This window comes from Cornus florida, unplaced genomic scaffold, assembly GCF_030987335.1.
Source record: "Cornus florida cultivar Cherokee Brave unplaced genomic scaffold, ASM3098733v1 CherokeeBrave_3.0.0_Hap2_Chr06, whole genome shotgun sequence".
Classification (NCBI taxonomy): Eukaryota; Viridiplantae; Streptophyta; class Magnoliopsida; order Cornales; family Cornaceae; genus Cornus; species Cornus florida.
In genome coordinates this window covers 52,280,281-52,424,459 of record NW_026775576.1, presented here as the reverse complement: position 1 = coordinate 52,424,459, position 144,179 = coordinate 52,280,281, and the positions used below count along the sequence as shown (strand labels likewise).

The window sequence follows — 144,179 nt, the reverse complement described above, 5'->3', positions numbered from 1 at the left end:
TTAACGGTTGTCGAATTTGGAATCGGGGGTAACTATCAATCTCGCCTCGGTAAAGTCGGTTAGCGGATTTTCGAAAAGTGTATATTGGGTCGGTATAGACCAAGTTGGTGAGGGGATGCATCTCATATCATATCATGCATTTGGAATGTATAAATGTGCTTGTGACTATGGATACTACTTGTTATGTGTTAAATGTTGTTTGAATTCCTATGATATGACCCCGGCTTCATTTCTATCCCCTGATGTGTTATGTGGCTCATGGGAGTCCAAAACTGACGCCTTAGGCGACTTCTACTGAGCTTTCTACTCACCCTTTAATTTTTAAAATTTTTCAGGATATGGAAAGGAAGTGGCGGACGACGTTCTACCACAGGCGTATGCAGGATTTTAGAAGCTTATTTTGTTACCTCTTGTACCTAAGTCTCATTTTGTGTAACTTTATTAAGACATGTACATTTTGTATATTGTATGGCCTATAAAGGGAATCAAGAACCATGTTTGTATTTGATGTAAGTTTCAAATGTCTTACTAATAGCCAATGATGCATGTAATAGTTATGTTTATATATATTTGTAGGTGAATGGGATGACGATGAACTTTTTTAAGGATGGTGTTGATGTAGTAGATTTTGGATTAAGGTTTATTATTTGCATAGTGTGTTGGAGTAGGTTAGTTAAGTTTTGAAGGCCCAAGTGAGGCCATTGCATTTCATATGCATTGCAGCAGGTTGTAGTAGGACTCTTTTCCGCAGAGGTCATGCCAATTGACTGAATTTTAGTAATGTCGACCGTTATCTTTTTGGGTCGTTACATGTGTTAACTCGTTTAATGACCTGTTTATCAAAACGAAACATTTTATATTTAATCAAATACTAAATAATAGAAAAAATTTGCCATAATTAACCCAAATATTCAAAATAAAAAGAAAATCATAAGGCATAGACAAGGTTTATGTTGAAATGACTTAATTATTCGTAGTAATTGGGTTTAAATGGTTCACATATTATAATATATTGAGTTAAATGGGTCATAAATGGGTTATACGAGTTGAACCCCTCAACCCTAACTCGACACGGTTAAGTAAACGGATTAATCGTGTCGACCATTTTTTGACCCAAACCCATTTAAACCAAACTCAAACCCTTTTACATTGTGCCGTCTTCGTATTGTGTTGTCGTGTTGTATCGTAATTTGTCATCCCTAATCTTACTAGAAGATGATGTTAATTTCCTCTCATGAGCATCACTTGGCTTCAAAACTAAGGCCATTTTTCTTAGTCTCCATTTTTAGTCAAACTAGTAGTAAATTTATAAAAAGTATGCATTAGATTTTCAGTTTACTTTTCAATTCTTGTCCTTTTAGTTTAAAATTCAATTAGTTTTTATCATATAATTTTAGGAAACACGCACACAATAATTTTTATGTTATTATTTTGATATCTAAGAAGACAAGTAAAATTTATAATATAGGAGTCTAACCCACAAGATCATATTATTCTTAAAAAATCTCAGCTAAAAATCTCATATTTAAGCCTCAAATTATGGACAATACTTGCCTATTCACCGGTGAGTAGGAAACTTATACTCACCAAGTATAACAAGTGTCTTTATATTTAAAATAAATAAAAAAAATAACTTAATAGATATCCGATTTAAATCCAAATGAATCCAAATCAAATTCTAATTAATCAACTTAATCAATTTCGGTAATTAAATCTTACTGCAAAACATTGCATTCGACATCGATTTGGATACTCTTGAATTCAACGTCTATCATAATTTATCACCAATAATAATATATAAAATAAAAAAAAAACACTCGTACTCATGACTAGGAAGGTGATATTAGTTAAAAACAAGAACAATCAAATTTCGAAAGACCAACCTCATGACCAATTTCCAGTTCCTTTATGGCTTTGTGCATTTTTAGAAAGGTTACTTCCAGGTGCCATAGATTCCTGTTAATAATATGAGTGCGAGAGAGAGAAGGGAAGAGAGAGAGGGACAGAACGGATGAGATTAGGGCTTTTGCATGATAGAAGTGTGAGAAAAAGGGAGAGAAGAGAGAATCATAATTTGATTCAGATTCATTTGGATTTAACCCAAATATCTATCAAATTATTTATTTATTTTTATTATTTTAAATGTAAGAACACTTGTTAGTTTAATATTGCGCCACATACGTAGTGAGGACAATGCTTACCTACTCACCAAATCTGAATTAATAGTGTAAAAATATAATTATTGTATTTTTTAAAATTTGATTTTTGTTTTTTTTGTTCTTGATTCATTAGTTGCTTTCCCGTGTGACTTTGTAGTTCCTTGTAAATCTTGTTTTGTTGTATATTTGGCTTAGAGTACCTCATTAATTGACTGGCCTATGATGAACTTAGTTTTTTTTTTTTTTTTTTTTTTTTCAGAAAGGAAGACCATTCAACGCGTCCTACAATGTGTAGAAAGCACTGCTTATCACAACAAAGTCACAATAGTTTAAGAAATTTAGGACATCTTGGTTCTTGATCAACATTTAATTAGATAGTCACGTATATAGTACACATCTTATGTTAAAGAGAGTTTGTAATTGCATTCTTCGTGTATTATGAGAAATTATTAGATACAAAAAAATTATTAGATGGTCTCAGACACGTCTTAGAGGATGTTTATATTTATCAAATTTTTTTTTTTTTTTGACACTTTGTATATAACTTTGACTTAACTAAAAATCTCAGCCTTAAATTATTTTGAGCCGACTCGAATTAATAGTGTGAAAATATAATTATTGTATTTTTTTAAATTTGATTTTTGGTTTTTTTTTTTTTTTTTTTTTTTTCATTCATTAGTTGCTTTCCTGTGTGAATTTGTAGTTGCTTCGTAAATCTTGTTTTGTTGCATATTTGGCCAAACTTTAGAGTTCTAGCAGTACCTCATTAATTGACAACGTAGAAAACACTGTACAATTAAAAATTCTCATATGCCTTCTCTCTCTCTCTCTATATATATATATAATTAAAAAAAGAAAAAAAAGAAGAACATTCAACACGTCCTACAATGTGTAGAAAACACTGCATATCACAACAAAGTCACAATAGTTTAAGAAATTGAGGAAATCTTATTTAAATCTACTACACCACAGAGAAATTATTAGATAGTCACGTACATACACATCTTATCTTAGAGTATATTACAAGAAATTCTTAGAGGGAGTTTGTATTTATCATGATTTTTTATTTGTACTTTGTATATAACTTTGACTTAAATAAAATAATTTCTTATTTTTATATATTTTCGAATTAATTAAGTTAAATGGTAATTTATTTTAAGAATAAAAACTTGTTTGTTTCGGAAAAATGGACAATTGTAACCAATAAAAAATTAAAATATATTATAAAGAAGATTGTTTGTTACAGAGTTCAAATACACGTATCCCAAATAAAAATAAAGATAACACGTTTATTACATAAATTTAAGTACTGTATGTAAGTCTCTCTTCACAATTACAAAAGAGTGAGAGTTCCAATCTTTCTATTTTTGGTGGTTTTAGGGAACATGAGAGGAAGGGATAAGTGAAATAAGGATGTGAACGGGAGTAGGGAGATGGTAGAATACTTTTGAAGCCTTGAACAAGGGTATTTTTGACACGCCAATGTCATGTCCCAATTAAAAATAAAATAAAAATTATGTAGAGATAAGCCTGTGATATAAATTAGAAAAGGTATAAAAATTCTAAGTCTGAAGAAGGAGTTTATTTAACACAAGTGTTTATCCCTTTAAATAATATTATATAAAAAATAAAAATAAGAAGGGGGGGGGGGGGGGGGGGAAGAGTTTGTGTCTAACAAACTTAATTTTTAGGTGCATGTTATTAATTTTTTAGGTGCATTTTTAGGGCATGTTATTAATTTTTAGGTGCATGTTATTAATTTTGAGAAAATGAGAACCACGTACTTGGTTCATGCATGACCAAAATTTCAAATTGAACTCGTCAAGTTTTCCAATTACATTAATAATCTTGTACAAAAAAATCAATGCTAAATTAAAAAATCCAAAAAGCAAACCCTATATATATATAACACTACAACCCTATACTATTACTACACAAAATAGAACTCACCATTACATTTTTTTTTAAAGAAAATGATGAACGCTAAAGTTTTTCTCGGCGCTCTTGCCCTTGCCACCATTTTTGATTCCTGTAAGTTTTGTTTTCTTATTTTTTAAGTTATTCTAAATTTCCTCTTCTGATATTATACATATACATATATATATATATATATATATATATATATATGTATATACACACACATATGCGTGTGTGAATAATATTGTAGTAGGCATTCATGATGTGTGTCATTATCTCTCAAACATTACTATGTATGTTCCAAAGTTCAAAATTAATTTGTATAAAAAAGTTGATATTTTTTGTTATAGATTTCAAGTTGTGGACCAAAATTAATTTCATCCACATTTTATATGATAAACTCACACATTCACACTTATACGGGACTTGAACTCAAATGCATGATGTGCGTGAATATTAATTTATATGTACACGTATATATATTTCAATATTTGGAACACAATTTCATGATGTTAATATTAAGGCAAAATATTCTTAATTATTTTAAATATGTTAATTTAACCCTAGTATGGTATTAAAAGAATCCATATTTGTACTGATAATGTTATTTGTAGAAAAATAAGAAGTTACAATTTGAAGAAAGTTTGGATATATAAGAAGAAAAATTGAACAAATGAACTAAAAAGTACTATATGATTGTTCATGGAAAAAAAAAAAAAAAAAAAAAGAAAAAAAAAGAAAAAAAAAACGACACCTCTTTTTCTTAAAAAGTAAATATTTATGTGAAGCCTATTTATCTAAATGGTTTTGATTTGACTAGTATTTAGCGGCTCTTTTTAAAAGGCCTGAATGCAATTTTTTTTTTTTATATATAAATTCCAATGAATGGTACTGTGAGACATTTAACTATATATTGTGTGTGTTACAGGGGCTCACTCAGCCACATTCACATTCACAAACAACTGCCCTTACACCATTTGGCCCGGAACCCTTACCGGCGGTGGCGGCGCTCAATTATCGTCAACGGGGTTCGAGTTAGCGTCTAAAGCCTCATCATCCCTCAATGTGCCTGCCCCGTGGACGGGTCGGTTTGGGCATGGACTTCTTGCTCCACGGACGCCAGTGGGAAGTTCACCTGTCAGACTGCCGACTGTGCCTCCAGTCAGATAGGTTGCAATGGTGCCGGTGCAATCCCTCCAGCAACCTTAGTAAAATTAAGGTTGATTCAACTTACCAACCTTAATTTAAGGTTGATTCAACTTACCGGTTTCCATCACCCCACAAGGTGGAACCGGCAGCTGCAACACCTCCTCATGCCCAGTCGACCTCAATGCTGAGTGTTCGACTGACCTTGTGAAAAATTCAGATGGTGCCACAATTAGTTGCAAGAGTGCATGCGTAGCATTTAATCAGCCACAATATTGTTGCACTAGAGCTTATAACACAGAAGCGACTTGTCCACCAATGAAATACTCTCAGTACTTTGAAGGGAAGTGTCCTTTGGCTTATAGCTATGCCTTGTAAGCAAAAATAATAGTCTAACTATAATTAATTAATATACAGTTATTCATGTATTTAATATAGGTGTCTTACACCATATTAATCCTTAAAGGTGCTATTAATTTGAATGGATAGTCACATATGTATATATAAAGAGTTATATTGGTTGATGGAACCAACACATCTCTTCACGTAAATATTGAAACGGTCCCAACCCACACTATATAAGCAAATGAAATCATGGAGTCCATTATCCAGTTTTGCAAACATAGGAGAGGGTTGAAGATCGTTTCCGCTGTAATCTCTTCAAACTGAGTTTCTATATCTGGTATGTCTCTTCTATCAATTTATGCAGTAGACCATGAATTCTATTTGTATAGAAATTTCTTACACGTGGTATCAGAGCCAACATGGACTATAATGCATGAATTCTGAATATTTTAAGTATATTGTATTCCTGATGTGTTTATGAATTTGAAATAGAATAGAACACCAGTTGGATTACAAATTATATTAAAAGTATACGTATGGCATAAAAATTGTGTGAGAATATACGAAAATGCTAAATTGATATTATTTCATTGTGTATGGAGATATTACACATGAAATTAACCCATCTACTTTAAGTGAAAGTAAAGTAACAGTCCTTCTCAAATTATGATGATCATTTTGAAGGGAAGGAATATCAAGAAAGTTGAATTGTTAAATGTTGTGTTCGTATAATTGTTAAAGTTGTATTCGTATATATATGGGATGGTTGGGTCTATGTTGATATCCCCATATATATACATTGTTTTGTTAGTTGTTATTAAGTTTGAACTTGTGCTAAAATTGTATTGTTGAAAGTGGCTTATATATATATATATATATATATATATATATATATATAGTAGCGTTCAATTGCTCCCTAGAGAGTATAGAATAGTATACTCACTTTTAATCCTGACCTTAGAATCTAATCCTTTGGTAATTAATTAATGTGTGTTTCCTTTTTATATTTAAGGCAATTGCATCTTTTTTTTTTTTTTATTACCATTATTTATTATTAATAAGAAATGACAAAACTAGACATGTTTTTAATGGAAACAAATTAAGATATTAATAAGAAATGACAAAACTAGACATGTTTTTTATGGAAACAAATTAAAACCAAATTGGTTATGATTTTCTTGTATACGAATTCCTTCTCATCCGAATTCTCAAAGCATACCAATTAAAAATAAAAAATTAATTATTTCCAATTCCCTTTGTTCCTATCCGTTCAGCCAGGGAATTCTCAAAGCATACCAATTGAAAAATTAAAGCACAATCGTCCCTTTTTCAACTTCACAATTAATTTATGTCTGTGAAACAATTACTTACTGAATAATCCAATTACAAAGGAATGTTGTACTCTCAAAATACATTTATTTGTATGTGTGTGCATAAAAATGAATTCAAAGACAAGTAAAATCATCAAATCATGTAACCCAATATATAAAATATGAAAGAGAAAGGGAATGGACCATCTTCACCACCTACCTTGGCATTGCTGCCACCTTCACCGCCGCCACTGTGGCCACGTCCACCACCGCCGACGATGGTGGAGGTGGCGGCAGTGGCGGCGGCGGAGATGGTGGTGATGGAGGTGAAATGCATCGTGGCAATTCAAAGTTAATAGGATTGGAAATTTCATTACTTTTATTTTTTTCAGATGTGGTTGCCTTTTTACCTTCTATCGTCGAAGGAATTGGAAATAATTAATTTTTTTAAATATTTTTAATTGGTATGCTTTAAGAATTTGGATGGGAAGGAAATCCTAACCTATTTGGTTTAATTTGTTTCTATTAAAAATATGTCTAGTTTTGTCATTTCCTATTAATAATACATAATGGTAATAAAAAAAAAAAAAAAAGCAATTGCCTTAACTATAAAAAGGAAACACTGACTAATTAATTACCGTAGGATTAGATTCTAAGATCAGGATTAAAAATGAGTATATTACTCTATGCTGACTAGGGAGCAATTGAACGCCACTGTATATATATATATATTAACAAAGGTGTGTCATTTATAGACACCGTTTGGTTATCTCAATAACCACCGATACAAATGATTCTTTTATCAACGAATACTTAGATAATGAAAAGTGGTGTCACGTATACTAATGAATTATGAAAAGTAATTCAAATAGATATGAAAATTTTACCCATTTGTCTTGGAGTGTTCATGACAGCAATGTGAATATTTTCTACTTCGTGTTCACAACAACGTCAACGTGAATATTATTTTCTTTTTGGTGTTCACAATAACATGAATATTATTTCCCATTTAGTGTTCATGATAACGTGAATATTTCCTATTTGGTGTTCATAACAACGTGAATATTTCCTATTTTAATTTATGTATGATCCCATGTGAAGGTTATCTGTTAATCACATACGAAGTTATGTATGATTGTTTATGACAGTTGTAGGTTGAAACATACCAGTGCTTGCTTTCAGTTTGGGTTACAAATTGTTCAGTCGATATATATATATATATATATATCATGTCTTTTGAGTTTCAATTAAAATTCTCAAAAGTCATGTCTTTTGGGGTTTAAACCAATAAGCATATCATTTTGGATTTGAACTTCAATCAATATATATATATCACGTCTTTTGAATTTCAATCAAAATTCTCAAAAGTCATATCTTTTTGGGTTTAAACCAACACATGTCTTTTTGGATTTGAATCAATAGTCATGTCTCTGTACCTACAGAGTCATGCATGTTGCATGCACCCGTACATACGCTTTATGATCTTTGCACCAAGAGTTATGTATATGGTATCCTAAATGTGTTCTGCTATAGACCTATAACAAACTCAATTATAGTGTGGAAGATTATTTTAAAAAAAAAAATACATGACTGATATAAGATTCATAATTCAATTTTAGTACTGAGATTCTTTTTGTAGCATGTATAAATTGTATAAAGTTTTAGATCTAATTTTGTTCCTTAATAATCTTTCATAAATATTAATTAGTTATGCCATGCATCACTATTTAAATATTTTATATCTTTAATGATATATATGGCATAATTAATGATTAAATATTTGGTCTCATCGCATATATAAATTGTTAAATTATATATGTTATTGAAATTATATACATAATTATGCATGCACCTCATGTTTCATATTATTGCATAATATGTATATGATATTTTGATTCATTCGGGAAAATTGAATCATTTTGCAATCCTAAGCACAAGTGTCGTTAAGTTTGATCGAGTGTTTAGTTACCAAAGTGACATACTCATAAAAATTTTAATGATATTTGTAGCTAATCGCAAAATTGTTATTTTGTTAAAGTTAAAGGATTGTGTTGGCGTTTAGCAGAGATGAGCAATGATCAAGCCCAAAGGTGGGTCATTGAGTTTGTCCAGCTAAGCAGATTAAGGTAATTGGTGTAGAAGACACAACTGATGACTCACTATGCCCAAAGGAGTATAAGTTGTTATTATGTTTTCTATTATTAATTAGCTTCAAAGGTGAAAATTATTTCACCAGTGGGAGACTAACATATGATAATTTCGGCCCAAATGAAATATTATGTTGATTCCATTCAGAGTTAATTGTTTTGAGGTATTATTTAATTAACTCTGGAAAGTTTAGTTGACATTCCCATCAATTAAACTATAAACGTGTGGTTTTAGATATTCGCAAAGTCAATGGGAGTAAAATTCATCTTAGTGTTAAATGTCGATGACAGTTGTGACATTATTGTACATGAGATTAAACAATTTAACTTCTCAAAGATTTTGCAATGAAGGTGTTGATGAAGCCTTTTTATTGGCATTAAGTTTCACCAAAAATAAATCTTGTGAAATTTTTGGATTGTCACAAAGAACTTTCTAAGATAGAGTTCTCAAAGTATTTGACATGTAACACTATAAAAATGAAATTGCACTCATTGTAAGTGTGAGAATTTGATATTCCAATAGTCGAGAAATACCTAGAGTAAGATTAGATAAAAGGAATTACATATACCTTTGGGAATCTAATGTATGCTCAGGTTTTGTATATGGTTAATTAAAATATAGCATTTGCAAGGCAGATATCGCAGTGATCCTAGTTTGGATCTATAGTAAACGGCAAAGAAATTTATAAGGTATCTACAAAGGATTAAGAACCATATATTTTATAATAAGACCGACAGTTTTGGGGTGGTGGAAACTGACTTTGCTAGTTGTCAGGACATTATACAAATCTGCTTCAAGTATTATTTTACTATTATGATAAGTGATAGAGCAGATTTTATTTGCATGTTATAAGGCCACGTTTCATGCATTATAAAATATCAGTTATGGACTTTAAGTCAATAATTCTACTACAGTCTTGTCTTAAAGAAACAACAAGAGTTCAAGTTAGTCGAAAAATATGACCGTTAATACCTTGTTGTGAAATAGAGGAATCAGAACCAGCTAGTGTCTGATTGAGCACATTGATACCAAACAAAAGATTGTTGATTCCATAACTAAGGGTTTGCCACTAATGTTGTATAGTAAGCATGCAAATTTCTCATTGACAACATTAATTTACTTAGTTAGTGGGAGGTTGTATTTGGCTCAGGTAAAGACAATTTTATTTTGTGATCATAGTTATTATCCTAATTTACTACATTTTCCATATTAGTAAACGTGTGTATGGAAAATTTTATGACTTAAGTGTCCTGTTTTGAGACACGGTGTGTCCTTATTGAGACACGGTAGGACCGATGTATGGAATGAAAATTTTATTAAAATATTTTCACATACTGTATATATATGACTTTGGAGTTGAGTTTGTTAGTATCAATGACCATTGTTGTCTTATATCACTAATGAAATAATGACGCCCTTGATCCTTTATTAATTGACTCAAAGGTACTCTAAATTAATATATATATATATATATATATATATATATATATATATATAGGTGTTTCTTATAAATAGTTGGATTTATTTCTGGAGTACACTTATGATCATTTTGATCTTGAAGTGATCGGAATTAATTATTGTTAGACTAAGTGGGAGAATGTAAGCAAAAATAATAGTCTAACTATAATTAATTAATATACAGTTATCCATGTATTTAATATAGGTGTCCTACACCATATTAATCCTTAAAGGTGCTATGAATTTGAATGAATAGTCACATATGTATATATAAAGAGTTATGTCGGTTGATGGAACCAACACATCTCTTTACGTAAATATTGAAATAGTCCCAACCCTTACTATATAAGCAAATGAAATCCTGGAGTCCATTATCCAGTTTTGCAAATTTAGGAGAGGGTTGAAGATCATTTCCGTTGTAATCTCTTCAAACTGAGTTTCTATATTTGGTATGTCTCTTCTATCAATTTATGCATTAGACCATGAATTCTATTTGTGTAGAAATTTCTTACATGCCTTTGATGACAAAACTAGCACATTTACTTGCAATGGTGGACCTAACTATGCTATTACATTTTGTCTATGAGAAATGGGACAAACGAGAGAATTTTTTGCTTAGTAGTAGCTAAAACAATTTAGATTTCTCTCTTGTAAGTTACATCTTAATGTCTTAATTTGTACTTGTAGTCACAGTACTTGACCTATAAATAATGTGTACAATAAATATAAAAATAAAATGGACATGTGGAGGAGATCGATCGATCTTCCCACTTACATTGAATCAGTGTGCAAATTAACCCTAGCATCCATTTGATTAGCAAGTATTGTGAGTTCTATTTGTAATTCTCTGCTCAATCGATCAGCAAGTATCCATGTTCTTATGCTCATTGTATAATCAATAGGACAATATGTTCAAAATATAAGAATTTTATTATTATTATTATTATTATTATTATTATTATCTTTGGAAGGTAATAAACATTTTATTGTGTATGTTTGTTATCAATAATCAGCATTGAACACCAAGGAGTATAGTGCTAGCTTGATTATCAATTAAGCATGTATATTTGTATGTTTAGCTCCATTTGGATATATGGAAATTAACAAGGAAGACTGAAGAGTTAAAGTAAAAGAAAGTAAAGTGAATGAACCGCAGGGGAATGGAAAATCTAATAATTTAGCATGTAAATTTGTATGTTTAAATACGTTTGCTTAGATGGAAATTAATAGTGGAAAGTGAAAGTGAAAGAAAGTAAAATGAATCAAAGAAAATAAAATTTTCATCGTGCATTTGATCTACATTTTAAGAAAATTATGGTTTCAATAACATTGAAACTTACCATAAAATAAAGGGCATATATTATTATAAGTTCATAAAATTTTCTCAATAAATCAAAAAATTTCTGTTTTTTTTTTTTTTTGTAGGAAAATTTTGTCAGAGAGTTAAGTGGTTATGGAAGGTAAACTTTCCTCAAACTTTTCCTTTCCCTTTTAACCAAACTTGAAAATTGGTATTTCCTTTCTTTAATTTCTATCTATTTTCATTTAACCAAATGGAGCATTAAAGACTTGATAAAATCTTGCTACGTACCTATATGGTCGTTTAGAGCATCTCCAGCGGTCTGTTAAAAAACCCTTTTGTGTAAAATATAAATTACCACATATGATTTGTAATTTTTTTTCATCTCTAGCAAGTCTGTTAAGATACACTGCCACATTACCAATGTGTAAAAGGGTTGTGTATTTTACACAGCAATTTTACACAGCCATATAAGCGTATTTTCTCTCTCCTCCCCCTTTCCCACTAGCGGTTCTTTTTCTTCTCTCTCATTCCTTTACGCATCTTTGTTTCCCACTTTTCTAGAGTGCCATAGAGAAGAATCTGCAACTGGCGGCAAGGTAAGAACTGCTTGACCATCTTTTATTTATTATTATTATTATTTAATAAACATAGTTTGATTCATCACTTTCGTTTGATCTTATTTTCTACTATCATCGCAGTAGATTCTAGGGTTTTTTTAGATTTTTTTATCATTTTACATTCTATTCTAATGATATAAATATGTACTAGCAAAAGATTAGATATATATTTTAATCATGTAGTTTCTACATAGTTGAATCTTATTTTATTATTTGTTATAAGTTAGAATTCCGGTGGTGATGACGTGAAATGTTTGTTATTGGCGGGATGGGAAAGTGAAATATAGGGGAACATTATTATTTTTTTCCTAATTGAGGAGGATTGGAACATAAGGTTTAATTGTGAAAAAGTAAAGTGAATCAAGTAGATTTGAAAAAGTTATGTAGGGCCTTGGGTATGACATGTGGTTGGTTATTATTGGGGGATTTTTTTTTTTTTTTTTTTTTACACAAAAGGTATAAAACAACCGTTGGAGCTAAAAATAGGTAGTACAAATTTTTTATGTAAATCTACTTTGACACATCAGATTTACACAAAAATATATACATAACGGTTGAAGAAGCTCTTATATTGGTTAAAGATTGTAACCATAATAATAGTGGAATGAAAGAAATTAAATTTTCAATCGTGCAATATTTGATTAGCATGAATTTTTTGTAAGAAAATATTGGGAAATCACATAATTTAGCATGCAAATTTGTATGTTTAAGTATGTTTGGTTATGACGGAAATAATAATATATAATGATTCGGTTACCTAAACAGTCCGAATACCGTAAGTGCAAGATATGAAAGCTTATGTTATGAGCTATCCCAAAAACCATCGATCACCTAAATCCTTTTGCAAACTAACGAAGTTGTTGACCATCTTACTCGTCGATAGAGCGGCTACCAAAGTCATCTATATCTTTTCCACAATCCAAATCCTAGGGTTGTTGGCTACTAGATAAAGATAGTGTTAAGAGAAAGTAAAACTTCAAAACTTCAAAACCTTTTTTTTTACATCTAATCGCATGAGTATCATTTGAGGATAGTGTTACAGATCCTTAGGGATAATTAGTTGTACGCAAAGTTCGAGAAATGTGAATTTTGGCTACGGGAATTGAAGTTCCTTGGACATATCGTGTCAGGGGGCAGTGTTGTAGTGGATCTGTTAAAGATTGAGTCTGTGATGGATTGGGAGCGTCTGAAGACAGTGTTTGAGATTCGGAGTTTCCTTGGCCTAGCCAGTTACTATCAGAGATTTGTTCAGGATTTCTCTCATCTAGCGGCACCTATGACTCAACTTACTTGCAAGGGGGTCAAGTTCATATGGATAGAGGCTTATGAGTTGGCTTTCAGGGGTTGAAGGTCAGGTTGACATCGGCCCTAGTTTTGATCATTCCTGAATGTGGTTTGGGTTCTTTTGTGATGCTTCGTGGGAAAGTTTGGGTTGTGTCTTGATCTAGACAGAGTGCGTGGTTGCTTATGGGTCTCGACAATTGAAAACTCACGAGTTGAACTATTTGACACATGATTTGGAATTGGCAGCAGTTATCTTTGCCCTAAAAGGGTGGAGACACTATTTGTATGGGGAGAAGTTTGAGGTTTTCTCTGATCACAAAAGTCTCAAGTATCTCTTCTCTCAGAAGGATTTGAACTTGAGACAGCGCGGGTGGGTTGAGTTCATGGAAGACTACGACTTTGAGTTACAGTACCATTCGGGTAATGCAAATGTGGTGACCGATGCGTTAAGTAGAAAGTAACGGGGGACTCTAGCTAGCATTTCCATTCGTAGATGGAAGATGCTAGATGAGCTTGCAGATTTGGGTTTGCAGATGTTTGAGGATGTTTCATCGGCTATTTTGTTTAGCCTTATGGCTCAACCAGCTCTAGTCAATAAGGTTATTGAGGCACAGCAAATGGATGTGGAGATGAAGTCCATCCACTCTCGGATTTCTGGTGGCGAGAATGTTAAGGGTTGGACCTTGCATTCAGACGGTGGACTTAGATACCAGGGGATGATATTTATTCCTTGTCTTGTCGCGATTACATTCTTTGAGATTTTTACCACTATCGGCTCGCAGTTCATCCTGGTAGTACGAAGATGTATCACAATTTGTGGTGACAGTTTTGGTGGAAAGGCATGAAACAGGATGTTTCACAGTTTGTGGCTCGATGCCTTACTTGTCAGCAAGTGAAGGTAAAGCATCAGAGACCAGCTGGATTGTTGTAACTATTACTAGTAGCTGAGTGGAAATGGGAGCACATCACTATGGATTTTGTGACAGGACTTTCGAGGTCCCAGGCAGGGAATGATGCCATTTGGGTCATAGTTGACAGGTTGACTAAGACGGCACACTTCTTACCCATGGCGGTGATAGACAATGCAGAGATATTGAGTGGGCTATATGCGAGGCAGATCGTCAGGCTTCACAGGGTTTCAGAATCTATTGTTTCGGATAGGGATCCCAAGTTCACATCTCACTTTTGGCAGGGTTTTCAGGAGGCTCTTGATACGGGGCTTCATTTCAGCACAGCATTCCATCCTCAGACTGATGGTCAGTCAGAGTATACCATTCAGATATTGGAGGAAATGCTACGAGCTTGCATTTTGGATTTTGGGGATAGTTAGGAGGACTACTTGCCTTTGGTTGAGTTTTCCTACAACAACAGTTACCAGACCAGTATTGGAATGGCACCTTTTGAGGCGTTGTATGGTAGACCTTGCAGATCTCCAGTTTATTGGACCGAGGTCAGTGATACCGTTGCCTTGGGTCCCGATATAGTCATTGAGGCTACAGAAAAGATCAACTTGATTCGATAACGGTTGGCTACCGCACAGAGCAGACAGAAGAGTTATGTAGACAGGAGGAAGAGATCCTTGTCTTTTGAGATAGGAGACCATATCTTTCTGAAGATCACTCTTCGTAAGGGACTTTTGAGATTTATATAGATGGGCAAGTTATCTCTTAGGTTCATTGGACCATTTGAGATTTTTGGAACGCGTCGGTGAGGTTGGTTATCATTTGGCGTTGCCGCTAGATCTGGATAAGGTTCATGACGTCTTTCATGTTTTTATGCTGAGGAAATACAAGCCTGATCCATCACATATTTTGCGGTGGACAAATGTTATTGTTGACGAGGACGTGACCTATGAGGAAGGTCCAGTCCAGATTCTTGATTCCAGAGAACAGATAAAGAAGTACTTTTCATGGATAGATGATTAAATTAACTTATTTTGGATGATGTGTCATGGACACACCTTTTTTTGATACCATGCAAAGTGTTTAACATGTGTTTTGTAGCATTTTTGTAACTATGGATGTATGAATTATGTTTTTGGGACAATTGATATGTAATGAGGCTCTAAGCCATTGCAATATACTTGTTGACATCTTCACATGTTCAATCTTCTTTAAAAATCAGTTTTTGACCTATGCGTGGGGGTAGAATGAATCTTATAGGTTCCATTGCAAAAATATTCATGTTTAGCAGAGTTTTTAGCAAGATTCGAGGCATTTCAGCTGACCGAAATGCCATTTCAGCTGACCAAAATGCCATTTCAGTCGACCGATGGCTTCTTATAACCATTTGAACAGTAAAAACTCAAATTCTAGTACCTAATGTACTGTTTGGGTCACAACCGGTCGACCGGTTCCTCATTTCGGTCAACCTAAATGATTTTCCTTTATTTTTTAGATTTTAGGCCATTCTAGGTTCATTTCGGTCGATCGAAATGCCATTTCGGTCGACCTAAATGCTTCAGTTCTTTACTCTTCAGTTTTGGGACAACATTATTGCTCTGACTTCAAACGGTCATAATTTCTTCATTTTCAATCCAAATGGTGTGATTCTTGAGCCTAAATTCAAGGATTTTGAGTCAGATTTCCAATAGTACCAATCCCATTCTCAGATTTAAATCATAGTGGTAGTTATTCATGTTTTAGTAAGACAGTGTCAGATTTTGCTTGAACCGGGAATCGGTGTTTCGTGGGATCCTTGGCCAAACTTCTTAGAACCTCTTGGAATGTTATGAAATGATTAAATTAGGTTGTATGGACCTCATTTGACTTTCTTAGAGTCAAATTTTCCTTTTTATTTGTAAATTGACCATTTTGCCCGTTTTGACTCTCATTTTCTCTTTCATTCTCCTTATGTTCCGTGACTTCATGGAAGGTCCCTTTGGAGTCTTATGGATGATTTATATCTCTAGAGACCTTTGTTTTATCTGTCATTTCCACATTTCAGATTCGTTACTAGGTTAATTTTTGGGTCATCACAAGACGCACTAGCTTGAAAAACCAGGGCCGTCACAATTATGAGCATAACCTATCAAGGGTTTTGTGTAACGATCCACTCCACCACATAGTATGATATTTTCTACTTTGGGCCCAAATCTACACAATTTTGTTCTTGAATTTTATCTCAAAAGGCCTCATACCAATTGGAGAGAATACCACCACATAAAAGCACTTCACCTTTCCCTTACTAAGCGATATGGGACTATGCACCTGCACTCGCCCAGTGTGGTAACCTGTCAATGCCTCTTGAACCCACCCACAACACACCCGCCCACAAGGTTGTCACATTTAGGTCTCACTTTAAATTTATTATTAAAAGTAGGAACTGCAACTTTATTAGACACCCTCACACTTTTAAGAATTTATAAGAAGGTTTTCGACCTTTCCATAATTCATATAGTGTCACGTTTTCTTTTGAGAATATTTTATTGAGAACATAATTTGCGGAATACAAAGCTTTCCTCCATAAATTCTGAGTTACACTAGAACTTATCAACATAGCATTCATCATTTCTTTTAAAGTACGGTTTTTACGTTTACCAACACCGTTCTGTTAAGGTGTATGTGAGCGGTACTTTGATGAATGATACTATATTCTGAAAAACTATCAGCGAATGGTATTTCATATTCACTATCTCTCTCACTTCTTAATATCTTGATCTTTTTGCCAAATTGATTCTTAACCTTATTTTTGTAATGTTTAAACATTTCTAAGGTTTCATCTTTGCTTTATAGCAAATATACACAACATTATCTCGTGGAATCATTGATAAAAATAACGAAAGATCTTTTTCCACCTCTAGTTGGACATGTTTAAAGCAATATAATATACTACATAATATCATATTACAAAATTAAAATAATTCAACCACTATTGAATTATATAAATAATTCAATAATCTACTTATATAACATGCTTCATAATATATAAACACATCAATATTTAGAAAATAATTTCGCATAATATTGAACACATCAATATTTAGCACAATATCATGTAATAATGATTATAACATTATTTTCTTATATCTCAATTATTAATATAATCTCTACTTGTTTATATCTTAAATAAAAACATATAATAAAACAAATTAGGAAATAAATTTTCTTAAGATTGTTGTAAATTATATGTTTCATTTGACATTTAAGATATAACAAACCTTATACTAATAAGCCATGAGATCATTAATAATATGTTACGAAATTATTAATTAAATATGCAATTCGATATTTAATTAAACAATACAATTAAAACAATAAATTAATAAATAATAAATAAAGTATCTAGACCGAGACAAGTATTGAATACAATATTCTTAAGAGAATTTACGCCCTGCATGGTATTGATAGACTATGTGCCACTTGTCTCCTAAGATACAATAGTCTACATCTACCAGTTGCAGTTACTGGCGGAGCCAGTGTGTGCCCAAATGGGGCACATGCCTCTGCTGGCTTGGCCCACCCACTATAAAATATAGTAATTTTTATTTTAATTAGTATATTTATAAGAAAAATTTCTATTTAATGCCCCTCCTAAAATTTTAAATTTCTAAAATTGTATTCTAAATTTTTCTTTCCTTTTTCTTTTGCTTTTAATATTCCTTTGATTTCCTTTAAAACAAAAAAAAAAAAAAAAAAAAAAAAGGAAGTTAAAATTTTCTTTTTTACTCAAACTCTAATTTTTTTCCCTTCAAATTTCTCTTTTTTCTTCCCTTTTTCTTCTACTTCTTTTTCTTCTTCTTCTTATTTGATAATGGCCGCTTGTATACGCCAAAATAATGTAGTGAATGTGTGGTTCAAGAAAAGCCTTTTTTGTAAAATTTAAATTTATTAAAACCACTACCAACACTACTACTAACGTAGCAAGAGTGAGTAGGGATCGTCCCAAGTGATTATACATGTTGGAAATTAACTTCGACTCTAGTGGATCACAAGATTGCAAATGAGAGATTGATTGTTTGAATTAAACTAAAATTCAATTAATTAAAATGCAAGAAAAGTAAACTAGTGAGAAATAGAGATTTAAGAGATATGAAGAGAGGTCTTAGGGTGTTGGAATCACCACTAAGCTCATTTAATTAACCACTTGCTTTCCATAAATGGAGAATTGTGATACCCCCGAATTTCCTGATGCGGGTTGGCCAAGCCCACGCCCGATTACCCGAGGATATCAAACAAATTAGTAATAAACGAACATAGAATACAGATAAGATAAACAAGAATAAATAAAACTGCTAAAAAGAAACTAGAATGATAATCCAAAACTGAAAACCTCAAAATAAAATTTTATAAATAAAGTATTAATCTGATACATCCATCTTTTCCAATTCCAATACAACTCGGGAATCCATCTGGTGGACCCCTAATCAAAACCAATACTGGAAAGCGAACAACTGAAAAGAAGTCCACTGCTAAACCATGAAGAAACCTCCTACGTCGTCGGTAGAATGAGTAGTCGTCTCTGCTCAGCATGAACAAGCTCTAAGACCTGGAACCGTCCGTTACCTGAAAATAATGGTCGTCTCTGCTCAGCACGAACAAGCTCTAAGACCTAGAACCGTCCGTTACCTAAAAATAATAGTGGGTTAGGCCCACGAACAAGTTCTATCCTAACTACAATCCAAACAGAGGCCTGATACGCAGATACATCCTAGATGTCCCAACCATATCTATATAGTCCGTAATAGATAAATATATATCCACACTATAGGACGCTCACTAAACTGTGCTTAGGGTCTTAACGTGAATAGAAGCAATATGCAATACGCACCTGAGTGGGCATGACTACCTAAGCCTAACAGGATATACCTCAACCAACATAACTAGTTACGCATCCTACTGTATATACGCACCTTAACCGTCGACTATGAAACTCAAGCTCAGATCGCGGTACCATAATAATATATATAAAATCCGTTCACATTCATCCATAAGAAATCCAGGAAGTCGTTCGGCGTATTCAACTGCACCGACTTATATATATAAGGAGGATTTTATTTAATAACCCGTACCTTTATTCCAAAATAGGTAGGACTGAGTATTTTGAATCAGTCTATCCCTAGTATGCCACCATCCCATACCGGTGCATACAATCCACAAAATCCATATAATTGATAGAACAGGTAAAACTGTTCACCAATTAAAATCCATAAGGTAGGAATTAACGTTTTGAGCTAAACCATACCTAGTATGTCACCGTCCCATACTGATGCATACAATGCTCCATATCCATGTAAATTACAATATATAAATAATAAGCAAGTAATTTACAGTCCAAAACTAAATATCCAAATAATTACAGAAACATATTTAAAGTTTCAGCAATTTAAATCCAAGAGTTAAACCATATAGTTGCAGGAAACAATTAATAATTCAGCAACTACCATCCAGAACATGCATAGATCAAATCTAATACATCAATGACTCTATCATGCATTTAAAATAAATTCTATAATCATATTATAGTCCAATAAATCGATACATTAATTTAAGCAATTTAATTCCTTCCATCCAGTAACAACGTACTAAGTTGTATACTTGTATTTTGTCTTACTTTTTAGCATAGAGCCATGCACTATGCCCCAAGACCAATTTATTAATTTAAAAGACTTCACTGTACTTTTAATCTTAATTTAGAATCATTATATAGCACACTAAATTGTCAAATTAAAACTAGACAATAAACTTCTTTCAAGCCGTTAACCGCATGCAAAGTTGTTAATTAGGGCACTGTTAATTCCATTCACTTAGAGGTCAACCTTACTTAATTTAAAGATTTAATAACACCCTAAACCAACCTTATAATCCCTCTGTAAAACCCCAGAGTCAACAAAACAATTTCTATGCTCCAACGGTAACAATACAGTTCGTAAAAAATAAAATTCTAAAAATACTATTGAAAAGAGCCTTCTCCAAAAAACTAGAGAAGGCTCTAAACCACCTAGAGCCTTCTCTAAAAAACTGGAAAAAGCTCTAAACCACCTAGAGCAGGCTCCACATTTTAGAGCCTTCTCTTTCCTCCTTTGAGCCTTCTCCTTTGCTTCCTATTCCACTTGCATAATCGCATCTCTTATGCACTGAGAGCTTATAACAATACCTAGGTTGCATGTTAATCATTTTAGTTTACTTCCCACACAGTTCCAGATTCAAGAATCATCCACACAGTTTCAAACAAAGCCTAAAAACTACTCGAGAACCCATCCAAATAACCCTGTACATGAAAACCATCATAGAGCCTGCTCTAAAAAAAAGTGGAGCGGGCTCCAAGCATCCTAGACCCGGCTCCCTAGCCCTTGGAGCCGGCTCTGCAAAGGGGGAGCCGTCTCTCTCTTCCCCTCGCTGAGAGCTGCTCCTTCCTGCTTCGTTTTGCATCATTTGTTCATCTCCGGCCTCTTCCTACCCTTCTGTTCTTCCTTAAGACTAACTTTAACAGTCTAATATTTATACATTGCCATCCCAGTACTTGGTTTACAATAGTAAGTACAATAACAACAATTAAAACTATAACAGTTTCATACTTTAAAACTAACCACGAAGAACAGAGATGCGAGGAAAATTTTAGACATATTGTAAACATATACAGATGATTATATTGGCATATGATAGGCATGCAAAAACTCAATTAATATTTAATTAAAACCCTCGAGGCCATCTAAGAGTGCACAAAACACAGGCCAAGGGGAAAGAGACAGAATAGAACTTGCCTTTACAGTTTTGGATTCAAAACCATGTCGCCGTCTTCCTAAGCTTTCCGACAACGTCCGAGTACTATCAACTCCACCTTCTACTGCTCAGCCTTCCCTTCTCCTAAGTCCGAACCCTAATCCACAACCGAAACCCTTACCTAGGTTACTCTGTTTTCACTCTAAAAACTCTCTGTAAAATAAACCCTTATATACGTGAATAGGGTCTGTGTTTATTTTCCAACCCTAAGACGACCTATTGTTGTATTTATATAGGCTTAAAAAAAACCTAATTCCAATTCTTGGAGGAAACAGGAAAAAAAATAAAATTATACTAAGTCGGCTAACTCGCGAGATTAAATGAAACCCCTAAAATTATAATATTCATTTAATAATAATTTTCTAATTTAATTATTAATAATTCCTTATAATTAAATTAACCCAAACATACATATATCCCCATAAATACATGAATATAAAATCATGAGTGTTAACCGTACCCATGTAATCCAACCCATCCAATTGGCTAAAAAAAAAAATAAAGCAACTAACCACAATTAAATCAAATAGTCTAATTAATCAGATACGGAAAATTCAAATACACTATGAACAATTAAATCAAGTAAAAATAAAATAATTAAACACATAACCAATTTGACACATAAGCACCTAGCCACAAAATCAAATTAAAATTACACATAGGACAAAATTTAAATTCTAATCTTATCCTTTTGAAAACTAGGGGTATTATAGGAATACATTGTTGTGAACAAAATGCAACTACCAATTGCAATATTAAGCATGGACCATCAAATTAAAGTATGAATTATCTACATAAACTAAGTGTAGCACAACCCATCAATTCTAAGCATGACCCATCAAACTAATCACAATTGTAGCACACATCAATCTAAAGAATCATGGAATTTGTAATAAAAAGCTATAGCAAGTAAAGATTGTCTACCTACCTACAAGCATTAATTAAATTATTGAACAACCCATCAAGCATAAGAATAATCCATCAAATTAATTGACAAACCCATTTAATGAAAACCCATGCTTAGCCATCACTAAATCCTTAATTAATAACACCTAGACATGCAACCAATATAGAGAATCTAATGTAGAAATCAATTCCCAAATAATCACACATAAGACATCATGTAATTAAAATAGAGAATCAATAGGAAGAATTAAATCAACAATCACAAGGCTAAGCACTAATCACAACAATATATATATATATAAATCCCCAAAAATAGAAATACAAGGGTTTAGATTACACAAGACTTAGGGCTCATCCAAGCCCTAAGTGTAGATCTAGCCAATCATGGAAGAGGTGGATGTGGTCATGAAACCCTCGAGGGTAAGCTCCAAACATGGCTCCATCTTCTTCTTCTTCTTCTTCTTTGAAGCTCTAGAGAGAGAGTGTGTGTGTGAATCTAGAGATGGATCTTGAGATGTGCCTTCACTTCCCTCTTTTCTTCTAACCCTAATCTTTAACTTTCTAGAGAGAGAAACTAAAGAAAATATAGAAATTACAATGAAATATATATGGGTTTCTACAAGAATAGTTGAATCCCTCTTATATACAAGGCTTTGAGAGCCTAAAAATGTGAGAACTCGGCCCTAGAATCTTCCCTTACAAGCTCTGCCCGAGTTGGGTCGAAATGAGATTCAGATATGCTTTTTAATAACTTTCGCGAACAGTTCGATCGATCCAACTTTTTTTCGATCGATCAGAGAAAGTTTGATCGATCCAAAATAAGTTCGATCGATTTATTTAAGTTGGATCGATTAGAAATAAGTTGGATGGATCCAACTTGGCAGATTTTCAGCATCAGCCGCCTTTAGCTCCAAATTCTCACCAAGACTTAGTTTTGACTCCAAAAAGGTTGTAAGAAACCATTTTTAGCCCATTTTAACATTATTGACCTGAAATAGACAAAAACACAAATAAGTACTAAAACGGGTAAATAAAGATAGATGAATGGACTAAAATACCCTCGCTTAAGGGGTTTAAATGCGCATTTTTCAGCACTCATCACACCCCTAAACATAAATATTTCTAGTCCCTAGCAATGAACTATAAAGTAAATAAATGAAATGAACAACTATACAACTATGAACTATAAAGCAATAAATGGATAACGCCACTTTCGTAGGGAACACGATTGCATTTAGCATATACAACAAGCCTTTTAAACCCCTAGGTTACCCTTAGTGGACGAGTGAAGTCTCGTGAGGGTTTCCAGAAATGATACCCACAAACATTAAGCTTATTCTCACCAAAGAGGCATCAATATTGCAAACATGCATTTGGAGAAAACTACCTCAAGTATGCAATTTTTCAAACATTTATAAGCAATCTCCAAAAATTTCAGCATCAAGCAAACAAATATGGCCCTCCACATATCAAGAATATGATCATGCAAATCAAAACAACTCTAGAATCCTTTTTGGGTGGACCGGCATCAAGTGTGTTGCTATCTAAGCCAACGAAAGAAATGATCACATCCTTACCCTCAAACTAGCACCGAAATCTAGTACCGATCATCAAGACAAAAAGTGGACCTTTTATTAAAGCTTTATTCATCTAGGTGCGCTTATTCTTTTAACTCGATTTTTTTTTTTATTTTTTTCTATCCCTAAGGATCAAAGACGGAAGTATAGTGCAATGTGTTGATCTATTAAGCTTTCTAGCGATCCATGAGGTCGATCATTAGGTCAATGACTCCCAAACCAGACGGCTTTAGGACATTAGGTGTTCAAACACCCTTAAGGACTTACAAGCTCAAATCAACTGGGCTACAAATAAAGACAACCTCCATCTAATCATTTCCCACTTCTCATCTTTTGGGAGAAGTCCTCACTTTTTATTACTTTTGTAACTTTTTCTTTTTCTTTTTTTTTTTTTTTTTTAATAAGTTCAATTATTAACCTAGAGTTTGGGCCCTCCACCTTTCGGCACGAGAAATTTAGTTCTTGATTAGGCTAGAATCCTGACTACTCAATGAAAAGGGGTTGTTAATTTACCTTTATCAAGAATGAAAGCTTTCAATGCACTACTAGCTCAATTGGGATATAACCAATTCAATAATCAACAAAGCATGTACCTCACAAATGAATGCTAGTATGCGCCTGTGCTAGTATAGAATCCTAGAGTGAATCTCAAAACAATCACAAAATCAGGATGATGTGGACCACAAATGCAAGCAAAATATCAATCTTTCGAAAAATTTACTCCTAAATGACATCCACAAGTCATACAAAGGGTATTGGACTCTCAAGTCAAGCAATTTTTTAAATTTTAAGCAATATAGTCCTCAAAAGATCAAAATCATAACGAACATGAATCTTAAATCCCAATCATGCAATTAAAACCAACTTTAAGTAGAATGCGACAAAGACACCTTACCCCCAAACTTAAAATGCACATTGTCCTCAATGTGCAATGAGAACAATGGAAAAGATGAAAAAAGTATACCGTGGTGGCAAAAACATGAAGCTCGGCAATAATCCAATTCGAAAGACGTCTCTCCCAAACTTGGAATCAACAACCTACTTGATTAACCACACTAGCAAACTCTCAATCAAATTATGCATTCTAAGGCAATATGGCATAAGAAGAAAGAGAGATATGAGATCAAGCCCTAGCTAAAGCATAAAGTGTGCATGACTACACATAAGGGCACAATGGTGAAAAGTTTTTATATTTTTCATTTAATGAAAACAAGTATATACAAAAAGCAAGAAAATTAAAGAATTAAATGCATGAACAAAATGCAAAAAGAAAACTAAAGAAGCCAAATGCAATGAAAGAATATGTACAATGCAAGAAATGAAAAACAATATGTACAATGCAAGTATATACAAAAAAATTTTACTTTTTGTTTTTTATTTTTTTTATGACATAACAAGTATGTACACACACACAAAAATATAACAAATAAACATGTAAGAAATGAAAATGCAAGGAAATAAGGGATGCAAAAATTTGTTTTTTTATATATATATATATATATATTTATTTATTTATTTATTTTTTAAAAAAGTATGCACAATGAAACAAAATGCAAGAAAAATAAAGAAATAAAAATGAAAATGAACATGACTATACAAGAGATAAATGATACAATGTGTCATGTGGGTGCTAAGTTTAACGTCTCTAGCAAGACGGAATGCTACATTGAAAAACCATTTTTTTTTTTTTTTTTTTTTTTGCAACAAAACAAATATGTACACAAACAAAAATAAAAGGCAAGTAAATAACAATGCAAGAAGAAAAAATGCAAGGAAATAAGGAATGCAAAGAATAATAATTTTTTTTTTAATTTTTTTTTTCCGAAATTAAAAATTAAGAAAAATTAAAAATTAAAGTTAAACAAAATATTTTTGGATTTTTTTGGAAATAAGATAAAAGGAAATAAAATAAAAGAAAAATATTTTTGGGATTTTTTTTAAAAAAAGTTTGAAATAAAAATAAATCTTGAAAGTAAAAATGAAAATAAAATAAAAATAAAAATCTTTTTGGAGTTTTCGAAAATAAAATAAAATAAACAAAAATATTTTTGTATTTTTAACAAATTTTAAAATTATTTATTTATTTATTTTATAAGAGAAAAGAGTGTAAATAAAATAAAAGAAATAACAAAAGTCAAAGAAGATGAAAAATAAAATAAAATAAAAATAGAAAGAAGAAAAAGTCAAAAATTCAAAGGGGCAAAGCTGTGATCGATCTTAACTTGGATCGATCACACCATGATCGATCTATGCTCGCATGATGGGATAGAGAGTATGAAATTTGCAGTGCTTTGAAAATTTTTCTAAGTATGGAATCTCGATCGATTATGAGGGCTCTTGGATCGATGGAAATGACTTGGATCGATCGAACATAAAGTTCGAACGATGGGACAGAGAGCTGAAATATACAGATTTTGTTCAAACCATTGGATAGAGAGTGATTTGGATGCAGGTTTGATGCAGGTATGGAGTTCGATCAATTGAACTTCCTTTGAGATCAATCGAACAGATACAAAATGTCCATTTTCAACATGAAAATACAGAAAATCCTATGCTAAGCCCTAATGATGGTAACAAAAATAGAGATTGAAAAATGGATAAAAGAATGTACATAAAAATGAAAAATAAAAATAAATAATAAAAAGAAATGGGAGAAGAATAGAGTTGAAAACTTTACGAATACTAGTATTTAACGTCTCTAGCAAGACGTTGGGCCAACTCACTAATCAAAATAATCAAAAACCGGATATGAAACATCCTTATTGACCCTCTTTTCACTTTTCTCATTTAATGTCCCACTTATGACAATGAAATCATCCTCCAAAAGAATGACTTGAAAAGAAATAAAATAGACACTACAAGAATTTTAGTTATTACGGACAAAAAAAATCGTCCCTAAAAGTACTAAAATTGTCCCTATTACTTTTTAGGGACAGTTAATGTAACTGTCTCAATTAATTGCGTCCCAAAAGGGTTTTAGGGATGGACTAATTGGGACAGAATAAAAATCCGTCCCAAATACTTATTTGGGACGGAAGATTCGCCTCCGTCCCAAATAAGTATTTGGGACGAATGTTTTTCTGTCCCAATTAAGTATTTAGGATGGATGTTTTTCTGTCCCAACTAAGTATTTGGGACGGTTGTTTTTCTGTCCCAATTAAGTATTTGGGACGGTTATTTTTCTGTCCTAATTAAGTATTTGGGAATTCCATTTTTTTTTTTATTATTATTATTCCATTTTATTGTTATTATTATTATTATTATTATTATTATTTTAATGGTGGTATGCCGGCTAGTATTTCAGTAGTCCAAATCTCTTTTTGCCTACTTGTTATATCTTATATATTCATTAAAACTATAAAGACGGTAAATGTAAAGTAAAAATTAATACAAAAAAGTTACATTTAATAACCATTAATTAAAAAACAAAGTGATATCAATTATGGTCATATCAGTACCTAATAGTATAATATGTAAATATCAATAACATAGTTGGAATCATTCATCATTCGGACCAAACGGGCCAAACATTAGTGGCTGCGAATTATTTAATAGGCTACCAAAAGGTCCATAAGTAGGCTGCTGCTGCTACGGGCTGCCAAGTGCAGGACGATATCCGCCGAATGGTGTGAACATGAATTGAGGAGAAGACACCCTTTGATTCTCTAACATACCTTTCACAGTTGCCTTCAATTCATTTACGGACTCTATCAATTCATCATATTTTTGTTCTGCTCTATTAGAGTTCCTCCTTTCAGCCTCTAACTCTGCCTCCCACTCTGCATTTGTCTTCCTCTTACGACTTGAGGATGCTGGAGCCTTCTTTCCATAACTGAAGCCACGAAAATATGTACCCTTTCCTGTTCCAAGACAGTTCACCAAAATCTGCTCATCCACCGGGACTAAACTACTAGCATCCACATAAACAGATGGATCTAAGGATTGGGCCACCATTTTCTCCTGCATTTTGCAAAATAAATGAAGTAAATTAAATGAAGAACAATTATTAGCCATCTCCATACACATCATGCTATTGAAATTCAGCAGTACGCATATAAAACAAAGAGAAACACACAACTCTTATAGGAAATTTACATACAATCAGTGCACCATACAAATTTGAGGAAGCTTCCAAAACTAATTATATGCAACCATCCGCTTCAACTACAACTGCTAACAATGACCAACAGCTGGATGAACCAACCCAAACAAATCTAATTTACTCTAGAAACAACTAACATCATAACCAAATTACTCCAGGGAAAAAACAGACTCATCATGAAAAATAAAAGATGATTGCATCAAAATCCCATAAAGGCGAACCATTAATTTCCATAAAGTGTCCAAACACTTGGACCACTAAAATATCACAACAATTTTGCTAGCTAAAGACCAACAATTATAGATGACGGGTTAAACATGCTTTTGTTGTTCTAGTTTCATCCCCACTTCTTGTCCTAGAAAAGCTCTTTTTTGGTAAATTTGTTATTGCCTTTTTTCTAATTCTCTAATTAAACCCTTCCCTTTTTTTCTAATTCTCTAATGTATAGGTTTCTCTTCTCTCCAGCACTCTAGGACTGATCATCTTGCTGCAACAGAACTCCTATCATCCTCTTTTAGTTATGCAGACAAAAGCTCCATTTACATACGTAGGAATTACCAACATCAAGATTCCAGAGAGAACCCATTCAAGCAAAATAAATAAATAAATAATTACTTTTGGCATTAAAACATCACAAAAAGAGAATTCCAGTGAAATGGCACACAAATTAGCAAACAATCTAATGTGTATGCAGCATACCAGGCTGTCTCATAGCTCAACCATGTCATTCAGTCTGGAGTACGTAAACAAAATCAATCACATACCTCCCAAACCCAGAAAACGAAAACAATTATAAAAGAAAAGCAAAACCAACAGCGCATATAAAAGCAAGAGTTGAAGGAGCTTAGTAACATGGATAATCACCATTCTAGCTAGATGATCTGAGCAACTAAGTAACAGCCATTTAACACCTCCAACCAAATATTCTTTCACAAAAAATAAAATTACAGAAATAAAATTGTGTTCCAGAATATTTCCATTTGGAATGCCACATGAACTGTTCGATATTTTGTAACTTTATCACAATCACATGCTTTAGAGGGGGAAATTTTGTTTGCTTATCTCCAAGTAGCAAGATATAGCAAATCAACCAACTAGCAACAATAATTTATAATCCTTACAAACCCTTAAAACTGGAACATTGGGTACACCATATATATATATATAATCCTACAGAGGCATAAAGAAAAATAGGTAAGATTAGTAAAAAACAAGTTCAAAGGTTAGGTTTAGAGTACAACCTTTGTGTTTATCTTGTCAAAACGCGAGAAGATTGTATTTTCACTCTAGTACATATTTTTCTCAATGACAGCTCTATATTCAAGATCTATTATTCATGCATTATCCACAAAGTTCATGATTAATTTGGAAAGACATCAATAATAATTTGTTTAGTGTGCTCCATACAAAAAGTTGGGGACAGTGGCATGAAATGTTGCAACTATAATTATACTAGTGTTAAAAGTCTTCATCGGGCAATTACCTAATAAAATCAAAATCTTATAAGGTAATCTCAACAAACTCACTCCCTTTAAAATGAAACAAACAACAAAAGAAACATAACACATATAAGCAAATTAAGCACACCAGCACATGAAAAAGATGATTTTCACAGAATGAGACCGGACTCCAGAAATAAATACTGTAGGCATTATATGGAAAAATGATGTTATTTGTGTTCTTAGTCACATAATTGCAAGCTTACCATTTGGGGTAAAGATATATATATATATATATATATATATATATATATATATATATATATATATATTGAATCCCCTAAAGTTATTGGATGGATGGAAAAAGAGTAGAAAGAAAAATAGAATTGACTACATAAAGTAAACTCAGATTCATTAAAGTTCTTTGCTTTTGAAACATATACATTAAAGTCTTCTTAAAACCCGACAATTATTTCAATGGGGTAAAAAAATCATAACTTACATATGCTTTGCGAGCATCATCATGAATCCATCCACCATCTTCCTTGTAATGTGTTTTCTTGTACATTTTGATGGCAGGTCCTTCGAGATGATGTTCATTGTCTTCATCACTATGTTCATCATCTTCATCAGCTTCTTTCTGTAATTTTTTTATTTTTTTAATACATTACAAGGTATGGTTGTAAAATGAGAACAAAATACACAAATAAAAATAAAGTTTTGTGTTATATATTACCAACTCATAATGAATTTTAGCAAAAGACTTTGACCTAGCAGAATGTAACATCTCTACATTTCCCCTGTTTTCTTTATTTCTAGCACTAATTTCCTACAAAGTAATTTAAAAAATAAACAAATGAGGAAAAGAAAGAAACATTTTTTTAAAAAAACAAGTAACTAGGTAGTTTATATTAACCTGAAATTTGTCTGGTATCCACCTATCGCATATGATTTGCCAGTCCTCGTAAAGTACACGAGGATGTAGGTTGCGGCGTGCACTCTCTTCTGTCTCGTACTTGTTAAAATGATCTTTCAAACGATTCCTGAACTTTCTATGAGCAGTGGCCAATGAGAGATCTGCACCCTCCTTTGCTTTTTCATCAATATTGCAGTCAATTATGAATTCCCCCTTTATTTTTCACATGAATAAGCCAAAAACAAATTTCATTTAAAAGAAGTATAATTAGCAGCAATCCTGCTGACTGACTTTGAAATTATACGTGAAATTGAGCTACTTTTGTACACTTATCATATTAATGAAACATATGATAATGAAACATCCAGCTTTGTAACCTGTTAAAAGGTGACATAGGTGCCTACATCTGAAGTATGTTCTGGGGCCATGGCCATCAAAGCTACTACATATCTGTATTTACTACTACAACTAAAATAACATCAGATTCCTATTTAATGTAACATAACTGACCAAATAGATGCATAAAAGTAAATTTCAGACTCTTTTGTTAGAGTTTTAGATTTTCATAACATGTAGTAGTGTCATTAGATATGGTATGGCAATTGCCCAAGCATCAAAGGTACTAAGCCAATTTAATTGAGCTAACTTTCTTTCCAAATATATGAGAGACGGAGAGAGAGTTATACACTTCCTTCCAAGGGAGAAATCCAAGGTTTCGGATCATCCAAGCCAGACTAAAGATTGCTAGGTTACCACATAATGTCTTGTTTAAGGACTTTGGATGGATTTTGAAATAAAGTCCAGCATCACTCGAATCTATCTAAATTTTACGTTTTATGGCAGAGTGAAGGGTATATGTAACACATTATAATCTTATTAAGACACTACAAATTCAAAAAATATAGCATGTTTCGTTCAGTTTTCTAAAAACTGTAAATAGATGTTTGGTTGACAGTCTTTAAAACCTGTTTTCTAAAAATTCAGTTAAAAAATGCCTGTTTTCAGAAAGGACAGGCCCCAAAGTTTCCTATAGTTTCCCTACTGAATAATATGAAGTAACATCAGTATAAAACTGAATCCGAAATGAATACTGGAACTGAAATAACATAAAACTACAAAAGTAGCTCAATTTCACAATACAACTCCAATATGATAAGTGTACAAAAGTAGGAATGAACAGCACTTAACCCTGCTGACTGACTTTGAAAGACAGTTTTTAAAAATAGTATAAACTAAAAATTTACAAAAAAAAATTATACGTTATAGTAGCAAAAAGGAATTAAGATATGGGTTAAGCAAGACATACCATTATTTTAGTGTAACAGAACTTTTTATGATAGTCTGGGACATCTAGCCAAGTCTCATAGCATAGTGGTATATGTTCTCGAGCAATCATCCCAAGCTCTCTCTCCCAAACATTTGAATTTTCCTCCACCGGTTTCAAATAACCGTCTGTAAACTTAATCGGAACAATCCCCCCATTGTGCTTTTTAATGTCATTTTTTTTTTTTGTTTACAGCTTTGCCATGCCTTTTGACATTTCTTGATGGACCTGAAAAATGATATTCATGAGAGTAACACGTAGGGTATTTTGGGACCAAGTTCAAATGTAAAGACAAGTTTAGCAAATGTAAAGATCATAATAAAATCACCTTCCACTGCTGGTTGTGGCTGTGGCTGGGAAGATGCATTAATGCTTTGGGCAAGGTCATTGTTGGATCTCAAGGACTGACGATTGGACGCCATAGTAGATTATAGCAATAAGAGAATCAAATCTTTTACAACATGTTTTGAAACAAATAAATTAGAAAATAAAAATTAAGTTGCAAAGGAAAGTATCAAAATAGCCAAACAATAGATAATTAAAAGAACGAAAAAGAGATTAATAATAACTCAAAAAAATAAAACACATATTCTAAAAGTCAAAGCTAAGTACTGAAGACAAATTTAACCAATTTCAACATTTCAATTTGCATGTGTTCAATTTTTAAACAGAAAAAAAAAAAATATTTCACATTTAATCCAAATCACTATCATCTTCTTCTTCATCATCTGAACTGTCTTCAATCAAGATTTCATCATCATTGTCAAAACAGTTAATTTCATGACGAGATTCTTCATTACTTTGTCCAAGCCATCCCTATTTTAAGTTAGTGGATTTATGTCAAAGTTGGTTGCCTCAACAACCTTATCCACAATGCATGGTTCGTCCTCTTGATACGCTGTAGCATACATTCCATCCTCAACTCTACTGTTATCCTCCACTTCAGGAACGTTATATGAGCTTCTATGTGTTATATCTTGAATGACCTCCCACGTGCCTCGTAATTTGGTGTCTTTGACAAAGAAGGCTTGTTTTGCTTGATTTGTCACCATGAGAGTGCAAGCACTATGATTAAAAGAATAAACCATCTAAGATAGATGATTAATTCAACAATAATCATTAAAATACATGAAGATCCATTACAAGAAGCAAAATGCTCTAGACCATGAAAAGACCATAGGTTATACATTGCAATCCCAAAATAAAATCTACACTAGAACATGCTTACAAGGGAGGGACTTCATCACCTCCCTAGAAGAAGAGTTAGTTACCTATTGGAGCCTTAGAATGAAGAAGAAGCTTGAACTCCATCTCCAATTTTCGAGCTCCCTCCTTTAAGCTTCAAGAACACCTTCTTTTCTTGCTCTCTTCTCTCTCCTCTCTCTTGCAAAATGTAGCTTAAGAGATAATGAGTGGCTTTGCTTCCCTTATCTAGATCACTTATCCACCCCAAAAGCTACCAACCAACATCTCCAACCACTTCATAAAGGAGGCAATCCAAAAGGGCTAAAATCTGAGCACAAGTGGGCTGAGTCGTGTAGAATTCTGCCCTAATTTCGAGTGCTCGAAATAGGGCCTCGAGCACTCGAAAATTGGCCAGAATGCCCTATGCTTGGTTTTCTCTGCCCGGACCTACTTTGGTAAAATGGCCATAACTTTGTGCTCCAAACTTTGAATGACAAAAAATTTGAAGATTTGGAAAGCTAATTCAGAGCTCTAAAAACTTTATGTTTTGGTGCAGATCCAATTCTCAAGTCTGGTTGGTCGAAGTTGAAGAACAAGGCAGACTTTCATTGCTGCCAGGCAGTTCTGAGCACCTCTAATAAGAAGATCATAACTCTCTGTTCCGAACTACGAATGATGAACCGCTTGAAGATTTGGAAAGCTGATTTAGAGCTCTAAATCTTTTATGTTATGATGGAAGTCCAGTTCTTGAGTTTGGTAGGTCAAAATGGCGAACAAAGTTCGGGCTTCACTGCTGCCAGAATTTCAGAATTGGCACCTTGATATTCAGAAACTCTACAAAACACCCTTCTTGCTCCTTTATTGCAATTGAACCTGAAAATGCCCAAAAACATACAAATGAAAGTAATCTACATAATTAAACGAACAATGGACTTAACTAATGCAATTAAGGGCGCTTGAATATGCAATATTCGGCGCTTATCACACCCCCAAACTTACATTTTGCTAGTCCCTTAGCAAAACTACAATGAAATACTTAATGAAAAGACAACCATGGGCATGCTACTACAAAAATATCATCCATGGTAAAATGAGATATATACATAGCTCAAAAATAACTTAAAACAGAAAAAGAGCTGGAGATGGGGTCATTGGGAAGACTACCTTGCATATATGAAGCATTGATACTAAACACATTTCAACATGCATGTATCAACATCATAGACTATATAAATAACTCAATTATCATCTCTTGAATGGAAATCAACTCTAGCTTCAGTGAAAGTGAATTGGATTCTCAACATGCGGATTTTACTTTCTTTTCCAATTTCCAAGCACAAGTTTTCAAATCATTGAATTCCCCTTTAAATGAGGTCCCTAAGGCATGATTTTATTCACAAGACAACTTTTGTTGCTTGTTGACAATTTATTGTAACTCATAAGCGAAACATAGAATGGTTGTGCAATGCTGAAGTCCCTTAAGCTTTCTAACCAACCTATGTAGCAAGCGTTGGGCCAACAACTCCCAAACTAGATGGCTTTAGGGTGTTAAGTGTAGAGACACTCCAAAGAGCTTAATAGCTCAAGTTGGAAAGGCTACGAACTCTAGCGAACCATGTTTATTACAATTTTTTGAATGACCGTGCAATGTTTAAGTCCTTTAAGCTTTCTAACCAACCCTTGTAGCAAGCGTTAGGCCAACAACTCCCAAACCAGACGGCTTTAGGGTGCTAAGTGTAGAGACACTCCTAGGGCTTAATAGCTTGAGTTGGAAAGGCTACGAACGTCAACTGGTCATTTTTTTCTTTCCTTCTCAGTTTTTTTTTTTTAGACAACTTAAATCATGCCAAAGATATTCATCTATCAGGTTCATCAAATCAAATTAACTAGGCCAAGGTCAAGGTCAATCAAGTTGCATGCCTCACAGTTAAGTTTCCAATGTGCATCTGTGCATTGTGAAGCTTAAAAGAGTGTCAAATCCAGCGAGAATCTAATTGAGACATTTATACAGACTAATTTGAATCTACATGATCATTTCAACTCAAATTTTCTTTATTTTCAAAAATATCAGCTGCTTCTATACACAAAGTTTTAAACATATGCTTTCATCTCCAACAGGTTTCAAATTCCATTATCATTGCTTAGCAAAAATTATGAAACCAAAAATATGCCAAAAATGCAATATTGCACCCCCAAACTTGAATGTCACATTGTCCGCAATGTGAGAAGACAAGTAAATCAAAAAAAAAAAAAGTGCAAATAGGGTTAAAGAACAATAATACCAAGCGGAGTGATGAAGGCAAATAGTGTGTAGCTATGTGAGCGCGCAAAAGCTTCCCCCAAACTTGGACAGGAAGACCTATCGAAACAGAACTATTATACACAAGTGAAAGCATAGGTCTCATAAGAAAAATCAAAACATAAATAAGAATACAAATATGCATGTTAAAGAAAGACAAAAATCTATACAATTTTTTTATTTTTATTTTTATTTTTTATTTTTTATTTTTTTTTAGAATTGTTATTATCATTTTTTTTTTAGGAGTGTTGGTTTGGTTGGGTAGAGAGAGAAAGTTGCCGGGAGGTGGTCGGCATGGTGGTCGTGATGTTTGGTTTGCCGGTTGGAGGGTGGTTTGGCTGGAGAGGCTGAGAAAGAGAGAAGGTTGGAAGGTTGGTTGGGATTTGTTGGGTGAGGTTGAGGGTGCTTGGGTGCGGTTGTTGTGAGTTGGTTTACAAGCTGGGGTTGAGAGAGAGAAAGGAAGGAAGGTTGGTGCATGGATGGTGAGATGGTGTTGGAGTGAGGAAGATGAAGTATTGTGAGGTGGTGGGGTTGTGGTTGCTGCCGAGGTTGAGTGGGGGTTGAGGTTTTGCATGCATGCTGTGGAGAAGGTTTAGAAGTTGGTTGTGGGAAGTGGGTTTGAGTGAGTTGGTGTGGTTATGGAAAGAAGGTGGAGGTTGATGCAGGGAAGGAAGTTGAGGTAATGGTGTGAGCTTGCATGGAGGAGAGGTGGAGAGAAGGTGAGTTGGGTAGGCTCGAGCAGTCAAAGTGGGGGCATTGGCGTTGGTTCGAGCACTCGAAACTAGTCTTCGAGTGCTCGAAAGCTAGGCAGAGAGTGGAGGGTGAGAGAGGGATAAGGGCTTCGAGGGCTCGGGATGAATGGTGAGGAAGGTGTGTTGGGTTCGAGCAAGGAGGAAGGTGGCGGCGGAGTGTTGCTGAGATGGGTTTGGTGTTGGTGAAGGAGGGTGTGAGGTTTGCTTAGGTGAGGGTTGAGCAAGCTCGAACAGGTGGGTTTGTGAATGCATGGGGTGGTGTGTGCATGGTGTTGAGGGGGTGGTTGTGCTGTGGAGAGAGAGAAATGAGATGAGGAAGGTTGGTTTGGTGTTTGATGCCGAGGGAGTGAAGTGGTGGGTTGCTTGTGAGGTGGGTTGGTGGTGAGGTGAGGGTGATGTGCATGCAGTGATGGAAGCCGACAGGGTAGGGGTGGTGTTAGTGATGTGGGTGTGTTGCCTGGTGGTGTGAGGATGAGGGATGGTGGTGGGTTTAGTTTAAGGTTTTGGAGGATGGTGGAGTTGGTTTGGGGAGAGAGATAGATGCCGAGAGGGGTGTTAGAGGTTTGGAGGTGGTTGGAGGTTGATTGGTTTGCATGGGAAGCCGAGACATGATGGTGTTGTGAGTGAAGTAGAGGTTGCAGCAAGTGCTCGAAGCTTCACTTCGAGCACTCGAAGTGAAGGCAGTGGTTGTTGTTGGTTGGGTTGGTTTGGTTTGCAGGTTGGTGAGGGGTTGGTTGCAGGAGGCATGGTTTATGGTTTATGGTTTGCATGGTTGGTGGGTTGATTCATGGTGTATGGTTTAGGTTACAGGAAAGAGAGGAAGGTTGGAGGTGAGTAGGTTCATGGTGTGCCGAGGAGTGGTAGTTGCGAGCACTCAGCAGCTTTGGGTTTCAGCTTCGAGCACTCGAAATCCAGTCTTCGAGTGCTCGAAATCATGGCAGTAGCTGCGAGATGTTGGGCTGAAAATTTGGAGCAATCTAAATGGGAAGCTAGGGTGCGCTAAATGAAGGCAGTGAGCTTGGGATTGATGGTTCACATTTAGAGCACTCCAAATGGGAGCTAGAGTGCTCTAAATGAAGGCAGTAGGCTCATGGAATCTTGGTTAAAGCCTTGGAGCACTCGGCAGTGAGCATTAAGGTTGAGAGATGAATTTTTGCATGCATTGTAACATTATGTGCTTCATTCTTATGCATTGTGAATGTGAATATGATCAACTAAGAGCTGAAGAATTGATAAAACCTTGCAATATGCTTCCAAATCAATGCATGGATAGAATAGTTTCACCTTACATGCATGGATAGAAAGTGAAACTTGGCATGGAAAATTATGAAACTTTTTCAGACTGAGCAATTTTTTTACAATGCTTGGATGAATTTAGGAGAAAAGAAAAAAAAAAATGAAATTGCATATCATCTCAAATGCATGGAAATTTTTTTAAAAACTTAGCAACTCAATTTTAATTCAATGCATGGAAAAATTTAAACTTTGCACTTCATCTCAAATGCATGGATGAAATTTGGGAAAATTTTGAGACCTTGCAACTACTCTCTACTGCATGAATGAGTTTAAGAAACTTTTCAAACTTTCGCAACATCACACAAATGCATGGATGATTTTGAGGAACCATGATCCAACAATGCATTGAAGATGAGAGGCTATGCATGTGAGTGCCATGTCGAAAGTCCGAGAAAATTGTCTGATAGAGCCGGAAACTTGCGGGAATGAAAACAGGAGTTGAGAAGGTCTAATAAGCCGATCTAAAATTGTGAAACACAATTGAAGAGCATTCCAGAAAAATCAAATTTTTGGCTTTTCGAAACCATTTCCCAGAAAATTTCAAGGCTCAGGCAATTGAAAGGAGGGAAGCTTGGAAACTGAAAGAATTTATTCCCTTACTTTGCTAAATTTAATGTCGATAGTTAGACGAAGTTAGAGTAGGCACTGATCCTCAAAAATCTCGATAGCTAGACACACCGAGATCAGGTTAGTCCTCCTTACCCTATACCATGTCTCTCTAGAGATTCAAATGTCCCCAGATAGGATAATTCTTTTAAAAGCGGAGGAGGAAGAGCTTAAAGACAAAAGTGGAAAAGAGGTAACGGAAAGACCTCAACCCACTCTTCATCCTCAATGAAGAACTTTGAATTATTTAGGGGCTGATTTGGATGAGGGAAAGGTGGATTAAGTGAGGGCACACCTAGCAAAGGTTTTTGAAGGGTCATATTGAGCACGGGAATGCTCAACAACTTATCCTTCAAAATTTCAACATCCTCCTCACACTTATCCGGCGGCTCAGGCTCAATAGCTTGAGATAACTCAAGTGAAGGAATAAGAGGAGGTGCAAGCTCCCAAGAGAGGGATACATTTGATGTTGACCAAGGAAGAGAATGAATAGGTGGATGAATATTAAGCAAAGAATTCACCTCCGAAATGGAATTGTCAACATTAAAATCCTCATAATTAAAATGAGCTAAGCATGTTTTTAGAGGATCCTCCATTAAAGGAGGTGCATCAAGCAAGGGATTATGTAGTGGCTGAGCTGGATTTTTATAGGATACAACCTCATCATCATTAATTTCCTCATTTTGAACCACAAATTCTTCAATTTTTTGTGTGGCTACAATTTGATCTTCACCCACTATTTCTTCATTTTCACATGCGGTAACCACTTGAACATTCTCGTGATGAAAATTACTAGAAGTAAACTCATCATTCATATAATTCTCTTTTGGATTGACCACAAGTTCAATTGGAAATTCTTCTTCCTTTTCCTGATTTAGAACATCAACCATTTGTTGAATTTGGGCTATCTGGTCATCTAAATCAACTCTAGATTGGGAATGAGAATAGGCAGTGGATTGCATGCTAACAATGTCATCCAACATTTGCTTGTTGGACTCCATCATTTGCGTATGCATAGACTCTATCATTTGTTCATTGGCAGCTATTAACTCATCCAATGGAGACGGTAGAAAAGGAGAAGAAGAGGGCTGGAAATAATGATCATTGGGTTGAAAATTGGAGTGAAAATGTTGCCCAAGAGATTGTGGGGCTGAATTTCCTATGTCAAGCCACAAGAAGTTTTGATGATCTCCTGAACCCGAGTTATAACCATTGAAGTATGGATCACTACCCGGTTCAGAGAAATTTGCATTTGGTTGCTCTAGATAAAAATGTAAGAATTGTCTCGTTGGAAGACAATCTCTTGTATGATGTGTATTACTAGAGCAAAAAGCACAAAACGCATGTGGTGTGTAGAATTGAGTTGGGAGATAATTATTCTCCATCTAGGAGTTAAACATCAACAACACACAACATAATCAACACAACAATTCTTTATCATCAACTCCACATACAATGATATTCCCTTTCTCTTCAATTATCAAGACAAAAATTTAAATGGCCACGACAAGGACCGATGCTTGGAATTGAAAATACACAATTGAAATAGCCTCGACAAGGGCTTGCAATTTAACTACTTCTAAGCTTAACACATGCACAATATCCACAATTCAAAACTAGAAGGTCAAGAGACTTACCTGGGGTCCTCTAGACTTACAATTTGCTAGCATTCCCACGGCGAGCTTCGAGTTCCTAGAATCTCACTTACAACACAAAAATGGTTAAACCACACAAGAAATATTCACAAAACACAGTATTCACAATCAAACTAAATTTAACCCTAGAAACTTCGGTTGCTAAACCGTTTGCAGTCCCCGTCAACGGCGCCAAAGATTGATCGGTTGGTCAATTAAACATCAACCTTCGCAATAGCACGAATCATTGTAAAATAGGGCTATTGGTCGGGTAAGTCGAACCACTGGGACTGCGCTAGTCTAAGGCAACCTAAATGTCTAGAATTGTTCTTAGAATGATGAAGGGGAAATAAGGAGTTGTTTGTTTGTCACTAAATTGAATATGTGAAGTGCATGAAATAGAAACTTGCAAGAATTGAAACGAGATAAGATACGAGTAAGAAAAACTAAGGAAGTGAATCCGTCTCCATCCCTATACACATGCTAGGCTAAATTTAAATTCGGGAAATCAACATAAACGATGGTCACGATACATAATAACCCTTTGTTGCTATAATATCCTCAAGAGGTTCATTGAATCAAAAACAAGAATAATCCATCAAAGAAATACATGCTTAAACTACCTAAACTAAGGTGTAGTCTTCAACATGCTCCCTAAGCCAAAGATTATCAAGCCCTTAATTGAATGATGAAAGCACATAAAGTTAGAAATCAAGAATAGACCATCAAAGGGGGAACCTAAGCAATGGACTATCAAAGTTCTCCAACTTCATGCCATTAAAACTATTCCATGATCTCACTACCATTGTCACCATGAGAGTGCAAGCACTATGATTAAAAGAATAAACCATCTAAGATAGATAATTAATTCAACAATAATCATTAAAATACATGAAGATCCATTACAAGAAGCAAAATGCTCTAGACCATAAAAAGACCATAGGTTATACATTGTAATCCCAAAATAAAATCTACACTAGAACATGCTTACAAGGGAGGGACTTCATCACCTCCCTAGAAGAAGAGTTAGTTACCCATTGGAGCCTTAGAATGAAGAAGAAGCTTGAACTCCATCTCCAATTTTCGAGCTCCCTCATTTAAGCTTCAAGAACACCTTCTTTTCTTGCTCTCTTTTCTTTCCTCTCTCTTGCAAAATGTAGCTTAAGAGATAATGAGTGGCTTTGCTTCCCTTATCTAGATCACTTATCCACCCCAAAAGCTACCAACCAACATCTCCAACCACTTCATAAAGGAGGCAATCCAAAAGGGCTAAAATCTGAGCACAAGTGGGCTGAGTCATGTAGAATTCTGCCCTAATTTTGAGTGCTCGAAATAGGGCCTCGACCACTCGAAAATTGGGCAGAATGCCCTATGCTTGGTTTGCTCCGCCCGGACCTACTTTGGTAAAACGGCCATAACTTTGTGCTCCGAACTCCCAATGACAAACCGTTTGAAGATTTGGAAAGCTAATTCAGAGCTCTAAAAACTTTATGTTTGGTGGAGATCCAATTCTCAAGTCTGGTTGGTCAAAATTGAAGAACAAGGAAGACTTTCATTGCTGCCAGGCAGTTCTGAGCACCTCTAATAAGAAGATCATAACTCTCTACTCCGAACTACGAATGACTAACTGCTTAAATATTTGGAAAGCTGATTCAGAGCTCTAAATCTTTCATGTTATGATGGAAGTCCAGTTCTTGAGTTTGGTAGGTAAAAATGGCCAACAAAGTTCAGGCTTCACTGTTGCCAGAATTTCAGAATTGGCACCTTGATATTCAAAAACTCTACAAAACACCCTTCTTGCTCCTTTATTGCAATTGAACCTGAAAATGCACAAAAACATACAAATGAAGTAATCTACATAATTAAACGAACAATGGACTTAACTAATGCAATTAAGGGCGCTTGAATATGCAATATTCGACGCTTATCACGCTCTTCCTTTATCTATTAAAAAAAATTAGAACATTAAATAAATGCATACGGATACCACATTTAAAACAAATAATAGGGATATGAAGTACATTAAGGACTTACTCGTATTCATAACCATCTCAAAAATTCTTTTGCGTGTCTTAATGGTACATTATCCTTGTTTTCATTCTCGAGTTCAGCCTTGTGTGTACTAAACAATTAAGTGATATTATGATACATTTCAAAATTTATAAATAAAGTATTAAAAACATAGAGAATATATAACTTACACTGCATATGAAGCAATTTCTGCGCAGTTATTTAACACGTAAAATTTAGCCTTTTGCATGCTTTCAATATCTAGTATCTCTAAACTTCCAGACCCTAAAGGACGAACCACTTGCCTTAGCTCTAAAAAAGTGGACCAATTGGTGTAATAGTCGCCCTCGTAATTTTTTTCTTCTCGATTGAATCGTGTCTCAATCCCTTGAAGAAACCTTGAGCAAAATGTGACGCATTCATTGTCCACATAAGCTTCAGTGATGGACCCTTCAGGACGTGCTTTATTTCACACGTAAGACTTGAGAGTACGTAAAAATCTACATAAAAATTAAAATATTACGAAATCATGATGTCTACTTTAATGCTTCCAAAATATTTTTTTGTATTACAAATGTATAGCACCTTTCAATAGGGTACATCCATCGATATTGTGCAGGTCCTGCAATGATGACCTCGCGGGGCAAATGCAGAGCTAAGTGTGCCATTATGTCAAAAAATGATCGACGAAATATCATCTCTAACTTGCATAATATGATAGCAATATCCCTTTCCAATACCTCTGAGACATCCAGTTTAAGGGTCCGACAACACAACTCCTTAAAAAATAAACCAAGCTCTACTATTGCATTACAAACATCATCGGGTAACAATCCTCGTATAGCTAGAGGGAGGAGACGCTGTAAGAGTACATGCGAATCATGACTTTTCAATCCAGATATCTTACCTTCATTGACATTCACACATCGACTTATGTTTGATGCATAGCCATCTGGGAACTTCACTAACTTCAACAAATCACACAATTGCCTTTTTTCATCCTTTGACAATGTGTAATGCGCAAGTGGCATCTCAAATTTCTCACCATTACGCCTAAGATGAAGTTCTTTTCTAATTCCCATTGCTTCTAAATCCAACCGACTTTTGAATGAGTCCTTCGTCTTTCCTTCAATGTTCATTAATGTCCCTAACACATTATCATATATGTTTTTCTCTATGTGCATAACATCTAAGTTGTGTCGCAACAAAAGTGTTCGCCAATAAGGCAATTCAAAGAATATACTTTTCTTTGTCCAATTAAGTTCCTTCTTCTCACGAGTCCGCTTCTTATTGTTTGGTCCCTTTCCTAATCTAACCTCGGGTAGGAGATCAAATTGTTCCAGAATATCATCACCCATCAACTGCTTTGGTGGCTCTCTGTCTTCTTTCTTGCCATTAAATTGTTTGTAAGCATGATTGGATGACAAAAATATACGAGCTCCCAAATAACATATCTTCTGCCCGTGACTCAAATAACAAGAACATGTGTCTTTATTACAATTTGGACATGCCAAAAAACCCTTTGTCATCCATCCGGATGCCATTGCATAAGCGGGAAAGTCCTGTATAGTCCAAATCAACCCTGCATGCATCTTAAAGTTTGATTTATTATAGGCATCATATGTCATCACACCATCTATCCATAATTCTTTTAACTCATCAATTAACGGTCACCGATACACATCAATGTCATTACCAGGTATAAGTAATGACATAAACATATATCGTTCCTTCATACACACCCAAGGTGGCAAATTGTAGGGCACAATAATTACAGGCCACACACTATAAGCATTACTCATGTTTCCAAATGGATTGAATCCATCACATGCTAACCCAAGATGAACATTAAGAGGATCTGCAGCAAACTAACTATTCTTATTGTCAAATTCCTCCCAAGCTTTTGAATCAGCTAGATGTCTCAACAAATTTGTCTCTTTGACATGTTTCTCTTTGTGCCAACGCATGTCTATAGCTGTATCCCTATGCATAAACAACCATTGAAGCCTTTGTTTTAAAGGAAAGTGCCGAAGAACTTTTTGAGGAATCTTTTTTCCTTTACCTTCTCGAGACTTATACCTCGACTCACCACATTGTGGACAATATTCTTTAGCTTCATTCTCCTTCCAGAATAAAGCACAATCATTTTTACATGCATAGATCGGTTCATATCCGAGACCTAAATCACGCAACAAGGTTTTAGTCTCATAATAGGACTTTGGCAACGTGTTGTCATCGGGAAGCAATTCCTTTAGCACCTTAAGCAACATGTCAAAACATTTGTTGGTCATTCGGCTTGTAACCTTCACATGGAACAACTTCAAAATTGCTGACAACTTAGATTATTTTTACAACCTGGCCACAATTCGTATTGTGCGTCATTTAGCAATCTATCAAAACTTCCTCCTATATCAACTTCAAGCGAATCTTCTTATTGTTCTACATTGGTGAACATACCCATCCGTACATTATCCAACAAATCAAATACATTGTCTTCATTTCTACATTCATCATTGGCATTATCCCCATGTTTGGCATTAACATTAGCTTCTGCATTAACATTAGCAGTGGTGTTAACATTAGCCTCCCCATGCCATACCCAATTAGTATACTCCTTGTACATCCCACACTTGTATAGATGAGTCTCAACCTTCTCAATTGCAATATAGTCACCATTTTTGCAGCGACGACATGGACATTTGATCCTACCTAGCCCATCTATATGTCTTTTAGCAAACTTAATGAAGTCTCTTATGCCTTTATGATACTCTTTACTACCCCTGGTGTGATGATGAATCCAAGCCTTATCCATGTAATTGGTAAAAAAAATAAATTCAAGTATAGATATAATATAATTGATGCAAGTTGAATATAAACACAAATTAAATACATAAATAAAAGAAAAAAGAAAAGAGAGAGAGAGAGACCTCATTGAGAACACTGAAACAATAAAGAGAGAGTAAAACAAGTCTCTAAGAATATACATGCATACACTGCATAATTATGAATGTCAAAGGGAATTTAGGGGGAAAACAATAATCCTTATAGAAGCTTTGTCACACGTGCTGAATCCTACACCAATGGCAATAACTGGAAGGCCTGTTAGAAAATATAGTCACTACATGTTAATAAGAATACATGAGAAAACATCACAGTTCAATCGGTTTCATTTTTATAAACAACTTTAATTACCAAGATATACAGACAAGAAACATAAATGCTGGAAATGAGATTAATCTAGATCAAATATAGGCACCTCTCTGAAGTACAAATCAGTAAGAACAATGGGGGGAATTTGGTTTCTAGAAACATAAAAGTAAAAATTACTTTGACAGAAAATCAAGACTTCTCTTGTTTTGAATATTAACCAAGACCACAGTAGATTATATAACTACCTACATATTCTCAGTATATTTTATTTTATATATTTTTTAGTATTAATAGAAGACTTAATGATTTTAGGTGGGAAAGGGCTTGTCCAAGGATGAGAAGGCTCAAAAACTAGCAGTCAGACATTGAATTGAAGCTGTAAGCAGAATACCCATTCTATATTTTTGTTATTTCTGTTCCAATACATTAAGAGTCAAAACACTTCATTTTTCCATGAATTATCAGGGTCCAACAAAAATTTATTTGACACATTGTTCATGACTTGAAAACTTACGCTAACCTTTTTAAGAAATTAAGTAGTTTCAGCCAAGTTCCTAAGGCTACACTTGCCCGGTATCGTTCCTAACTGGTAATGGTTAATTTTGAGAAATCTGAGTCTTTATTTTAGCCCATGATCAGATATTCAATAGAAAGATCAGATTCACAGGGAGAAATAATAATAATAATAATTGTGGGTTGGAAGCTTTATATTCTTGGGAATTCTTAAACTAATTCTTCAAAAATTAAAAATTATCATCCAAAATGAAGACTCTCTAGGAACCACTAAATCAGAACCACTTTTAAAAATTACCAATCAACAGCTTGCCTCTTAACCAACCAGTCCAGCCATATCAAGCTCGCCTAATGATGATTCTAGCAAACAACTAGACAACTGGAGTAGATCATATAACTATGTTTATATAAATTTCTTACTCTATATCATAATTAATCAGAGCACCAATGTTGACACAAGTACTGCATACAAACATATATAATACAAATATAGGCATAAAAGTTTGTGTGCCCCAAATCCCAATAAGATCTAAATCCACCAGTGTAGAATTCTCAAAAACACGCATATGATTCATGATTTGAAAATTAGGGAAAATTTATCAAAAGTGTGGACGCCATTGAAGAAATTACGCACACAATAACCATACGATTGATTGCAAAAACTTATGGATAATTGTCGATTTCAATCACCGATCGAGAGATAGAGAGAGTGAGCTCCGATTGACACGAGATAGATTAGAAGCAGCAAAAAAGCAGACCTTCCAAATTCAATCGATCCTCCTCACTATGCTTTTTAGCTCCGATTGACACGAGAGAGGTTTTTCGTATGTGTATCGCTTCATGCCGAGAAGAGTGTGGCAAGCCGAACCCGCATGAAGTAGCTGCAACTGGTGCGGCGTCGTCGGTTGTACAGAGAAAGTATATGATTGAGAGATATGAGAAGCCGAACTGGCCAGCGTGAGATAGTTGCAACTGGCCGGTACGGTGTCTGCTGTACAGAGAGTAGATAGATGATAAATATTTAGGTTAAGTTATATAGTGAGAGAGATAAGAATGACAGAGACAAAGAGTGGGTTTACAACTTTACAATACCCAAAACGGTGTAGTATGAATTTTTTTTAATATTTTGCACATAGGAAATTTGGAATTAGGGAGGGAGGAAATCAAGCGCCAAAATTTCCCAGCAGCCAAATTTTCCCACCAAAAAAATTCCCAGTTATTTTTTAGCTCATTTGGGATAGTAAGTATGTTGGCGTCCCAAAAAAGCAGGATCATTTGAGACAATTATTAAGCTGTCCCAAATGATCTGTCCCAAGAGCCTCATTTTTCCACCAAAAATATTCCCGGTCATTTTTTTTTCTCATTTGGGACGGTAGATATCTCATTTGGGACAGTAGATATGTTATTGTCCCAAAAACTAGGCTCATTTGAGACAATTTTTAAACCATCCCAAATAATCCGTCCCAAAAGCCTCATTTTCTTGTAGTGAGATGATATTGTTCCATTCATCCATGGTCTTAAAAACAAAATCAATCATGGTTAGGCTTGCCTCTTTGTTGTGTTTTTGAAACACATTCAAATGATCATTCACTTTGATAATTGGTGAGGCATTGTCTTTCAAAGACTCATTTGGAATATCAAGAAACACCTTCTCTTCATCCCTCTTCTCTTCCTAAAAAATCACCATCTCCTTACCTTCCAAGTTAGCTAAGGAGTCCATTAGAGAGTTCACTTCATTTTTGGAACTTTTAAGGTTAAAACCACAATTTTTATACATTTCAAAAAGGCATTCCTCAAGAGTGTCATTGGAGATAATAGAAGGAAGGCCCTCTTCAACAAGTTCTTCCTCCTCCTCTCCTACCTCTATAGTGGTCAACATCTCCTCACCCTCTAAAGTAGTAATGTCCGAGATAAAATCATAATCAAAACAAGGAAAGTCCTCATTAATCATGTTATGCTCTATTGGATTAGCCACTAACTCACTTGCCACTTCCTCCTCCATACAAGATAGAGTACTAGGCATTAGCTCACTTGCTTCATCCTCCTCTTCACTCTCATCATCCTCATCTATATACATTAAAGTTCTTGCCATTTTTTCATTTGCCTCTTCCTCCTCCTCTTGATGAGGAAGAGTACTTGCAATTTGCTCAACTTGAGTTTCAAGCTTGGCTAACATTTGAGAATGAGAATTAATAAGTGAAGTTTGTGAAATATGCACATCAAGTAAAGCTAACACTTTATCTTCAAATCCGGGTGAGTACCTAGAAGGTGGTCAATTTGGTTCTTCATAAAATGGTGGGGGAGGGTAATAGTCATAAGAAGGATTAAATGAGTGATCAAGTCCATAATAAGATGATGCATGAAATGAATTGGACTCAATCTCATAAGGATTAAAATATGATGGAGGAGCATAAGGTGAATGGATATAATTTCTCCCCAAACTTGGATCAAACAATTCCTCCATTCACAATTAAAATCCAAATGGAAGAAAATATTGGCCTCAACAAGGGCCTATGCTTGGACTTAAAATAACGCAATGAAATAAGCCTCAACAAAGGTTATCACAAGCATGCAAAGAAATACACAATTGAAATACAAGAGTTCCAAGAATTGCTCACAACGGTTCTTAAGCAACTTCAAAGTTTAATGTTAGCTTTAAGCTCCAATGATTGCTTAAAATTCCAAAGTTTGCCTTTCTTGTAGTCAAGTACCTAATTGAGCAAATAATAATGAGAACAAGAGAAAAGAATATACAATAGAAAATAAAATAAAAATAGAAGCAATAGAATGAACACTATTGTCTAGTCTAATTCCAACAAAACCGTTAATCCCCGGCAACGGCGCCAAAATTTGACGATGGCCGCTTGTATACGCCAAAATAATGTAGTGAATGTGTGGTTCAAGAAAAGCCTTTTATGTAAAATTTAAATATATAAAAACCACTACCAACACTACTACTAACGTAGCAAGAGTGAGTAGGGATTGTCCCAAGGGATTATACGTGTTGGAAATTAACTTCGACTCTAGTGGATCACAAGATTGCAAAGGAGAGATTGATTGTTTGAATTAAACTAAAATTCAATTAATTAAAATGCAAGAAAAGTAAACTAGTGAGAAATAGGGATTTAAGAGATATGAAGAGAGGTCTTAGGGTGTTGGAATCACCACTAAGCTCATGTAATTAACCACTTGCTTTTCATTAATGGAGAATACATTGTTGTGAACAAAATGCTACTACCAATTGCAATATTAAGAATGGACCATCAAATTAAAGTATGAATTATCTACTTAAACTAAGTGTAGCACAACCGATCAATTCTAAGCATTACCCATCAAACTAATCATAATTGTAGCACACATCAATCTAGAGAATCATAGAATTTGCAATAATAAGCTATAGAATATCAAAGCAAGTAAAGATTTTCTACCTACCTACAAGCATGAATTAAATTATAGAACAACCCATCAAGCATAAGAATAATCCATCAAATTAATTGACAAACCCATTTAATGAAAATCCATGCTTAACCATCACTAAATCCTTAATTAATCACACATAGACATGCAACCAACATAGAGAATCTAGTGTAGAGATCAATTCCCAAATAATCACACATAAGACAACATGTAATTAAAATAGAGAATCAATAAGAAGAATTAAATCAACAATCACAAGGCTAAGCACTAATCACAACAATATATATATAAATCCCCAAAAACAGAAATACAAGGGTTTAGATTACACCAGACTTAGGGCTCATCCAAGCCCTAAGTGTAGATCTAGCCAATCATGGAGGAGGTGATGTGGTCATGAAACCCTCAAGGGTAAGCTCCAAATATGGCTCCATCTTCTTCTTCTTCTTCTTCGAAGCTCTAGAGAGAGAGAGAGAGAGAGTGGATCTAGAGATGGATCTTGAGATGTGCCACCACTTCCCTCTTTTCTTCTAACCCTAATCTCTAACTTTCTAGAGAGAGAAACTAAAGAAAATATAGAAATTACAATAAAATATATATGGGTCTCTACAAGAATGGTTGAATCCCTCTTATATACAAGGCTTTGAGAGCCTAAAAATGTGAGAACTCGGCCCTAGAATCTTCCCTTACAAGCTCTACTCGAGTTAGGTCAAAATGAGATTCAGATCTACTTTTTAATAACTTTCGCGAACAGTTCGATCGATCTAACTTTTCTTCGATCAATCAGAGAAAGTTCGATCGATCCAAAATAAGTTCGATCGATCAGAAATAAGTTGGATAGATCAGAAATAAGTTGGATGGATCCAACTTGGCAGATTTTCAGCATCAGCCTCCGTTCGCTCCAAATTCTCACCAAGACTTAGTTTTGACTCTAAAAAGGTTGTAAGAAATTATTTTTAGCCCATTTTAACATTATTGGCTTGAAATAGACAAAAATACAAATAAGTGCTAAAACAGGTAAATAAAGATAGATGAATGGACTAAAATACCCTCACTTAAGGGGTTTAAATGTGCATTTTTCAGCGCTCATCGTTATTTTTTTTTTTTTGGCCCACTACTTCTTAACATTCTTCTTTTTGCACTTAAAAATGATGTATATAGTATGTCAAATTTTTTATTTTTATTTTGATTTTTCTTCTTCTTATTTCAATAATAATTTTTTTTTTTATACTGCGCCCCTTCTGAATTAAAATCCTAGCTCCGCCCTTGGTAGCAGCACTACAAACTTGTAGATACAGTGAACCTCCTCCGTGTAATACTCTCTTTGACTAAAAAATGCGTCTATACAATATAAATAATTAATTGGGTGCAATCCAAACCAAATGGCTCGGACTAATTTTGATATGGCTCGATGAAAGTAGATTAGTGTCTAAGTGACTCAAACCACTTGACCTATGGCTTGAACCCACTTGGGCCGGGTTCAAGTCTAAAGAGGGAGAGAAGAAATTAGAGAATTGAACATTTTTAAGCGTGAATTTCTAAATGGAGATGATGGGTATTTATAGAGCACGTGGTGTCTGTTAGGATCGGGTGTGTCAGTTCACCAACCATTGCACCTATTTAATTCAATAACAAAATTTCATTCATGTGGTTATTCAGCCATTAGAAGCAATGTTTCAACTGTCACACCTTTTCACAAACGTTGTTTGTACATCGACAACCATCGCAACTATTGCTTATACATCAACAACCATGGCAACGTGTATCCAACATGTTTTCTACAAAAGGATACGTTAAAAAACTGGTCAATAACATGGCCTAAATTGTGTATGTTATGATATAAATAACTTTGCATGGAACAACATGTAACCATTCACACCATATATTCACGTTGCAACGTGATATACATAGGTCATATTCATAGACAAGTTTCATTCACGTAGAAACACTAGTTTTCACAGCTAGTTTCCAACACACACATATATAACCGTGGCGGCAGCCACCAAGACGAACAAGAAGATATATATATATATATATATATATATATATATATATAAATTTTTTTTCTTCGGTAGAGAGCTACCCTTTTTAGTCATTTCACAATATATTAATTTTTCATACATTTTATAAAATGTGTTGCTATGGACATTTTAGTCCAATTTTATCATAAATATGTAAGTAGAACCTATTTTCACAAATGTCATAGTTTGGGAGTATTTTTTGCACATGAGGGTGCAATATGTATTGTAAGCATATTATAAAGGTGTTTTTTACATTTGACCCATAAATATATATATATATATATATATATATATATATATATATAAAAGATTATGATTAAATTTGAAGAACAAAAAGATCGGTAACAATCAAAGAATAGTCTAATGGATATTGTGGCACATAAAAGACAGTTTTTTTTTTTTTTTTTACTTCATGAACACCACTGGGTTCCAAAAATAAGCGATTTTATTGATGTCCTTATTCTTTGTTCTCATTCAAACTTATCATTCTTAATAATAAATCTATGAAAAATATGCATTGAAATTTTCAATTCTTATTTTTTTAGTTAAAATTTAATTAGTTTATCCTTCTTGAAAGTTATCTTTGTATGTCATTATGTTACTAACATTACCAGCAAATCAAAAGAATACAATGGCAATTAAGGAAGAGGACTAATAGCTAAAGTTGCTGTCGTTGTTCCTACTGTTGGTAGATATCATGTTTTTTTTTCTGTTTTTTTTTTTTCATCATGCGCACCACTGGGTTCCAAAAAGAAGTGATTTTATCAATATCCTTATTCTTTGTTCTCATTCAAACTTATCATTCTTAACAATAAATCTATGAAAAATATGCACTGAAATTTTCAATTCTTATTTTTTTAGTTAAAATTTAATTAGTTTATCCTTCTTGAAAGTTATCTTTGTATGTTATTATGTTACTAACATTACAAGCAAATCGAAAGAATACAAAGGCAATTAAGGAAGAGGACTAATAGCTAAAGTTTCTGTCGTTGTTCCTATTGTTGGTTGATATCATGTTTTTAACCGTTGTAATTATTTTTGATAGCTCTATTAATAAAAAAATTTATTTTTTTCTGGACTCTTAGAACCCAAAACAAAGGAAACAAAAAAACTCAACTAAAAAATCGGCTCTAAATTATCAGGAGTCAAACTCAATGCTTTTTTGTTCTTAGACATTGATGATTTAGAGCCTTTTTTTAGTTGAGTGTTTTTGCTTTTTCAATGCTTGAGTTCCATTATTGATGATTTAGAGTTATGTTTTTCTGGTTCCCTTTGTTTGGATTCTAAGAAATTGTTCTCTCTCTCGGTGTTTTTTTTTATTTTTTTATTTTTTTATTTTTTCCTTTGTTTTGTTACTCTCAGCCTTATAAATTTTTTTATGAAAAAAAAAGAGAGTTTGGAGTTGTTATTAAATCTAAATGATTTTTCAGAATTGTAAATAAGATTTTTAAAATTTGTAAAAATTGAAGCCACAACTAGGGATGGCAACGGGGCGGGTTTGGAGTAGGTTTCCCTAAATCCCGCCCTGCCCCTTTTAATTTTTGTCAAGTCCATGCCCGCCCCGAGATCCACGACGAGTTGGATTTTCATGTCCAGCCCTGCCCCGTTGGGAAATATGCCCCCATGCCTGCCCCGCTAACAAATTTTTTTCTTCCACTTTTTGGAACTTAAGCTCCTGCTATTTAAATGTGGAAAGCCTGGGAATGGCACAACATAAATGAAATTATGTATCCCAACAAAAATAAAAAAAAATGATATGCACATAACATAATTCAGAGAACATAATAAACAAAAATAAAAGTTTAATACAACCAAATCACAAGAAGTTCTAAGCTCCAACTTCCACAATAAACAAAACAAAAGCATATTTAGTACCAAGTTTACATCCCAAATTAGGATTGTAAGAGATGGGTAACTGGGTAAGCCGCTAAAATAAGTTATTAATATTATATATATATTAAATATAGTTATATGCTTAGCGGGGCGGGGCAGGGCCACTAGGATATGTATACTGAACCTTTACCCGCCCCTTGACCCGCGACGGGTACAAAATTTGTATCCATGCCCACTCCAATGGTATAAAAAGTGTTCTCATATCCGTTATTAACAGGGTGGGATGGGGTGGGGCCCCGGCGGGGCGGTAAAAATTGACATCCCTAGCCACAACAACTCAAAGAGAACCAAGAGTTGAACTAATCTGATAAGGACATTATTAACATTAGCTTAACACGTGGCGGTAAGTTTGATAACAATTAAAAGAAGAAGAAGAAGTCATCATGAGTTGCTTCTCTCAACCAACAGCGACCGTAAAGCCACAGCCACCGAATTATTGGTACGTCTTACTAGAAGACGATGTTAATTTCCAGTAATGTTACGTCTTACTGTTGGGTTCACAGGTGGTTCGACAAGGGCCTAAACCTGTATTGTTACGTCTTACTGATGCGTTCATAGGTGGTTTGGTCACGTCTTATTTAGGGGTGACAATTCGTGTTCGTAGATCGTGTTTGTGTCATGTTGATGTAAGGATATTATATTAAATAGATAAACTCAAACCTAACTCATTTAATAATCATGTCAAGAATCTTCAACACTAACCCATTTAATAATCATGTCAAGAATCATTAACACTAACCCAACCCGTTTATTAAACAGGCAAAGGTGTTGTAGTGACCTGAAATTTTTTTATTTTTTATTTTTTTAATTATTTAGATGACTGTGTTACTAGTCGGGCTTGATTTTTGTCTTAAGGATTTAGTCCTTAAGTTTTTGGGGTTGTTATTTCCATTATGAGTATTCTCGAATAGAATTCTTTTCCTAGTTGAGTTCGTTTGTCGTAGTCGGGCAAGTGGACTCGGGGTGGTACATGTGTTCGGGAATTGCGGGGACCTAAATGAAGGATAATTGGGGACCTAATTGTTATGGTTGTGATGGAATGTTGCCTTAGAAGTTTCTTAGAGGAAGGAAGTAATTATTTAGAAACTTTTGGGTTAAGTAAAGAGATTTTGGCAAAGTTATGTGGTGCACTACACATATAGAGAGAGACGGAGAAAAATCAGATTTTCTCCTTCCATTTGACTCGTACGTCTTTTTCTTCACCTTCTCTCATTCTTCTTCTTCCACCATTAATGAGTTCCAAGATCTACTTTCTCTCTCCCCCATTTGAGACCCTTAGGGTAGGAATTAGAAGATATTCTAAGAGAGAAAGCTTATCCTCTCTTCTTCCTCTTCAATTATATGGAAGAAAATATGAGTTTGGAGCATTTTGGAATTTTGGGTGATTTTTGAACTTAGGATTTTGAGGAAGCCATAGGAGGGCAGCTTGTTCTCCTTATTCTCCTCTTCGGTTCTATGAAAGAAAATTTAGATTTGGTGAACTTTAGTCTAGTGGGACTTGGGTGGGTTTTTACTCTTCTTGAGGTATGATTATATTAACCTCTTGATCTATGTTATTCAAGTGTTTTATATGATTATTTGATGTCAAGCATACTTTTTTTTTTTTTTTAGAATAGAATGACTTATATTTTGCCTAAATTCATTTAAATTCAAAATTTATCTTATTAAGATGAATTGATTTTATGAAAATATTGTCAATTATCTTCCATTGAGACTTGGTTTCACACAATTTGGTTGAAGAATAAATTTATTATGAATTTGTGAAGTTGGAGTCATCTGTCTAGAAATTTAGTTTTGGGGGTAAAATTTCTTCGACCTTTCTCATCAAAACTGTTTTAAATGGTAAGGTATTTTGTTAAACTAAATTGATACTTTCAAACTATAGTCTTTAAACTTTCAATTGACTTTAGATTCACTCAATTTGGATGAGAATTGAATTTTCCATGAATTTTCAAAGTTGGAAGCTACGTGCTGAAAATCTGTTTTCTAGGCAGAATTTTCTTCAAATTTTTGTGTCAAAACTGTTTCAATCGGGAAAGGATTTAGTTAAACTAAATTTATATTCTCAAATTATAATTTTTAAGCTTTTAATGGGTTTTGGAATCATTCAATTTGTTAAAGAATTGAAATTTTTATGAATTTTCAAAGTTGAAGGTAACAAGCTAAAAAATCTATTTTTGCAGACGGAAAATTTGGGGTGATTTCATTTCGGTGGTAATTAGAATTTTCATTTCAATTGAGGTAGGGGTTCCCTAATGCATCAAGTTCTGTCTCTTTATTTGAGAAAATTTCTAATATTATTTTTATATGTCTAAAATTGCAAACTTTGATATGAAGTTAAGGATTCGGAAATGTTTTACTTGTTAAAGCATGAAGTTGTATGTATTTATATGTTAAATTTGCTTGTGAATGGTTCTTGTACATGTCTTACTTGAGATAATGGTGTCTTTGTTGTATTGAATTTTCAAAGTATGCTATGTTCTTAGTTGATTATCATAAATGCCATGATGATGTGTTATTGATATGATGTGAATTATTGATATAAGGATGAAATTGAGATTTTGATGATGAAAGTTATTACATTACATATCATGGCATAAAGGAAGGATTTAGAGAAAATATGAAAGGAAAGGTTGTTTTTAGAACGTTGAGTTTCTTTTAAGGAAGGGAAATGTTTTTTTTTTTTTTTAAATGAACCGAATTTCACAAGTCCAGGGCTAGCTTGACCTAGAGGGAGTGCAGCCCCGTGTAGGGTATAAAAAAATTGATACTAGGCCCTTTAAGGGTTGCCGGATTTGGAACCGAGGATAGCTGTAATGACCCGGTCATTTTCCTCCCTTTTCTTTTTCTACATTTTTACGAATTAATTTTTTTCGTTGGAATTTTCCTTCGAGTAACCTCACTCTTCGTGCTTGGAATTGGTTGTTGACTCCCCGTGCTTCTATTCTTGTTGGTTTTCTTGAAAGGCGTAGCTTTACTTTTGGAAGAAAGTTCGTCAGTCGTTTCTTTTTCCTGCAAGGGCGTGGATGAAAAGATTCTTCAGAAACATTTTTATTTCTTGGGGTGTTTTTCATAAATATCTTTTGAAGATATTTTGGTTTAGTGGTTTCTAAGAAAATATCTTTTGGAAGATATTTTCATTTTGGGTCACTTGCGCAGTTATTCATTTGTGTAAGGGCCTTTGTGTAATTAATGAAAGTTAATTGCTAAGTGTCTCCTTGGGGCTTGAATTCTCGTATGGGATTTATTTTCACATTTCGTCGAGTCGTGTACTCTTAGAATTTTCTTGCGATCAAACCTTGCTGTTTTCGAGTTTTCGGCCCTAGTTAGCGCCAAACTTGTTTAGGGCATATCTCTCTGCTCGGGACTCAATTTTTGACGCCATTTCTTCTGTTGTTCATTTTTTTTTCATTTTGGTTCTTTTTCGTTCAAGGAGTTTTGCTGTTTGAGTGCGTCTGCTCAAATTCCACTTTTTCGGACCCGGCGGGGCCCGTTCGGGGCACTTTTTGAGTTTTTCTATAAATAGGGGGTCTTGAAATGAAAAATCAGATTTTTCACTCTCTCTCCCCTCTCCCATGGCCGGCCCTAGCTCCTCCCATGGCTACCACCTTCTCTCTCCTCTTTTGAACCTCCTCCCTTGAATGAAAAATGGTGAAGCCTTAGTGTTTATTGTTCCCCTTGGCGAGGCCTTCAATTCCAACCGATTGGAATTTCATTTTGGCCATATTTTGAGTTTGGGTTTGAAGTCAAGTTGTGATTTTGATAAGGCTTCCTTGGAATTCTTGTTCACCATGTTGTCCCCGACAAAACCCAGAGTTTCGTCGGATTCGGAGAGGTTTCATTTTGGTGGGGATTTGAGATTTCATCTCAAATGAAGGTGGGGGTGTTATAATTTCATATTTAAGTTGTATTGATTGTTTTATAAACTTATACAACTTGTATGCATGTTTTGTAGAAATTATAGAATTTAATTTAATTATTTTCTTGTATAGGATTTAATTCTAATGGATGTATGTGACTTAGAATTGAATTGTGGCATGCTAGGAAATTAGGCCTTGTTGTGTTTGTTAAATGGGGGGAATTTGAATAAGAATTGCAAAACTCATTTAATATTTATCTTTTATGAAAGTTTAATTCACATAGTTGAAACAAGCATGATATTAACTTTTAATGTGATATTAAAATGGGCCTTGGCATGTTCTCTAACCTATGTTAAATTGAGAGCATTTGGATAAGTTTAGAAATCTAGAGATTTTGAATTAAATGAATTAATTAAAATCTAATTAATGGTTCCACTAGTTTAATTGAGTTTTTAACTTGATAATGGTAGTGACTTGGGCTTGTTCACTTGTATATATCAATTTGGGGCATTTGGGGTTGTTTTAGAAAATCTAGAGATTTAATTACCATGTTTTAATTAAACTTTATTTTGTTGTCTCAATGATCCAATTTAGTTTTTGAGTTGGTTTGTGTAGTGACCATACCATGTTGTTTAATATATTTAAATTAGGGATCGTTTGGATAAGATTACATTTTTGATATTGAAATGAAATTGTCATAGCGTGTAACGAATCGCACACTGAAGATTCGACATTGTGAATGTCATTGTAGACTTAAACTTTAGGATATGGTTTGTGTGGATTCAACCTTGCATGTGCATGTAAATTGATTTCTAGACGTTGTTTGAGATGTATAAGTTTGGTTCAACTTACTGATTTTGGGGTATAAGTTTTGAACTTATTGATTTTGGAAAGCTTGTAAGTACATATTTCACGTGACGGCTAGGGTTTGGCTCTAATACGGAGACAAGAGTCTTTTAAGTCATAAGTGTGCACTAGGTGGTACCTTGTAGGTCGTAATTGCCCGGAATAACTTATGCATATGTGCACTAGGTAGTGCCTTGTGGGTCGTAATTACCCGGAAACACTTGCTTGGTCTAGTGACCACATGTCCTAGTTGTTCCACTATTGATTTCACATTCCATTCCAAGTTGTTAATCATGGATTACTTGTAGATTGTGAATTGGTGTTTGCCTTGTGCATTTAGATCTCATTTAGTATACTTAGAACTGTATACTTGCTTCATGTATTTTGATCTCATGTGGTATACTTGGAACTGTGTACTTGCTTTGTGTATTTTGACCTTATTTAGTATACTTGGACTAGTGTACTTGTTTGTGTATTCGAGCCTCTCTTAGTGTACATGAGCTAGTATACTTATTCTGTGTGCGTAGGTTTCATTTAGTACACTTGTGCTATGTATACTTATTTTATGTACAACTCATCTTGTTTAGTATACTTGTGTATGTATACTCGATTCACGAGCTTTCCATATTAATTGTATACTTGTGTAGGTATGCTTTGACATTGCATAACTTATCTTAATATGGTTTAGTATACTTGGAGATGTATGCTTGATATTGCTTACTCTGTTTAGCATGACTTAGTGTACTTGTAAATGTATACATATATGTTGTATAACATGTTTTAACTTTGCTTAGGACACTTGAGTATGTATACTTGTATGTCGTTATTCATTTCAATTGCATGAGTAGCTTAGGATGCTCCCTGAGTCTCATCTTGACATAGACGTTAGGTGGCATGGCCCCTTTTGAATTGTTTCAAGTTAATGTAAAAATCTCTAAAGAAATCGAGTCGATGCATGCTCATTCTCTACGAGTAAACTTGTTTACTCACCCCGAAGTTACTAGGGGATTTGTTCAGGTATGAAGACTTGATTCGAGATGTTCATCATTGCTTGGATGATTGTAAACTTGAAATTGGCTTGAAATGCCACTTGTAGCCTTTTTTTGTCAAAATGTATATATTTGATTCCATTTATGTAATGTGTACATAAGTACACCTTTTGTACTGTATTTGACATGTATGAGATGAGGCCGGAGGCCAATGACATGTATACTGTATTCTATGTAACTTTTGACTTCATGAAATATTATGAAAATATTGAAAAATGATAAGTCATTGTTTCACCATGGGTGCATCGGGTATGGGATTTCCATTTTGATTCTTTCATAGGGTCTCATTAATCATGTATGAAGTGTGGCCAAGGGCCAAACGGTAATTTCCAATCATTTGTAAATTTTGGTTTTCAAAATTTCTATTTCAAGTTCATTTTCGTCTTTTTGGCCGTCGGGGGGTCGGATTTTGACTTGGCCATTTCTGGGAGCCGCGGACCATTCTCGTATGCTTAAATTACTATTTACGTTTGCGAGCATGATCATTTTCATGAAAAACCCTTTCGTTTGTGTTTTGAGCCTCCTATGGACTCATTTCACCTTTTTGTTGAAAAATTCAGTTTAAGGGCATTTTAGGGTTTTCACATGAAAAATGAAGTTTTTCTTTTGGCATGGTTGGCTGGAAAGCATGATTTTGAGGGGGGGTTTCTTCTTTGTGTTTTTTTCAAAAAGGCCCAGAAAGTCCTCAAAATTGCATTTCAAGTTGGCATTTTAGGTGCAGCCTACAACAGAACGAGCACTCCAAGGGGCGTACGAGTGCTCCAATTTTGGATAGAACTCTCGAGGCTAATTACAAGCACTCCAAGCCCTTGGACGAGCTCTCGTAGTACTGTTCATGTGTGTGTGTGTTTGTGTCTTGATTTAGCACTACGCTCCCAACTTTAGGTTGATGTATCTTCTTCGTTTTAACTTCGAATTGGTCCGTTCTTGAGTCTAAATTGACCGCGTCGAAGTAAGATTTCCAATGGTATGAATTTTAGTTTTAGATTCTTCTCATAGCTTGAGATATCATTGTTTTAGTGAGAGGGTGTCGGATTTAGTTCGAATCGGGATAAGGTTCTTTTGGGTTTTCATTCCCTTTGGCCTTGGGACTTCATATGAAGTTACCAATGGATGTTTTTAGATGTTTTTGATCTTATTTGACTTGTTGGAATTCAAATTCCTCCCTCTCAGGGTAAAATGATCATTTTACCCTTGGTCCTTCTTTCGGTAGGGTTTTGACGCCCTTGTCTTCGTTTTGTTTTCGTTGAGTCTCGAAACTTTTTGAAAGGCCATTCTTTTATCCTAGGGATAACGTACATCTCTATGGACTTGTCTTATTTTGTTTTGTTTCCGCATTCTGGATCCGCTTCGGGTCATCACAGGACACACTGGGTTGAAAAATCCAAGGTCATCACAATAGCTATCAATCTCGCCTCGGTAAAGTCATTTAGTGGATTTTAGAAAAGTGTATATTGGGTCGGTATAGACCATGCATCTCATATCATATCATGCATTTGGAATGTAAAATTGTGCTTGTGACTTTGGATATTGCTTATCATGTGTTAAATGTTGCTTGAATTCCCATGATATGACCCCGGCTTCATTTCTATCCCCTGATGTGTTATGTAGCTTAAGGGAGTCCAAAACTGATGCGTTAGGCGACTTCTACTCAGCCTTGTGCTCACTCCTTATTTTTTTTAATTTTTCAGAAAACGGGAAGGAAGTGGTAGACGACGTTCCACCACAGGCGTAGGCAGGATTTTAAATGCTTATTTTGTTATCTCTTGTACCTAAGTTTCATTTTATGTAACTTTATTAAGACATGTACATTTTGTATATTGTGGCCTGTAAAGGAAATCAAGAACCTTGTTTGTATTTGATGTAAGTTTCAAATGTCTTACTAATAGCCAATGATGTATGTAAAAGTTATATTTATATATATTTGGAGGTGAATGGGATGATGATGAACTCTTTTGAGGATGGTGTTGATGTTATAGATTTTGGATTAAGGTTTATTATGTACATTATGTGTTGGAGTAGGTTAGTTCAGTTTTGAAGGCCCAACTGAGGCCATTGCATTTCATATGCATTACAGCAGGTTGTAGTAGGATTCTTTTCTGCAGAGGTCATGCTGGTCGATCGAATTTTAGTAATGTCGATCGGTTTCTTTTTGGGTCGTTACAAATTTGGTATCAGAGCTCTAGTTTCAAAAACCTAGGGACGATGGGTAAGGTTGACCTAGAATGAGTTGGGGCTTGATTGGTTATGTGCTTATATGTTAAGATGTTTAATTTGAAAGCATGCTTATGTGATTATTTGACAACTTGTAAATTATCATGCTATATAATGAAGTATGTTTTATGTATTTATTTGGTACCTTTTAGGCTGTAGGACTTGGCATGTCATGGATGGTTAGATGCTAGGTATCGAAGCATGGGGACTTGTGGCTAAATAGTTAGCGTGATGGATGATGCACACATGGCCTAGTAGTGTGTGAGTCTGGTCGACTACTACATTAGAAAGTGTGGGCTTGTAGGCCTTGTCGTGTGACTAGGTTTAGCTTGATGATATTGGATTTAGGTAGTGAATGTGACATGTAGCTTGGGATAGGTTTACCTAGTTAAAGGAAGAATGTGGTTGGTTAAACGAATTGTCATTATTGAGGTTTGCCTTGAGATGAAGGTCACAAAGTTATCGTTTGGGTTATCATTTTGGAAAGCTAGAAGGATTATGAGTTAAGGTTGACACTGAGTCGGCTAAGAAATGGGTGAGTTAGAGTTTCTATTTTGGGCTCCTGTGAGGTAAGCTAAGGGTTGAGATGATTCTGATGATCGTAGGTTGTGACAAACCAGGATGAGGGGTGACCTCTAGGACTTGGTGGTTTGTTATGTTGTGGCCTAGTGGGTGGGTATGTCATGAACGGGTGTAGATATCACCAGTAGGCTACCCATACTGGGTGAGCTACAGGCATACAATTCAAACAAAATCACAATGGACTTACTATCGTGGTTGACTTTACCTTAGTGGTTAGTAGGGAAACGAGTAGTGATAAAAGCGTTTGAGACACGAGATCTTTTGGGCTTAACGAGTAGGCCGACTTAGGGAATAATCCGAGTATTTGGTTTCTAGATAGTGATTGATGAATCTCTTGGGCTTGATTTTGTAAAGTGGTTTATACACTTGGCGACGTGATTGAGAATTGTTGTTTCTTCTTAAGGTCAGTTAATACGACATTACCTCGAAGGCATGTCACCCTTATGATGGGTCAGTTGGTCGTTGTGATAGGGGTTGTGGGTGCTATATGCATTGTGTGTGGTTGTGGCACCTCAAAGATTAGATCGAAGGCATGTCACCCTTATGATGGGTCAGTTGGTCGTTGTGATAGGGGTTGTGGGTGCTATATGCATTGTGTGTGGTTGTGGCACCTCAAAGATTAGAGGTGGGATTGGATAGCGACATGTCATAGTTTTCACAAGATAGACGTTGTCAATTGGGGATTCTTTAGATATGGTAGGACGTGATGTCCTAAGATGCATTGTCCTGCTCCTTAATGTTCATTGTGTTATAAAAATAGATATCCTTGTATGGAGTTATTATCGCATGTTGCATATTGGCATTCAGTGTGCATGTTGACGTGAGTTGTCTATCTTCCTTAGGTGTGGAGAGTTTAGTCTCACTTTAGTCGAGAGTGGGTGTTCCTTGGACACTTGAATGGTACTCTGTGACAAGGTTGCAAGTACACTTAGGTGTAGGTTGTCAATCCCTTGAGAGGTTAAGGAACTAAGTATGGGCTTATCTTGTCCAGGTGAGGGTATTGTTGTTGTGAGTCTCATTTTTCCATATAGGAGTTGCGTGTGGCAGCGGATGTGTGGACTTCCGTAAAGTCCTTTTGTTTATAGGGGAATCCTTGATGATGATTCGATTGAGTTTGGTAACTTCTATGTGGGGGTGGTGTCTTTAACATTGGTAGCATTTATCTCAAATATTGAGTTGGGACGTGAGTCTTATTGGAAAAGGGTTCTTGCATTTCCAGTGTTTTTCTTTGGGGTATTCTAGCGATAATTATAAGGAGATTGATATGATTTGCATTTCTATAGGTTGACATAGGTGACTTGATGAGAGTCATTCTGGAGGGCATAGTCCATTGTTATTAAGGATCCATTTGATTTGTTGAGTGAGCTTGGTGTTCTTTTGAGGTGATTTTGTGGAGATTATTTTGAGTATTGAGGCCTTATGTATGTGTGATGTTTAATGAAATGTTTTGAAATGATCAGACTTGGGTATGATTTTACTATATGGTTATCTCGTCTAGCTATGTTTGTTAGGCATTGTTTTAAGAGAATTGTGAGTGCAGTGGTTGTTTGATGAGATAATTTATGAGGATTTGAGTTTATAGGATGGTATTTAGAGGTTTTCTTCTCCAGTTTGATTGACTAGTATGATCTTGATGGAATTGGATTATGATTGTTAATTGATAGATGACTTGTGTACTCTATCGTGGATTATGTGATTGAGGTTTTTGTTGATAATCTTGTTATGATGATTATGGTTGAGGTATTATGAGATTTTAAATTTGATGGTAGTGTTTGAGGTATCATTCTGGTTCTTGATATGATGATTGTGTAACGATTGATTCTATAAGGTCAATCTAAGGCTTTCATTATATGACCTTCCTTTGGGAATTGTGTGAAAATGATGTTCGAAGTTCCAACCTGAAGACAAGAATGACATGGTTGTTAAAGTTGGATTGATAAGGGAAAAATGACCTGATCAACCATTTTTCTTAAATTAGTTCCATTTTAGCAGAATGTTGGGTCAAAGTTCTACGTGTTTCATTTCTATAGTGACTGTGAGAGTTTGAGGCTGGGTATCGTGATGGTTTGATGTGAATGAGCTTCATTTAGAAATGATTTTGTTTTAGAATTTGTTTGAAGTTGCCACTCAAGGATGATAGGCCGATTGGTAGTCATATGTGGAATAAAGGAATTGAGATTCGAATGATTTCATATGGATTGATCTTCAAACTCTGATTTAGAGACTGGTGTCCTGAGTACTTGTTAGTACCCTTGAGGAATTAGATGATATTGTTAGGTGTGATTTTGGCTAGGATTAGCCTTCTCTTATCAATGTTGGAGTCGATGTTTTGGAGAGATAGATTGATCTGGCCGTTGATGTTTGGTTGTGTGGTCGTGTGATCTGGTTTTCTTAGGAGTTTTTTTTGGATGGTGGTGTTGTTTCGGGAATTTGGATGTGATTAATGATGGTAAAGAGCCTTTGTCTTGGGCTATGCGCACCTTTGCATTGTGTTTGGTATTCGAGTTCTGACATGCCATATGGCCAGATGGTCACTGTTCTCGTGAGGGCATGCTGTGTGGTGAACACAGGGTTACGGGTGTCATTGGGATGTGTGGTTACTTCGGTTTTGAGTTTGTGGTGTACATATTGTGTGGGATACTTGGAGACGTACTCCGTTTAAAGTATCTTGGTTGGGCCTTTCGTGGTGATGTGGCCGGATTTCGGGGATGAAATCCCTATAAAGTAGGGAAGTAGTAGTAACCTGAAATTTTATTATTTTATTTATTTTATTATTTTATTTATTATTTAGATGACTCTGTTACTAGTTGGGCTTGATTTTTGTCTTAAAGATTTAGTCCTTAAAGTTTTTGAAGTTGTTATTTCCATTACAAGTATTCTCGAATAGAATTCTTTTCCTAGTTGAATTCGTTTGTCGTAGTCGGGCAAGTGGAATCGGGGTGGTACATGTGTTCGGGAATTGCAGGGACCTAAATGAAGGATCACTGGGGACCTAATTGTTATGATTGTGATGGAATGTTGCCTTAGTGTATTTAAGTAGAAGTTGCTTTGAGGAAGGAAGTAATTACTTAGAAACATTTGGGTTCAGTAATGAGATTTTGGCAAAGTTATGTGGTACACTATACTTATAGAGAGAGAGATAGAGAAAAATCAGATTTTCTCCTTCCATTTGACCCGTATGTCTTCTTCTTTACTTTCTCTCATTCTTTTTCTTCTTCCACCATTAATGAGTTCCAAGATCTACTTTCTCTCTCCTCCATTTGAGACCCTTAGGGTGGGAATTAAAAGATATTCCAAGAGAGAAAGCTTATCCTCTCTTCTTCCTCTTCAATTATATGGAAGAAAATATGAGTTTAGAGTACTTCAGAATTTTGGGTGATTTATGAACTTAGGATTTTGAGGAAGCCATAGGAGGGCAGCTTGTTCTCCTTCTTCTCCTTTTCGGTTCTATGAAAGAAAATTTGGATTTGGTGAACTTTTGTCCAGTGGGACTTGGGGGGATTTTTACTCTCCTTGAGGTATGATTATATTAACCTCTTGATCTAAGTTATTCAAGTGTTTTATATGATTATTGTGACGGCCCAAGTTTTTCAACCCGGTGCATCAATGATGAACAGAAAGATGACCCGATAACGGATTTGAAATGCAGAAGCAAAAGATAAAACAACGGTCTCTAGAGATACAACATGGCTCTAAGATACCATTATGACCCTCAACGAGGTCACTGAACCCAAAGGAATCAAATGGGGAAGCAACGTTTCAAAAACGAACAAGATTGAACCTAGGGGAAAAAATATCATTTCTAGCTTAAAAGTGGGTGCCACCGAGCACACCATTGGAAAGACAATGAAAAATTAATAAACTTAGACTCAAAAATAGCTTGATTCAGAGTTTGGATGAAGAAGATATGACAAACGGAAGAAAGAGGGGGAAAACGGTCAAAAATGTGACAACCAAGAACATCTAACCGGTTAGGAGACCTTCCTAACCGGTTAGGAGGCCAAAAATCATGACATATACACTGCCCACACTTATCTAACCGGTTACGAGACCCCATCTAAACGTTTAGATCTGAAGGGGCAGTAAGGGTGCGACCTAAAAACCTGGCAACAGGGGTTTTTCTGGAAAAAATGGATTTTTGAAGGTCTAGATGACATTTTCTGGAAAAACACAAAGAAGAAACCCCCCTCAAAATCGAGTTTTTTATATGAGATAAATGAAAAATTGAAAAATACTGACTATAAAATGCCCAAAATGCCCTCCCTAGAAAACTGGTCTAGAGGGTCCAAAAAGCTGCTAAATTTAAAAACTGAGAGCTGAACTTCGGAAGTGATTTCCGATGTCAAGACAACATTTTCTGGAAAATCACAAAAAAGAAACCCCCACTAAAATCATGTTTTCTATTCAACTATATGAAGAATAGAATTTATTTCCCAAAGAAAATTCCAAAATACCCTTAGGTCAGAATATGCAACAAAAGTGAAAAATGAGTCCGTAGGAGGCTCATTTCACCAAAGAAGAAGTTTTGCCTGGAAACGACCATGCACGCAAATGTAACTTACCTAATAAGATGTGTTACAATGGTCCACGACTCAAGAATATGGCCGATACAAAATATGACCCCCTAACGGCCAAAATGCCAAAAATGTAATTTGGAATGAAAACTTGGAAATCAAAACTATGAAATGACTTCAAAATACCATTTGGCCTTTGGCCACACCTCATACATGTTAAATGAATTCTAGATAACGAATTTCATACGCAATACACGCTCCAGTGCAAAATAGCATACTAAAATGCATGAATTTCATATAATCTCATTAAAGGCAAAAATCAACATCCATGACATAAATGTGATTCTAAAAGAAGTTTGGTCCTTAGCTTCATGTCATATATATAAAAACAAAGAATCAAAAGTGTGCTTAGCCACACATTAGAAGTTTCGAATCAAATATACACATTTGACAATTAAGACTACAATTGGCATTCCGAGCCAACCTTCGCAAAAATGGAGGTCTTCAAGTCCACAAGTCATCCAAGTATAATGGAAGTCTCAACTTTAATTCTTGTGCCTGAAATATGCCCCAGTATCGTAAGGGTGAGTAACATAAAGCTACTCGTAGGAAATGAGCATACATCGACCTACGTTTTACAAGTTTGCATGATTTAATCATTGTGGTTTATTCCACCTAACGTCTATGTCAAAGGTGAAACTCAAGGAGCATCATAGCTACCTAAGATCATTTCTAGCATCAATCACCCCATTCATGCAATTTTAGCAAAATAGGGTCATGCTTACACAAAGCAACAGTATAGGAACATGCTTACACAAAGCAACAACATATAGATTCTCAAGGTTATCAACTTAAAGTCTAAAATGCAACATCAACTAAATATAACAATTTAGCATAATTAGAATATCTAATACCACACATCAAGACATAGATTCTCTAGGTTATCAACTAGAAATCTAAAAGTGTGAAATCAACTAAATATATCAATTTAGTATGGATGTACTTAATAACATCAAAATCGCCAATAGCCAAAACCACAAGTCAACACGGTAAACATGATTGTCAACTTGGAATTGAATATGAAAACAAATAGTGGAAGACTTGGACATCACGCTCGGAATTCTGCCGAGACCTCAATGGTTATTCCGGGTACTAACACGCAGGGAAGACCACTCTAAGTGCGCACTATCTCAATGACTTAAAGGACTCACGTCCCCGCACTAGAGCCAAACCCTAGCCATCTCAACTCAACAATGTTCCAAGATTCCAAAATAAGCCAAATAAGTTCATACCTTATATATATTACTACTACATAGTAACAAGTTAGCAATATAACTCTCAATTTTGCATAATAAGCATTTCATATCCATAATGCTACGAAATCATAAGCCAACAATATATTCATATTATAAACATACTTTCATGAATATAAATTTAACAATAATGCCCTTCAATGCATATAACACAATCAAGTGAATACTTCACAAGTCTAAATCCATGATCTTAAAATAGAAGCACTTTCTAAAACATGATTAAATCCATGGATAAACAAGATAGAATCTAATTACATCAAAATAATTAAACTCCCTAGATTTCAAATCATTTCCAATTGGCTCCAATTTTATATATGCTAATAGACATATCATGATCATTACATATATTCACACAAAAGCTTAATTAGGCCCATGAACCCACAAAATTAGATTTTAATTAATTCTCTTAATTAAAGTCTCTAAATTTTCAAACTCAATCAAATGCTCCAAATTAAAGTCTGTTAACAAAAATGCCAAAACTCAATTTAGAAGCATAATACAACTCAATTTCATGCAAGGTACGGCCATGAAATTTAATCTTTCACAAAAGATAAATATTAATTAAAAAGAGCAATTCTTATTTAATTAATCCAAATTTAATATATATTAACCAACATATTAAGATTTTCTAGATTTGATACAAGGCACATATATAAGTTGTATAATCATGCTAAATACTCAATACAACACACACAAAAGCCTAAAACATTCCCTACCTCCATTTGAGATGAAATCTCAAATCCCCACCAAAATAAATCGGCTCCGAATCCGACGACACTCCTAGGTTTTATCGTGGACAGCACCACGAACATGAATCCCAAGGAAGTCCCATCAAAAAAACAACTTGACTTCAAACCCGAACTCAGGAAATGGCCAAAATGAGATTCCAATTGGTTGGAATCGAAGGCCTCGCCGAGGAGAACAATACACACTAAGGCATTAAGGTATTTCATTGAAGGGAAGAAGCTCAAAAGAAGAGAGAGAAGATGGCAACCATGGCTGCCTCTAGATCTGGCCAAGAGAGAGGAGAGAGAGAGCAAAAATATGATTTTTCACTTAAAGGCCCCCTATTTATAGAAAAACTCAAAAAGTGTCCAGAACGGGCCTCGCCGGCTCCGGAAAAGTGAAATCTAAGCAGACGCGCTCAAACGGCAAAACTCTGTGAACGAAAAGATTCCAAATAAGAAAATGTGAACAACGGAAGAAACAGCGTCGAAAACCAAGTCCCGAGCAGAGAGTTACGCCCAAAACAAGTTTGGCGCAAACTGGGGCCAGAAACCCTGAAATTGGAAAACATCGTCCAGGAGGAAATTCTAAGAGTCCATGACTCAACGAAATGTGAAAATGAATCCCATACGAGGATCCAGGCTCAAAACAAGGCATTGAGCAATAACTTTCATTAATTGCACAATGACCCCTCCAAAAAGTGAAAATTGCGAAACTGCCCAGAATGAAAATATCTTCCAAAAATATTTTCTTAGATACCCCTGAAATAAAATATCTTCAAAAGATATTTATGAAAAATACCCCAAGAAAAGAAAAAGTTTTCAAAGAACTTTGCATTTATGCCCCTATGGACACCGGGAGCAACCAGAGTACTTTCTCACGAAAGTAAAGATACGTATCTCATGCAAACCACTGAGAATGAAGATACGTGAAGTTAAAAACCAACTCCGAACACAAGAAGTGTGGTTACGCAAATAGAGTGACAAATGAGGAAAAGACGGAATAGGGAAAAAGACAAAAAGTGAATAATGTCAAAAAACGAAAAATGTGGGAATGACTCGGCCCTCAAAGGAAGTTGTTAATCCACAAAAAAGAGTCTCAGAAATGACTCCAGAGCACTCGAGACGACACTAATCGACAAGAAACCAAACTCAGAAGGGAAAAGACACGGAAAAAAATTATCCAAAAAATCCGGGTCATTACAACCTTCCCACCTTAAAGGGATTTCGCCCCAAAATCCAGCCCAACGAAACAGAAAGCAAAACCAGGATAACTACAGAGTACATCTCCGAGTATCCCTCACAACGCGCTACACCAGCGACCTCGAAGCTGAAAGGAACACACAAACCATTGTCAATTGCATCCGCGTGCTCATGACAAGATAACCCCTCAAGGGAAAAGTGACCACATGGCCACACGACAAGTCTGAACTCACACACTGAACCCAAGGTTAGACAAAAGAATGGAAAACAACAACCGAAAGCATTCCTCCTAATGAATAATCAAACCGATCCAAAAATAACTACCAAAAGGACTCTAAGAAACCACATATCGAATCAAGGTACAGAACAAACACAACGTCGCAGTACGAATAGCGACCAGAACTCGCCCACGACATACTCAAATGTGTGGTAGCAATGACAGTATCTAGTGCCCGCCCACACTTACTCGTCAGTAAAGTAGCATCGACAGAAACTAGTACTCGCCCACAACACGCAACTTATACAGTAGCATGACAGTATAAGGCACTAATTCATAACCTGCCCCCCACTAGGTTTACCCAAGAAACCTCTCGATACAAATGACATCAATGTCAAAAATGATCATTGCCAAAAGCACTACGGAGACCAACATTTTGTGAGAGTTGAGATATGGTCCAAAGATGTCCGGCCAGACTATCCTGGCCAATCCCAAAACTCTGACAACAATGCTATAGGTACCGCTATGCTTAAGGACCCAAATCCTCAATACAGCAAAACCAACATCTCCAATGTCTCAAAATACCCTTATTAACAACATTAATCAGGAATCCAAAACCTGACAAGCAAATCAACGCCTACAGAAATCAAAACGAACCTCACAATGAGACATTTCATCGAAAGTCCTTCATATCTCCCTGAAATAGATCAATTACAAAACTACACCGTAATCAAACATCAGATCCGCATCCCTATCATGGATAACTAAATCCTTGAAATACAAGTCTACCAAGTGGCACATACATCAAAATCCTGACAACCAAGGTCACAAAATGAATCTCTCAAAACCGTACTTGGAAACACCAAGTTAGATCAAAATTCCTCAATTTTTGATCCACAACCAATCATCAAAACTACGATTCCTCAAAACTATGCCTAGTCATAACTAGGACAAGAAACTCCATAACAAGCCATATCCAACAGCAATCCTTTACAACTTTTCCTAAAAGTTAACCACATCCAGGTCTCTAAAACGGAAACAAGTCTCCAAAAGACATTCTCAAAAGAGCATCAAGCTCACCTCACAATCAAACAAATCCACAATGGTATGGACATATGTCCCCACAAAATGATCTCACACCAATCCACTCACTCTGAGCACCACAACTCCATCAACAACCACGGCAGAAACTCCCCAAGGGAAGACACGAAAAAAAAGGAACCACAAGTCCTAAAAAGGACAACACCATGACTCCATCTCTAAAATGAAAGACAACAAGGTCAAAGACTTCACCACCTACATGGAAGTAAGTCGACCAAAATCCATCAAATCCTCACTAAGGACTCAAGACAACGATAGTGATCCTCATGGACCAACCAACCCCAAAACTATGCACAACGCAATGAAGAGAAGAGACTCACTCCATGTGAAGTCCCTTACTCAAACCAAACACGAAACCATTGTGGAAATTCGCATACACGTTACGTGCAACCGAGGGAAAATAAAAGGGAATACCAAACCTGGAAGTCATGCATATGACAAGGAATGCAACTACCAGAAAGAAAATCTACTCGCATAGGTAAAAACCAAAGATACATATGGCACGTCTCCACGTAAGCACAAAGCATGTCAGTAAAATATAGTAACAACATGGTATCTCTAAGCATATAAAGAAGGCATGCTAATGCCATACAATAAGAAGGCAAATGTGGATATACCTCCACCTACTCATGCATCAGAATATCATAAATCATACTACTAACATGATAGTAAACGAAGCTGCATAAGACAACATGATGCAACAATGAACCCTATGGATATCGTGTCCTAGAGTGTCTAAGAAAAGAAAGGACAATTCCTAGTCATAAACTATCTCCAAAACCAATGCGACAACAACCTGTCTCAAAGCAAACGTGAGCCCTTACCATAATGGTAAGACTCTAATAATCCATCTCTAAATCTAGAGGTGACACTAACAGTGCAGTGCTCTCACTATCCGTAACATCAATCAATCGACTTGATCCTAAAAGCGTCATCACGCAAGAACTCCTTAATGAAAATGGCAGCTACAGCCATACTAATAACAACCAAATCAATCACTATGACTGATCTCCAAAACAACCATCATCATCATCGATCAAAAGGACAATGCTTATCAAAACAAAACCAACATTGATTCCATTCGAACTGTACTTGTAGCTCGCCAGTACGGTAGCATAACAGTGCCATGCATCCGCCCACAAACGTACTCGCCTACGAAAAAACGCAAGTTCCAGAGGAATCATCCTGAACAATCGAGGATCCTAAAAGGTCCATAACCTCATCATGGCCCAAAACCAACAAATCCACCACTACGGTAACGCTAAATGACTCATCTCACAAGAGCCTAAACAAAAGGTGACCATCCACTTACCTCAAAACCAATGCTAGGTCGACAACAACCTATACCACAACAAGACTGTGACTACAATCACCATCAACCTCAACTCGTGCCTCAATGACCAATCCCGTGTCATGCCAAATATGCAACACAATTATGCATATACAATTCTAATCTAGCATACATCACATGTACGTTATGCTCTTTACATTAGAATCAAACGATGTTAAACAAACGAAATATAACATGTAGCACGTAAGCACATAAACATGTTATCATAAAGCATATAAACACATAGAGCATGGCAACAAAAGCATGGTATGCACCCAACACCCGTCGTTCTAAGGTTTTCAAACTAAGGAGCTCTAATACCACTTGTGACGGCCCAAGTTTTTCAACCCAGTGCGTCAGTGATGAACTGAAAGATGACCAGATAACGGATCCGAAATGCGGAAGCAAAAGATAAAACAATGGTCTCTAGAGATACAACATGGCTTTAAGATACCATTATGACCCTCAATGAGGTCACGGAACCTAAAGGAATCAAATGGGGAAGCAACGTTTCAAAAAAGAACAAGATTAAACCTAGGGGAAAAAATGTCATTTCCAGCTTAAAAGTGGGTGCCACCGAGCACACCATTGGAAAGACAGCGAAAAATTAATAAACTTAGACTCAAAAATAGCTTGATTCGGAGTTCGGATGAAGAAGATATGGCTAACGGAAGAAGGAGAGGGAAAACGGTCAAAAAGGTGACAACCAAGAACATCTAACCGGTTAGGAAACCTTCCTAACCGGTTAGGAGGCAAAAAATGTAATACCCCTAATTTTCAAAAGGATAGTCTCGGTACTTTGTTTAATTGTTTTCTGTTCATTAATTGTTTTTGGTTCATTAATTGTTTTGAATTATGTTTTAATTGACTTTTTAATTATTTGCTTTTCTTTACTTATTTACGTTATTTGAATTAATTAGTTGGTTTATTTGTTTTCTTTGGTTTAACTAATCATTTGACTTATTTACATTAATTGTGATTATTTAAGTTAATTGTTTTAATTATTTATTTGGCTTTAATTTTCTGTAAATTGTATGTTATTTTCTGTTTTACGTTAACTTGGAATTTTATTGTTTCTTTAATTGAATTAGTAATTACATGTTTTAATTTATGACTAGGTATAAAAGTGTGGTTAGGGTTTTAGTTCTGTTTAGGTTTAATGTAATGCGCCGACAGGGTTTATAAATTAGGTTGTGTTTATGGGCCGCGTTTCAGACTTTAGATGTAATTGGACTTAGGGTTTTGGTTGCCTATAAATATATAAGATAAGTCTGCTTAGGAAAAAAATAATAAAACCAAAACACGTCTGTGGAATTAAAAACGAGGAACAGAGGAAGTTGTAGGAGGAATCGCCGGAGATCGTAGAAGACGGCGTAGAGATTTTTGGACAAAGATCTCAAAGGCAAGTTCTAACCTTACTCTCTCCCTTATACTCGTGTTCTTTCCATACTCAATAGTTCCAGGATGAATTACATGTTTAAAAAAACTAAAAACGTTAGCTGTTTCATGTTCAGAGTTTCACTGAAACTGAATTTGCTTTAAAATTGTAAACTGTTTAAACTTTGAACTTTCTTGTTTAATTCTTGGTTTAATCCATATTAGTAGCATAATAAGGACTGAATTAAGGGTTGGAATCTTCTGGGATTAAGTTAAACTCTCTGAAAACCTATACTGTGAAGTATCGAAGGCGTAAACGGCGACCGGAGAGGAGCACACGAAGAAGCGGAGGGAGAGAGCCGGCTCCTATTGGATTGGAGCCGGCTCTCCTTAGACTGGAGGCGGCTCTAATGGTCTAGGAGCCGGCTCCAGGGCCATTGGAGGCGGCTCCAATATTCTGGAGCCGGCTCCAGGTTGTTTATTCGTGGGTTTTTGGTTCTGTTGGTTGTTTTTCCAATTTTTCAGTGATTAGGCTTCCTAGTGATTGTTTTAATATGTTTTAGTGGAGAATGAATACTATAATGGATGGTTTAGGAGTGGTCTAGGGTAAACGTAAATATGCAAAGACCAGATTAACATAGAATTGGACACAAAGAATTAATCATTAGGATTACATGGAGTTAATTACGAATGTCTTGTAGACTGTGTAGATTTGGAGTTTCTAATTTCTTAATTATATTAGAAATTTTCTGTGAGAGCTTGTCCACTCGAATTATATGTTCATAGAAATAGAAATTATGCTAAAAATTTATATTTCACTGAAAATTAGTTGATGATTAAATTTAACGGTTAGTGCGGCAAGTTGTTAGACAGGAAACTATAAGTATAATAGATTACTTATATTTATTTTGCATGCTATAGATTTGAGTGGGAAAATATCTATTTAGGCTCTGTTAATTCTATGGAAACTGGAAATAGGTCATAATTACAAATAAAGCCCTGTATGATCAAATTATGGATTCTGAATTGGCTTACTCAAGCATGTTTGTTAATCTGTTCTAACATGTTTAGTTTGGAACTGTTGGTATTGACATTTATATGGTCATTATTTTATCAACTGTGAATGTAAATAAGCATGTTGATTATCTATTTCAATATGCATAGTAAGGAGTAGTTGACATTGATATTTATATTTTCAATGTGAATCAATTATTGGTATTTTTAAGAATGGTTGCTAATGCATTCTATTATGTTTAGTATGGAATTGTTGATATTGTTGTTATTATTAACGATGCTTTATCAACTATTGGACGGATTGGATTGTATGTACCGGTATGGGACGGTGACATACTAGGTTTGGATTAGCTCAAATTGCTAAGTCCTACCTATTTTGGAGTAAGGGCACGGGTTATAAAATACAATCCTCCTTATATATATAAGTCGGTACGGTTGAATACGCCGAGTGACTTACTGGATTTCTTGTGGATGGATAGAAACGGAGTTTAGATATATTTTTATGCTACCGTGTCATGAGCTTGAGTCTCAGTGTCGACGGTTAGGGTGCATATATGCAGTTGGATGTGTAGCTGACTGTGAGGGTTGAGGTATACCCTGTTTAGGTTTAGGTACTCATACCCACTCAGGTGCGTATTGTGTGATGCCTTCTATCCAGGTTGAGACCCCCTTCATGGCCTAGCGAGAGTCCAGTAGTGTGGATATATTTATGTACGGATTATTAGTTATTATTGAACTATTTAGTATGTAAATGCGTATCGAGTCTCTGCTTGGATTGTAGTAGGATAGAACTTGTTCGTGGGCCTGACCCACTCCTATTTTTCAGGTGTACGTCAGTTCCAGGCTTGAGCTTGTTCGTGCTGTGTAGAGACGATCTTCCATTCTACCGACAATGTAGGATTTCTTTCCAGATCTTGGATTTGGATTTTATCTTTCATTTTACTTTCATTCAGTGTGAGATTTTTATTAGGGGTCCACTGGAGATGGATTCCCGAGTTGTTCAAATTATGGATATTTGGTTTATCAAATTTAAGTATTTAATTATTTATGGATTTTCTTTTAGTTTTCTTTTCAGCTTTAAACTTTCATTTCTTAATTCATTTTGTATTCCGTGTTCGTTATAAAATATTAATTGTTTGATATTCCCTCGGGTTTGGGCCTGGGCCTGATCAACCCGTGTCTCGGATCCGAGGGGTATCACAGTTGGTATCAGAGCACTCCAGGTTCAAGTGTCTCTAGGATGTTTTCGTATTAAGTCTTCCGCGTAGCGTTCTCTTGAATAGAGCTTAAGTTAGGATTCATTGTATTCCTTATGGTTTGTATAGAAAGGGTACTGATGTCTGTCTTTTCGTGTTAACAGATGGTTAACGCTAGAAATGGACAGAACATGCAAGGAACTAGGAAGGAAAGGAGAGCGGCATGTTGGCAACAATATCTCCTACAGCATCAGCAAATGGAAGAAGAGCAGCAAATGCCAGGGTTTCAGGAGGAGCAGGAGGAAGTTCAATAGACTCAGGGTCGGGACAGAGATCCAGAGATTCCTTCTCACCTCAATGACCTCGTTGCTCGGGCTATAGAGGCTGGGGTAATAGCTGCACTCCAGAACCAACCACAGGTTCAGCAGGCACCTGTACCAGCACCAGTGGTTCAGACGGATTCTTGGGGAAAGGCTAGGAGCGCTTTCACAAAGGGGAGTCCACCTGTGTTCTCAGGCTCAACCGATGCGAGAGCAGCTCACCAGTGGAAATAGGACATTGAGCGTCATCTTCGTTTGGTTCCGTGCACGGAGGTTCAGAAGCAGATGCTTGCTACTTTCAAGTTAGTTGGGGATGCACTACAGTGGTTGGAGTCAGTTACCACCTCAAAGGAGAGGATGACATTGTCTTATGCTGAGTTCAGTGCTCGCTTTGATGAGAAATATTTTCCCTATGCAGTCAGGGCAGCTATGAAGACCGAGTTTCTAAGTCTGCAGCAGGGAAACATGACAGTGGCGGAGTATGAGCAGCAGTTCACACGCTTGTCTCTCTTTGCACCGGAGGAGGTGGATACAGAGGAGAAGAAGCGCAACAGTTTTATCAAGGGACTGATGTGGTCTATCAAAAGAGCTATTACAGGTAGTCCAGCCTATACTACCTATGCTCAGGTGGTAGACGCCGCTCTACAATAGTATCAGTTGACTGTGGACATCAGACAGGCTCGTGGTGAGAAGCGGGGAGATAAAGACTCTACTAATCAGTCAGCTGAAAAGGGGAATGGCAATGGTCACCGGCAGAATGACAAAGGCAAGTTCCAAGGGCAACAGCCTTAGAAGAAGCACAAGGGTGGTTCAGATGCTCATCGGAATGGGGCACCTATTCAGAGGCAACAGAATGGGGGACCACAGGCAGGACAGGGTCAGCCACAGGCTAACCGACAGAGGAGGCCATTTGGTACTTTCCAGGGTAGTTGTTACACTTATGGAGAGTATGGTCATACCACCAGGCAGTGTCCTAAAGCAAGACAGGGACAGGGACAGGGACAGTATGTGCAGCAGGGACAGAGGGCGCCAGTGCCTCTACCAGCTCCACAGGTTCCATGGATTCAGGGAAAGACACATCTGGCTTTACCGGCACCGTCGCAGACTCAGGGACAGGCACCACAGCAGTTGCAGTATGGTAGGGTGTATAACCCCAAGCCACAGGATGTTCAGGCACCTCAGACTATTGAGGGTAAGTTTCCTATTCATGGTTTACATGGACGTGTTTTATTTGATACGGGTGCTACACACTCATTTGTAGCTAGGACTTTTGTTGTTTTATCTGGGATGAGGACGAGGGTATGCACTAGACCTCAGGGTATTTCTACACCATTGGGTGATACAGCTATTATACATGAGAGTGATGGGCCTGTGACACTAGATATTGGCAGACTCAGATTTCTAGCCAATCTATTGGTCCTGGACATGCACACTTATGACGTGATACTTGGGATGGATTGGTTGTCTCACTACCATGCCCAAGTTGATTGTTTTGATAGATCTATTATTTTTACTATACCTGGTCAGGATATGTACGTAGTAGCTATGCCACGTTCTAAAGGAGGCGGTAGCACCTATTTGATCCATGTGGAGGAGGAAAAGGATGAGGGGATTACTGTGTCATTGGATAACATACCAATTGTACAAGATTTCCCGGATGTATTTTTAGGAGATTCCAGGGTTGCCACCTAGTCGCGAGATCGATTTTGTGATAGACTTAGCTCCAGGCACTGTGCCTATTGCTAGGGCACCCTATAGGATGGCACCGGTAGAGATAAGAGAGTTGAGGGATCAGATTCAGCAGTTACTCAGCCAGGGTTTTATTCGTAGGAGTACATCACCTTGGGGAGCACCGGTTCTGTTTGTAAAGAAGAAGGATGGTTCGCTTCATCTATGTATAGATTACAGGGAGTTGAACAAGGTTACGATTCGTAACAAGTATCCTTTACCCAGGATTGATGATTTGTTTGATCAGTTAAGGGGAGCCACATACTTCTCCAAGATTGATCTGCGTTCTGGGTATCATTAGCTGAGGTTTAGGGAGCAGGATGTTCCTAAGACAGCGTTTCTCACGAGATATGGTTCTTATGAGTTTCGTGTTATGCCGTTTGGGATGACTAATGCACCTGCAGTATTCATGGACTTAATGAATAGAGTCTTCCGGGCTTATTTGGATCAATTTGTTATTGTCTTTATTGATGACATCTTGATCTATTCTCGGTCGGAGGACGATCATGCTAGACATCTTCGCATAGTCTTGCAGACGCTTCGTGAGCACCAGTTATATGCCAAGTTCGGGAAGTGTGAATTTTGGCAGCGGGAGGTGAAATTTTTGGGTCACGTGGTGTCAGAAAAGGGGATAGCGGTGGATCCGGCCAAGGTTTCAGCGGTGGTTGAGTGGGGACAGCCTACATCACCTACAGAGATTCGGAGTTTTCTCGGTCTGGCAGGATATTACAGGAGATTCATCCAGGGGTTCTCCAAGATAGCAGGACCACTTACTCATCTGACCAAGAAGGGTGTACAGTTCGTGTGGGATGAACACTGTCAGTGAGCTTTTGATGAGTTGAAAAGGAAGCTGACTTCTGCACCGGTTCTGGCTACTCCGCAAAGCGGGATAGAGTATCTTGTTTACACGGATGCATCGTTGCAGGGTCTTGGATGTGTATTGATGCAGGAGGAGCGACCGATTTCTTATGGATCTCGGAAACTTAAGCCTCATGAGCTTAATTATGCAACACATGATTTGGAATTGGCAGCAGTGGTCTTTGCCTTGCGTATTTGGAGGCATTATCTGTTGGGTGAGTCTTTCAGATTATTCAGTGATCACAAGAGTTTGCAGTACTTGTTCACTCAGCGGGAGCTGAATATGAGACAGCGCAGATGGTTAGAGTTTGTAAAAGACTATTATTTTTTTATACAGTACCATCCAGGGAAAGCGAATGTGGTGGCGGATGCACTCAGTCGCCGACCTGTTGGTAGTCTTTCTGCTCTATTCACTACTGAGTGGAATGCTTTGAAGAATGTAGATGAGTTGTCAGATGCTTTTATGGCTTGCATGGTGGTTACACCTTCCATCATTCGCAAGGTTTTACAAGCACAACTCACTGATCAGCAATGTGTCGACAAGGTCAGAGAGATAGCTTCCGGAGAGGTTCCATTCTACTATGTTGGGGCTGATGGAGGTTTAAGGTACAAGGGATGGCTAGAGGTACCTTTTGCTGATAATTTGAGGAAGGATGTGATGACTAAGACTCATCACTCTGAGTTCTCTGTTCATCCAGGAGGCGATAAGATGTATCAAGATATGAAGCGGCAGTTTTGGTGGGCAGGTATGAAGAGGGACATTGCTCTTTTTGTTTCTCAGTGTAGTACTTGTCAGATGGTTAAGATTGATCATCAGAGGCCACCAGGAGCTCTACAGTCACTACCAATTCCAGAGTGGAAATGGGAAAGCATATCTATGGATTTTGTGGAAGGGTTGCCAAATTCTTTCAAGGGGCATAATTCCATATGGGTCATTGTGGATAGGTTGACCAAGTCAGCTCATTTCTTGCCTATTTGCACTGACTACACTTCGGAGCAGTTGGCGAGGCTTTACATTTCAGAGATTGTGAAGCTACATGGCATTCCATTGTCTATTATATTGGACAGGGATTCGAGCTTTGTATCTGGATTTTGGAAGAGTTTTCAGCAGGCTTTAGGTACAGAGTTACACCTTAGTACTGCTTATCATCCTCAGACTGACGGACAGACTGAGAGGGTGAATCAGATTATAGAAGATATGCTTCGGTCGTGTGTTCTGGATTTCAAGGGCCACTGGGAGGAATATTTGCCACTTGTGGAGTTTGCTTATAACAATAGTTTCCAGAAGACTATTGGGATGGCACCTTTTGAGGCGTTATACGGTCGACCGTGTCGATCACCTGTTTGTTGGATGGAGGTTAGAGAGAATCGATTCTTAGGTCCTGAGTTCATCAAGGATACCTCTGAAAAGATTGCTCTTATTCGAGATCGCATGCGTACTGCCCAAAGTAGGCAGAAGAGCTATGCTGATCGTTGCACTCGTGCTTTGGAGTTTCAGGTTGGGGATCAGGTTTTTCTTAAAGTATCTTCTATGAAGGGTGTTATGCGTTTTGGGAAGAAAGGGAAGTTGTCTCCGCGGTTTGTCGGTCCATTCATGATTACGGATCGCGTTGGAGCTATCGCTTATCGGTTGGCACTTCCGGATACTTTGGATCGCGTTCACAACGTGTTTCATGTTTCCATGTTGCGGAAATTTCTGCGAGATGAGGATCGGTATCAGCATATCGATGTTGGGGAGATTGAGTTGCAACCGGATGCAACTTATTTAGAGCCACCGTGTCGTATTGTCGACTGACGAGATCAAATTCTTCGTAATAAGGTTATTCCTTTGGTTCGTGTTCAGTGGAGTCATCACAATGAGGCTGAGTCTACTTGGGAACAGGAAGATGTCATTCGCTCGCAGTTTCCTGGAATTTTGGAAGAAGGTAAGAGCGAAGTCTGAGGACGGAATTCCTTTTGTTAGGGGGGAGAATGTAATACCCCTAATTTTCAAAAGGATAGTCTCGGTACTTTGTTTAATTGTTTTCTGTTCATTAATTGTTTTTGGTTCATTAATTGTTTTGAATTATGTTTTAATTGACTTTTTAATTATTTGCTTTTCTTGACTTATTTGCGTTATTTGAATTAATTAGTTGGTTTATTTGTTTTATTTGGTTTAACTAATTATTTGACTTATTTACATTAATTGTGATTATTTAAGTTAATTGTTTTAATTATTTATTTGGCTTTAATTTTCTGTAAATTGTATGTTATTTTCTGTTTTACGTTAACTTGGAATTTTATTGTTTCTTTAATTGAATTAGTAATTACATGTTTTAATTTATGACTAGGTATAAAAGTGTGGTTAGGGTTTTAGTTCTGTTTAGGATTAATGTAATGCGCCGACAGGGTTTATAAACTAGGTTGTGTTTATGGGCCGCGTTTCAGACTTTAGATGTAATTGGACTTAGGGTTTTGGTTGCCTATAAATATATAAGATAAGTCTGCTTAGGAAAAAAATAATAAAACCAAAACACGTCTGTGGAATTAAAAACGAGGAACAGAGGAAGTTATACGAGGAATCGCCGGAGATCGTAGAAGACGGCGTAGAGATTTTTGGACAAAGATCTCAAAGGCAAGTTCTAACCTTACTCTCTCCCTTATACTCGTGTTCTTTGCATACTCAATAGTTCCAGGATGAATTACATGTTTAAAAAAACTAAAAACGTTAGCTGTTTTATGTTCAGAGTTTCACTGAAACTGAATTTGCTTTAAAATTGTAAACTGTTTAAACTTTGAACTTTCTTGTTTAATTCTTGGTTTAATCCATATTAGTAGCATAATAAGGACTGAATTAAGGGTTGGAATCTTCTGGGATTAAGTTAAACTCTCTGAAAACCTATACTGTGAAGTATCGAAGGCGTAAACGGCGACTGGAGAGGAGCACACGAAGAAGCGGAGGGAGAGAGCCGGCTCCTATTGGATTGGAGCCGGCTCTCCTTGGACTGGAGGCGGCTCTAATGGTCTAGTAGCCAGCTCCAGGGCCATTGGAGGCGGCTCCAATATTCTGGAGCCGGCTCCAGGTTGTTTATTCGTGGGTTTTTGGTTCTGTTGGTTGTTTTTCCAATTTTTCAGTGATTAGGCTTCCTAGTGATTGTTTTAATATGTTTTAGTGGAGAATGAATACTGTAATGGATGGTTTAGGAGTGGTCTAGGGTAAACGTAAATATGCAAAGACCAGATTAACATAGAATTGGACACAAAGCATTAATCATTAGGATTACATAGAGTTAATTACGAATGTCTTGTAGACTGTGTGGATTTGGAGTTTCTAATTTCTTAATTATATTAGAAATTTTCTGTGAGAGCTTGTCCACTCGAATTATATGTTCATAGAAATAGAAATTATGCTAAAAATTTATATTTCACTGAAAATTAGTTGATGATTAAATTTAACGGTTAGTGTGGCAAGTTGTTAGACAGGAAACTATAAGTATAATAGATTACTTATATTTATTTTGCATGCTATAGATTTGAGTGGGAAAATATCTATTTAGGCTCTGTTAATTCTATGGAAACTGGAAATAGGTCATAATTACAAATAAAGCCCTGTATGATCAAATTATGGATTCTGAATTGGCTTACTCAAGCATGTTTGTTAATCTGTTCTAACATGTTTAGTTTGGAACTGTTGGTATTGACATTTATATGGTCATTATTTTATCAACTGTGAATGTAAATAAGCATGTTGATTATCTATTTCAATATGCATAGTAAGGAGTAGTTGACATTGATATTTATATTTTCAATGTGAATCAATTATTGGTATTTTTAAGAATGGTTGCTAATGCATTCTATTATGTTTAGTATGGAATTGTTGATATTGTTGTTATTATTAATGATGCTTTATCAACTATTGGACGGATTGGATTGTATGTACCGGTATGGGACGGTGACATACTAGGTTTGGATTAGCTCAAATTGCTAAGTCCTACCTATTTTGGAGTAAGGGCACGGGTTATAAAATACAATCCTCCTTAGATATATAAGTCGGTACGGTTGAATACGCCGAGTGACTTACTGGATTTATTGTGGATGGATAGAAACGGAGTTTAGATATATTTTTATGTTACCGTGTCATGAGCTTGAGTCTTAGTGTCGACGGTTAGGGTGCGTATATGAAGTTGGATGTGTAGCTGACTGTGAAGGTTGAGGTATACCCTGTTTAGGTTTAGGTAATCATACCCACTCAGGTGCGTATTGTGTGATGCCTTCTATCCAGGTTGAGACCCCCTTCATGGCCTAGCGAGAGTCCAATAGTGTGGATATATTTATGTACGGATTATTAGTTATTGTTGAATTATTTAGTATGTACATGCGTATCGAGTCTCTGCTTGGATTGTAGTAGGATAGAACTTGTTCGTGGGCCTGACCCACTCCTATTTTTCAGGTGTACGTCAGTTCCAGGCTTGAGCTTGTTCGTGCTGTGCAGAGACGATCTTCCATTCTACCGACAATATAGGATTTCTTTCCAGATCTTGGATTTGGATTTTATCTTTCATTTTACTTTCATTCAGTGTGAGATTTTTATTAAGGGTCCACTGGAGATGGATTCCCGAATTGTTCAAATTATGGATATTTGGTTTATCAAATTTAAGTATTTAATTATTAAAGGATTTTCTTTTAGTTTTCTTTTCAGCTTTAAACTTTCATTTCTTAATTCATTTTGTATTCCGTGTTCGTTATAAAATATTAATTGTTTGATATTCCCTCGGGTTTGGGCCTGGGCCTGATCAACCCGTGTCTCGGATCCGAGGGGTATCATAAAAAATCATGACATATACACTGCCTATACTCATCTAACCGGTTACGAGACCCCATCTAAACGTTTAGATGTGAAGGGGCAGTAAGGGTGCGACCCAAAAACCTGGCAGCAGGGGGTTTTCTGGAAAAAATGGATTTTTGAAGGTCTAGATGATATTTTATGGAAAAACACAAAGAAGAAACCACCCTTAAAATCGAGTTTTTTACATGAGTGATAAGAAAAATTGAAAAATACTCACTGTGACATTCCCAAAATGCCCTCCCAAGAAAACTGGTCCAGAGGGTCCAAAAAGCTGCTAAATTTAAAAACTGAGAGCTGAACTTCGGAAGTGATTTCCGATGTCAAGACAACATTTTCTGGAAAATCACAAAAAAGAAACCCCCCCCTAAAATCATGTTTTCTATTCAACCATGTGAAGAACGGAATTTATTTCCCAAAGAAAATTACCAAAATACCCTTAGGATAGAATATGCAACAAAAGTGAAAAATGAGTCCCTCATTTCACCAAAGAAGAAGCTTTACCTGGAAACGACCATGCACACAAACGTAACTTACCTAATAAGATGTGTTACAATGGTCCATGGCTCAAGAATATGGCCGATACAAAATATGACCCCCCAATGGCCAAAATGCCAAAAATGTAATTTGGAATGAAAACTAGGAATTCAAAACTATGAAATGACTTCAAAATACCATTTGGCCTTTGGCCACACCTCATACATGTTAAATAAATTCTAGATAATGAATTTCAAACGCAATACACGCTCCAGTGCAAAATAACATACTAAAACGCATGAATTTCATATAATCTCATTAAAAGCAAAAATCAACATCCATGACATAAATGTGATTCTAAAAGAAGTTTGGCCCTTGGCCTCATGTCATATACATAAAATGAGAATCAAAAGTGTGCTTAGGCACACATTAGAAGTTTTGAATCAAATATACACATTTGACAATTAAGACTACAATTGGCATTCCGAGCCAACCTTCACAAAAATGGAAGTCTTCAAGTCCACAAGTCATCCAAGCATAATGGAAGTCTCAACTTTAATTCTTGTACCTGAAATATGTCCCAGTATCGTAAGGGTGAGTAACATAAAACTACTCGTAGGAAATGAGCATGCATCGACCTACATTTTACAAGTTTGCATGATTTAATCATTGTGGTTCATTCCACCTAACGTCTATGTCAAAGGTGAGACTCAAGGAGCATCCAAGCTACCTAAGATCATTTCTAGCATCAATCACCTCATTCATGCAATTTTAGCAACATAAGGTCATGCTTACACAAAGAACCAACATAGGAGCATGCTTACACAAAGCAACAACATATAGATTCTCAAGGTTATCAACTTAAAGTCTTAAATGCAACATCAACTAAATATAACAATTTAGCATAATTAGAATATCTAATACCACACCTCAAGACATAAATTCTCTAGGTTATCAACTAGAAATCTAAAAGTGTGAAATCAACTAAATATATAGATTTAGTATGGATGTACTTAACAACATCAAAATCGCCAATAGCCAAAACCACAAGTCAACAAGATAAATATGATTGTCAATTTGGAATTAAATGCGAAAACAAATAGTGGAAGACTTGGACATCACGCTCGGAATTCTGCCGAGACCTCAATGGTTATTTCGGGCACTAACCTGCAGGGAAGACCACCATAAGTGCACACTATCTCAATGACTTAGAGGACTCACGTCCCCGTACTAGAGCCAAACCCTAGCCATCTCAACTCAACAATGTTCTAAGATTCCAAAATAAGCCAAATAAGTTCATAACTTATACATATTACTACTACATAGTAATAAGTTAGCAATATAACTCTCAATTGTGCATAATAAACATTTCATATCCATAATTCTACGAAATCACAAGCCAACAATATATTCATATTAGAAACATACTCTCATGAATATAAATTTAACAACAATACCCTTCAATGCATATAACACAATCAAGTGAATACTTCGCAAGTCTAAATCCATGATCTTAAAATAGAAGCACCTTCTAAAACATGATTAAATCCATGGATAAACAAGATAGAATCTAATTACATCAAAATAATTAAACTCTTTAGATTTCAAATCATTTCCAATTGGCCCTAATTTAATATATGCTAATAGACATATCATGGTCATTACATATATTCACACAAAAGCTTAATTAGGCCCATGAAATCACAAAATTAAATTTTAATTAATTCTCTTAATTAAAGTTTCTAAATTTTTAAGCTCAACCAAATGTTCTCAAATTAAAGTATGTTAACAAAAATGCCAAAACTCAATTTAGAAGCATAATACAACTCAATTTCATGCAAGGTACGGCCATGAACTTTAATCTTTCATAAAAGATAAATATTAATTAAAAAGAGCAGTTCTTATTTAATTAATCCAAATTTAATATATGTTAACCAACATATTAAAATAAGATTTTCTACCATGCCACAATTCATATCAAAGTTATATATCATCATGAATTTTAAATCTTATACAAAGAATTAAAAATTACTAACTTTCTAGATTTGATACAAGGCACATATATAAGTTGTATAATCATGTTAAACACTCAATACAACACACACAAAAGCCTAAAACATTCCCTACCTCCATTTGAGATGAAATCTCAAATTCCCACCAAAATAAATCGGCTCCGAATCCGATGAAACTCCTAGGTTTTGTCGGGGACAACACCACGAACATGCATCCCAAGGAAGCCCCATCAAAAACATAACTTGACATCAAATTTGAACTCAAGAAATGGCCAAAACAAGATTCTAATTGGTTGGAATCGAAGGCCTCGCCGAGGGGAACAATAAACACTAAGGCATTAAGGTATTTCATTGAAGGGAAGAAGATCAAAAGAAGAGAGAGAAGATGGTAGCCATGGCTGCCTCTAGATCCGACCAAGAGAGAGGAAAGAGAGAGCAAAAATCTGATTTTTCACTTAAAGGACCCCTATTTATAGAAAAACTCAAAAAGTGTCCCGAACGGGCCCCGCCAGGTCCGGAAAAGTGAAATCTGAGCAGACGCGCTCAAATGGTAAAACTCTATGAACAAAAAGATTCCAAATGAGAAAATATGAACAATGGAAGAAACGGCGTTGAAAACCAAGTCCCGAGCATAGAGTTATGCCCAAAACAAGTTTGGCGCTAACCGAGGCCAGAAACCCTGAAACTGGAAAACATCGTCCAGGAGGAAATTCTAAGAGTCCACGACTCGACGAAATGTGAAAATGAATCCCATACGAGGATCCAGGCTCAAAAGAAGTCATTGAGCAATAACTTTCATTAATTGCACAATGACCCCTCCAAAAAGTGAAAATTGCGAAACTGCCCCAGAATGAAAATATCTTCCAAAAGATATTTTCTTAGATACCCCTGAAATAAAATATCTTCAAAAGATATTTATGAAAAACACCCCAAGAAATGAAAAAGTTTCCAAAGAACTTTGTATTTATGCCCCTATGGACACCGGGAGCAACCAGAGTACTTTCTCACGAAAGTAAAGGTACGTGTCTCATGGAAACCACTGAGAATGAAGATACGTGAGGTCAGAAACCAACTCCAAACACAATAAGTGTGGTTATGCAAATAGAGTGACAAATGAGGAAAAGACGGAATAGGGAAAAAGACAAAAAGTGAATAGTGTCGAAAAACGAAAAATGTGGGAATGACTCGGCCCTCAAAGGAAGTTGTCAATCCACAGAAAAGTGTCTTAGAAATCACTCCAAAGCACTCAAGACGACACTAATCGACAAGAAACCAAACTCAGAAGGGAAAAGACACGGAAAAAAATTATCCGAAAAATCTGGGTCATTACAATTATTTGATGTCAAGTATACTTATTATTTTTTTTTTAGAATAGAATGACTTATATTTTTCCTAAATTTATTTAAATTTGAAATTTGTCTTATTAAGATGAATTGATTTTATGAAAATATAGTCAATTATCTTCCATTGATACTTGGTTCCACACAATTTGGTTGAAGAATGAATGTATTATGAATTTGTGAAGTTGGAGTCATCTTGCTGGAAATTCAGTTTTGCGGGTAGAATTTCTTCGACCTTTCTCATCAAAACTGTTTTAAATGGTAAGGTATTTTGTTAAACTAAAATTAATAGTTTCAAACTATAGTCTTTAAACTTTCAATTGACTTTAGATTCACTCAATTTGGATCAGAATTGAATTTTCTTTGAATTTTCAAAGTTGGAAGTTACGTGCTGAAAATCTGTTTTCTAGGTAGATTTTTCTTCAAATTTTTGTGTCAAAACTATTTCAATCGGGAAATGATTTTGTTAAACTAAATTGATATTCTCAAATTATAGTGTTTAAGATTTCAATGAGCTTTGGAATCATTCAATTTGTTAAAGAACTGAAATTTTTATGAATTTTCAAAGTTGAAGGTAACAAGCTGAAAAATCTATTTTTGCGGATGAAAATTTTAAGGCTATTTCATTTCGGTGGTAATTGGAATTTTCATTCCAATTGAGGTAGGGGTTCCCTAATGCATCAAGTTCTGTCTCTTTATTTGAGCAAATTACTAATATTATTGTTATATGTCTAAAATTGCAAACTTTGATATGAAATTAAGGATTTGGAAATGTTTTACTTGTTAAAGCATGAAGTTGTATGTATTTATATGTTAAACTTACTTGTGAATGATTCTTGTACATGTCTTACTTGAGATAATAGTGTCTTTGTTGTGTTGAATTTTCAAAGTATCCAATGTTCTTAGTTGATTATCAAAAATGCCATGATGATGTGTGTAATATCCCTAATTTTAGAAAGGATAATCTTGGTATTTTAAATTATGATTTAAGATTTCTATTGCATTTTTAAGGATTATGTGCTTTTTTGCTTAATTGATTAATTGTGAATTTATTTTAGATTACTTGTTTAATTGTATATTTTTAAATTACTTGTTTAATTGTTATTTAATTTACTTAGTTGACTAATTGGTGTTTATTGATGTGGTTTATTTTACAGCTTGTATAATTTATTTGTGTTAAGTCTGTGTGCTTAGGTGGACTTGATTGGTTTAAGTTTTGTATGTGTTGTATATAATTTAAGTTTAGGGTTTTACTTTATGAAGTTGTGGTAACCGACGTATAATTTGGTTGGAATTAGAAGTAGGGTTAATAACATCCTATATATAGAACAATATACGTTTGCTAGGGTGGGAAAACCCTATTCACGTAGTAGTGATTTGAGAGGCAAAACAGAGATGGTCTTGAGAGATAAACGGAGAGGCTCAAGGAATTAATAAAGGGAGTTGCTCGTGGGTTAAGCCAAGAAGCAATAGAGGAAGAGAACAGTGATCAGAGGAGGAGGACAGTCTTGGAGTTACCAGAACTCAAAGACGGTGGTTTAGGTTTTAAAACTGAAACCGAAGGCAAGTTTTATTCTATCTCTTTCCCTTTAATTTGTGTTCTGTGCATGCCTAAGTAGACTCCAGGGATTTAATTAATGCTAAAACAAATCTTTTATGCATGTGTAAACTATATTTAATCTTGTTGAATTAATCTGGGTTGCAAAATCTTAAAGTTTTGTTAATTGGTTCCTACCGTCTTTGCATTTAAGCTTAGATTAATTGATATCGTTGATGCATGTCGATGCCTTATAAATGTTCTAGGACATTGATTAAACACTGGAACAAGTACTAAAAGAATTACAAAGGCCTTGAGAATCGCCGAAGGCGAGGAAGACGAAGCAGAACCGAGAAACGGCTTCATGGAGTGAGAGAGCAGGCTCCCAAAAGGAGGGAGCCAGCTCCCTCATTGATGGAGCCTGCTCCAAGGGGTGTGGAGCCGGCTCCCAACTTCTTAGAGCAGGCTCTTAATTTGTGAGAGCCTGCTCTGGCCCAAAATTTCGTATTAAACTGTTTTAGGCCGCGTTTGGACTGTACAGGGTATTTCTACTTCGTTTAAATTGCTTTAAATGATATATATGATTGTCATAGACCTGTAAAAATATAGGGAAACAATAATTCATAAAAGGATTAAAGAAGGGACGGACAGTGTGAACTTAGGGGAAAAATCCTACATGTTGCACTTTGGTTGTTAATCAACTTACATACTGGAACTTGGAGATTCTTGTGTATATAATTTTATACTATTTAATCATTTTTAAATGGAGTTATAAGTATAGTGAATTACTTGAAATTAACTATGCTTGTTTTGTATTAAATTGGTATTTAATTTGTTGTTAACTGTATCAATTTATGGACGGTTTGAAGGATTTGAATGCTTAGATTTATTTTAGCAATTTAAATAGTTGGAACAGGATTTTTAGGTTCTATAATGAATGCCTAATATCGTTATGTATGTATTAATCTATATTGATGCATATTCTAGAGAATGAAAGGATTTTTGGAATTTTATTATAATATGCTCAGTTAATATTTCTGATTATCATTATAACACGCTATGGATTTTAAATTTATGAAGGATTATAATTTCTGTTTTGTTAATTGGATGGATATGGATAGTTTGAATTGTGTATCTTTACTCTAGCTATTTAAATGGAGGTTCTATGATTATAATCATATACTGGATGCATAATAGGATCTTGTCTATATCTGATTTCTATTATATTTGTTTCTAGATGTACTTGATGTTCAAATTAGTGTGTATCATTTATGGATCATATGCATTATATACACCGGTATGGAATGGTGGCATATTGGGGATGGATTAGATCAAAACGCTAAGTCCTACCTATTCATACATACAGAATGGATTAACTAAAATAGTTAAATCCTATATGGATGCATGTCTTGTCAACTAAAATAGTTGAATGACATATCGGATGTTTGTTTCATTTACCTGTATTAGGAAGGATTTATATATATACTTATGGTACCATGATATGAGCTTGAGTCTCAGGATCATGGTTTGGGTGCATATATTGCAAAGGATGAGCAACTGGATATTGCTGATGTTCCCTAATAGGTCTAGGGCACATGCACATCGTCATATGTGAGTTACATGTTACCTTTTATTCAGGCTGAACTACACTATAGGCTAGTGAGCGTCCTATGGTGTGTATTTATATCTATATGGACTATTTTAGTTATTGCCGAGCTATCTAGGATGTATCTGTATATCGGGTTTATGCATGGATTGTAGTAGGATAGAACTTACATGTGGGCCTGACCCACTCTTATTTTTCAGGTGTTTGTTAGTACCAGGCTTAGAGCTTGATCTTGATGAAACAGATACAGTCACTCACTCTTCCGATTATGTAGAATTTCCTTTCATATTTTAGTTTTGGATTTTGGTTCTATAATTTATTGTTCATTTGGGATTATTAGGGGTCTACTGGATGGATTCCCGAGTTGTATGGATTGGAAGATTAAATTATATAAATCTATAATTAATAGAGGATTTTCGTATTTAGAATTCTTTTCAGCTTTAAATTTATTTCTTATTTCTTTTGTATTCCTGCTTGTTTACATATTAATAGTTGGTATCTCTCGGATCTGTGCTCGAACTTGATCACTCGTGGCTCTAGAATCGAGGGGTATCATAGCTGGTATTAGAGCACTCCAGGTTCTAATGTCCTTAGCAGTGTCTTTCGTTATATGACTTCTGCGTTGTGCCTCTTAAAACTTAGAGCCATATTCGGATTCGTTGTACTCTATTTACGGTCCATTAGGAGGAGCAGATGTCAATTAAATTTCATTGTTATGGAATGGTTGACACTAGGAGGAGGATGGAGTCCAAGATGAAAACGATACAGACCCAAAGGAGTAAAGGAGTACGTTATTGAGTTCTTTGCTAGAAGCAGAACTTGGGATCAAAGGTTTAGTTCCAGGTGGCGTTACTTTAAGCCAATGAAGGATTTAGGAGTGTGTTTTAGGTCACCGCATAATGGGACTAACATGACTTCAGTTGTTCTCATAAAGGAGACAAATGAGGAATAGGAGTCTGAAGAGGATCCTAGTGGATGGGTTGTAACGTATCCAAGGAAGAGGATACAAAATCTTGAAGATGAAGGATCGCACGAGGGTGATTTTATTCACTAATAGTATAGTGAATGATACTAGTAGAGTTGGTGTGGATCAACCTACATATAGTTAAACTTTCGTATTATCTTTAAAAGAGGTATATAAAAGAACTCTTTAAGGAGTTTAGGAATCAGATAAAATTCTTATCGGAATGAAGCAATGATTTTATATCGCGTTCCGGAGAGTATGGGGATTAGGTTGGGACGTTCTAAGTTGCTTTATAAAGCTACATTAGATGGTTTGCATTCCGTGTATAAGGAGGATGAGGGTTAACCATTTGGAATTTGTTGAGGCAAATGGATTTTGTATAAAGCTATGGTTAGAGCATATGTTTCGAGGTTGGATGATTACCTACGAAACTATATAAGGAAATTGTGAATCAATCTGGTAAGGTTGATTTTAAAAGAGATTTTCTTTTCTAAAAAGAACGATGTTTTAAGTAGGGTTATATTTTGTTTATTGTATGTATCTTATGTGCTTATTTTTCATCAATTATTCAGAATTGGGAATGTGGTTTAGTTGGGGACACAAGGGTGTGATCAGCCAACTATCATTTTGGAAGAATAACATTAATTACGCTAGGATTTTGAGCATGTGGTCATAGGATTTGGTAAGTATACATAACTTTAGCCAATCTAGGGAACCTAGACATGCGTAATTGTGGTAGATTTTTAGGGTGGGTTAATTAAACCAGCAATACGAGACAAATAATCTGGTACAATTGGTTCGATATACTATAACGCCATGATGATTTATCAGAGGTACTGACTTTGCTAAACATCTTCTTGGAAATTTCAAAAGTTGTTCCCAAGTCGGCAGGAGGATTGTGTACTGGTTTAAGTACTTATTGAAATGACACCGACTGTGGATAGTAGACGGACTAACTATTCATCAGTCTATTCTTAAACAAGAATTTTATTCATGAGGGCATGTCATTGGGAGGAGTTGCTGGGTTTGTATACCGAGGAGGAAGCAAAGTCTCTTCATTTACACAAATAATATGGAAATTTTTTTTCTTTTAGGTCACAGCTCGTAACAAATAGTTGTTGCTAGGAAATTGCTGACTTTTTGGAGGATGGAAAGATTCCATATTATTTTGAAGTTAGACAGGAAGTCTAATAGACACTTACTTGTGTTAGAGAAGTAGGATGTCAACGACATGGAGATGAGACGGAACACCTGACTAAAGAAGATGTGCACGATGTATGTGGAAAAGTTGTAGTTAGTTGACTTTTGATCAATAGAATTACCGATTGACTTTCTATATCAGTAAGTTTGTCATGGATCAGAATGTAGGGATTTAGTTGCCGAGTTAGCTTTTGACAATGCTCCAAATTAAACAATGGGTGTGGATGGAAGCTGGTGGTACCAGACTAACGGTACTTTCTATAGACTGATTGGAAGGATGATGTAAAGACTGAGGTTCACCACTCTTAGTTCTTTATTTATCCTAGAGGAAACATGATGCTTCACAGAATAAAGCAGATGTTGGGAGGACAGGGAGGCAGAGGGACATAGTGATTTTGTCTCAAAGTCTGATATCTATTAGATAATCCTAATGGACTATCGGAGGTCGCTAGATCCTTGCAGCCATTTCTCATACTAGAATGGGAATGACGGAGTAGTTTCCATGGATTTAGTTGAGAGATTTTTAATTCTACACAAGGGTCTTGGGGTATTGCCTGACTAATAAAATTAAATCAGCTTTGTTTTTGTCTATTTTGGAACTGATAAGATGTCAGTTCATACGAATAACACGGATCACGAGACGGCTTAGATGGATAGATGTGGTGATTCACACTTTGCATTAAGTTTTGTTTAGTGGAAGTAATAGGGAGGAGGATGATCTTTTTAACCAATATGGTAATTAAACCTTCGGTGGTTATTGTGCAATCAGTTGGGTTTTAGCATGTGTAAAATTAACATTTATTGTTACCAAGGAAATTGAAGAGGTCAATTTAGAATATTAGAGCTGACCCTGGAGGAGGTGATACCTTACTCAGATGAGCTTAGGGTACTGAAGGAGGATTAGTGGTTTGTTATAATGATGCTAGGAAGGTCGGAGTGACTGAGATGTAAAATTCATAAATTTTACAGTGCAGTTAAATGGTTATGAGTTGCATCACGATATACCATGTTAGTTTTAGTGAGCGGTACGGATAGGGACATATACATAATTGTCTCCAAGTGTATCACCTGTTAGAAAGGTGGAAATTGATACTTCGATGTCATTGGAGGTTTTGGCCACTTCCTATGTCAAAATGGGAGTAGGACTCAGAAGGAGTGGATGGTTGGTCGAAATTACCAACATTGGTTGGAATTTTAATTCTATATGGATTAAGTGTGGTGGATAGAGCAAGTTTGCTTGTGGACATTACTTCTAGTAGTATTTACTTAGGAGTTTCTTATCAGTTCTACATTGCACTGATAATGGAGTTATAGCATGTGGTTACTCATTATAGTAGATAAAAGGTGCTATATCATAGAAATTTTCTGAAGATGTTGGAGCAACAACTTTGCTTTGTATCTCTAGACGGGAGATTTGGTCGAGGCATTATCTTTGATCATAGAGGATATGCTTAGGACATATATCCTAGGTTTGTATGGTTAATTGAAAGTGTTACTTCGCTTTTCAGTTATTATCTGTGCTATTGTTGGCACAAGGAGGTTAGTGCGACAACGGTTGAGGTTTTTGGATATTATGTAGTGCAAATCTCTCACTTGTTGGTCTGACATGGAAGCGAGGGTGGTTTGATGAGACCTTGACTTTTTATAAGGATATATAAGAGAGAAATACTCTCTTTTGTAGAGGATTGCGCGCTGTTTGAAAGCGACAGTCGGGTTTTGTAAATGGTTGAACTCGTGTATTCGAGTTTTCTATCAGGAAATGGTTGGTTGGGCTGTCTTTCGTATAGGAAGCAATGTGCTTGGTGGGGGAAGGTCAGTTTTACCTATTTAATTGACTTTTCACAGATTTTGTTTATTAGTTTAGGTAGTTGGTCGACGGATCGATTATCAATTATAAATCAACCCGTTTTGCAATAGCACCAATCACTATAAAATAGGGTTATTGGTCGGGTAAGTCGAACCACTGGGACTGCTAGTTTATGGCAACTTAGGTATCTAGGATCATCTTTTAGAATGATAAGGGGGTTTATAAAGGATTCGTTAGATTGTCACTAAAACTAAAATGTGAGGTTCATAAAATAAAGCTTGCGAGAATTAAAGCGAGATAAAAATATGAGTAAAGACAACTAGGGAAGTGAATCTGCCTCCATCCCTCTACACATGCTAGATATAGAACTAATTTAGGGGATAAACAATATATAATGGTCAAGAATTATATGGCGACACATAGTTGCCATATAATTAACAAGAAGTACATTAAACCTTAAACAAGCATAATCCACCAAAGGTGAATGTGTTTAAACTACTTAAACTAGGATGCAACTTAAACACACTTACTTGGATGAAAGATTATCAAGTTCTTGACAAAAATGATGAAGCACATGAAGGTAAAGATTAAGCATACACCATCAAAGGATTTTCCTAAGCAATGATCTATCAAAGTCACCTATCAACATGCCATTAAACCATTTCATAACCTTATTTCCATTGTCACCATGAAAACATAAGCAATATGATTATTGTAAGACATTACCTAGAACAAGATAATCAACTTAGAAAAATCATTCATATATATATCAACATCCATTACAACAAATGAAGTGCTCTTGGTCATGAAAAGACCATAGAATATACATTGTAATCCCCAAAATAGAAATATACTAAAACATGCTTACAAGGGGGAGGAGCTTCATCACCTTCCTAGAGGAAGAATTAGTTACCCATGGATGCTCTAGAGGAAGGAAGAAGCTTGCCTCCAACCTCTATTTTCGAGCTCCCTCTTTCTAGCCACAAGAACTCTATCCTCTTTTCCTTTCTCTCTCCAAAAATCTTGCAAAATGATCTATGATCTCTAATCTCTTGGTTCCCCTCTCTTTTTATAGACAATAAGCCTACCAAACCTTCTCAAAATGAGGCTCAACTCCCTCTAAATGACATCTCCAACCAACTCATAAAAGAGGGAAATCCGAAGTTAGAGGATTCAAGACACAAGTGGGCCAAAAATGTTCCTTCGAGCGCTCAAAAAAGAGGCTTCGAGTGCTCGAAGATGTTCAAAGTGATTATGCCCGAATTTAGAGTGCTCGAAGGTCCTTCTTCGAGCGCTCGAAGATGCAACAGATTGCATTCTTCTACTTGTTCTGCTCTGAGCTACTTTAGTAAAAAGGCCATAACTTTTTGCTCCAAACTCCAAATGATGAACCGTTTGATGATTTAAAAAAGCTAACTCAAAGCTCTAAGTACTTCATGTTTTAATAGAAGTCCAATTCTCAAGTTTGGTGGGTCTAAAATGAAGAGAAAAGTCGAACTTCACTGCTGCCAGGCTGTTCTACGCACCTTTGGTTAAAAGGCCATAACTCTCTGCTCTGAACTCCAAATGAAGAACCGTTTGATGATTTGGTAAGATAATTCAAAGATCTAAGTATATCATGTTTTAATGGAAGTCTAGTTCTCAAGTTTGTTAGGTCAAAACTGACGAGAAAAGTCAAACTCTACTGTTGTCAGGCTGTAAACTTCAGCATTGCACACTTTGATATTCATGAACTCATCAAAACATCATTTTTATTCTTTTTTGGGAAACAAACCTGAAAATATATAAAAACATGCAAATTAAGATAATCTATATAAAATAATCAATTAATGGACTTAACTAATGCAAATAAAGGCGCTTGAATATGCAATATTCGGCACTTATCACACCCCCAAACATACATTTTGCTAGTCCCTTAGCAAAACCAAAATGAAAAACTCAATGAAATGACAACCATGGGAATGCTACCAAAAAATATCAACCATGGTAAAATAAAATACATACATAGCTCAAATACAACTTGAAACAAACAAAGGACTGGAGACGGGGTCATTAAGCAGACTACCATGCGTATATGAAGCATTGATACAAAAGTTTGCTAAACACGTTTCAACATACATGCATTAGCATCCTAGTCTATATAAATAACTCAATTGTCATCTCTTGAATGGAAATCAACTCTAACTTCAGTGAAAGTGGATTGAATTCTCAACATGCAACTTTTACTTTCTTTTTCCAAATTCAAGACACAAGTCTTCAAATCATTGAATTCCCCTTTAAATGAAGTCACTAAGGCATGAATTTATTTACAAAATAACTTTTGTTGCTTGCTGACAATTTATTATAACTCAAAAATGATACATAAAATGGTTGTGCAATGTTGAAATCCTTTAAGCTTTCTAACCAATCCATTTAGCAAACGTTATGCCAACAACTCCGAAACCAAATGGCTTTAGGGTGTTGAGTGTAGAGACACTCCTAGGGCTTAATGGCTTGAATTGGCAAGGCTACGAACTCTAACGGACCTTATTTATTTATTGTATTATTTTTATTTTTATTTTTATTTTTTTTGTGAATGACCGTGCAATGCCTAAGTCCCTTAAGGTTTCTAACTAACCCATGTAGCAAGCGTTAGGCCAGCAACTCCCAAACCGGATGGCTTTAGGGTGCTAAGTGTAAAGACACTCCTAGGGCTTAATAACTCGAGTCAGTCAGGCTACGAACTTAAGCTAATTATTATCTTTTTCTTTTCTTTTCTTTTCTTTTTTATTTATTTATTATTATTTTTTTTTATAATCATGCCAAAGGTATCCATCCATTAGGTTCATCAATTTAGATTAACTAGGTCAAAATCAAGGTCAATCCAGTTGCATGCCTCACAGTGAAGTTTCCGGTGTGCCTCTGTGCATTGTGAAGCATAAAAGAGTATAAAATCCAACGAGAATCTAATTGAAATATTTATACAGACTAAATTGCATCCACATGATCATTTCAAATTTTCCTTATTTTCAAAACTTTAACAATTGCTTCTATACACAAGGTATTAAACATGAGCTTCATCTCCGACAGGTTTCAAATTACACTATCATTACTTTACAAAAATGTACTACCAAAAATGCAATATTACACCCCCAAACTTGAATGACACATTGTCCTCAATGTGGGATAACAAGTAAATCAAAATAAGAGCAAAGAGGGTTAAAAAACAATAATACCAAGTGAAGTGACAAAGGCAAAGGTTTCCATCTATGTGAATGCGTAAATGTTTCCCCCCAAACTTGGACATGAAGACCTGTCAAAACAAAACTAATATAAACATGTAAAAGCATAGGTCTCTTAAGAAAAACCAAAACAGAGATAACAACACTAACATGAATTTTATTGAAAGATAAAAATCCATACAAAACACAAATATGCACACATTAGCCACAAGTTTAAAATGGATAACAAAATAATGCCAAAAGCAGTGCCATTTACAGAGATGAAGTTGGTTCAAGAATTTTGTCGAACGGGTGGTGTGCACTCTGCAAAAATTAGAGGTAAATACAATAAATGGTTCTTGAAAACCCAAAATTTTTGACCTATAATCAAGATTCACTAGCCCCAAATCAACCACAAATCTCCACCACATGCAATCCCATCCTCCATTTATACCAAAAACTTTAAGAGAGTAGAGGGGAAGAGAATTGATCCAAATTGAGATGCCCAACCATGCCTCCTTGTTTGGTTCAAATTGAAGGAAAAGAGAATGAGAGATGAGGGATTAGGATGATGAAGTGAGGGAGGAAGATGAGATGGGAGAGGAAGAGGAGGAGATGGAAGGGAGAATTGAGAGGATAAGGGGGAGAGGGAAATTTAGGGAAGTTATGGAGGAGAAGTGATGGAGGGAGGTCGCGGGGGTGATGGAGGGAGTGGGTGAGGTAACTAGAACAAATGGGAGAGGGAAAGTCGGATTTTAAAGGGAATGGGTCAGTTCGAGCGCTCGAAGAAGGCTCTTCGAGCGCTCGAAGATTGGGCAAAAAGCTTTAAAACCGTGGGATGCAAGCTTCGAGCGCTCAAATAAGGCTCTTCAAGCGCTCGAGCATCTAATGGAATGACATGGAGGCCCGGATGCAACTCATGATCGCTCATAGGTGGTTTTCGAGCGCTCGAAAACTTGGCAGTGAGCATTTTGGCACCTTCAAGCACTCGAACTGCAGTGTAAAATTTCTCTAAGTCCTATGAGCACTTGGATTGCAATATTTGCTACACTGTAATGGTAACAAGGTTAGAGAGTGTGCCAATGTAGGACTTAAGTTCTTATGGACTCGGGTCACCTCGTAAAACTTTCGGAACGGGATTAGGAAAGTATTTGCAAGAAGCGTTATTTTTTAGGCCCAAATTTCCCTTGATGTTTGGATTTGTCGAGCAAATTGCCGAAATGACCTTGAAAAATTCCGAAAATGGTACCAAGATCTTAAAATGACTAAGAAGACCGAATGTGGCTTTTGGAATGCAACTCAAGACAATTCCGAAAGAGTTCACATTTTGGCTAAACTTGGCTAATTTCCAAAAAATTCTTGGTTAAGGCAACTTAAAAGAGGGAAGGTTGAAAGTTGAAAGAATTACTTCCCATGAGTGCTAAATTTAATGTCGATAGCTAGAAGAATCTCAAAGTAGGGTTTACCCTACACCAAGTCTCTTTAGAGAGTTATACTTCCCTAAATAAGAAAGTTCTTTTAAAAGCGGATGAGAAAGATCTTGAAGACAAAAGTTGAAAAGAGGTAAAGGAAAGACCTCAACCTACTCTTCTTCCTCAATGAAGAACTTTGGATTATTTAGGGGCTGTTTTGGATGATGGAAAGGTGGATCAAGTGAGGGCACATCAAGCAAAGACTTGTGAAGGGTCATATTGAGCACGGGAATGCTTGACAAATTATCCTTCAGACTTTCAACATCCTCCTCACACTTATCCGGCGGTTCGGGCTCAGCAGTTTGAGATAACTCAAGTGAAGAAATGAGAGGAGGTGCAAGCTCCCAAGAGAGGGATACATTTGATGTTTCCCAAAGAAGAGAGTGAATAGGTGGAGGAATATCAAGTAAAGAATTTACCTCCCAAATAGAATTGTCAACATCAGAATCCTCACAATTGAAATGAGCCAAACAAGCTTTTAAAGGATCCTCCATTGAAGGAGGTGCATTAAGCGAAGGATTCTTTAGGGGCTGTTTTGGATTTTTAAAGGAGACAATCTCTTCATCATTATTTTCCTCATTTTTAACCACAAATTCTTCAATTTTTTGTGTGCCAACAATTTGATCTTCAACCACAATTTCTTCATTTTCACATATGGTAACCATTTGATCATTCTTATGATGAAGGTTACTAGGAGTAAGCTCATCATTCATAGAATTTTCTTTTGGATTGGCCACAAGTTTAATTGGAAATTCTTTTTTCCTTTTCATCATTTAGAGCATTAACCATTTGCTGAATTTGGGCTATTTGATCATCTAGCTCAACTCTAGATTGGGAATAAGAATAAGTGGTGGGTCGCATGCTAACAGTGGCATCCAACATTTGCTTGTTGGAATCCATTATTTGTTTGTTGATAGACTCCAACATTTATTTGTTGGTAGCAATAAAGTCATCCAATTGAGATGGTGGAAAAAGAGAAGAGGGCTGGAAATAATGATCATTAGGTTGAAAATTGGCGTGAAAATGTTACCCATGAGATTGTGGGGCTGAATTTCCCATGTCATGCCATAAGAAGTTTTGATGATCTCCCCAACCCGAGTCATAACCATTGAAGTATGGATCATTACCCGGTTCAAAGAAATTTGCATTGGGTTGCTCTAGATAAAAATATAAAAATTGTCTCGGTGGAGGACAATCTCTTGTATGATGTGTATGACTAGAGCAAAATGCACAAAACTCATGTGGTGTGTAAAATTGAGTTGAAGGAAAATTACCCTCCATTTGGGACTAATTCAACCTCTTGTTGAGATACATAAAAAAAAAAATTCACGCATAACATATATACAACACAAACAAGATACACAACAACTCTTCACCAAAACATCCACATGCAATGATCCCTTTCTCCTCAATTCAACTAGACAGAAAATAAATGGCCACGACAAGGACTGATGCTTGCAATTGATAATAAATAAGAAACAAGCCTCGACAAGGGCTTCACAACCTAACTATTGCTAAATTTAACATATGCACGATATTAACAACTTCGAAACTAGAAGATCGAGAGACTTACCTGGAGTCCTCTAGACTTACAAATTTTGCTAGTGTTCCCTCGGCGAGCATCAAGTCCCAAGTATCTCACAAACAACTTATAACAAAAAGATAGTCAAAACCGCACAAGAAATATTCACAGGTCACAATATTAACATCAAACCAAAGTTAACTCTAGAACCTCGGTTGCTAAACCGTTTGTAGTCCTCGGCAACGGCACCAAAAATTGGTCAATGGATCGATTACCAATTATAAATCAACCCATTTTGCAATAGCACAAATCACTGTAAAATAGGGCTATTGGTCGGGTAAGTCAAACCACTGGGACTGCTAGTTTATGGCAACTTAGGTATCTAGGATCATCCTTTATAATGATAAGGGAGTTTATAAAGGATTTGTTGGATTGTCACTAAAACTAAAATGTGAGGTTCATAAAATAAAGCTTACTAGAATTAAAGCGAGATAAAAATACGAGTAAAGACAACTAGGGAAGTGAATCTGCCTCCATCCCTTTACACATGCTAGATATAGAACTAATTTAGGGGATAAACAATATATAATGGTCAAGAATTATATAGCGACACATAGTTGCCATATAATTAACAAGAAGTACATTAAGCCTTAAACAAGCATAATCCACTAAAGGTGAATGTGTTTAAACTACTTAAACTAGGATGCAACTTAAACACACTTACTTGGATGAAAGATTATCAAGTTCTTGACAAAAATGATGAAGCACATGAAGGTAGAGATTAAGTATACACCATCAAAGGATTTTCCTAAGCATTAATCTATCAAAGTCACCTATCAACATGCCATTAAACCATTTCATAACCTTATTTCCATTGTCACCATGAAAACATAAGCAATATGATTAAAGTAAGACATTACCTCGAATAAGATAATCAACTTAGAAAAATCATTCATATATATATCAACATCCATTACAACCAATGAAGTGCTCTTGGTCATGAAAAAACCATAGAATATACATTGTAATCCCCAAAATAGAACTATACTAGAATATGCTTACAAGGGGGAGAGGCTTCATCACCTCCCTAGAGGAAGAATTAGTTACCCATGGATGCTCTAGAGGAAGGAAGAAGCTTGCCTCCAACCTCCATTTTCGAGCTCCCTTTTTCTAGCCACAAGAACTCTATCATCTTCTCCTTTCTCTCTCCAAAAATCTTGCAAAATGATCTATGATCTCTAATCTCTTGGTTCCCCTCTCTTTTTGTAGACAATAAGCCTACCAAACCCTCTCAAAATGAGACTCAACTCCCCCCAAAAGACATCTCCAACCAACTCATAAAAGAGGGAAATCCGAAGTTGGAGGATTGAAGACACAAGTGGGCCAAAAATGTTCCTTTGAGCGCTTGAAGAAGAGGCTTCGAGTGCTCGAAGATGTTCGAAGTGATTCTGGCCGAAATTCGAGCTCTCGAAGGTCCTTCTTTGAGCGCTCGAAGATGCAACATATTGCATTGTTCTGCTTGTTCTGCTCTAAGCTACTTTGGTAAAAAGGCCATAACTTTCTGCTCTAAACTCCAAATGACAAACTGTTTGATGATTTGGAAAGCTAACTCAAAGCTCTAAGTATGTCTTGTTTCAATGGAAGTCTAGTTCTCAAGTTTAGTGGGTCTAAAATGAAGAGAAAAGTCAAACTTCACTGCTGCCAGGCTATTCTGCGCACCTTTGGTTAAAAGGCCATAACTCTCTGCTCTGAACTCCAAATGAAGAACCGTTTGATGATTTGGAAATCTGATTCAAAGATCTAAATATGCTATATTTTAATAGAAGTCCAATTCTCAAGTTTATTGGGTCAAAACTGACAAGAAAAGTTGAACTCCACTGCTGCCAGGCTGTAAACTTTAGCATTGCACACTTTGATATTCAAGAACTCATCAAAACATCATTTTTATTCCTTTTTGGGAAACAAACTTGAAAATATATAATAAAAAAAGGCAAATGAAGATAATCTATATAAAATAATCAAATAATGGACTTAACTAATGCAAATAAGGGCGCTTGAATGTGCAATATTCGGCGTTTATCAGTTATTGCCTACAGTTTTGCGTTATTAACTTGTTAAGCGCTACATGCCTAGGAATTTTGTGTGTCTTTAGAGGACTGTGGATTTGTACCCTGGTATAGATATCGAATACAACATAATTGGAGGCCCTGGGTCGTTTTGTCGACCGTCGGGATTAAATTCTTCAGAATAGGGTTATCCCTTTAGTGCGTGTTTTGTTGGGTCATCACAATGAGGTTGAGTCTAATTGAAAATCAGAGGATGTCGTTCGCTCGCAGTTTCCTGAAATCAAGGAAGAAGGTAAGAGTGAATTCCGAGGACGAAATTCCTTTTGTTAGGGGGGAAGAATGTAATACCCCTAATTTTAGAAAAGATAGTCGTGGTATTTTAAATTATGATTTTAGATTTCTATTGCATTTTTAAGAATTATGTGCTTATTTGCTTAATTGATTAATTGTGAATTTATTTTAAATTACTTGTTTAATTGTATATTTTTAAATTACCTGTTTAATTGTTATTTAATTTACTTAGTTGACTAATTGGTGTTTATTGACGTGGTTTATTTTACGGCTTATATAATTTATTTGTGTTAAGTTTGTGTGCTTAGGTGGACTCGATTGGTTTAAGTTTTGTATGTGATGTATATAATTTAGGTTTAGGGTTTTACTTTATGAAGTTGTGGTAACCGACGTATAATTTGGTTGGAATTAGAAGTAGGGTTAATAACAGCCTATATATATAGAACAATATACGTCTGCTAGGGTGGCAAAACCCTATTCACGTAGTAGTGATTTGAGAGGCAAAATAGAGAGGGTCTTGAGAGATAAACGAAGAGGCTCAAGGAATTAATAAAGGGAGTTGCTTGTGGGTTAAGCCAAGAAACAACAGAGGAAGAGAACAGTGATCAGAGGAGGAGGACAGTCTTGGAGTTGCCGGAACTCAGAGACGGTGGTTTAGGTTTCAAAACTGAAACCAAAGGCAAGTTTCATTCTATCTCTTTCCCTTAAAAATGTGTTCTGTGCATGCCTAGGTAGACTCTAGGGATTTAATTAATGCTAAAACAAATCTTTTATGCATGTGTAAACTATATTTAATCATGTTGAATTAATCTGGGTTGCAAATTCTTAAAGTTTTGCTAATTGGTTCCTGCCGTCTTTTCATTTAAGCTTGATTTAATTGATCGTTGATGCATGTCGATGCCTTATAAATTTTCTGGGACATTGATTAAATACTGGAACAAATATTAAAAGAATTACGAAGCAGAACTGAGAAACGGCTTAAGGGAGTGAGAGAGCAGGCTCCCAAAACGAAGGAGCCAGCTCCCTCATTGATGGAGCCAGCTCTAAAGGGTGTGGAGCCGGCTCCCAACTTCTTAGAGCAGGCTCCCATTGTAATGACCCAATCATTTGCCTCCCTTTCCTTTTTCTTAAAATTTTACGGATAAATTTTTTTCCGTTTAATTTTCTTTTCTGAGTTCTATTTCTCATCACTGAGTGTCGTCTCGAGTGCTCAGAAATGATTTCTAAGACTTTTTCATTTGGATTAATAACTTTCTTTAAGGACCGAGTCATTTCCATATTTTTCGTTTTTTGACACTATTCACTTTTTCGTCCTTTTCCCTATTTCGTCTTTTCCCCGTTTGTCACTTTTTGGCACAACCTCACTTTTCATGCTTAGAGTTGGTTTTTGACTTCATGTAACTTCATTTGAAGTGGTTTCCATGAAATACGTATCTTTACTTTTGTAATAAAGTACTATGGTTGCTCCCGGTGTCCATAGGGGCATGAATGTACAGTTCTTTAGAATCTTTTTCTTTTCTTGGGGTGTTTTTTGTAAATATCTTTTAAAGATATTTTATTTTAGGGGTTGTTAAGGAAATATATTTGAAAGATATTTTCATTCTGGGTCATTAGTGTAGGTAACCCTTTTTGGAGGGGCCATTGTGCAATTAACGAAAGTTATTGCAAAAATATCTTGTTTTGAGCTTGAATCCTTGTACAGGATTCATTTTCACATTTCTTCGAGTCGTGTACTCTTAGAATTTCCTTCTGGTCATTTTTCTCCTGTTTTAGGGTTTTTGACCCTAGTTGCCGTCGAACTTGTTCGGGGCATATCTCTCTGCTCGGGACTCAGTTTTTGACGCTGTTTCTTCTGTTGTTCATATTTTCTTATTTTAAATCTTTTTTGTTCATAGAGTTTTGCCATTTGAGTGCGTTTACTCAAAATCCACTTTACCGGACCCGTTCGGGGCACTTTTTGAGATTTCTATAAATAGGTTGCCATAATTTTTAAAATCCGAATTTTTAGACCTTCTTCCTCCTCATGGTCGGCAACCATGGGAGCCCAAGGGTCTGCCTTCACTCTTTCTTCTCCTCCACTTGATTTTCTTAGTGAAAAGTCTTCGGCCTTAACATTTATCATAGGCCTCGACGTGCTCTACCTTTCCCACTTATTAGAATCCATTTCTGACCATTTCTTGAGTTCGGGTTCGAAGTCAAGTTGTGATTTTCATGGGGCTTCTTTGGGATTCTTGTTTATCGTGTTGTCTCCAACAAAACTCTGAAGTATAGTCGGATTCGGAGCACTTTTCTTTCGGTGAGGATTTGAGATTTTCATCTCAAATTGAGGTAGGGGGTGTTATAGTTTATTATTCTTGACGTATAGCATGCTAGTGATGTTTATACAACTTATTTACATGCTTTGATACAAAATCTATAGATTTTATTATTTATTTTTCTTGTGATGGATTTGATTTTCCTGGTTGGTTATAACTTAATTTAAACATGTGGCATGGAATTATATTACCCCTTGATATGGTCATTGACATATATTAAATTGAGAGCATTTGAACAAGTATTGAAGATTTTATTTAATATTTTTCTTGAATGAAAGATTAATTCATGTGGCCTTAACTAGCTTGAAATTAACATGTGTTGTCATATTATATTAGGCCCTATCATGCTCTTCAATATAGGTGAATTTGAGAGTAATCGGAGATATTTTGAAATCTAGTAATATTTAATTAATTTGACTAATTAATTTATTCCATGTGCACTATTCATTCCATTGGATTTTCGATTTGATATTCTTAATGTGCATGCCATATACCTTCACATATATTAAATCTAGAATATTTAATTAGGTTTTGAAACCTTTAATTTATTATTTTTCATACTCATGGCTATGCCTTGCATGAAAAATTCTTGTAACATGCTTTTAAATCAAATCTTGACATGTTGTATAACATATATTAATTTGAGATTATTTGGATAAATTTCAAAATCTTGAGATTTTAATTAAATGAATTAATTAAAATCCATTTAATGGCTCCTTGGTCTTGATTAAGTTTCTAACTTGGTATTCATGCTTTCCTTGACAAGTTCCTTCACATGTATCAAATTGAGAATAATCGGATAAGTTTTGAGACTTACATTTATTTATTTCCTTTGTATGGAATCTAATTCACATGGTTGTATCTCGTAGGAAGTGAACTTGTAACTTGATATTGAACTTTTGCCAACTTATGAATCGGACTTGTATTTCATGGACTTTTATCTTTTTATCAAGCATCGTGACCTCTCGTACCTAGGTTTCATTAATGTACTTAATGAACATACACATTTGTCTTAGAATGGTTTAATTACACATGTGTTGTTTAGTATGTGATTGAATCATCTATCTTGTACTTGTGGTATATTTGCTTCGATGGATTTCTTGTGCTATATATCTTGGTTCTAGTCTATATAGATACACACTGTGATTTCTTGACAATTCACATGCCATCATAGTTGAGAACTTATGGCATGACTTGTGGGTTCCAAAATCTTGGTTGTGCATGGAACGTGGTTAATGCATTTCTTGTATTATGATACAATCTTGACTTGCACAACTTGTTGATTTTAGGATTTGGGATATCAATCAAGAATTGACATGGCTAGAACTTGGTTCTAGTATAGGAGATAGAGAGCTCCCTACACTATAGTGTGCACTAGGGGAAGGTACCCATGGGTTAGTAGCCCTAAAGTGATCCCAAAAGTGCGGTTTTAATCCGGGCGATATCTGAGTTTCCACATTGGTTGATTTTACTCTTTAAATTTCAAGTTGCTATTCCTTGAAGATTTAAAACTTTTCGTGTTATGTGAAATACACCAATCTTGTTAATTGCATAGATATTATGCCTTGTCCTTAATTTCATGTATTACTCCTATTGTGTTTATTGGAATGCTCCAATCATGTTAATTACATTGATAATGTAATTCTTGTTAACTTATATCCGAGTACACTTCTTGTCGTGTTAATTGGTATGTTCCAATCATGTAAATTGCATTGATAATGTGATCATTGTATTCCAGTATTCTTTTGTCATGTAGTATGAATTATTCCAAACCTTGTTCAATTTCATTGATAATGTGATTTATGCTAAATTAAAATCTTATCGTGTTCCTTGGATTATCCCAACCTTGATTCCTTTCATATATGTATGTATATCATGATTCTTGTTGATATTGCTCTATGGTAGCTTAGGATGCTCCCTGAGTCTAACCTTTGACATAGACATTAGGTGGCATGACCCTTTTGAATTGTTACAAGTCAATGTAAAAATCTCTAAAGAAATCGAGTCGATGCATGCTCATTCTCTACGAGTAAACTTATTTACTCACCCTGAAGTTACTGGGGGATTTGTTTCAGGTACGAAGACTTGGTTTGCAATGCTTATCGTTCATTGGAATGACTTATGGCTTTTAAGTTTCCATTTCATGCAACTGTTAGCATGAAATGTCATTTTGTAGTCTTATAGGTCAAAACTTGTATCTTTGATTCCATATATGTAATGTGTACTTAAGTACACCTTTTGTAATGTATTTGACTTATATGAGATGAGGCCAGAGGCCAGTGATATGTTTATTGCATCTTATGTAATTCTTGTCTTCATGAAATATTATGAAAATATTAAAAAATCACAAATCATTGTCTCACTATGGTTGCATCGGGTGTGGGAATTCCATTTTTATTCTTTCATAGGGTCTCATTAATCATGTTTAAAGTATAGCCAAGGGCCAAATGGTAATTTGAAATCATTTGTTAATTTTGGTTTTCAAATTTCCCATTTATTGTTCATTTTTGCCATTTTGGCCGTCGGGGGGTCGGATTTTGAATCGGCGGTATTTTTAAGCTGTGAACCATTGTAGCACATCCAAATAGGTAAGTTACGTTTGCGTGCATGATCGTTTTCAAGAAAAACCCTTTCTTTTGTGATTTGAGCCTCCTATGGACTCATTTTACAATTTTCTTGCATAATATGATTTTAGGGCATTCTGGGATTTTTCTTCGAGAAATAAATTCCAGTCTTCACATGGTCACTTAGAAAACGTGATTTTAGGGGGGGTTTCTTCTTCGTGTTTTTTTAGAAAATGTCGTCTTAGTACCGAAAATCCCTCGCAAAGTTTAGCTTTTAGTTTTGCAATGTAGCAACTTTTTCACCCTCACTACTAGATTTCATGGAAGGGCATTCTGGGCATTTTACAGTGTATTTTCTTTGGCATTTTGGGGATTTCGTGAGGGGTTTTTTTTTTTTTTTTGTGTTTTTCCAGAAAATTTCATCTTCTAGCCCGTTTCTGCTCTCAGATCAGGACAGTCACTGTAGTAGTTTTTTGCCCTTTTGTCTAGTTCTGATCTAGGGGCATTTTGGGGATTTGAAGTGAGTTTTTTTTCATTTCTTTCCACATTATCAGGTAGAAAATGTGATTTTAGTGGGGGTTTCTTCTTTATGTTTTTCTAGATAAATTCGTTTCGGACCTCGTTTCGGCTCTTAGTTCTGACTGAATTTTTCCCGTTCCTAGCATGTTATGGTGCTTGTTGGGGTGCTCGTCTCGACATCGTGACGTCGACTTTTGTTTTCGCTCGTTCTCCTTCGTTCGGACTCCAAATTGAGTGAACTTTTTTTTTTTAACTTGGCTATTTTTTTTGCTATCTTCCCAGTGATGTGCTTGATAGCACCTGATTTTATATTTTTAGAAATAATTATTTTGCCCTTGGGGCTATTTTTGTCCAGTTTTTCTTGCTTTCCGCTTCCGTTACTTTCTTTTGAGTTCTGTGACTTCATGGGAAGTTACGGATGTGTTTCGGGAATGATATACATTCTAGGGACGTCATTTCCAAGTAAAATGACTATTTTTCCCCTAGGAGCTTAATTGTTATTTTTTCGATCTTTTGCTTCCGCGTCAGTTCTCATTGAGTTCCACGACCTCATGAAAGGTCATCAAAGTGTCTTAGAGGTGTGTTGTGCCTTGGGAGACCATTGTCTTGTTTCTTGCTTCCGCATTCTAGATTCGTTATTGGATCTACGTTTGGTTCATCACAGGAGGCGATAGCCTAAAAACCAGGGCCGTCACACCCATGTAAATGGAGCAGGCTCTCAATTTGTGAGTGCCTGCCCGGGCCCAAAATTTCGAATTAAACTGTTTTAGGCCGCGTTTGGACTGTACAGGGTATTTCTACTTCGTTTAACTTGCTTTAAATGATGTATATGATTGTCATAGACCTGTAAAAATATAGGGAAACAATAATTCATAAAAAGATTAAGGAAGGGACGTCGGACAGTGTGAACTTAGGGGAAAAATCCTATATGTTGGACTTTGGTTCTTAATCAACTTACATACTGGAACTTGGAGATTCTTGTGTATATAATTTTATACTATTTAATCATATTTAAATGAAGTTATAAGTATAGTGAATTACTTGAAATTAACTATGCTTCGTTTGGATTAAATTGGTATTTAATTTGTTGTTAACTGTATCAATTTATAGACGGTTTAGAGGATTTGAATGCTTAGACTTATTTTAGCAATTTAAATAGTTGAAACATGATTTTTAGGTTCTATAATGAATGCCTAATATCATTATGCATGTATTAATCTATATTAATGCATATTATGGAGAATGAAAGGATTTTTGGGATTTTGTTATAATGTGCCCAGTTACTACTTCTGATTATCATTATAACACGCTATGGATTTTAAATTGATGACCCATTATAATTTCTGTTTTGTCAATTGGATGGATATGGATAGTTTGAATTGTGTATCTTTACTCTAGCAATTTAAACGGAGGTTCTATGATTATAATCATATACTGGATGCATGATAGGATCTTGTCTATATCTGATTTCTATTATGTTTATTTCTGGATGTACTTGATGTTCAAATGAGTGTGCATCATTTATGGATCATATGCATTATATGCACCGGTATAGGACAGTGGCATATTGGGGATGGATTAGATCAGAACGCTAAATCCTACCTATCCATACATACGGAATGGATTAACTAAAATAGTTAAATCCTATATAGATGCATGTCCTGTCAACTAAAACAGTTGAACGATATATCGGATGTTTGTTTTATTTACCTGTATTAGGAAGGATTTATGTATATACTTATGATACCGTGATATGAGCTTGAGTCTTAGGATCATGGTTAAAGTGCATATATCGCAAAGGATGAGCAACTAGATATTGCTGATGTTCCTTGATAGGTCTAGGACACATGCACACCGTAATGTGTGAGTTACATGTTACCTTTTATTCAGGCTGAACTACACTATAAGCTAGTGAGTGATCTATAGTGTGTATTTATATCTATATGGAATATTTTAGTTATTGCCAAGCTATCTAGGATGTATCTGCGTATCGAGTTTATTTATGGATTGTAGTAGGATGGAACTTGCATGTGGGCCTGACCCACTCTTATTTTTCAGGTATTCATCAGCACCAGGCTTAGAGCTTGATCATGATAAAGCAGATACAATCACTCACTCTTCCGGCTATGTAGGATTTCCTTTCATATTTTATTTTTGGATTTTGGTTCTGTAATTTATTATTCATTTGGGATTATTAGGGTTCCACTGGATGGATTCCCGAGTTGTATGGATTGGAAGATTAAATTATATAAATTTATAATTAATGGAGGATTTTCGTATTTAGAATTCTTTTCAGCTTTAAATTTAATTCTTATTTTTTTTTTATTCCTGCTTGTTTTCATATTAATAGTTGGTATCTCTCAAATCTGTGCTCGGACTTAATCACATGTGGCTCTAGAATCGAGGGGTATCACAATGTGTTATTGATATAATGATGAAATTGAGATTTTGATGATGTGCATATCATGGCATAAAGGAGGGATTTGGAGAAAATTTGAAAGGAAAGGTTGTTTTTAGAATGTTGAGTTTCTTTTAAGGAAGGGAAATGTCTTTTTTGTTTTTTAAATGAACCGGATTTTGCAAGTCCGGAGCTAACTTGACCTAGAGGGGCACGGCCCGGTGTAAGGCGTGAAAAAGTTGATACTAAGCCCTTTAATGGTTGCCAAATTTGGAACCGGGGATAACTATTAATCTCGCCTCGGTAAAGTCGGTTAGCGGGTTTTCGAAAAGTGTATATTGGGTTGGTATAGACCAAGTTGGTGAGGGGATGCATCTCATTTCATATCATGCATTTGGAATGTAAAATTATGCTTATGACTATGGATTCTGCTTGTTATGTGTTAAATGTTGTTTGAATTCCTATGATATGACCCCGGCTTCATTTCTATCCCCTGATGTGTTATGTGGCTCAAGGGAGTCTAAAACTGACGCCTTAGGCGACTTGTACTAAGCCTTGTGCTCACCCTTTATTTTTTTAAATTTTTCAGGACATGGAAAGAAAGTGGCGGACGACGTTCCACCACAGGCGTAGGGAGGATTTTAGAAGCTTATTTTATTACCTCTTGCACCTAAGTCTCATTTTGTATAACTTTATTAAGACATGTACATTTTGTATATTGTATGGCCTGTAAAGGGAATCAAGAACCTTGTTTGTATTTGATGTAAGTTTCAAATGTCTTACTAATAGCCAATGATGCTTATAATAGTTATGTTTATATATATTTGTAGGTGAATGGGATGATGATGAACTCTTTTGAGGATGGTGTTGATGTTGTAGATTTTGGATTAAGGTTTATTATTTGCATTGTGTGTTGGAGTAGGTTAGTTCAGTTTTGAAGGCCCAAGTGAGGCCATTGCATCTCATATGCATTGCAGCAGGTTGTAGTAGGACACTTTTCTATAGAGGTCATTCCGATGGACTGAATTTTAGTAATGTCGACCGTTATCTTTTTGGGTCGTTACACGTGTTAACTCATTTAATGACCTGTTTATCAAAACAAAACATTTTATATTTAATCAAATACTAAATAATAGAAAAAATTTGTCATAATTAAACCAAATATTCAAAATAAAAAGAAAATTATAAGGCATAGACAAGGTTTATGTTGAAATGACTTAATTATTCATAGTAATTGGGTTTAAATAGGTCACATATTATATAGGTCATATTCAAGATTATAATATGTTGAGTTAAATGGGTCATAAACAGGTTACACGGGTTGAACCTCTCAACCTAACCCGACATGGTTAAGTAAACAGATTAATCGTGTCGACTATTTTTTGACCCAAACCCGTTTAAACCAAACTCAAACCCTTTTACATTGTGTCGTGTTCGTATTGTGTTGTCGTGTCGTGTCGTAATTTGTTACCCCTAATCTTACTAGAAGATGATGTTAATTTCCTCTCATGAGCATCACTTGGCTTAAAAAATAAGGCCATTTTTCTTAGTCTCCATTTTTAGTCAAACTAGTATTAAATTTATAAAAAGTATGCATTAAATTTTCAGTTTACTTTTCAATTCTTGTCCTTTTAGTTTAAAATTCAATTAGTTTTTATCATATAATTTTAGGAAACACGCACGTAATAATTTGTATGTTATTATTTTGATATCTAAGAAGACAAGTAAAATTTATAATATAGTAGTCTAACCCACAAGGTCATATTATTCTTAAAAAATCTCAACTAAAAATCTCATATTTAAGCCTCAAATTATGGACAATACTTGTCTACTCACCAGTGAGTAGGGAACTTATACTCACCAAGTATGACAAGTGTCTTTATATTTAAAATAATAAAAAAAAATTACTTAATAGCTACCTGGTTTAAACCCAAATGAATCCAAATCAAATTCTAATTAATCAGGTTAATCAATTTCGGTAAATAAATCTTGCTGCAAAACATTGCATTCGACATCGATCTGGATACTCTTGAATTCAACGTCTATCATAATTTATCACCAATAATAATATATAAGAAAAAAAAACACTTGTACTCATGACTAGGAAAGTGATATTAGTTAAAAACAAGAACAATCAAATTTCGAAAGGCCAACCTCATGCCTAATTTCCAGTTCTTTTATAGCCTTGTGCATTTTTAGAAAGGTTACTTACAGGTGCCATAGATTCCTGTCAATAATATGAGTGCGAGAGAGAGAAGGGAGAGAGAGAGAGGGACAGAACGTATGAGATTAGGGCTTCCGCATGATAAAAGTGTGAGAAAGAGAGAGAGACGAGAGAATTATAATTTGATTCGGATTCATTTGGGTTAAACCCGAATATCTATCAAATTATTTTTTTTTATTATTATTTTAAATGTAAGAACACTTGTCAGTTTAGTATTGTGCCACATATGTAGTGAGGATAATACTTGCCTACTCACCGGTGAGTAATATTGTCCTCAAATTATATTGAGCGGATCTGAATTAATAGTATGAAAATATAATTATTGTATTTTTTAAAATTTGATTTTTGCTTTTTTTGTTCTTGATTCATTAGTTACTTTCCCGTGTGACTTTGTAGTTGCCTTGTAAATCTTGTTTTGTTGTATATTTGGCCAAACTTTAGAGTTCTTGTAGTACCTCATTAATTGACTTAGGATTTATCTTCTTTTTTTTTTTATTTTTTTTTTTTAGAGAAAGAAAGACCATTCAACGTGTCCTACAACACGTAGAAAGCACTGCATATCAGAACAAAGTCATAATAGTTTAAGAAATTTAGGACATCTTGGTTCTTGATCAACATTTAATTAGATAGTCACATATATAGTACACATTTTACGTTAAAGAAAGTTTTTAAATACATTTTTCGTGTATTACGAGAAATTATTGATACGAAAAATTATTAGATGGTCTCAGGCACGTCTTAGAGGGAGTTTATATTTATCAATTTTTTTTTTTTTTTTTAGTACTTTGTATATAGCTTTGACTTAACTAAAAATCTCAACCTTAAATTATTTTGAGCCGACCCGAATTAATAGCGTGAAAAATATAATTATTGTATTTTTTTTTTTTCATTAGTTACTTTCCTGTGTGACTTTGTAGTTGCCTCGTAAATCTTGTTTTGTTGTATATTTGGCCAAACTTTAGAGTTTTAGCAGTACCTCATTAATTGACAACGTAGAAAACACCGTACAATTAAGAATTCTCATATGCCTTTTCTATATATATATATAGATATAATTAAAAAAAAAAAAAAAAAAAGACCATTCAACACGTCCTACAACGTGTAGAAAACACTGCATATCACAACAAAGTCACAATAGTTTAAGAAATTGAGGACATCTTATTTAAATCTACTACACCACCGAGAAATTATTAGATAGTCACGTACATACACATCTTATCTTACAGTATATTACGAGAAATTCTTAGAGGGAGTTTGTATTTATCATAACTTTTTATTTGTACTTTGTATATAACTTTGACTTAAATAAAATAATTTCTTATTTTTATATATTTTCGAATTAATGAAGTTAAATGATAATTTATTTTAAGAATAAAAACTAGTTTATTTTGGAAAAATGGACAATTGTAACCAATAAAAAATTAAAATATATTATAAATAAGATTGTTTGTTACAGAGTTCAAATACACGTATCCCAAATACAAATAAAGATAACGCGTTTGTTACATAAATTTAAATACTATATGTGAGTCTCTCTTCACAATTACAAAAGAGTGAATCATTCTATTTTTGGTGGTTTTAGGGAACATGAGAGGAAGGGATAAGTAAAATAAGGATGTGAACGAGAGTAGGGAGATGGTAGAATACTTTTGAAGCCTTGAATAAGGGTATTTTTGACACGCCAATATCACGTCCCAATTAAAAATAAAATAAAAATTATGTAAAGATAAGCTTCTGATATAAATTAAAAAAGGTATGAAAATTCTAAGTTTGAAGAAGGAGTTTGTTTGACACAAGTGTTTATCCCTTTAAATAATATTATATAAAAAATAAAAATAAGAGGGGGGGGCGGGGGCATTTTTAAAATTTTTAGGTGCATGTTATTAATTTTGAGAAAATGAGGACCACGTACTTGGTTCATGCATGACCAAAATTTCAAATTGAACTCGTCAAGTTTTCCAATTACATTAATAATCATGTACAAAAAAATCAATGCCAAATTAAAATATCCAAAAAGCAAACCCTATATATATAACACAATAACCCTATACGATTACTACACAAAATAGAACTCACCATTACATTTTTTTAAAGAAAATGATGAACGCTAAAGTTTTTCTCGGCGCTCTTGCCCTTGCCACCATTTTTGATTCCTGTAAGTTTTGTTTTCTTATTTTTTAAGTTATTCTATATTTCCTCTTCTGATATTATACATATACATATATATATACACACACACACACACATGCGTGTGTGAATAATATTGTAGTAGGTGCACATTCATGATGTGTGTCATTATCTCTCAAACATTCCTATGAATGTTTCGAAGTTCAAAATTAATTTGTATAAAAAAGTACTATATGATTGTTCATGAAAAAAAAAAAAAAAACGACACCACTTTTTCTTAAAAAGTAAAATATTTATGTGAAGCCTATTTATCTAAATGGTTTTGATTTGACTAGTATTTAGCGGCTCTTTTTAAAAGGCCTGAATGCAAATAAAAATTTTATAAATTCCAATGAATGGTACTGTAAGACATTTAGCTATATATTGTGTGTTACAGGGCCTCACTCAGCCACATTCACATTCACAAATAACTGCCCTTACACCATTTGGCCCGGAACCCTTACCGGCAGTGGTGGCGCTCAATTATCGTCAACGGGATTCGAGTTAGCATCTAAAGCCTCATCATCCCTCAATGTGCCTGCGCCATGGACGGGTCGGTTTTGGGCACGGACTTCTTGCTCCACGGACGCCAGTGGGAAGTTCACCTGTCAGACTGCCGACTGTGCCTCCGGTCAGACAGGTTACAATGGTGCCGGTGCAATCCCTCCGGCAACCCTAGTAGAATTAACCCTAGTAGCCAACAATAGACAAGATTTTTACGACGTTAGCCTAGTAGATGGATTCAACTTGCCGGTTTCCATCACCCCATAAGGTGGAATTGGCAACTGCAGCACCTCCTCATGCCCAGTCAACGTCAATGCCAAGTGTCCGGCTGACCTTGTGAAAAATTCAGATAGTGCCACAATTAGTTGCAAGAGTGCATGCGCAGCATTTAATCAGCCACAATATTGTTGCACTGGAGCTTATAACACAGAAGCGACTTGTCCACCAACGAACTACTCTCAATACTTTAAAGGGAAGTGTCCTTTGGCTTATAGCTATGCCTTTGATGACAAAACTAGCACATTTACTTCAATGGTGGACCTAACTATGCTATTACATTCTGTCCATGAGAAATAGGACAGACGAGAGAATTTTTTGTTTAGTATTAGCTAAAACAATTTAGATTTCTCTCTTGTAATTTACATCTTAATGTCTTAATTTGTACTTGTGGTCACAGTACTTGACCTATAAATAATGGGTACAATAAATATAAAAATAAAATGAACATGTGGAGGAGATCGATCTTCCCACTTACATTGAATCAGTGTGCAAATTAACCCTGGCATCCATTTGATTAGCAAGTATTGCGAGTTCTATTTGTAATTCTCTACTCAATCGATCAGCAAGTATCCATGTTCTTATGCTTATTGTATAATCAATAGGACAATAGGTTCAAAATATAAGAATTTTTTGATTATTATTATTATTATCTTTGGAAGGTAATAAACATTTTATTGTGTATGTTTGTTATCAATGATCAGCATTGAACACCAAGGAGTACCATGCTAGCTTGATTATCAATTAAGCATGTATATTTGTATGTTTAACTCCATTTGGATATATGGAAATTAACAAGGAAGACTGAAGAGTTAAAGTAAAAGAAAGTAAAATGAATGAACCGCAGGGGAATAAAAAATCTAATAATTTAGCATGTAAATTTGTATGTTTAAATACGTTTGGTTAGATGGAAATTAATAGTGAAAAGTGAAAGTGAAAGAAAGTAAAATGAATCAAAGAAAATAAAATTTTCATCCTGCATTTGATCTGAATTTTAAGAAAATTATCATTTCAATAACATTGAAACTTACCATAAAATAAAGGGCATATATTATTCTAAGTTCATAAAATTTTCTCAATAAATCAAAATTTTTCAGTATTTTTTGTAGGAAAATTTTATCAGAGAGTTAGGTGGTTATGGAAGGTAACTTTTCCTCAAAATTTTCCTTTCCCTTTTAACCAAACTTGAAAATTGGTATTTCCTTTCTTTAATTTCTTTCTATTTTCATTTAACCAAATGGAGCCTTAAAGACCTGATAAAATCTTGCTATGTACCTATATGGTCGCTTAGAGCATCTCCAACGGTCTGTTAAAAAACCCTTTTGTGTAAAATATACATTGCCACATACGATTTGTAATTTTTTTCATCTCCAGCAGTCTGTTAAGATACACTGCCACATTACCAACGTGTAAAATGGTTGTGTATTTTACACAGCAATATTACACAACCATGTAAGCATATTTTCTCTCTCCTCCCCCTTTCCCACTAGCGGTTCTCTTTCTTCTCTCTCATTCTTTTATGCATCTTTATTTCCCACTTTTCTAGCGTGCCATAGAGAAGAATCTGCAACTGGCGGCAAGGTAAGAACTACTCGACCATCTTTTATTTATTTATTTATTTTTTTAATAAACATAGTTTGATTCATCACTTTCGTTTGATCTTATCTTTTGCAATCATCGCAGTAGATTCTAGGGTTTTTTAAAAAAAATTTATCCTTTTACATTCTATTTTATTGAGATAAATATGTACTAGCAAAAGATTAGATATATATTTTAATCACGTAGTTTCTACATACTTGAATCTTATTTTATTATTTGTTATAAGTTAGAATTCCGATGGCGACGGCGTGAAATGTTTGTTATTGGCGGGATGGGAAAGTGAAATATAAGGGAACATTATTATGTTTTTTCCTAATTGAGGAGGATTGGACAATGAGGTTTAATCGCGAAAAAGTAAAGTGAATCAAGTAGATTTGTAAAAGTTATGTAGGTCTTTGGGTATGACACGTGGTTGGTTATTATTGGGGGATTTTTTTTTTTTTTTACACAAAAGGTATAAAACAACCATTGGAGCTAAAAATAGGTAATACAAATTTTTTGTGTAAATCTACTTTGACACATCAGATTTACACAAAAATATATACACAACGGTTGGAGAAGCTCTTATATTGGTTAAAGATTGTAACCATAATAATAGTGGAATGAAAGAAATTAAATTTTCAATCGTGCAATATTTGATTAGCATGAATTTTTTGTAAGAAAATAATGGGAAATCACATAATTTAGCATGCAAATTTGTATGTTTAAGTATGTTTGGTTATGACGGAAATAATAATATATAATGATTCAGTTACCTAAACAATCTGAATACCGTAAGTGCAAGATATGAAAGCTTGTGTTATGAGCTATCCCAAAAACCACTGATCACCTAAATCCTTTTGCAAACTAACTTAAGTTGTTGATCGTCTTACTCGTCGATTAAGCGGCTACTAGAGTCATCTATATCTTTTCCACAATCCAAATCCTAGGGTTGATGGCTACTAGATAAAGATCGTGTTGAGAGAAAGTAAAACTTCAAAACCTTTTTTTTACATCTAATCGCATATATCAAAATTATATAATCGATGTAATTCAATTTGATTTTCATGATTATAATATCTTATCACTCTATTATATTTTGAATTCTAAATTTAGAATTCAAATAATGTGGATGCTCCACGGGTTGTGGGTTTGGGACAAACCCGACCCATGCTCCAACATCTTTCACTCTTCCACATAGGCTGAGTTATTAATTTTCCATATCTCTCATCTACATATCTTGTTTCCACATACAAGAAGTGGATCGTGCGACCGAACGAGAAAAATTAGGGTAGGAGTACTATATTAAGTTACCATCAAACTAATATAGTACCTCACTATAAACAAGTAATCTCATCTATGCCCTAGACCATTCCGCTTCACCAGATTCAGCACCCTCCATCCCTCTTGAGACTCTTCTCAAAACGATGCTTGAATCCCATAATCTGTATTATACTCATTACCATATCAGTAAACAAAATTCCGATATGGTCGTCTGGGCAATGAGTCATAAAGCGATAGTGTAAAACAAAATTATCATCCCTAGCTACTCACATTAATCCAATTGGACTTAACTACTTTCCTAGATATACCTCGCCGGACTGCATCAATTATGATCCTTTAGGTACATATTAAAGTAGCGACATTAAGTCTTTTTTTCATAACATTGTCCTAGGTTATAAGAGCATAAGCAGAACCAAAATAATATGGTTGACAAAGCTCACACAATGACGAAGCAGGGATGCATCTAGTCATTTTCTATTAGTGGTCGAATAAATAACACATCCAATATGTTATGTATGCTATGACGAAACTCCTACTCAATTGGGTATGTCAAGCTTATAGAATATCATACAAATCTTAGTCTAGACGTTATCTCATCATCTAACCTGAAACCTTCAACACATTCACTCTCTCAGTGCTTGTTTAAATGTTCGCATTCGGCTATCTTCAGGCTACATGAAGTATATGGATTACTACCTTTATGTTCGGTTCTTATAAGAACCTCATCTTGACCTTGTCAAGGTGACATATATCTCAAAATAAATTCTCCCACTCACTAAGAATTACATATCTCATCTTACTCGCTATATAAGCGCCAAGGTGATTGCTCGTGTGAGAGAGCCAATCTAAGCCTGATGACATTTTTCAAGAAATGTATGTTTACAAACAATCATCTCAATATGAACATAAAATCATTTATTGATGAAGTAAATGTCATGTGGTGTCCAATACATCAATTCCTAAGTAACAGACTCTTAACATGGGATGTAAAAACATATCGTGGGATGTCAACCATCATACTGGCTGTGGATATATGGCTTAGGGTCACCACCACTTGTGCAACTTTATCTCGAACGTTATAAAAATGAATGTCTATGTGTTTGGTATTCCCATGATACTTAGGATCCTTGGCATATGCCAAAGATTCTATATTATTACAATAAATAACTACAACATCTTGCCTGCACGACGCTATGTCAAAGCACTGCGAGAATCTATGCAATCAAACTGCCTCCTATATTGCAAATGAACAAGCTACATACTTTGACTCCATCGTGGACAATGATACACAAGGTTATTTTTTGCTACTACAAGAAATAAGTCCTCCACAAAGTTTGAATGCATAACCTAAAGTGGATTTGCGATCATCCTTGTCGTCAGCCCAATCAGCATCACTGTATCCTCTTAATCTCAAGTCCCCACCTCTATAACACAGCATAAGATTAGGGGTACTTGAAGATATCAAAAGATCATTTTTACTGCTTTCCAATGAGTAAGTCCAGGATTACTCTAGAATCGACTAACCAATTCAACTGCGAAGCTAATATCCGGTAGAGTACACAACATAACATACATCAGACTACCAACTGCACTTTCATTAGGTACTTTGGAAATCAGTTTCCTTTCTTCATCTGTCTTAAGGCACTGACTAAGTTATAAGTCACATCATTTTTCTATAGGAGTGTCAATGGGCTTAGAGTGATGCATTCGAAACCGCTCAAGTACTCTCTTAATGTAAGTCTCTTGAGACAAACAAATAAGTCTCTTTGAGCAATCTCTAACGATCGTCACCCCTAAGATATTACTAACTTTTCCCATATCCTTCATTTCAAAAGTCCAAGACTACCACTCTTTAATGGCGCGATAATCTCCTTCATATTATTCCCGGCAAACAAGATGTCGTCAACATACAACGTAAGGATAAGAAAACTTTGCTTGGATCATTTTGCATACACATAGTGGTCTTCTTTTATCATTTCAAAATCATGAGATAACATGGATTTATGAAACCTTGTATACCACTCTTTAGACGATTTCTTAAGACCATAAATAAAATATTTAAGATGGCAAACTTTGTGCTCGTTTCCTTTAACTGCAAACTATGGTTGAGTCATAAAGATCTCTTTTTCTAGTTCTCCATTGAGAAATGAAGTCTTACCATCCATCTGGAAAAGTTCCAAATCCATATGTGCGATAATTGCTTGGATAAGGCTTATAGAGATAAACCTCACCATTGGGGAGAATGTCTCTTTATAGTTTATACCCTTTTTTTGGGTATAACCTTTTGCTACAAGACGCAGCTTGTATTTTTCAATTGATCCATCTGCTTTGCACTTTATTTTCAAGACCCACTTAGATCCAACGGCAGTACGCCTAGCAGGAAGATCAACTAACTCGCAAACATGATTCTTATCTATAGAATTCATCTTATCCTCCGTAACAATCATCCATTCTTTACAAGCAGGTGAAGAGAGCATTTCACTAAAAGAAGTTGGCTCATCTATATCATCCAATGGAGTACATAAAAGTGTTTCCCCTTCAATCTCAAAATGACGACGACGAACCACTCCACGTTCACTCCTACGAACCCGACTCAATTGAGAATCCAACGGTGGACTCCCATTAGATTGAAGATTACTTTTATTCTCTGCGGCGATTTCAGTTTGAGAAATTAATTCCCCACCCTCGCCATAAGGAGATAAGTTATCTTTAGATTCCATCATCTCATAGAGCTCAAGATCTGTTTTTGCATCACCAATGCTCGGGAAATCATCCTCAATAAAAGTGACATCACGGGACTCAACCGCAGTCATTCCTTTGTCAAGTTGTTCACCATACATCACATAGCCTTTTGAGCTTTTAGAATATCGAATGAAAATATTTTTATTAGCTCTCGGGCTTATCTTCCCATGTTGATGAGAAGTTGTGAACATAACCAGCTCATCCCCATGGGCATAAATGTCCCAACTCTGGCTTCCGGCCATGCCAAAGGGTCATAGGAATTGACTTAAAAGGCACACTGTTAAGAATATAGGCAACAGTCATTAATGCATCTCCCTAAAAGCTAATAGGGAGATTAGCTTGTGCCATTGATCGGTTGATCAACTAACATCAACCTTCGCAATAGCACGAATCATTGTAAAATAGGGCTATTGGTCGGGTAAGTCGAACCACTGGGACTACGCTAGTCTAAGGCAACCTAAGTGTTTAGAGTCATTCTTAGGATGATGAAGGGGTGTTCATAGAGGTTTTGTTTGCTGTCACTTAAATTAGGAATTCAAAGTGCATAAAACACTAATTTGCAAGGAATTTAGGATGAAAAGATTAAGAAGAGGAGACTAGGGAAGTGAATCCGTCTCCATCCCTATACATATGCTAGATTAGACCTAAATTTGGGGAAAAACAACATATGATGGTCAAGACTTACATAGCAACACATGGTTGCCATATAAGTAATCAAGAGGTACATTAGGTCTCAAACAAGTATAATCCATCAAAAGATAAACATGCTTAGACTACCTAACTAAGGTGTAGCTTATACACATTTACTTAAATGAGAGACTATCAAGTTCTTAACAAAATGATAAAGCACATGGAGTTAGAGATTAAGCATACACCATCAAAGGATTTCCTAAGCAATGGTCTATCAAGGTCACCTATCAACATGCCATGAAACCATTTCATAACCTTGCTTCCACTCTCACCATGAAAAACTCAAGCAATATGATTACTCTAAGACATCATCTAAGACAAGATAATCAACTTAAAGAAATCATCCATACATGTATCAACATTCATTACAACAAATGAGGTGCTCTTGGTTATGAAAAGACCATAAAATATACATGGCAAATCCCCAAAATAGACTATCCTAGGACATGCTTACAAGGGAGGGACTTCATCACCTCCCTAGAGAAAGAGTTAGTTACCCATTGCTAAGCTAGAAGAAGGAAGAAGCTCCATCCAAGACTCCATTTTCGTGCTCCTACTGTAGCACTCAAGAACACCCTCCTCCTTGCTCTCTTCTCTCTCCTCTATCTTGCTAAAGATAAAAGATAGCAAATGTGTGGCCTTTGGTAGCTTTTTATTCTCCAACAAAACCCTCTCTCTCTCCTCCAAGGAACACCTCCAACCACTTCATAAAGAAGGAAGATGGCATTGAGGAAACCAATGTGCAAGTGGCTGAAATTGAGCCATTTCCGAGTGCAATCTGCCTGATTTTCGAGCACTCGAAAAGTGATCTCGAGCACTCTAACTTAGTGCAATGTGCAACATGCTCCTCTTGCTCAGCGCTGACCTATTTTGGTAAAACTGCTATAACTTTGTGCCCTGAACTCCGAATGATGATCTGTTTGAAGATTTAGAGAGCTAATTCAGTGCTTTAAAAACTTCATGTTTTGATGAAGACCCAATTCTCAAGTTTGGTTGGTCGAAAATGAAGATCAAGGAAGAATTGCATTACTGCCAGGCAGTTCTGCGCACCTCTGGTAACAAGGCCATAACTCTCTGCTCCGAGCTCCGAATGACAAACTGTTTGAATATTTGGAAAGCTGATTCAGAGCTATAAATCTTTCATGTTATGAGGGAAGTCCAGTTCTTAAGTTTGCTAGGTTGAAAATGGCGACAAAAGTCAGGATCACTGCTGCCAGAAATTCAGAAATGGCATCCTTTTTGTTCAAAATTCCACAAGGCATCATTTTTGCTTCCTTTTTGCACTTTAACCTGAAAATGCATAAAAACATGCAAATGGAGTTAATCTACATAAAATAATCAATTAATGGACTTTATTAATGTACTTTAGGGCGCTTGAATATACAGTATTCAGCGCTTATCACACCCCCAAACTTACATTTTGCTAGTCCCTTAGCAAAACCAAAATGCAAAACTCAATGGAATGAAAACATGGGAATGCTATTACAAAAATATTCACCATGGCAAAGATAAACATAAACATAGCTCAAATACAACTTGAAACAGATAAAGAGCTGGAGACGGGATCATTGGGAAGACTACCTTGCATATATGAAGCATTGATACAAAAAATGGGAAAAACCATTTCAACATGCATGCATCAACATCATAGTCCATAAAAATAATTCAATTGTCATCTCTTAAATGGAAATAACTCAAACTCCAGTGAAAGTGAATTGAATCCTTAAGATGCGGCTTTTACTTTCTTTTCCAATTCCAAGGCACAAGTTTTCAAATCAATGAATTCTCCTTTACATGAAGTCCCTAAGGCATGATTTTATTTTCAAGACAACTTTTGTTGCCTGTTAACAATTTATTGCAACTCATAAGCGAAAAATAGAATGGTTGTGCAATGCTAAAGTCCCTTAAGCTTTCTAACCAACCTATGTAGCAAGCGTTAGGCCAACAACTCCCAAACCAGACGGCTTTAGGGTGTTAAGTGTAGAGACACTCCAAAGGGCTTAATAGCTCAAGTTAGAAAGGCTACGAACTCTAGCTAACCATGTTTATTACAATTTTTTTTGAATGACCGTGCAATGTTTAAGTCCTTTATGCTTTCTAACCAACCCTTATAGCAAGCATTAGGCCAACAACTCCCAAACCAGATGGCTTTAGGCTGTTAAGTGTAGAGACACTCCAAAGGGCTTAATAGCTCGAGTTGGAAAGGCTACGAACGTCAACTGGTCATTTTTTATTTTTTTATTATTATTATTTATTTATTTATTTATTTATTTATTTTTAAACTTAAATCATGCCAAAGATATTCATCTATCAGGTTCATCAAATCAGATTAACTAGGCCAAGGTCAAGGTTGATCAAGTTGCATGCCTCACAGTTAAGTTTCCAATGTGCATCTGTGCATTGTGAAGCTTATAAGAGTGTAAATCCAGCAAGAATCTAATTGAAACATTTATACAGACTAATTTGAATCTACATGATCATTTCAACTCAAATTTTTCTTTATTTTCAAAAATTTCAATTGCTTCTATACACAAGGTATTAAACATATGTTTCATCTCCGACAAGTGTCAAGTAATACTATCATCGCTTAGCAAAAATTATGAAACCAAAAATATGCCAAGAATGCTTTGATGCACCCCCAAACTTAAACTACACAGTGTCCTCAATGTGGGACATGGATGTAAGTTAGAGACAAAAATGACAAAGAGTATAAAAAGGAACAACAATACCCAGGGGGAGGAAACGGCATTTTGATACAAAAACCCCCAAACTTGAATTGGACTGTGCAACCTGGAGAGCATCACGAAGAACAAAAAGAAACAACCACAAACAGTATTAATAGCACAAGCATAAATACAGAAAAAGAATGTACCGAAAGGTAACAAAACAGAAAGAATTTGCATTGCAAAAAGAGTTTACATGATTACAAAAAGAGTTGTACAGGGATCATGTCTACTAGAGCAACCTATACATAGCAAATTCTTACAGTTCAAAAGGAAAACAAAAGATACAAGAGAAATAGGTACATATGAAACAAAAAGATAAGGTCCAACACGCGCAACAAGCTACGGTCCAGAGGGTAAACGGGCGAGGATAGAATGGAGGAGAGATTGAGTCTTACGCCGTTCAGCGGAGGCCAAACGACGTTCCTCAGTGGCGATACGATGGTCTTTAGCAGCAAGACGGCGATCTTCTTCAGCACGTGAAGAAGTCTCACACAGAGTCCGAGTGTACGCGGATAAAGAATTCTCAAAACGATCCAGTCGCTCATGAATACCGGCAAAGCTAACCCGGATGAAAGCCTGGTCCTGGTGAGAGTCGACCGGAGGCTCTACCCTTGCAGCGGCTGCTGCGGTGGAAGCATCCTCAGAAGGAGGAGGAGGAGCTTAGATGAACAGGGGTGCAGCAGGCTGAGGGGTATTGGAATGGCTGAGAACATTGATCCACAGGCGCTGGGTAAAAATTTTAATCTTTTCGCCTTTTGGTTCATGGGGAGGAACAACGAAACCCTTGTGCTGAAGGAGCCGAGTGATGAAAAACGGCAAAGGCAATTTCCAATTTCCAACTCACGGAACCCGTGCATTATGAGCGTCATGCCAAAACTTTATAAATGTGGTCCAAATGAGCTCTGGGATGGAGAACCATTGGCCTTGATCCATGGCATATAAGGCTTGCAAAAGGAGGCCCCTACGCTCGGTGCTATGCACCAAAGGGCAGACATTATGCTTAAAAACTGTGTCAATGAACCAGAGGCGTTCCGGAAGATTGGTTTTGCGGATAAAAGACCGGGGCCTATTGGGATCGTCAACAGTGCAAATGGCAGCGGCAATCTGCTCCACAGTTAGTGTATCCGGCTCCTCATATAAAGGGAGATTCTCACGATTGACAATGTCATCGGGGCACTCAATGGGGCAACCAAAAACCTGAATGATGTCAGTCATAGTGAAAGCATAGGTGGTGCCATCAATGGATGTAGTGAGAGAAATGGGTGGCTCTTCAGGGCATTGGAGATTCTGGTAGAAGAGGCGCACGACATGGGGGTAGGCAACCCTGGCAAAGGGTGCGCAAATGTGCTGCAGACGCCGATTAGTCAATTCGGCTACAGCCCACGAAGTTGTGGGTAGAATGTCAAAGGCATCCATGAGCGGAAATGAGAGTTCGTAGTTGAGTTGTTTGCGATCCCAAGGATCACGTGGTCGCTCACGAGTGACAGCACGGGCACCCGAAGAGGGTCTAGGAGGGCGAGAAGGACCGGCACGAGACATTTAGAGAGGTGGACTTGGTTGAGGAATTTCAGCGAACACCTGGCGTGCACCACAAAAAGGAGAAGGTGAAAATGAGTGGGGTGGATGATGAAACCCAAAATTTTTGACAAGCAAACAAGCCCTATTATCAACAAATCAACAACAAAGCATCAACAGAACCAAACTCCAACATTACAAGCCTATCCTCCTTGTAAAACACCATGAATGAACAAAGGAAAAGAAAAACAAATGAAGAGGACACAGACCTGAATTTCAGTGTATCCGAGAGTAAGAAAGAAGGCAGGAAGAGGGAGGTGAGATGATGGGGTGGTGGGGATAAGAGAGAGAAGGGGTGGGCTGGTTTGGGTGTTAGTTATGTGGGTTGAGAAAATGGTTGAGGTGGGTGATGTTGAAGAGAGATGACCGAGAGAGGAATGCATGGGGTGGTTCATGCATTGGGGCTGTTGGAAAGTGAGAAACTGAGAGATGGTGAGGGTGGATGATGGAAGATGAGGGAGTTTTGAGGTGCATGCATGGGGCTTGCATGCAAGGGGAGTAAGGTGGTTGTGGGGATGGTGGCGAGAGGGGTGAGTGAGAGTGAGGGTTTGTGGTTTTAAAAGGGAGGGAGAGAGAGGCTTGGTTCGAGCACTCGAAGGGTGCTTTCGAGTGCTCGAAATTGGGGCAGTGGGCTCAGCTGGTTTGGGTGAGAGAGCTCGGGCAATGGCGAGCACTCGAAGCTTAGCTTCGAGTGCTCTAGAAATCAGCAGAGAGGGTTTGGTTTGGGTTGGTGTGGTGGGTTTGTTGTGTAGATGGTTGGCATGGTGTGTTGCATGCATGGGAGGGAAGTGGGTATTGTGTGAGGTGGCATGCATGCATGGGGTGTGCAGGCGAGGTGGTGGTGAGGGTGGTGTTTTGTAGATGGTGTGCAATGCATGGTTGCTTGCATAGAGGAGAGTTGGTTTTGGTTGTGGGGAAGAGGAGGGTTGGGGTAGGTTGATGGTGGTTGGTATAAGTGAGTTGATGAGAGAGAGAGGTGGGGTGCAATGCATGGGTGGAGGAGATGAGGGTGGTGAAGTGAGGTTGGTGTGTTTGAAATGAAGGTTGTGCTGTAGATGCCGAGAGCTGGGAGCTTGGAGTGAGGAGAGAGAAAAGGTGGAGGGGCTCGGTTGTGTAGAGAGAGGTTGGTGAGGGAGTTTGGTGTTTTGCATGCATGCATGGAGCTTGCATGCATGCGTGGATGTCTTGGGTGGTGAAGGAGAGGTGGTTGGGATGGTTGGATGATGGTGTGAGGTGATGGAGCATGCATGGTTTGCATGCTTGGGTGGGGAGGTGTGGGTTGTTTGGTGGAGAGTGGAGAGGTGATGGAGTGGTGGAGGAATGTGGGTGTTCATGCATGGCATGCATGAGGTGAGGAAGTGGGTTGGGGATGCAGGGTGGTGAGGGTTGGGTTGGGGAATGCCGAGAGGGGAGGTGTGGGTTTTTTTTTTTATTTTTTTTTATTCTTATTCATTGTGAATGCATGCAAAAGTCCTATGCAAGGATAAACATGATGCGATTGGGATTTTGCCTGGATACATTGGCTTGAAATTGAAATTTTTTATTTTTTATTTTTTATTTTTTTTATATATATATATAGATCAATGGAAAACTTTCCAAGCCTTGATACATCGCAACATGATGCAAAATGGATGGAATTCTCAAAAATGAATATTTCAAGCATAGAGAATTTTTGAAAATTTTGCATGTCAGTCCTAAATTCAAGCCATGCATGGAAAATTTGAAACTTGGCGCATTATTCCAATCCAATGCATGGATGATTTTGAGAAAAAATTGGAAAACTTTTCGACTTCTCTCTAATGCATGGATGATTTTGAGAAACCATGATCCAACATTGCATTGAAGATAAGAGGCTATGCATGTGAGAGCCATGTCGAAAGTCTGAGAAAATTGTCTGATAGAGCCAAAAACTTCCGGGAATGAAAACAAGAATGAAGAAGGTCTAAGAAGCCAGTCTAAAAATGCGGAATACAACTTAAGATAGTTCCAGAGAAAGTTAAATTTTGGCATTTCTACACCGTTTCCCAGAAAATTTGCAAGGCACGAGCAATTTCAAAGAGAAGGAAGCTTGGAAATTGAAAGAATTGCTTCCCTTGCTTTGCTAAATTTATTGTCGATAGCTAGACAAAGCTAGATCAGGCACTAATACTCATAAATTGGATCCGTCAAGAGGACTTCCTCAACTTTTCGGGTTAGGATGGTGCCGTCAATGCAAGGCTTAAGCCTGTGGCCATTTACCTTGAAGAGTGATCCACCTGCAGGATCATGAAGTTGGATTGCTCCATGAGGAAAGACGGTAGTGACAATGTATGGACCATCCCATCTTGACCGGAGTTTACCGGGAAAGAGTTTCAAGCGGGAATTGAAAAGCCAGACCTTTTGTCCCGGGGCAAAAGACTTCTTGACGATGTGTTTGTCATGAAAAGCTTTAGTCTTTGCCTTGTAAATTTTTGCGCTTTCATACGCGTCATTACGCAATTCCTCAAGTTCATTTAATTGCAACGCACGATTAGAGCCGGCTTGTTTGAGATCAAAATTGAACCTTTTTATGGCCCAATAAGCACGGTGCTCTAATTCTACCGGGAGATGACATGCTTTGCCAAAGACAAGTCGATATGGTGACATGCCAATGGGTGTCTTATAAGCAGTCCGGTAAGCCCAAAGCGCATCGTTTAGCCTTACTGACCAATCTTTGCGGTCCGGTCTAACCGTTTTTTCCAAAATGTACTTAATCTCCCGGTTAAAAATCTCTACTTGACCACTCGTTTGAGGGTGGTAAGGTGTAGCAACCTTATGAATGACGGAATACCTAGCAAGGACGGATTTTAGATAACGATTTCGGAAATGAGATCCGCTATCACTAATGATTGCTCGGGGCGTACCAAAACGACTAAAGATGTGAGACTGAATGAAATGGATCACGACTTTATGATCATCGGTTTTGGTAGCCTCGGCTTCAACCCATTTAGACACATAATCCACCGCTACAAGGATGTACTCATAGCCATAAGAAGATGGAAATGGTCCCATGAAGTCAATCCCCCACACATCAAAAATTTTAACAATTAAAATGTTGGTGAGGGGCATCATGTCTTTTCGGGACATGGATCCAAGTTTTTGACATCGTTCACACGATTTGCAAAAATTGTATGCATCCCGAAACAAGGTAGGCCAAAAGAACCCGCTTTGAAGAACTTTGTTAGCGGTCTTTTTGGTACTAAAATGGCCTCCACAAGCAAGAGTATGGCAAAAATTTAGAATGCTTGTGGCCTCGGTTTCAGGAATGCATCGCCGTATGATTTGGTTCGGGCAATACTTGAATAGTTCCGGATCTTCCTAAAAGAAATGCTTGACTTGGGAGAAAAACCGGTCCCTCTCTTGTTTGGACCAATGAGCTGGAATTTTGCCAACCGCAAGATAATTGACAATATCCGCAAACCATGGAAGAGTAGAATGTGAAACTTGAAGAAGTTGCTCATCCGGAAAGGAATCACGGATGGCTGCGAATTCTGAAGATTTCTCAATAAGTAAGCGAGAGAGATGATCGGCGACAACATTGTCGGTCCCTTTTTTGTCTCAGATGTCAATGTCAAACTGTTGAAGTAAGAGGATCCATCGAATTAAACGGGGTTTTGTCTCTTTTTTCGCTAACAAATGCCTAAGAGCGGCATGATCTGAAAAAACGATGACCTTGGAGCCAAGAAGATAAGAGCGAAATTTATCCAAGGCGTACACCACAGCTAGCAATTCTTTTTCAGTGGTGGTGTAGTTCAATTGGGCATCGCAGAGAGTTTTGCTAGCATAATAAATGGCATGCGGAAGTTTATCCACACGTTGGCCCAAAACCGCCCCTAATGCATAGTCGGATGCATCACACATGATCTCAAAGGGAAGAGACCAATTAGGGGGTTTCATGATTGGGGCGGAGGAGAGGAGAATGCGAAGTTTGATGAAAGCTTCCATACAAGCATCATCAAAATTGAACGGAATATCCTTGGCTAAGAGATTACATAAGGGCCGTGAGATTTTGCTAAAATCTTTGATGAAGCGACAATAGAATCCGGTATGGCCAAGAAAAGAATGGATTTGACGGACGGAATTCGGAGGAGGAAGATTAGAGATTAACTCAACTTTTGCCTTGTCTACCTCGATTCCCCGCTTAGAAATGACATGTCCTAAAACAATGCCTTCTTGGACCATGAAGTGGCTTTTCTCCCAACTTAGAATGAGATTCGTCTCTTTGCATCTTTGGAGCACAAGAGATAAATTTTTGAGACACGAGTCAAAGGAGGAGCCAAATACGAAAAAATCGTCCATGAAAACTTCCAAGAACCTTTCAACCATATCAGAGAATATGGACATCATGCACCTTTGGAACGTTGCCGGTGCATTGCATAGACCAAAAGGCATGCGTCGATAGGCAAAAGTACCAAAGGGACATGTGAATGTTGTTTTCTCTTGATCTTGGGGGGCGATTGCCACTTGGTTATAGCCGGAATAACCATCAAGAAAACAATAGAAGCTTTGGCCGGCTAACCTTTTTAGGATTTGATCAATAAATGGGAGTGGGAAATGATCCTTCCTAGTTGATGAATTGAGTTTCCGATAGTCAATGCACACACGCCACCCGGTGGTGGTTCGTTGTGGCACGAGCTCACCCGCTGAATTTTCAAAAACGGTGAGCCCAGATTTCTTGGGGACAACTTGTGTGGGGCTCACCCACTTGCTATCAGAGATAGGATAGATGATTCTCGCATCTAGCAATTTGATCACCTCTTTCATGACCACTTCCTTCATATTTGGATTTAACCGGCGCTGGACCTCTCTAGTAGGCTTTGCGTCATTCTCCATATGAATGTGGTGCATACAAATGGAGGGGTCAATTCCTTTCAAATCTGCCACTGTCCAACTAATAGCTTCTTTATGCTCTTGGAGCACCGCTAAAAGGTTGGTCTCTTGGTCTTTTTGAAGGTCCGAGGCAATAATGACCGGAAGGGTTTGCTTTAGACCAAGGAACACATACTTGAGATGGGCTGGGAGCGGCTTAAGCTCAAGTTGTGGCGGAGATAACAATGATGGGACCGGAGGAGTGGTGGAAAGTTGGGGAAGTGGTTCTTTTGGAATTTTCCAAGGAGGTACATCCATGATAGCACTAATATCAAGCAAGGAATTGACTTCTTGAATGGCTTGATCAACATCAAAGTTTGAGAAGTCAAAATGGGACATGCAAGTTTCAAGAGGATCTTTGCTTAGAATGAAGGGGAGAGATTCTTCGACCACTTCATCGATGACATCCACAAGAAAACAATCATCCTCATTGGAGGGATGTTGAGTTACATGAAAGATGTGGAGTTTGACTTGCATGTTTCCAAAAGTAATGTCCATCACCCCAGTTCAGCAATTAATTGATGCATTAGCCGTGGCTAAAAATGGCATACCAAGGATCACGGGAATGTGCTTTTTTGGGTCATGGACCGGTTCCGTATCAAGAACCACAAAATCTACCGGGAAGTAGAATTTGTCCACTTTGATGATAACGTCCTCGAGAATACCTCGTGGATGCTTGACCGATCTATCGGCAAGTTGCAAAACCACGGAAGTCGGCTTAAGATCTCCCAAACCAAGTTGTAGGTAGACTGAGTATGGAATTAAATTCACACTAGCTCCTAAGTCAAGGAGGGCCCTCTCAATTTTGCTGTCACTAATGACGCAAGAGATTGTGGGGGCACCCGGATCCTTATACTTCGGGGGAGTGCTGTGCTGAATAATAGTACTAACATTTTCAGTCAACCTCACTTTTTTTGGCAAATGATTTTTAGAAGTGCGCTTTTGAGTGCACAAATCTTTGAACAATTTTACATAGGGAGGGATTTGCTTGATAGCATCTAAGAGGGGCAAGTTAATCTTCACTTGCTTGAAAACGTCCCACATGTCTTGAATTTTACAATTCTTGTTCCCAAAATGTGTCGACTCTTGAAGACGTTGAGGAAACGAAGCTTTTGGCTCATAAGTCGTGTCCACATTTGGGGTGACATATATGGGATTTCCGTGAATGGTATTTGGACAAGAATTTGGATTAGAAGAGCTTGAATTTGGATTTTTCAAAAGAGAAACTTCCTCACTTTTGTCTCCATCGACCTTATTGTCAACCACTCTACCACTCCGAAGGGTGGTGATAGCCTGAACTTGTTCATGAGTCGGCCCACTCGGAGGAGGGGTTTCGTCAATCACATGCATTCCTCTAGGATTTTCAAAAGGTTGAGAGGGAAGCTTGCCCTTGTCCTTTTGAAGCAATTGATTCACCGAGTTAGCTATTTGGCCCACTTGATTTTCGAGATTAGCTATGGATTGAGTATGAGAGTGAACCATTTGGAGAGTAGGCTGCAAGGATGTCAAGAGTTGCTTGTTGGCATCCATTATTTGCTTATTTAATGATTCTATCATTTGCTTGTTTGCAGCTACTATCTCGTCAGTTGGACACACAGGAGGTTGATTGGAGACATTTGGATTGTAAGGAGGACGGTAGCTTGAAGAGGCTTGGAAAGGTCTACCTTGATATTGAGAAGAAGGCTGATTTTGCCGCCCTTGGTTTTGGAATTGGGAATTTTGTGGGGCTTGTTGCCGCCACGAGAAATTCGAATGATCTCGCCAACCCGAATTGTAGGTGTTGGAATATGGATTGTTCCCGGGCCGCGAGAACATGGCATTAGCTTGCTCTTGGTTGGGATTGGGAAATTGCTCCGGTGTGGGGCAATCTTCCGAGAGATGGAATGGACTAGTGCATGAAGCACAAACTAAACTTGCCGAATTTTGAGACAATGAAGGAGGAAGATGTGGTGCCATCAATTGGTAGAATTTATGAGCGATGGCATCCACTTGAGATGAATCCTCCCTTATTGACTTTGGTTGACAAGGGTTGGTGTTGTTTGGAGTGGTTGCGGTCGGAGCCCTACGAGAATTGTGTTGAGGTGAATTTTCACTCAAATTCTCAAGTAAGGTCCAAGCCTCATCCGCATTCTTGGACATGAACATCCCACCACAAGAAGAATCAACCATGAATCTATAGGTTTCGGTCGAGCCCGCATAGAAAGCTTGCACTAATTGCCATTTTGGGATCAAATGATGAGGACATTTTCGAAGAAGATCTTGTAGCCTTTCCCAAGTCTCGTGGAGTTGTTCTCCATCAACTTGAGAAAAGCTTAGAATGGAACGCCTCATTTGGTTGGTTTTACTCACCTGATAATACTTCTTAAGAAATTCTTGTTGCAATTGAGCCCAAGAAGTAATAGAGTTGGGAGCGAAGGAGTTCAACCAATATTTTGCCCTATCCTTTAGGGAGAATGGGAAAAGATGGAGATGAAGTGCATTGTCAGGAAATCCTCTCAACCGGATGGTCGAACAGATTTCAAGGAACTCATCGAGATGCTTATATGGATCTTCATTATCAAAGCCATGAAATGATGGAAGCATTTGAATGGTACTAGACTTGATCTCATATTGAGCTGTATCGATGTTTGGCATCACTATACAAGAAGGAGAAGCATAGGTGGTAGGAATGAAATGATCTCTAAGAGTCATTGGTTCTACATTAGGAATTTCATCCCTTTCATTCCCCGGATTTCCTACGTTATCTCCCATTATATTGAATTCAGTTTCAAGGTCCCTTGTAAGAGTGGGTTCCCTAAGGTTCCGTCTAAGAGTTCTTTCAAGTGAATTTATATCAATAGGCGAGTCAAGTGTGGGTAGAGAGAGTGACCTACGGCCAAACATCAACAATTCACAACAACATCATCACAACAAATCTTTATCATCAACTCCACATGCGATGTTCCCTTCCTCCTCAATTATCAAGACAGAAAATAAATGGCCACGACAAGGACCGATGCTTGGAATTGAAAATACACAATTGAAATAGCCTCGACAAGGGCTTGCAATTTATCTACTTCTAAGCTTAACACATGCACGATATTCACAATTTGAAACTAGAAGTCACGAGACTTACCTGGGGTCCTCTAGACTTACAATTTGCTAACAATCCCATGGCGAGCTTCGAGTCCCTAAAATCTTACAACACGAAGATGATCAAAACACACAAGGAAGATTCACAAGACACAATATGCACAATCAAACTAAATTTAACCCTAGAACTTTGGTCGCTAAACCGTTTGCAGTCCCCGGCAACGGCGCTAAAAATTGATCGGTTGATCAACTAACATCAACCTTCGCAATAGCACGAATCATTGTAAAATAGGGCTATTGGTCGGGTAAGTTGAACCACTTGGACTGCGCTAGTCTAAGGCAACTTAAGTGTTTAGAGTCATTCTTAGGATGATGAAGGGGTGTTCATAGAGGTTTTGTTTGCTGTCACTTAAATTAGGAATTCAAAGTGCATAAAACACTAATTTGCAAGGAATTTAGGCTGAAAAGATTAAGAAGAGGAGACTAGGGAAGTGAATCCGTCTCCATCCCTATACATATGCTAGATTAGACCTAAATTTGGGGAAAAACAACATATGATGGTCAAGACTTACATAGCAACACATGGTTGCCATATAAGTAATCAAGAGGTACATTAGGTCTCAAACAAGTATAATCCATCAAAAGATAAACATGCTTAGACTACCTAACTAAGGTGTAGCTTATACACATTTACTTAAATGAGAGACTATCAAGTTCTTAACAAAATGATAAAGCACATGGAGTTAGAGATTAAGCATACACCATCAAAGGATTTCCTAAGCAATGGTCTATCAAGGTCACCTATCAACATGCCATGAAACCATTTCATAACCTTGCTTCCACTCTCACCATAAAAAACTCAAGCAATATGATTACTCTAAGACATCATCTAAGACAAGATAATCAACTTAAAGAAATCATCCATACATGTATCAACATTCATTACAACAAATGAGGTGCTCTTGGTTATGAAAAGACCATAAAATATACATGGCAAATCCCCAAAATAGACTATCCTAGGACATGCTTACAAGGGAGGGACTTCATCACCTCCCTAGAGAAAGAGTTAGTTACCCATTGCTAAGCTAGAAGAAGAAAGAAGCTCCATCCAAGACTCCATTTTCGTGCTCCTACTGTAGCACTCAAGAACACCCTCCTCCTTGCTCTCTTCTCTCTCCTCTATCTTGCTAAAGATAAAAGATAGCAAATGTGTGGCCTTTGGTAGCTTTTTATTCTCCAACAAAACCCTCTCTCTCTCCTCCAAGGAACACCTCCAACCACTTCATAGAGAAGGAAGATGGCATTGAGGAAACCAATGTGCAAGTGGCTGAAATTGAGCCATTTCCGAGTGCAATCTGCCTGATTTTCGAGCACTCGAAAAGTGATCTCGAGCACTCTAACTTAGTGCAATGTGCAACATGCTCCTCTTGCTCAGCGCTGACCTATTTTGGTAAAACTGCTATAACTTTGTGCCCCGAACTCCGAATGATGATCTGTTTGAAGATTTGGAGATCTGATTCAGTGCTTTAAAAACTTCATGTTTTGATGAAGACCCAATTCTCAAGTCTGGTTGGTCAAAAATGAAGATCAAGGCAGAATTGCATTGCTGCCAGGCAGTTCTGCGCACCTCTGGTAACAAGGCCATAACTCTCTGCTCTGAGCTCCGAATGACAAACCGTTTGAAGATTTGGAAAGCTGATTCAGAGCTCTAAATCTTTCATGTTATGAGAGAAGTCCAGTTCTTGAGTTTTCTAGGTTGAAAATGGCGACAAAAGTCAGGATCACTGCTGCCAGAAATTCAGAAATGGCATCCTTTTTGTTCAAAATTCCACAAGGCATCATTTTTGCTTCCTTTTTGCACTTTAACCTGAAAATGCATAAAAACATGCAAATGGAGTTAATCTACATAAAATAATCAATTAATGGACTTTGTTAATGTACTTTAGGGCGCTTGAATATACAGTATTCAGCGCTTATCAGCCATCATTGACCTAACCATGTCTAGTAATGTGCAATTTTGCTGCTCCGCAACATCATTTTGTTACGGTGTTGCTGGAAGCGTTAAATGCCTGCGTATCCACTTTTCTTCACACAATTCCTTGAACTGATCTGATAGATACTCGCGTCCACAGTCCGTGCAAAGAACCTTTAATCTTTGCTTTATCTGATTTTCCACCTTTGCCAGAAACCGTTTGAAGCAATCTAAAGCTTCATATCGGTGAGAAATCAAATATACATAACCGTATCGTGTATAGTCATCTATAAAGGTGAGAAAATAAGAGGCGCTATTACGTGCCTTCACATTTATTGATCCGAAAATGTCTGAATGGACTAATTCTAGAGGACAAGTAGCTCTAGTAACCTTGTTGCCCAAGTATTGACTCTAGAGGGGGGTGAATGGAGTCTATGGCAAACAATGGCCAATTTTCAGTTTTGCAAAATCTACTTAACACCTTTTAATTGATGAGTAAGTTTAAATCAGATCCTTATACATCCATGCAATGATCAATGCTGAACTTTAAACAGTTTATAGTTTCATGCTTTGATATTATAGCTAAAACAGAAACTTAAGCAATCAATGACATAAATGTAAATGAGATAAGGGAAGATAGATTGCAAACATTCACATGACGATTTTAGCGAGGTTTGGAAACTCCTACTCCTCGGCTCAAGACCCCTCTTGAGACTTCCCAATCCACTATGGCACCTCTTTACTGGTGAAGAGCAAACCTTTACATGAAGCAACTCCTTGCTTCACCTTGCTCAGAGAATACCCTTCTCTTAGTCTTCCTTTGGGTCACACCAACCCCTACAAATTTGAAGCCAACTAGCTTCTTCTTCCTTTGTTAAGAGAACACCTTCTCTTAGGCTTTACAACAGATTTGAAAATTAGATTTTTAGTACAAGATAATCTCTCACAGATTTGTAGTACAAAGTTTAAGCTCACTCTAGAGTATATATATGAATACAATGAAGCTCAATACTCTTCTAATGATGTGAGATGTATGAATACAAGAACAAAAGCTCTTTGGATGCTATATAATGTTTTTATGATAGCAACCCTGTTAATCCCAAAGTCCCCGTCTAAATATATAGAGTTCTGATGTAGCAATTCAAAATATAGTTGTTGGAGTTCACAAAAGTCAAGAATAAATGTAGTTGTTTGGAGTTTACAAAAGTCAAGAACAAACTTGTCTGAATTTTGAATTTGTTGCCTCAAATGCTCCCTTAAAGTCTCCTCAAATATTCAGTGATATCCCTCTTGATTTGCAGACCAATGCAAAGTCAATTTTGGCTACTATGAGTGGACTAAACAAGGGACAATACAAATAAGTCGTAGGTTTGAAATTGGTTTAAAATAGATCTACTATCTGTTTCTGTCAACCGAAGTGAAATGGCTCTTTATTTTAGTCGGCCGAAATGGCATTTCGGTCTGCCGGTTGTGACTTTCGAACTAGCCTAGCTACTGCCCAAATTGGTCATCTTATTCAGATTGTCTCTCCATTTTGGTCGGCCGAAATGGATTGCTTCAGAAAAACTGCAACTTCATAATTGTTCTAAGTTAATAGATTACACAGCTTTTCTACAGGACATCTGCATATACCTCATTTAAGTAAATGTCTTTACAGTATTTATATGTCCATTTACTTTAAGTTTACAATGTAAATAAGGAAGTACCCCCCATTTGGATTCAATAAAAAATACTAGAAAATTAAAATCCAACTAAATCAAAATGTAGAATTTCAATTTTTGTACAAATTTGAATTTCCGATAGTTTTGGTAAAAATGAATCCGTATGTAGACCAATGTAGATTTGGTTAAAAATTCTGATAAAATTAGTTTAGTCTATTTGAAGTATAATGAGTTAATCCTGGGAAAAATTATTTTGAAATAATCATTATTTTAAAAATTCATTTTTCACACTTAGCCATTTTTCGTACTTAGCCAAAAACACAGTTTTTCATGGCGCGCATTCAGGGGTCCTAATGTCCTTTACGAACTCATAGTAATGACGGCTTCTCGTGCCTTAATAGTCGACCAACATGAATCATATGATTGATGTGTACGGTCTTAGCATTTCTAGCACAAGTGATGAGTTCTTTCAAAGCTTAAGCAAGCTTGAACTAACTTATTCTTTAGCAATGACTTTATGTGCAAATATATATGTATGAAGTGCATAGTCTATTGCTAATGGATATAGGAGCAAATGAATGATGATATGATATGTATAGTCCTATAGAGATGATCTTCAAATAGATTCATAAATACCTTGACAATGAATCCTAAACACTCACCAACCTATCTGCCCCTTTCTTCATGATTTGTCCATGATCGTATAGGCTTTGAGGTAGTCTTGTTTTCTTCCTTTGTATCATTTGCTTTCAATAGATGTGATCTTGAATAGGAATACTTGGAATGATCTTTGTGATCTTCATTGAGGTTCTTCTTTGAATGTGAATAATCTATATAACACTCAATGTAGACATTAGTCCTTAAACACTATTAATGGTTTGTAATCATCAAAACACTTAGATTGTCCTTGGATGAACCTTTATGGTCAAAAAACCTTTCCAAAAAGCTTTCAACAACTCTTTCTTGCTAAACAGGACTCACATATTGTTAGGCTAATTTTAGCGAGAGACCCCAATAGGCCTTCTCTAGTTAATCTAGCCATCCTATCTTGTCCAATGTGACCAAGTCTTGCATGCCATTTCACATAAACAATACTATGATTATTACATGCCAAACAATCGGATGAAGAATGATAATCAAATAAATCTAATTTAGAAAGATTGTTAATAAGAAAACCATGTCCAAAAATATCACCATCAAGTAGGGGTGGAGCCAATTAAGGCCCAGAGGGGGCACGTGCCCCCCCCCCCCTCACTTTGCTCCAACCTACTATACATAGGTATATATTTTTGGTATATATATATACTTACATGGTAATTTTAAATAGTGCCCACCCTCAAATTTTCAAATTCTTTTAATTTCCCTTTGAAATATTTTTTTTTTTTACATATATCCCTGATAAGCGTCGAATATTGCATATTCAAGCGCCCTTACTTACATTAGTTAAGTCCATTTTTGGTTTATATGTAAATATTTTCTCCAGTTCTTTGTTTTTGTGCATTTTTTCAAGTTTGTCTGCAAAAAGGGAATAAAATGGAAGCTCAGAAGGCTTGTTGAAGAGCAAATCATTCCGGGCTTTTGCATCTGGAAATCTCCAAGAGGAATCTGCTAAAACAAGTGTACGAAGTCCTTCTACAATGAAAAAGGGGTGAATGATTCTCAATAGGCCAAGGCTAAATCCATATAGAAGAATTCAGAGCAGAAGAAGAAAAAAATACATTCTGATGCATTTTCGAGGGCTCGGAGAACCTTCGAGCGCTCAAAAACAGGACAGAATGGTCCACGGCAATCTTCGAGCGCTCGAAACCCATTCTTTGAGCGCTCGAAGGAGCATGCAGACCCACTTGTGCCTTGATTCCCTCAACTTCAGATTTCCCTCTTTTATAAGTTGGTTGAAGATGTCTTTTGGTAGGAAGGGAGCCTTGTTTTAAAAGAGTTTGGTAGACATATTGTCTACAAAAGGGAAGGGGAACCATATATCAATTATCACATATATTTTACAAGATTTTCTAGAGGGAGAAAGGAAGAGAAGATAGAGTTTTTGTGGCTAGAAGGGGAGCTCGAAAATGGTAGTGGCATCCAAGATTCTTCCTTCCTCTAGTCCATCCACGGGTAACTAATTCTCCATCTAGGGAGGTGATGAAGCCCTCCCTTGTAAGCATGTTCTAGTGTAGATTTTATTTTGGGATAACAATGTATAATCTTTGGTCATTTCATGATTTAGAGCACTATACTTGTTGTAATGGATTATAATGTCTATAAATGATCATTTTGAGTTTACTATCTTGTCTTAGCTTGTTCTCTCTTTTGATCATATTGCTTGCATTTTTATGGTGATAATGGAAATGAGATCATGAAATGGTTTTTAATGGCATGAGGTTCGAGAACCTTGATAGTCCATGGCTTAGGTTTTCCTTTTGATGGTCTATGCTTGATTCCTAGCTTTATGTGCTTTCATCATTTAATTAAAAGCTTGATAATATTTGGCTTAGTGAGCATGTTGAAGACTACACCCTAGTTTAGGTAGTTCAAGCATGTGAACCTTTGATGGATTATTCTTGCTTATTGATTTAATGAACTTCTTGAGGATATTATAGTAACCAAGTGTTGCTATGTGTCGTGACCATCATATATGTTGTTTTTCCCCTAATCTAGCATGTGTATAGGGTTGGGAGCGGATTCACTTCCCTAGTCTTCTCTAACTTGTATTTCTATCTCTTTTATTCCTTGCACACTTTTGTTTTATGCAATTTACATTCTTAGTTTTAGTGACAATCCAACAAATCCTCTATAAACCCCCTTATCATTCTAAAAAGATTCTAGATACCTAGGTTGCCATAGACTAGCAGTCCCAGTGGTTCGACTTACCCGACCAATAGCCCTATTTTACAATGATTTGTGATATTGCAAATGGGTTGATTTATAATTGATAATCGATCCGTCGATCAATCTTTGGTGCCGTTGCCTGGGACTGCAAACGGTTTAGCAACCGAAGTTCTAGGGTTAATTTTGGTTTGATTGTTAATATTGTGATTTGTGAATATTTCTCATGTGGTTTTGACCATATTTGTGTTGAAAGTTGTTTGTGAGATTCTAGGAACTCAAGGCTCGCCGAGAATTTGTAAGTCTAGAGGACTCCTGGTAAGTCTCCTGACCTTCTAGTTTCAAATTTGTTAATATCTTGCATGTGTTTAAACTTAGTGATATTTAGCTTGTGAAGCCCTTGTCGAGGCTATTATTGTTTTATTGTTTACAAAGCATCGGTCCTTGTCGTGGCCATTTAATTCCTGTCTTGATAATTAAGGAGAAAGGGAACATCGTATGTGGAGTTGATGATGATAAATTGCTGTGATGATTGTGTTGTGAGTTGTTGATGTTTGGCCGTAGATCACTTTCCTTACCAACTCTTGACTTGCCAGTTGACATAAATTCACTTGAAAGAACTCTTAGACGAAACCTTAGGGAATCTTCTAGCACAAGAGAACTTGAAACTGAATTTAACACAATGGCTGAAAATGTAGGAAATGTCAGAAACGAGGGAATTAATAATGATAGGGCTAAAATTCCAAATGTGGTTCCCATGACTCTTCGGGACCATTTCATCCCTACCACCTATGCTTCTCCCTCTTGCATAGTGATGCCAAATATTGAGGCCACTCAATATGAAATCAAATCTAACACCATCCAAATGCTTCCATCTTTTCATAGGTTTGAAAATGAGGACCCTTATAAGCACCTTGATGAGTTCCTTGAAATATGCTCTACCATCAAGCTGAGGGGCTTTCCTGACAATGCTCTCCATTTGCATCTCTTCCCATTCTCCTTAAAAGAAAGGGGCAAAATATTGGTTGAACTCCCTTGCTGCAAATTCCATCACTACCTAGGCTCAATTGCAACAAGAATTCCTAAAAAAGTATTATCCAGTAAGTAAAACCAATTTAATGAGGCGTTCCATTCTTAGCTTTTTGTAAAGCAAGGGGGAACAACTCCATGAGACTTGGGAGAGATTTCAAGATCATCTTAGGAAATGTCCGCACCATCTAATCCCAAAATGGCAGTTGGTGCAAGCCTTCTATGCTGGGTTAACCGAACCACATAGATTCATGGTTGACTCATCTTGTGGGGGGATGTTCATGTCTAAAAGTGCAAATAAGGCATGGACCTTACTTGAGAATTTGAGTGAACACTCGTTATAGCATAATTCTCATGGTGGTCCAACCTCAACCAATACAAAGAACACCAACCCTTGTCAACCGAAGACAATGAGAGAAGAATCATCTCAAGTGGATGCCATAGCTTATAAATTTTATTAATTGATGGCACCATATCTTTCCCCCTCTTTGTCTCAAAATTCGGCAAGTGCGGTTTGCGCATCATGTACTAGTCCATTCCATCTCTTGGAAGATTGCCCCACACCGGAGCAACTTTCCAATCCCAATCAAGAGTAAGTAAATGCGATGTTCTCGAGGCCCGGGAATAATCCATATCTCAATACTTACAATCCGGGATGGAGAGATCATCTGAATTTCTCGTGGAGACAATAAGCCCCACAAAATTCTCAATTCCAAAATTCGGGGCATCAAAATCAGCCCCCTTCTCAATTTCAAAATAGGCAATTTCCAGCCTCTTCAAGTTACCATCCTCCGTATAATCCAAATGTCTCTAATCAACCTACTGTGTTTCCAACCAATGAAATCTTGGCTGCAAACAAGCAAATGATGGAATCTTTAAATAAGCAAATGACGGATTCCAATAAACAACTCTTGACATCTTTGCAGCCTACTCTCCAGATGGTTCACTCTCATACTCAGTCCATAACTAAGCTTGAGAATCAAGTGGGTCAAATAGCTAACTTCATGAATCAATTGCTCCAAAAGGACAAGGGTAAGCTTCCCGCTCAACCATTTGAAAATCCTAGAGGGATGCATGTGATTGATGAATCCCCTCCTCCGAGTGGGCCGAGTCATGAACATGTTCAAACAATCACCACCCTTAGGAGTGGTCGAGTTGTTGAAAAAAAGATTGATGGAAACAAGGATGAGAAAAATTCTCCTTCGAAAAATCCAAATCCAAGTACCAACTCTTCTAATCCAAATCCTACATATGAAAATCCCAAGCTTGTTACCCCAAATGTGGAAACTTCTTATGAGCCAAAAGCTCTGTTTCCTCAACGTCTCCAAGAGTCAACACATTTTGGGAACAAGAATTGTAAAATTCAAGATATGTGGGAAATTTTCAAGCAAGTGAAGATCAACTTGCCTCTCTTAGATACTATCAAGCAAATCCCTCCCTATGCAAAATTTCTTAAGGATTTGTGCACTCAAAAACGCACTTCCAAAAATCATTTGCCAAAGAAAGTGAGGTTGACTAAGAATGTTAGTTCTATCATTCAGCACAGCACTCCTCCCAAGTATAAGGATCTGGGTGCCCCGACAATCTCATGTGTCATTGGTTACAACAAGATAGAGAGGGCCCTCCTTGACTTAAGAGCTAGTATGAATTTAATTCCATACTCAGTTTACTTACAGCTTGGTTTGGGAGATCTTAAGCTAACTTCTGTGGTCTTGCAACTTGCCGATAGATCGGTCAAGCACCCACGAGGCATTCTTAAGGATATCATAATCAAAGTGGACAAATTCTACTTCCCGGTAGACTTTGTGGTTCTTGACACGAAACCGGTCCATGAACCAAAAGAGCATATTCCCATGATCCTCGGTAGGCCATTCTTAGCTACGGCTAATGTTTCCATTAATTGCCGAACCAGGGTGATGGACATTGCCTTTGGGAACATGCAAGTCAAACTCTATATCTTTCATGCAACACAACATCCCTCTAATGAGGATGATTGTTTTCTTGTTGATGTCATCGATGAAGTGGTTGGAGAATCTCTCCCCTTCATCCTAACCAAGGATCCCCTTGAAACTTGCATGTCTCATTTTGACTTCTCAAACTTTGATATTGATCAATCCATCCAAGAAGTCAATTCTTTACTTGATGTTGGTGCTATCATGGATACTTTTCCTTTAAAAATTCTAAAAGAACCGCTAACCTCAACTCTTCACTACTCCTCCAGTCCCGTCATTGAAATCTCCTCCATAACTTGAGCTAAAGTCGCTCCCGGCTCACCTCAAGTATGTGTTTCTTGGTGCAAATCAAACTCTTCCGGTCATCATTGCATTAGACCTTCTTAAGGACCAAGAAACCAGCCTTTTAGCGGTGCTTTAAGAGCATAAAGAAGCTATTGGCTGGGCAGTGGCTGATTTAAAAAGAATCGACCCCTCTATTTGTATGCATCGCATTCACATGGAGGACGACACAAAGTCTACTAGAGAGGTTCAGTGCCGGTTGAATCCTAATATGAAGGAAGTGGTCATGAAAGAAGTGATCAAATTGCTAGATATAGGAATCATCTACCCCATCTCCGATAGCAAGTGGGTAAGCCCCACGCAAGTTATCCCCAAGAAATCCGACCTCACCGTTGTTGAAAATTCAGTGGGTGAGCTCGTGTCGCAACGAACCCCCACCGGGTGGCATGTGTGCATTGACTACCGAAAATTTAACTCTTCAACTAGGAAATATCATTTTCCACTCTCATTCATTGATCAAATCCTAGAAAGGCTAGCCGGCTAAAGCTACTATTGTTTTCTTGACGGTTATTTCGGCTATAACCAAGTGGCAATCGCCCCCCAAGATCAAAAGAACACAACTTTCACATGTCCCTTTGGAACTTTTGTTTATCGATGCATGCCTTTTGGGCTATGCAATGCTCCGGCAACATTTCAAAGGTGCATGATGTCCATATTTTCTGAGATGGTTGA

The 144,179-nt window shown here is 36.2% G+C and overlaps 1 long non-coding RNA gene and 2 pseudogenes across 1 annotated transcript in view; all 3 read left to right on the top strand.

The window, feature by feature from the left end:
* Nucleotides 1–561, top strand: part of LOC132311519 (uncharacterized) — a 2,291-nt gene extending 1,730 nt beyond the window's left edge. The window contains exon 2 of the long non-coding RNA XR_009483034.1: nt 336–561. This is a non-coding gene — a long non-coding RNA (uncharacterized LOC132311519). The remainder of the gene's footprint in view (nt 1–335) is intronic.
* A 3,564-nt stretch (nt 562–4,125) lies between these two features.
* LOC132314101 (thaumatin-like protein 1a) lies at nt 4,126–11,069 on the top strand (annotated as a pseudogene).
* A 34,874-nt stretch (nt 11,070–45,943) lies between these two features.
* LOC132314100 (thaumatin-like protein 1b) lies at nt 45,944–115,544 on the top strand (annotated as a pseudogene).
* Nucleotides 115,545–144,179: the final 28,635 nt, after the last annotated feature.